Consider the following 115,912-nt stretch of genomic DNA (forward strand, 5'->3'; position numbering starts at 1 on the left):
GGTGACAAATAAAAGACTGAGATCCATCGTGACCACATCCAAACTCAGTGGACACAAGCTCACGATAGAGACGGGCAGACACAGAAAAACATGCATGCCATAAGAGAGAGGGAGAGGTTGTGTCCGCACTGTGACCAAAACCAAATCCAGACAGAGCTGCAATTTCCAAACAATCAAACAATGAGTAAAGGATCTTTCTGTTAGGAGAACACAAGGACTGCTGTGTATTAGCAGCACAAATGTGCTTTTCACACACCCAAAGCGCTACAACAGCATAGTAAATACAATAAGGTTTAAACAACTACAAAATCAAAAATAAATAACAAATAATTTCTCCATTATATGAAGATACTTCATGTATTAATGCTTTATTCTATTATTTTACTTTGTCTTTAGCTTTTTGTAACTACTCTTAATTTTATTTCTATAACTATTTTACTTTTAATTTTGCACTACTTTTATTTGCATTTTTCTAAGCGGCCCAGAGAATTTATTCATAATGGAGATCAGATAAGTGCGTGAAAAGGAAAGTGTGTGCTTAAATAATGCTCTTGATAAGGTGAGATGATTGGAGGCAGGTCTGTAAGAGTAATTTTCGGGATATTGACTGTGCTGAGTGGTGACTGTGAGAACCATTCACTTCCAATGAAGAAAGAAAAAAATAGTCAATGGTGACCTATTTAATTTCTTTGTGAACTATCCCTTTAAAGCTATAATTAAAAAAAACACTGACAAACTGTCAGTCATTTTGGGTATTTGTTGTTTACTTTAAAACCACAGAATGTTCAGCATTTCTTAAACACGATGACGTCACTGAAAACCTGAACAGTCACAGTAATTAAATTAATAAAGTGTGAACAAAAATTTCTCAACAAAGTTACACTAACTTAAAATAAAGAATAAGTCACAGGAATTAAAAATCTTTAAGTTAATTCAACTTTTTGATTATCCTCAACTATTTATAGATTAAGTAATAGTTTTTACTGTACTTTAAGTGGTAAGCATTCAGCAAAGATATGTTAGTGCGGTCATATATATTACAGCTTTTATAAATGTGTAGATTAAGTATATTTGACTAATTGTACAAGTGGATGTTAGTAATGATAACTCATTATAAGTAATACAAGTCTAATGATATAAGTTTGTGAACTCGGATGAACGAAGGCAATTGGTTTCCTCAATCAAACTGACTAAATGGAGTCAATATATCAAAGAGAGGCGATGTGAGCAATGTAGCGGTGTAACGTATGAGGAAACCAGCGTTTACTGTGACCACAATAACAGGTGACAGTCATAAGACTGAAAACGAAGAATGTCAGTAACGCTTACAGACTACTTATAAATGACACATAGAAAAACAAATAAAGCATCTGAGATTAAAGTCCTTTATGCAAATATCATCAGTGCTAATAGACACTTGTGTGGCACGCAGAGCCCTGTTCAGTTCATCTCAATGGGTGTGTTAATCATTTTGTTGAGTTACTGATGCTCATTTTTTAGCTTTAAACATTAGCAGGATGTTGGGCTTAAATGTTTTTGTTTATTGGTAAACGTGGCTAAACAAAGTTCAGTATTTCAGTATTGATATACCTATCAATCATTTCCCTCAAACATCTGTAGAAAACATTATTTTGAGGTTTTTAGGGTTTGGTTAAAGAAGTTACTTTACCTGAATATGAATGCTTTCAAACAATAACCATTTTACATACTTAGATGTATACGCACAATTGAATCTACCCACATTTGATGTTTCAAGGTAATTAGGATGCATTAAGGAGGTGGAGCATAGAAACCACAGGCTCCAAAAGGTTTGATTTATTTATAAGTCGTGACACCTGAAATGTAACAGGTATTTATTGGCTAACTGACCAAACCAGATTTTTCCTTTTTCACATTCAATGAGTCAATCACACTGCGGCTGTGAGATTCCCATCTGTCAGAAGACCCCACCCTCTTAATCATCACCATATATCTGCACACTTACAGGCCGTTGTTTCAGTCGCCTGCTGTCTTACGGTCCATCAAGAGCTTTGGTTTGCTTTGGGTTTTTCACATCGGCAACATGATGAACAGGGTTGTGATCGGACTCTTTGCTGTGCTCGGATTCTTCGCTTTATGTAAGTCTACTACATTTGAATAGATTTTATAAAAGCTCATGGGGTCAATCATCTGACTAATATTTATATTTTGATTATTGAATTAATCAAAAACTAATTGTAAATATGTTTAAATGTGTAAAGGCAGCTAGCAGGTGTTCAGCCCATATTGAAACTCTATCAATAATCCCAATCATTTACTAAACAAATAATAATACATTTCATAGTCATAAAAGCACTTATAATTTACTTTAGTAGCGTATGTGCCGTGTCTCATAAGGATATTTTTTACAGCTGAAGTGTAATGTGAACTTTAGTGAAGGAAAAGATTTGTGTATCAAAGATTTCTCCATCAGTCTCTGATTAATTGTGTTTATATTAACACAATGGGCTTTGGGTGAAGACGGCTGCTGTTTTTATATTTTGTAGATTAACACAATATAGTGTGTTTTTTCTTTTGCTGTCGAGAAAAGATCAAGTTTGGGAACACCCCTCATAACGGAACGTATATCATTATATATGGATTTTGGTCATATTGCTTTTATTACAATGATTCCACTTTTGTATTTAATTAATGCCAATAAAATTGTTCAGGTTAGTTCACTGGGTATTAACTAATGTTAACACATGCCTTAATAAATTCTGAAATGAATATAAACTTAGAAGAATAAAAGCTGTAGGAGCATCGTTCATTGTAAGTTCATGTTAGATAATGCATTAACTAATGTAAACAAATACAAAGGTAGAAAATTGCTTCAGTTTTCAATTGATTTTTTTCTGGTTGGTCTATCATTAGTTTTCAGGTTTAACAAGTAAATAAAAGTGATCAATTGTAAAATAACTGCATAGTCTTTACTCTGTAAGTCAAATTTCCTATCAAAGTTACAGAAATCATTCATCAATCATTCAATTACATTTGCGTTTTATTTCTCAACTGTTCACATTCACTTAAGACGTATATAAGACACTTATACCCTTCAGTGCAAGCATTATTTTGATAAATTATTGTATGAATTTGTCTGCTTAAAAAAAACATACTGTCTGAGATGCGTCTTTCTGGGCGCACACTTTGGATGTGCATGGACACAAAACTTCTCACACAATGCATGCGTTCTCCTTCACATTAAATTGACTTGAATGAACAGTTCTGCAATCTGTCCCTGGAGTCGCTCACGTTGTCCACAGACAGTTCTGACAGTTTCTGAAATTTGTTAAATAATGAGGAATGTTGTGTTGGCCCCATCACCGGTATCGCTGGTTGGATGGGCCGGCCCTGTTGTTAACACATCAAGAGTAGATGACTTTGTTCTACATTTAAATACAAATAATCAAGTGTTTGTTAGATATATTAGTTGTTTATTTTTTATAATGTAAAACAGTTTACTATAGCTGAGGATGTTTGCGTAACATTGTACACATCTCAATGTTTAAATGTCTTAAAGTTTCATGTTCTCTCTTTGTTTCTTTCAGCTGAAGCCCTGAAATGTAATCAGTGTAAAGTTGGCGTTTTAGGCAAATGCTTGTTGGGCTCTGAATTGACATGTGCTTCCTCTAACAACAGCTGTTTCACAGGCAAAGCAGGTGAGGTGACCCAAACACAAAGTACTCCTGGAGACAGCATCACTTTTAAGATTTACATATAAATGCAAAATCTTTAATTTTATTTTGCACCAAACACTGCAGGTACAGCATGGCAAATATAAATGTAAATACAGAAATGCATTCCCATTTTACATATTGTATTTTTATATTGCATATAACATTCTAAATTAAAATTTGCTCCCTATATGCTTCCATAAAAATCTGACACAAACAAATGAATAAATATAAAGAAGAAAACATACTTTGTAAAGAAAACAAATTGCTGATGTTGAATTATATTTTGCAGAGTTTGACGTGACTGGATTTTTGAGCCTTTCCACGAGTGGATGCACTGATAATTGTAACACCACAAAGGGAAGCGTTCTGGGAGCGGGATACACCATCACTAAAACCTGCTGTACTGTCGATCTGTGCAATGGAGCAAGCAGCACACACATCTCTATGACCGCAGCTCTCAGCGCCGCCCTGCTGGCTGCAGTCTGGGGCAACTACATGTTATAAAACCAACGTATTCTGTCACGCTATATTCACATCAGTTTCATGAAGCAGAATTGATGTATGAAGATGAAATCTCTGCCGAGTGATATTCTGTAATTTTTGTTTTATTCTTTTTCTAGTCTTATTACAAAATGTTGTTTTATATATTGTTTCATATATAGATATATTAAATATATTTCTCTTTACTTCTAGTAATGTTTTTGCTCTCCTCAGAATTTGAAGGATAATAAATGTAAAAATCTGAAAACTGTGACAGTTTGATATGCTTTTAAAACATTGTGAAAATAAAGAGTGAAAAACTGCATGCAGCCTTGTCTTTGAGTAACACAGTCACTATGAATTCAAAGATAATGATGAATACAAATATACAGCATTAATACACAATAACAGTTCCTTTTCAGAGTTTACATTTATCAAAAACAAAGCTGTTTGAACTTATTATAGTATTATTAGTAATAGTATAGGTGTAATGTACAACCCTAATTTCAATTCACTTCTTAAACTGGTTATATAAATTTGTCTGTTGATTTAAGTTTACTTATTCAAATTTCTGAGTTGAACCCAAGAAAGCTACATACTGATCTTTTAGCAAACAACATTGAACATCTTTGCTTTCTTTTTAAAGGGGACAGAGAATGAAAAACCATTTTTACCTTGTCTTTGTTGAATAATGGTAGTCTACCCGCATTCACAAACATACAAAAAGTGCTAGACATGCTAAACATCTCAGTCTCATAGAAATTCCTCTTTTAGAAATGTCAGCCAGAAAACGTCCCAATCTGAAAAACTGATGCTTATGACATCACAGGCATCTAACTGCCCCTCCACTTTAAAATAATTGGCTACATTGTTTGAGTGGCAGCAAAGTCGGCCAATCAGTAATGAGATTGCAAGCTAAGCCAGTAGGTGGAGCCAAATAGGTGCAAAACCACTTGTTTAAAATCCCCCACCCTAATAGAGCTATCTGAGAGAGGTTTTTAGGAAGCTTCTAAGGCATTACAGAACCAAACAAAAAATCTTTACATGTCACATCACAGAACAAGGATAAATACCCTATTCAATCATTCTATGTCACCTTTAAACAATTTATTCAAGATGCATACATTTATTTTATTTTAGCTGCATTTGTCTTTGATGAAAGAATTTAAGGAGGCTTGGCAAAAATGACACACAACACATGTGCAAAGTTTATAAAGACAGACATAGCAGAACACAATCACTTCAAAATGTGAGGATCAACAAATATAATAAACAGATAAAATTGTAGCTTTATTACTTGTGAACGTTTTGTTTTGCATTTGTTTTTTGTATATTCAAATAAACCCATATTCCCTTTTCAATAAGGTTTGCCTTTAGGCCAAATAATTTTGTGCAATAAATACCTTAAAAGTTTATTATTTTGTCCATTTCACACCATTCATCTCATATTTTGATGGTTTAATTTAACCTGGGAGGGCATTAATAGCAAATACTGTACATATCTCCCCCAAGACATAATTTTTAGCCACTACTGTACATTATATATTGTATATGTACATGTGAGGTTCTGCTACTCACAGAGATAGAGATACAGATCTCAGATAATAGTTTATTAATCCCCAAATGGAGTAATCAGGATATTTGGATCTCTAACTCAAATAATCTATTCAACTTTATTTCCCCTTACAGAAAACTCACATTATTTTCATATGTGAAATGTGTGTTTTTGGAAATGTGTGACCATATGGGTTTCACATATCAAAACTATAGGTATAATAAAGCGATATTGCTCTTGTAGCTGTGTGATATGGCTCTATATCAGCATGGCTGTGAGGCAAGAGGCCGGAGGTTGAGTACAAACAGGGCCAGCGCTATCTATAGGCTTTTTTGCATCCTTTTCACACTTTAATGTTTCAGATTATTAAACAAATTAATATATTAATCAAAGGTAACACAAGTAAACACAACATGGAGTTTTTAAATGAAGGTTTTTATTATGAAGGGGAAAAAATCCAAACGCACATGGCCCTGTATAAAAAAGTGCTACACAAAATTTCCCCATAGAACGCAATGACGACTCATCCATGAGGTCACAGAAGACCCCACAACAACATCCAAAGAACTGCAGGCCTCACTTGCCTCAGTTAAGGTCAGTGTTCATGACTCCACCATAAGAAAGAAACTAACCCGCATGGCAGAGTACCAAATGATAACCACTGCATTTTGGGAAAATACTCTGTGTCAACTTTTCAACTTTTGGAATGTGTGTGCCCCATTATGCCTGGCGTAAAAGTAACACAGCAAAAAGAACATCATACCAACAGTAAAATACGGTGGTAGTGGTGTGTTTTGCTGCTTCAGGACCTGGAAGACTTGCTGTGATAAATGGAACCCTGAATTCTGCTGTCTACCAAAAAATCCTGAAGGACAGTGTCCAGCAGTCGCGGCTGGTCAATAGGGGGCGCCACCCCCTTAAAGTTAGCCAGAGAGCAAAGCTACTTTAACATGTTACCAAAAAGTTAAATATATAGTGCAAATGAATACAAAATGAAATTGTTTAGTTTTATTTTATTGTTAGTCATTTTATCGTTCATTTAAAAAAATAAAAAATAAAAACTGAGTTTGTTGTGTGTGTGTCATGTTTGTGGGTCTGTTCTTTTATTTCATATATTGTATGTTTATATATTTAAAAAGGAGCATTTTCTGAAAGGCATTCAACTTCTGGAACAATCCTTCCTAAAATGCATTAAACTTTCGTTTACAAAGACGTGAAACTCACCGAGTGGTCAGGGGTGTTCACTGGTATGCTCACACAAAAATCGCTGCAAAAGATGCTTTCCATCAGGTTTTATCGTAGTTTTTGTCCAACTCCATTGACTTGTATTAGATGTGCTGTGAGGTACTGTATTACTCTGCGCCGGGAACGTTGTTTGTATTCCTGCAATTGGCAAAGGCGGATTATTGACACCAACTGGGCTGGAGTGTCTATTATTCAAGCTCTCAACCGAAGAATTTACGGGTGTGAGGCGTTTGGAAAAATAGGTCCACAAGTTTACAACGAATGGTAAAACAGCTGATGGAAAGCATCTTCTTTGTGTGAGCATATCAGTGAACACCCCTGACCACTCGGTGAGTTTCACGTCTTTGTAAACGAAAGTTTAATGTATTTTAGGAAGGATTGTTCCAGTGCACCTATGCAGCTATGGTAGAGGTGGGGGGTGATACAACAGAAACCGACAATTCTCGGGCCAGCATCATATGTCCAAATTTCAGTCAAAACCGTTCTATTTCATCATAAACAATCTGAAAACAGGGCTTTAAGTGTAAAATACCGAACTTGTCCTTTAACAGTTACACAAAATACAGGCAAATGTTAATAACTTGCAATGCAATTGCTATAAGCTGAAAAACTCCAACATGTTTTGCAATGATCCATGCCTTTAGTGGCATTTTGGTGGACCTTTAAGAGTGGTTAACTTAAAATGAAGAACATAACAGTAACATCAAGAGGCATAGTCCTATTAAATGTTTGTTGCTAGATAAATCCACAGGACAGAAAAAGAATGCCATTGGCCCGGGCCAAAACCACACAATAATCATTGTGGTAACAAGGTTGTTGACCCAACAAAAGTTGTATGCCTCAATTGATTTTATTTGTTTTCTAGAGTAGAAGGAAATATTGAAGGTTGCTTGTACAGAATTTACCACATCAATGGCAGACACCTATTTCAAATCAGTAATCATGTCCAACAGTGATTTCAGTTTATAGCTTTCTGTAAAAGTGTCTAATCCAGTACAATATGAACTTTCCTCCCTTTCATCCATTCTGCTTTTCACTTCGTGCTCTCCATCTGATTTTTGCACTGTAAACAAGCTTTAAGGCCAATTCACACTGATCCAACTCAAACCAACTCCAACAAACCCCAACATTCTTAAGTCTCATTTATTTTGATCCAACAACTGCCAACAGGGGTTTCATACTAACCCAACAGAATCCAACAAATGCGTTTGTTGGATCAGTGTGAATTGGCCCAGAGAGCCACAGGGATGACATATGTGTTGGCCAACCTGGAAGTTAGCGGGACACTGGGTTCTCTCGCAAAAAAGCCCATTAATGTTTCCCATAAACTTTTAAAAAATGACTCTTACACGTTTTGTCCAGCAAGGTAATCTGCTCAGATGAACACAAATTGTATACACTTTAAGTGTAAGAGACGAATTTTGACTCAAAAGAACATTATGCCTGAAATGAGACATATAAATACATTTACTAGTTCTTATGTGGGAAATGGCATATTGTGCACTGTGTAGGGATAATAAATAATTTATACTGTATATGCTTTCTATTGGGGTGAAGTCTGATATCCCGTCAATGTCATGCAAGCTGCAACAATGCACACACAGGGGGCTCCGGACCAGCACTGTTACTGTACGAACACATGTTTTAAACACATGATCATAAGTTTTTGCTATGCCTAAATAACCTGCCATACCAGCAAGTGCTACCCTCAAAATCATGTCTCAAAACATGGCAGGAACACATCAGTCACATGTGACAAAACTTAACATCAAAAACATTAATTTTATTGTGATCCAGTTAGCAATAGATACAACTGCTCAAAATGATAAGTTACGTATCATTAAGGGCGATTTATATGTGACATAATGAAGTACGAGCAGTGATCTACAAATTTTGAAATACTAATGTCCCGACTACGCCACCCGGGAAATCTTGATTAAGACACACAGGTACGATGGTCAGGATGGGGTGAGAAAGACAAACAATAATTTACCAAAAATATAATTTCTTTATTTTCATAGGCAACAGGTAGAAATATATTTTGGATTGTTGAAATTTACACAAAAAGCAAAGTCACATCTACAAGGGGAGATCGCCTGCAGGGGTCAGAGAGTCACCACACACTTAAGAATACACTTGTGAAAACACCACAAAATTTCCACACAGCAAATTGTGTACACAAACTCAGGCAATCCCCACTTTGTAGATGTGAACAACTTCAATACACAAGTAAACAACATACAATCACATAAACAAATTAAGAAAAGAAAATAACATTGGTGATACATCATACAGGCGCCCACAATTCCTGCATTTGCGTATACATTACAGGCAGGGCTGAACTCAGATGACAATGTAATTGCAGGTAGACTTCTCACCTCAAACCACCAAATGAATGCAGTCCGACAGAGTCAGTACTGTTGCCACTTTAGGGACACAAACACACACAAATGAAATAAAACAAACTCAGGCAAAGCAGCAATGTAGTCACATCCAAATAGGTTTACATTCCACGTAACATGGGATTACCAAGACCCTTAGACATGTCCATGTTTGGATATCTGCCAACAAGACATAATTTAGTACAAATAATTATACATTTAACAAGTAAAAACCATACATACCAAGAGAGATAACGAAGTCTTCACGCCGTATCACTCATCCAAAAATGGTTACAAACACACAACACTAAACGTATACAAACAATCAGTTTCTTGTAAAATCGAAGGTTTCAGACATCACAGTAAAAAAAATGCACCGACGTCAAAGAGCCATCAGGTAAGCCGCTCATTTGAAAAGAGCGCTTCATGGAGAGGGTGAGAAATGAATGATGCTTCCCAAGCCCTACACCACTAGGCCTTTTATGCCTTGTAAAACAGGTTCTGATTGGTTCACAGATTTACATGAAACCAACCAATGAGTAACCACTAACTCCTACACCTTGGGAAACATGCTCTGATTGGTTCACACATTTAAATGAAACAACCAATGAGCACTTGGGCTTAACGCCACTTCACTACATATAGTCGTGGGTAGGTTCTACGCCGTGACTATCCGTAGCCTGTGCGTAGCTCTGCATAGCCTGACGCGCACCTCGCAAAAATTTTAACAGCGTGTCAGATCTACGCTGACCGCAAGCGCTGTGATTGGTCCACCAGAACCCCTCCTGTCAGGTAAAAAATACTGCGTCATAGGTATTTCCGTTTGTGACGGTGAAAACAAAGAAGAGCCAAGTTGAGGAGTGATTGAACTCAAACTGCATCAAAAGTCGCTGTTTATTTACTTCCATCATTGCTGGTCTTCTCAAATTATACACAACAAGTTGCTGTTTTTTCTTCGTTTGTGGGTTAACTTGCTAAGCTTCTTCTTCTCTGACGATCGCGCTGCTACTGTGGTTACACGTGTGGATACTGCCTACCAGCGGTTTGCGGGTGTGTTTGCACGTCGACGCTGAGGACGACGCAAAAGTATAAATGAAAACCGACACGGAACCTACGCCGTCGCGGCTACGCCATAGGACCTACGCACGACTATAACGAGCCCTTAACGCGTACCGTTACGGTAGGGCTGGCCCAGGTATCGGTAGGCGCCAGCAGTAGCTCACCTGAGAAAAGTTTTGTAAAAGACTATGGACCGAACCAACTCTATGGGAGGGGAGGGCAGAACTCCCTCACATGGTACAACCCATGCAGATGTTGCGTGCTGCGGTGTCAGAATACGGAACTTGTGTAGTGTTATTTATGAGAAGATAGACTCACTAACGTGATAAATGTTTAAAAAAATACGACCGGCCACAAAGTTAAGCGGCCCACCGGGAATTCTCCAGATTACCCACCCCGGGCCTGGTGTCAGGCCTGGATTCACCATGCCAGAAGATTCTTTCCAAGATTACACGAGATTACAGGTGGATGGCACGAGATGAATTGCTTCCACATGAAAAGAGTTTTTGAAAAAAGGTTGTAAATGATTCTAAATTACTCAATCTATGTTTATCCATTAAAGTTGTATCACAATATTTACAAGAATGAAAGTTATTCCATGCAATCAAGCATTAGTAATAAAGCACTGAGCTTCACTAAAAAGTACCCAACCCAAAAGAAAACAAATCCAGTGATGTTTATTTAAACTTTCTGCCTTGCAACTGGGGTCCATTGGTCATATGACAAATCTGAGATGATCAAATCTAGCTTATGATCTTCTTTAAACACTCCTGCTCTTGATGATTAGTATGACATCATTGCGCATTCGTGCACCGCATGCCATTTAGTGCAGAGATCAACTAATTTGCATTTTAATGGACACACACCAAAACGGCACATTTCTGTTTACACCTACAAAGTGTCAATTTTAACATGTTATAATTAATTATCTATATGGTATTTTGAGCTAGTACTTCACATATGTACTCTGGGGACACCAAAGATTTATTTGACATCTTAAAAAAGTCTTGTGAATGTCCCCTTTAAACGGTTTCACACTGAGTAATAATAACCTTTAATGTACATAGATGACTGCTGTCTTTTATACAGGAAAATTAAAATACGCTTAAAATGAATGTGGTCATAAACATGTTTGTCTTGTCATTAAGTTAAGAATAATAGTCAAAACACCTGTTCACCAAAAACAAGTTGCACAAGCACATCACTAATGGATTCAGTCTATCCTTTTATATTACGTGTTGAATTTGAAAAGCTCTTCATATTTATCATGCATCTTCAGCAGATTGCGCTCGTAGAAATGAAGAAGATGTGACCGCGTCAGACTTTCCTTATCACCTCTGCTTCGAGCAGTGCGATCTAATCTTGTTTACATTAAATAAGCCTGCTCCCAAGCAGGTTTAACCTTATGGACCTGTTGGTATGACACCAACTCCTGGAAGAGCTTCATAGAACCAAATAATCCAAGTGTCAGTGTGTCACAGCTCGTGTGATATTTGTGCAAAAATTATTTATAAAATGTAAAGACTAGTGTGCAGTTTACTGAAATAAAAAGCAGCTTTTGTAAGTGTTAAGTATTTAAAGACGTCCCTTCTTACATTTGATTAATAGCAGGAACCTGCAGGATCTATCAAACTTAAATAAAATGAATCTCTAATTTCTAATTATAATTGAATGATTGAATAATCAAATCTTTAAAAGAGTTCAATATGAGTTTAGTGCCAAAAGACCTCAAACTATACTGACTTTTACACGAAGAAGCCATTTTGTTGTGAAAATTGATTTTCTTTATGTGTACATATAAGGGTAATAACCCATCTTTAGTTTTTTCAGGTGTAATTATTGACATTCTCTTATCTTCCTCAAATCACACTGTAGCTAGATACAAGCTGATACTTAGACAGGAGTGCCATTTGCAGCTTTATTGACATTCCAGAGCCGAGATACAGCCCTTCCTCGCACAATGTTTTCCATTGGATTTTTGTGAGATCATGTTGAAAATTGTACGTGTTCGTGGACAGTTTAATTCCTTTACAGTAGAGGGTGCAGCCTCTAGTGGAAAACAGTAGTATTAAATCTGTCATTTAAATTTATATTTTATGGCTGATCATTTAGAAGTATATGTTAGCAATGAAATTCATCTTCATGTTTTCCTCTGAATGTCCCATTGTCTGTGTGCAAAAGATTGTGAAGTTTGGAAACTGCACGCACATCTACAAAAATACATCAGCCCATATCTGCTAAACAATGAAATGAATAATCCCATGAGCAAGGATCATTTATTTGAAAAAAAAAAAGTCAGCAGCTGAACATTTTGAATGGATGTGGTGTTTAAATTTTGTGTTTTTTTAAGTTAAGCATTATTTAAGTGGACAGATATAAACTCCTATTTGCTATATCTGTCAACTGAAATAATTTACAGATCTGTAAGTGTTTACAGATGTTTCAAGCAATGTTTTGGTAGCAAGGACAATATTTATCAATTATGCTAATTCTTTATGTTAAAATAATGAAAATACTGTATAAAACAATTTAAATCAAACAGAAGTGAAACAACAACATTCAAATCCACATGGCACTTCATGACTTGGTGCCATCTGGTGGAATAAAAAAGTCATAAACCCTTTTGTCTTTTCAAATCTCCAAATCACTTAGAAAACATTTTATTTGTTCATTGGACGGTATGAGTGCAATGACGCTGTAAATGTTATGGTATTTCAACATACTTCCTGCTGCCTTTTTCACCAATATCGTCCACGACATGTTTATTTCTACATTAAAAAAATGACTTTCTTAGCTACTATTTTTCCCTGGCATATTTTCAGTACAAATATAAAAATTCTAAAATCAAGATGTATTTTCTTGATGAGCAAAATTACCTAAGAAAATAAATCTAGTTTTAAGACAAAAAAAATCACATTTAAGTAAGTCACTAAACGAAATGAGTTTAACTTGTTTAAAACATTTTTTTTTATTAATTTCACTTAATAAAAACTGTGATGTGAACTCAGAAACTACAAATGATTAACCATAACTTAAACGAATAAGTACAACATTAAAAATGAACTAAAACTGAGTAAGAACCGAAGTTCCGTTGTTTGTCGTGACCCTTCATTTTAATACTGTCGGTTAAGAACATTTGCGTAATGTTACCACGAGAGAATCCGAAAGTGACACAGCAAAATTGCTTCAGACTCCTCCATCCTCTTTAAAGCATCTTTAAACTTTAAAAATATGCATTAATGTGCAATTAATGTGCAACGAGTACACCACAGTCCTTTAAAACCTCTTCAATCCTGAGGACCCTGTCCCGGGTCCAAAATTTCGTATTTTGACTTAATATAAAAGATTATTTTAATCTTTTAATCTGTCATGGACCCCAGTAACACATATGAGATACTGTTTGAAAGCTTAGAGTCTCTACTTTCTGCAGATATGCATCACTTTGACATATCTTTTACTGTAAGAAAGTTATTTACACTTAATTTACACTATCACCCCCCCCCCAATATTTTTTGATATCATATAATATTCACATATTTCATATTTTTCAAAAATGACAAACATGGGCCAGTCTTATATCAAATGAAAGCTCTCACTCTCAGGAATAAGGCTACAGAATTATTTTTGTTCTAATATCAACACATATCCAACAATCATCGAATGAATAATAAGGTAAAAAATGGTCTTTTGTAAACATATGTGAAACTTGAGTGTGAACTGCCTCAGATAGCACAGATAGCCACAAATGATACATCATCTTTTATTTTAGGTCCTACTCTAAACAATGAGTCCATTCACAGCATTTTTTTTGGTTGTGTGCATAATTAATCCCTTGCTATTTATTATATGTGTAAAACAAAAAATTAATATTTTTATGAAAAATATATTTCCGCACCCTTCAGTAAAATAAGAATATCTTTTGAATGCGACATGATAAAGAGTTCATTCTTTTTTTGGGTGTTTACTGTCTGCTGCTGCTAACAACCAGAACTGTCTGCAGTCTGCTAGAGCATCCAGAACCAGAGTTATACACTATCAAAGACAGTGTTTACAACATAAAAAATAAAATTTGGTGTTTCATCATATGAAAAACAACATAAATAACAATATTTGTCACAAACAGCAGCTTTTTATGTAACTTCAAAGGGTTTTCTGCAAAATGATATAAAGATATTGCATTTATTCCACTGTATGTGGTTCTGGGAGCACTTCAAATGTTTTTAGGCAGAAATTGTATACAAAAAGCGTATTATTCCTTCCATCAGTTGGAGTAAAATAACTTTTGCATAGATTATGATAGAGAAAAAATTCCTTTTTCCTCTGTAAGCTGACAATTGCTGGAATCAAACAAAACTGTCTGCAGGGACCTGAGATACCCAGGACCAGAGTTATATACTTTCAAATAAAAACTTTAGAAAAAAACATCAAAAAGCGCCTATTTATTTTTGTGTTTATTAGAGGCCTGACATCACATACAACCATGTTTAGCACTTTCAACAGTGTTTTATGTAATTTCAAAGGGCTTCCTGTAAAATGATACCAAACTTTTGTATGTAAACCTCTGCATGTGGGTATGGGAAGCTTTTGAAATTGGGTAGGCCAAATCCAGGCGAAAATCCCCAAAATAGCTTCAGGGTGGAAGAAGTTAAGTGTAAAATTAATTCATATTTATGTGTTTTCTTTCTCAGTAAGAACTAACTTTAACTGTCTGTCTGTTTGTAAGTGTAAAATGTATTCATATTTGTGTGTTTTCTCACAGTTTAGCACAAAAGTTTAGGACGGCCCTTCACTCATAAAACCTTTTAAAGGTAACGTTTCCACATTTATTTATTATGTTGTGAGTACACCACAGTTTTCTTCAATGGAAAATTCATTCATATTTGTATGCTTTCTCCCAGGTTAGCACAAATGTGTCCAGCATAATTTTGGATCTTTACCATTGAGGAGACTGTCTGACTGCTCTCGACCAACCATCATTCACGCAAAAACTTTACCACATTTGTTTATATTGTTAGTATACCACAGTTCTGTTAGTGGAACATTTATTCATGTTTTTGTGTTTTCTCACAGGTAAGTACAAACGTGTCTTTACCATTAAGGAGGCTGACTGACTATCATCTACCAACCGCCTTTAACACAACAAAAACTAAAGAAACGTTACTACAAGTGGACCTATTTTTTTACTCATTATGCTGTGAGTACACCACAGTTTTGTCAGTGAAACAATAATTTGTGTTTTCTTACTGTTTGGCGTAGACAAATATGACCCTGTGTTATTTGGAAATTTCATGGGAAAAGTGTATGTCAAGGATTTAGAACACTCAAGACACGAACCCAAATGCAGACGTTAACGACAAAGGAATTTATTAAACAACGAGGAAAAACAGGAAAAACAAAACCCACGAGGGGGCAAAACAAGACAAGGGAAAACACGACGCAAACTAACACTAAACTTAACAAATCAAACATTAAACTTTTCAAAACATTAAACAGGCAATGACTAAGACTACACTCTATACTTACAGCAAACCAACAGGAAATGTGACAAGACGAACGTGCACAGAACAGCAAACACAAGGACAATAAATAGGGACAAAGTAAATTACATACACCTGGAAAATAATCACAAGTAAGGGATTGGGGAAAAAGTGACGAGACCCGGGAAATGCGTGGTCAGAATAAACCAATACTAAACCACGCATCTCCCACATAGAACATATGTACTGTCAGAACCCTGCCATGCTAAACTAGATCTAAATACAAACAAGGATCTGGCAGGATTCTGACAGTACGCCCCCCTCAAAAGGCGGCTACTAGACGCCCTCAAGGGGGAACACTAAACATGGTACATAACAGATTGACAAACCGACAAGACCCAAGAAAACACTACAATTAACAACAAAAGGTAGACAAGCAATAATAACAAATGGGATGGGATAATAAAAATAACAAACAAGGGAGGGGGGGTGGGGGAACACAAAAGTTCACAGGGGGTGGTCCAGGGTGGGAGTCTGGGGAAGGAGTCTGGGTGAACTTCGGGTGAGTCCTGGGAAAGGCATGGCAGGACGATGCAAACTCAGACTGGGGTTGCGCTGTGTGCGCACACGGCTCTGGACGCGCTGGCGGCTGCGTCGGCGGCTCTGGACGCGCTGGCGGCTGCGTCGGCGGCTCTGGACGCGCTGGCCGCGGCTGCGTCGGCGGCTCTGGACGCGCTGGCCGCGGCTGCGTCGGCGGCTCTGGACGCGCTGGCCGCGGCTGCGTCGGCGGCTCTGGACGCGCTGGCCGCGGCTGCGTCGGCGGCTCTGGACGCGCTGGCCGCGGCTGCGTCGGCGGCTCTGGACGCGCTGGCCGCGGCTGCGTCGGCGGCTCTGGACGCGCTGGCCGCGGCTGCGTCGGCGGCTCTGGACGCGGCTGCGTCGGCGGCTCTGGACGCGGCTGCGTCGGCGGCTCTGGACGCGGCTGCGTCGGCGGCTCTGGACGCGGCTGCGTCGGCGGCTCTGGACGCGGCTGCGTCGGCGGCTCTGGACGCGGCTGCGTCGGCGGCTCTGGACGCGGCTGCGTCGGCGGCTCTGGACGCGGCTGCGTCGGCGGCTCTGGACGCGGCTGCGTCGGCGGCTCTGGACGCGGCTGCGTCGGCGGCTCTGGACGCGGCTGCGTCGGCGGCTCTGGACGCGGCTGCGTCGGCGGCTCTGGACGCGGCTGCGTCGGCGGCTCTGGACGCGCTGGCGGCTGCGTCGGCTGCGGTCGTGCTGGCTGTGGCTGGACGAATGAAGAATGTGGTGGAGACCCCACCACTTCTTTCCTCCTCTTCTTCTTTCTGCTTCGGGTGCGGAAGGTGCAGATGAGTTAACAGGAGTAGGCGTGGGTGAGGTAGATGTGGGAGAGGCCCCCGGGGTCGAAGGGTCGGAAACCGAACTCACCAGCCTTACTGACCCCATGATGAAACCCCTAGGGACCGATAGCTGCGGACCGACTGCCGAATCATCATCCTGGGGTTGTTGCTGTGAATCAAGACGGTCCACCATCTCCCAAAACGGCAGAGAGATGAGAGCTGCTGGTTCGGAGATGGGAGGAGGATTATCGAGACCAGCCAGGAGGTATCGGTTAACCATCCGATCCGAGAAGCATGCCCTTCTGTCCAGGACCTTCCGGGCATAGATCCGCAGATCAAGTCCCTTTTGCGGTGGAAAGAACCCTAATCCGGAACGTGACTCGGCGGTTAGGGCATTCCACCAAATATGATCCTCGGCCATAGTCTGCTGGGTTCTGTTCTGGCACGTTCGTTCTGTCAAGGATTTAGAACACTCAAGACACGAACCCAAATGCAGACATTAACGACAAAGGAATTTATTAAACAACGAGGAAAAACAGGAAAAACAAAACCCACGAGGGGGCAAAACAAGACAAGGGGAAAACACAACGCAAACTAACACTAAACTTAACAAATCAAACATTAAACTTTTCAAAACATTAAACAGGCAATGACTAAGACTACACTCTATACTTACAGCAAACCAACAGGAAATGTGACAAGACGAACGTGCACAGCAAACACAAGGACAATAAATAGGGACAAAGTAAATTACATACACCTGGAAAATAATCACAAGTAAGGGATCGGGGAAAAAGTGACGAGACCCGGGAAATGCGTGGTCAGAATAAACCAATACTAAACCACGCATCTCCCACATAGAACATATGTACTGTCAGAACCCTGCCATGCTAAACTAGATCTAAATACAAACAAGGATCTGGCAGGATTCTGACAGTGTATGTCTAAAAATTTTTAAATGACGTTTGAATTAAGGAAAAGTAAACTGATTTTGTTTGAAAATATTCCTGTTTGGACAGTCTATTAAAGTCATAAAGGAATACTTTATATATTTCATAAGGAATGTGTAAATCTAATATTAGTTTTGATGTGAATTTGGACTGAACAGCACACTTTTTTTATGTCTAAAACAATGTTTGTAAAATAAATGATTGTTTAATAAACTGTAATAATTTTACCCTTTTCTGTCAGTATTTTTTATACTAATGTTTTCTGATCTCATGTAACTTATTCATTTGAGTTAAATCAACTTAAACCATTTAAGGCAATTGGTTTCCTCAAACCATTTGATTAGCTATATAGTTGTTTGAACTAAATAAATTTTATTAATTGAACCATTTTAGTGGTATGAATTAAGCAAACTTAATATATTTCAGTAAAGGTAACTCAAACATTTTAGTCATATGCACTTATAATTTACAGTTTACAGTATGTACAGTATGAGTTTTAAAACTTAAATGGTTTAAGGGAATTGGTTTCCTCAAATGGTTTAAGTTGAGTTAAATTATTGGGTTTTACTGTGTAGGAACCTTAGGTATATAACCCAGTCTTGGGTATAAAATGGCTTTAATTCTGCCTGGAGTGAACTCCAGACATGAAAGAGAAGCAGATAATACTTAAAAGTCACCTACCCTCCTCAGAGAGGTGATGGCCAAAATAAATGATACATGAACGAAAGAGGTTTGACTGTACAAAACTCAATAAATTCAAAGGGTGCCATTGCTTCTAAAAATACAGTAAAGTCCCATATCAGAACTCTAACTGAGAAGGAGGCCTCATGTACCACTCAGGAATCTAAAGACCTTAATTTTTACTTAATTCTTGAAGTATTACGATTTCTTTCTCATAATTGTATTTAGATGAACTTTCTCTTGAAAAACTGTGACTAAAATCTCACATGACATGACTTTAAGATGTTTTTTTTCTCATGCTTGACACAGTGTAAAAAAAGCCTGAGCAGTGTTGCCAACTTGGTAACTTTGTCGCTAGATTAAGCAACTTTTTAGACCCCTTTAGCGACTTTATTAAAAAAAGCAACTAGGGAAAATCAAGCAACCTTTTCTGGCTTGGTTCGAATATGACATGAAATCATGCATCGCCCCATCCAAGGCACTCACAGACAGCCCGGTTTTTGTGCTGCAGTCCATCCAAGTCACACAAACCCACAACGACAGAGCAATGGAAAGTACAATGAGCTCAAAGGTAGCAGTCGCAAACACAAAGTATAAAAAGCACTACTTTTCCATTGTTGAGGTGAAGCCCGTCATGTCTTGTTAGCTAGTGCAGCAATCAAAATATTCCATACGTGCATATGAAATCGCTCGTTATGATATTGCCTTATGTTTTTATTTGCCTTCATTAAGAGACAAAACTTTTCAGTGCAGTCGTGTAAGTTTTGAAAGTTTGAAAGACAAACTTCATAGCCTGGCTCCGCCCTCCTACGTGCCTCCACTTAATTTTCATTTCGCTTTAGTACTACGTCTGGGACTGCTCTGTAGAGTTTCGTTTTCTCCTGCAAAAATCTGCAGGACCAATCAGCGAACAGATGGGGGTGGCTAAGAACGATGACGTTGAGGTCGTGCGTCAGTTTGAGTTGTAGTTCAGTAATGGCAGCGGAGAAAGACATGAGGACAGCTATTCGATCCGTTGTTGCAAAACTGCCGAATATACAGAAGTTAAAGCTGGAGCAAGAACCAGGTTTGCTAAGTTTTGTTTGTCTGATTATTCTGACTTGTTGTTTCCGGCCGCTTTTGGCGCATGATATACGTCACGACCACACGTTAGCGATTGGCTTTGGCAGATCCTGAGTGACTCTGGGCAGATCCAATAGTTTTAAACTTCAACAGAGGACCCTCCTTAATGGAAGTAATGCTTTGCAATGGACCGTGGCCAGACTCTCTGTAGTCTGTACAAATGAAATTAATGTACGAGAGTCTGGTTGGACCAGGCTACAAACTTCATGCTTTTTGCATGAATGATAATATGAAAAGAAAGGCTGATATCCATTTTTTAAACCAAAAAGAAAAGAAAAATCAAATAGTATGGGAGTGTAAGGTACAAATAAAACAAAAAAAATATGTTGAGGAAGGCAGAGGAGTAGATGGAGTCATGAAAGAAAGAAACAGAAATGGAGGGCGAAATCCAACATGAAGTGAGAAGAGGGTTAGGAGAGAAAAAGATGCCTTTCAAATATATTTTACATCAATATAAAATAGGCAAACCTATTTTATTTATATAACCTATTGTCACGGATTTACCAGGTCCTTCCACGCACACCCCTCAGTTCCACCGATCACAATCACCTGAATTCTGATTTGCTGCACCTGTCACCCCTCATCAAGACACCACTACTTATACCAGCCACAAACACACAGACACTGTCCGGTTTCGTCAAATGCTAACAATCTGTTACATTCCTGATATATACCTGACTCCCAAAACTTTCTGTATCTTTCAGAGATCCCTGGTCTTCATCATCATTTGGATTAATCCCCCTTATTGTGTCTGTGGCTCACCCCTGGATTCCATCACCATTTACCATTCATAACTTTTGTCAATAAACTCTGATCAGTTTTATTTACATCTGTCTCCGTTGTCTTGTGTCCACTGACACCTATTCTTTAAAGTATCATGGTTTTAGTCAGTGTTTTTTTAAGATCTATGTTTATTTACTTAGTATTAAGAAAAATGTGCTACAGTAGAGATGCTAAGGTAGATGCTTAGGTACTTATAGAAACGTTTGTTGTTGTTTTTTTATGTTATGTTTTATGTTGAGGTCCAGTGTACACCGAATATAGTATATACAGTCAATCACTTCTTAAATATACGACAGCCATGCAAGAATGCTTACTTCAGTGTTGCCACCCCTCCTAGTTCTCATGCCACCCCCTTGCCACACCATAAATAATCTTTCTATAAATCAAAGCAGTGCAACTAAAGGCTAAGGCCATCACAATTCGAAGGATGCTTAACATGAAGCCTAAAAATATGTCCTTATTTCTCTGCGTTGTTAAGGAAAGAACAAATGGATCCTTCACAGTCCCAGATCCATTGCGCACCTGTAACGGCTGGATATTTTAATCTACATCAATGTGTCATATTTTCTCAAATAATTATTTTTCTGGTTCCATATATATTTTAATAAGTCAGAAACGTCTCTGCTGTGTTCTGCTGACAGTCACAACTTTGTTTTCAGCATTGTAACAACAATGTTATTAATTTAATGTGTGATTTAATGTTGGTTGTACATCTTGACTGTACATCACAGTTGATGTTATGTTGAGAGTGTTCCAGCGGTCTTTTGCATGCACAAGGTTTACATACAGTAAGAGTAAGACGTGGGAACAATAGTGTTTGAGCCATTTCCATGTACATAACTTATTATTCATCTATGCCTATACAGTTAACATTCTACAGCACCTTTAAGTCTATAGGATTTTCGGGTGATGTTTCGCCCACTATGCACACGATTCCTCAAAAAAAAAAAAAAAAAAAAAAACGGTCGTTTTGAGCCCTCATTCATGGGCCTCTGACAAACAAGTTGAAAATAGTTCAAAATGTGCTCGCCAATGTGTTTCAGATGTAAAAAGAAGGAGAAAAAAGAACATCTCTGAGGAATAAAAATAGTGATGCTATAAATGCAAGCACCCCTAAATATGTCAGCATGCAAATTGTCTTCCGCATTACCTCCATTATTACAAGAGAGGAAGCGCAGGGTTCATGCTTGTAACCAGGAAACGAGAGAGAGAGAGAGAGCGAGCGAGCGAGCGAGCGAGAGAGAGATAGATAGAGAGAGAGAGAGAGAGAGAGAGAGAGAGAGAGAGAGAGAGAGAGAGAGAGAGAGAGAGAGAGAGGAGGAAGTAAGTAAGTAAGGTTGACCTGACTGTTGGTTTACGGCACGCGAACAGTAGCGTTTATTATAAGTCATACGATAACTCTTTGCTTTGGACTGAACTGCGTATATTTCCAGTGATTACACACATTGATATCTGAAGTTGTGCATCAGACTGATCTGAGCTCGCAGTAAATGTGTGGATGCTTTTAAGTTGTTTGCTTGTGTTGTGAATAAAGCAGAATGAGTGAAGAGAAACTTGAGGTCGAGCTCTTTGTTAAGGTGAGTTTCATCCACAAACATTCATCCCCACTTGCGTGATTTTACTTCAACGTCACTCTAAGTAGCCTACATAGCGTCATCTTTAAAATAGGAAATCGAGAATTAAAACATGCTAATGTGAAAGGAATATTGTAAATAAGTGTAAAAAGTTCATCTAACTATGTAGTTTAATATTTTCTTTAGTGATAAACAGATTATTTATGAATTTAGTTATTTGGTTATGTATTTGATGTAGTTTATTGTGAGGGGCGTTGTCCCTTCAACCGCCCGCTTCTCTTACTAACGGTAACATTATGTGATGTGATGGGACATGGATGTGACTGAATTATGTCAATAGCAAATTATGTTTCAGCAAATTATGTATATGTGTTTTGATGAATTTAGTTTTATAAAATCTGTTTAATGTATTTAATTTACAAATGTTGGTATTGTTTGCTGGTTTACTTCCGTAAAAGCGCTTTCAGGTAACGTTAACATGCTTCCGCGCGCTTTATGACGGGTGTACACACATATTGAATAAATAAATAAATAAATCAGCAGACCAATAACTTTGTTACAGTGAACACATGAAGCTCTGCAGTTGTGTGTGTGCGTGCGTGCGTGCGTGTGTTTACAGTATTCTGCATAGGAAAATCTAAGTCATGTTTTATGATGCTAACCAGTCAAACCTGTATTCATTGTGTGTGTGCGCATGTGTTGGTTGTAGGCAGGAAGTGATGGTCAGAGCATTGGGAACTGTCCGTTCTCTCAGCGCCTCTTCATGGTCCTGTGGCTTAAAGGAGTCACGTTTAATGTCACCACCGTTGATATGAAGAGGTTTGTGTTTCTGTGCAGCACATGCAGTTATGTGTCATCCGTTTTGAACCATCTTTTCATTATAAAGACTGCTGTTCATAGCCCTTTGTTTTGCATGTAGGAAGCCAGATATTCTGAAAGATTTGGCTCCAGGCGCCCAGCCTCCGTTCCTGCTGTACGGCACTGAGGTGAAGACAGACACCAACAAGATCGAAGAGTTCCTGGAGGAAACCCTCAGCCCTCCAAAGTATTTCATCATCCCATCGCTGTACTGCATACTGTAGTAGTCATCTTATCTTCATACATTTGTTAAGTTTAACTCATTCTATTTATTTAACTCAGATATCCACGGCTGGCAGCACGTAACCCTGAATCAAACACTGCAGGTCTGGATGTCTTCTCAAAGTTCTCAGCCTACATCAAGAACTCCAACCCTCAAATGAATGACAGTAAGTATTGAGACCTTCATGGCTGACAGTAGTTTTAAACAGACAGTGTCTTGTTATTATGGGTGACCTCCATGAAAATAACATCTAAGGTCACATTTGACCTTCAAACAAGAACATATAGGGGCAGTTTCACGGACAGGGATTACCTTTAAACAGGACTAGGCCTTAGTTTAATTAGGAAAAATGTTTTAATAAACATGCCTTACTAAAAACATTACTTGGGTGCATTTTGAGGCAAAACAAAGGCTACTGATGTATTTTAAGATTTGTCAGTGCAAGTTGTTTTCAATTTGGACAGCTTATAAAAATGTTTTAGTCTAGGACTAGCCTAACCCCTGTCCGGGAAACCCGCCCTTAGTGTCTAAAGGTATGTGTACATCATAGCAGTAGTACACAACTTATTACCTTCAAGTTACTGTATGCTAAAAATCATGCCAAAATATATTTACTGCTGTACAAACTGTTTTCGTGATGACACAAATTATTTGAACCAAATTATCCTTTAGTCTTCCTAGATTAAATTTCATCCAAATGCAGTGTTTGTGGATTACAGATTTAGGGTGGGTTGACACAAGGATGAGGGTTAAATCTGGTTTAAATCAAGTAGGGTTGCCACCCGTGACCGTCCCAATTTTACCAGGATTGTCCTTCTTTTTAATTACCTGTCCCGGGAAATGTATCAAATCTCAGTGTCCCGGTTTTCGAAAAGTTATGTGAATATGTAATTTAGCGCACGCACGGCAGAGAGGGAGACCTTACGTCTGTGTGTGTGTGCCTCATTAAGCGTATGTAAGACAAAGAGCATCCTGATTGGCCTGTTTCGGTAAATCAACTAATAAATTGTCAGTGTAGGCGGGCTTTTATCTCTTCTCCCGAACCGAATTATCTGGAAACAGGAGTGCCCCAAAAACGAAAATATAAGACACATTTTACCCCAGACTACACGAAAGTGTACCCCTGTCTTTTAAGAGTTAATAAGGTTTATTAGTTAACATTAGTTTACTACATTAGTTAACATGAACTAATAATAAACTGCACTTATTAAGCATTATTTAAATCTTGTTAACATTCGTTAATGCACTGTGAATTAACCATGAATAGCTGTATTTTTATTAAGTAATGTTAACAAAGATTAATAAATACAGGAACAAATGTACTGCTTACAGTTAGTTCATGTTAGTTAATAATATGATGCGAGTTATCGTCTCCAACATAAATCTCTTTACTTGGACTACAACAAACGCACAGATTGTAGGCAACAGTTTACTTTCTGGGATTGGTGATGTAGACAAGACCGACATTATCATAATTCATCCCGATTCAGACTCACAGCCTGTATGTTAACTCCTGTCAGCAACCGAATCTTTCAAACATGGTAAGGAGCGCCACATTTCCGGCTGACGTCAGAGGTATTCAGGCCAATCACAATGAACATATTAGCTGGCCAATCAGAGACACAGAGCTTTTCAAACACGTGCGTTTCAGGAAGAGAGTGCAATCTGGAGGTACAAAAATTTACAGTATGTGGAAAATAATGTGTTTTTTAACCATAAACCACGCAAAAACACATTGTATTATACCAAATACACAAAATAACAATGAAATAGGTGCTCTTTAATACAGGTTAAAGTTTTAATCTAAGATTTGTTAATGTGTGTTTAAATTCAGGTGGTGCAACACAACTCGAATTAAAATTAAACTAAAATTAATCAACACACCCTAGATCTGAGATCTGAACTCTACTTACCGTAATTTAATCTTCGTTGGTGCAACACCATAGATAGACTAACAACCTTAACGAGTTGCTTTCTTTAACAACACATTACAATTACTTGACATTGTTATGTTTAGAGGAATAAAAAGATGAAAATACATCATCAGTAAAGCATATGGGCTGTTCTGCATGCAGATTTGGAGAAGGGTTTGCTGAAGGCCCTGAAGAAGCTGGATGATTACCTGAGCTCTCCTCTCCCGGATGAGATTGACGAGAACAGCGCTGATGATGTCACTTCCTCCACTCGCCCCTTCCTGGACGGTCAGGAGCTCACGCTGGCCGACTGCAACCTGCTGCCCAAACTACACATCGTCAAAGTACGTCAGACACGCGCTTAATCTGCTGACCGCTCAGGAGAAGAATATTTATAATAAAGGCTTAATCTTGACCCTGTATCTCTTACAGGTGGTGTGTCAGAAGTTCAGGGCTTTCTCCATCCCTCGCTCTTTGACGGCTCTGTGGCGATATCTGGATGCAGCGTATGCACGAGAAGAGTTCTCCTCCACCTGCCCCACTGATGAGGAGATACACATAGCTTACTCATCTGTTGTGAAGGCTCTTAAGTAGAAGAACACACACACACACACACACACACACACACACACACATACATACACACTATCTCTCCTCATTGTCCCCTGTTTGTTTCAAGCACTTGCTTTTATTTCTCCAGCACATGAGCGAGGGTCATGACTGACGTCTTTATAGACTTAGAGAAAATATGGACTTTTATAGTTTTTATAAACGATTCTTAAACAGTTGTTTTAAAGGAAAAAACAAATAAACACACACAGCTGTCCACGTCAATCAAAACAAACAGCCATCATTTAAAGTAGTTTTAAGATTTTATTCATTATAAACCCGTGGAATGATCAGTTTAGTTCACCCACACTGCTCAGACGTGTGCTGTCATATCTGTCGTGGGAGAAATGAACCAGGGCAACATTACCACTGAAACTAAGAAATGCCCCAGATTTGAATGATAACAAAATGGCCTTGCGTTTGTATACAATATGTAATATTTATCAAACCCTCTTCTACGCCAAAATTATTCAGTCTATTTTAATGAGGAAAGGTATTTGACAATGGCAGGCTGTTTTTATTTTTTATTTTATAAAGTATTGCCCGTTATTATAGTAAATATTTAAGCTGGTTATCAATTACAGTTAACAGCACATAACTCTTTTATTCCCCTCTTTATTCTTGATTCTGTAACATTTAGGGCTGGTTTTATGGACAGGGCTTATCCTAGTCCCAAACTAAAATGCTTGCTTGTGCTGCCTTCATTTAAAGCCATGTACGGTTTGTTTGTAAGAACGACTTAAAAGTCCTAATATAACTAAGGCCTAGACCTGAATTAAACATTTATTGACACACCTGCACATGAATGACAGCTCTTAACTCAATATTAGTGTTATTTCATAGACTGTTGCTTAAGCTGCTCTTTTTCATACAACAAACAGCATAGAAGTAGTTGATATATTTTCTATATTTAAAGTCTTAAGTCACATGAAGCCTTGTATGAGGAACAGAACCAAGTTATGCACTGAAAATCATTTGAATCGTGTATCCAGACATCCAGTGTTATAGCTGTATTATTATTTGTGTGAGAAGATAATATATTGTGTTCACATGAGAATGTCAGTAGTAGAAAACTCTTGTGCACAAATGGGTTTGTGAATTATTATTTATACCTTTAACACAAGACAATCAAGAAGAAATCATTCCAGAGTGACTTAAAGGAAAATTTAAAGATCAGTCATGATTTTACCTACTGTTTAAACAGTCTTATAAGAAATAAGGGACCGTAACAAAGATAAAGACTGTATTATGTTAGTCTTGGTGTTTGGTTATGTCTGTTTCCAAGATGAAGAAATTTCTAAATGTTTCTGAATGATATTTATCATTTGACATTGTGTATTTTGCATTTCTGTGGTTTAAAGCATTTCTTAACATCTCTTCTACTAATCCAAGTGTTTTAAAATTGCTATATGAAATAAAATATAAGGCTATATAATGAGACAGGACAAAATGGGTGATTCACACAGAGTAATAATGTGGTTTACATGCGTGATTCTGGTTACGATGTGGCTTTTATCCCCACCCGTCATTCATTTCTGCTTAAAGGGGCCATGTCACAGGACTTTTTTAAGATGTCAAATAAATCTTTGGTGTCCCCAGAGCACACATGTGAAGTTTTAGCTCAAAATACCATATAAATAATTTATTATAGCATGTTAAAATTGCCACTTTGTAGGTGTGTGCAAAAATGTGCCGTTTTGGGTGTGTCCTTTAAAATGCACATGAGCGGATGAAATTCAAACACTGATCACAATGATGTTGGTTTGTTGAAATTGAAACTCAATTGTTCTGTGAATTATTTTCTCTCTGCACTAAATGGCAGTGCTGTGGTTGGATTAAGGGGTGGTTTTATTATAATAAGAGCTCCTTATGACATCATAAGGAGAGCCAAATTTCAACGACCTATTTTTTCATGTGCTTGTAGAGAATGGTTTACCAAAACTAAGTTACTGGGTTGATCTTTTTCATATTTTCTAGGTTGATAGCAGCACTAGGGACCCAATAATAGCACTTAAACATGGAAAAAGTCAGATTTTCATGCCATGGCCCCTTTAAATAATTAAATGTATTAATCTGAACTAACAGTAAATAGAAGCCCAACATATCAGTGCAAATAATTTGTAGGATTTTTATTATGTAGATGAATGTTTGTCAATCAAATGTACATGATCTTTTTATCTTTTGAATTTCATAAATGTGTTACCTGGCAATAAATGAACCGTAATAAAGAATGAAGGAAAAAGATTGAGTAAATGCTGAGTATATAGATTTATTCTGTACTCTTGTAGATATTTCTGGTTTCAAAGCAATGTAATTAAAAGACTTATAAAATGGGGGGGGGGGTGCACTGCTAAAGAATATGTAAGAAAACAGCAGCTATATCTGGAGCAGTAGGGTCACAGCACAGATGTTCAGTACAGCTCCAGGCCAGCGGGGGGAGCTGTAGGTCACAGCAGCAGTGTTACACAGATCTGTGTCACAGCACTCATTGGTGTAATTAAAGTCGAGTCCTGCCGCGTGTTTTTCACCTCTCAGGTCACACAATAAGGGCTGAGCACAGCTCCTCTCATGCAGAACAATCTGCACTGATCCTGTAAAAGTATACAAACACAAATATAGCAAGCTTTTAATAATGCACATGAGGGTCAGCCTTGTAACCCGAGACTAGCAAATACATCACTTTCACCTTCAATCATTTTCACTTTCATATTGCTATATTGTTAAATATGATCTATTGTGCTAACTAAAGTTGAGAAACAGTAATTGCATATGCCACACACATAACATAAATAACTAGTAGTTTCAGATAATTTCAGTAGTCACCTTTAGAACCAGAGACTAACTTGTTTAGCTCACATCTACACTTAATTCGACTTGTAGGTTGATTACTGTAGGCATGAAATTCTGTGTTTTATATAAAAGGTCCATCTATTAAATACAGACTGAAGCTCTCCACAGATTTTACATTCCCAAGCTGTTTTTTATTTTACATTATAAAAATAATCTATTATACAATTAACTGTTTTTAATAATCGACGAGATAAACTAAAGATTTTTTTTGATGTAATATATGACCTGATTATTTTGGTTTTTAACAAACTTTGTAATAAATAATGTTTTAATAAACACTGTTAGAAAGACAACAAACTGAAATAAAAAGTCATGCAAAACTGCATTTAGCATTTAAACCTCTCAAAAAAAGACAAATGACAAAAATAAATCAGTTTGGTTTGTAATAAGAGACTTTAATGTCTTTTCAGTTTACATTTACATTTAGGCATTTAGCAGATGCTTTTATCCAAAGCGACCTTACAAAGATAAGGAAACAATCAAGTGATTTGTTAAAGGGAGGCAATAATACAAGAAGTGCTTTTTGCAGTGTAATCAGTGAAGGACAGTTGGTCGTCAAAGATTACACCATGGTTTCTGGCAGTTTTGGAAGAAGTAATGTGTTTTGTTGCCCAGTTAGGGCATGCTTTATCTAGGGTTGTGCCGGAAATACAAGCAGCTGGAGATGATGTTTCTTCATCCAAGCCGAGATGTCGGCTAAGCAGGCTGTAATGTGTCCTGCTATGGTGGTATCGTCTGGGAGAAATGAGAGGAAGATCTGGGTGTCATCAGCATAGCAGTGGTAGGAGAAGCCATGTGCCTGTATGATAGGTCATAAGGATTATTGTGTAGTTGGAGAAAAGGAGTGGACCAAGCACTGATCCCTGAGGGACCCCAGTGATCATCTGGTGGGCTGTGGACAACGTGCCCCTCCATGACACCCTGAAGGATTTACAGAAGAGATAAGATCTAAACCATTGAAGACGAGTACATGTGATCCCTAGCAATGATAGGGTGGCTAGTAGGATCTGATGAATGACTGTGTCAAAGGCTGCTGAAAGGTCTACCAGAATCAAAACCGAGGATTTGAATTCGGCCTTCGCTAGCCGTAATGCATCTGTGAGTGCCAGAAGTGCTGTTCCGGTAGAGTGGTTGCATTTAAAGTCTGACTGCTTGTCATCAAGTAGGTTGTTCAATGATAGAAAGAAAGATTCCTGCATAAAAACTGATCTTTCAAGTGTTTTTTCAATGAATGTAAGGAATGGGACAGGTCTATAGTTGTTTGTGAGAGGGGTTGAGTATGGCTTTGATTTCATTTAAGGCAGTGGCTGGAAGTCAGTTGTGGTTCTTTTGTTTCTCTTCAGTGATCACTCAATTACACCACGGGGGCTGTTAAATAATAATAAATAATAATAATATTTTATTTAAAGGCACCTTTCAAAACACTCAAGGACACCATAAAGTAAAAATGAAGGTCATAAAACAAATCAAGACAATACAACAAAGCAACAGCTATATAACATACAATATTTAAAACTGATCAGATAAGACTAATTTAAATAGGAAAATTTGATGATTAAAAAGTAACCAGACAATCACTTTCTTGTTTCTTTTAAAGTGAGAAGCAGAATCTTGTAGTCTACTCGATATTTAACAGGAAGCCAATGTAAATGATAGAGAACAGGAGAGATATGTTCAATGGAAGAGGTTCTAGTAATTATACGGGCAGCTGAGTTCTGGACCAATTGAAGTTTATGAAGGAGTTTATGAGGTAACACCAAATAAAAGAGAATTACAGTAGTCGATGTGTGAAGTCACTAAAGCATGTACAAGAATGGATGTGGAATTGGGGTTGAGAAATGGACGGAGATGGCTGAAGTGAAAGTGTGCAGACTGACTAATATAGTTTACATGTGTTTCAAAAGACAAAGTACTATCGAGCAGAACACCCAGAGTCTTAACCTGAGAGGATGGAGAAATTGTGGAATTAACAATGGAAATTGAAAAGCTATTGGATTTTGACAAATTGGATTTAATGCAGACAAGAAGAATTTCTGTTTTATCAGTATTTAATTTGAGAAAATTGAAAACCAGGATTTAATCTCTTTTTAACAATCTGAGAGAAAGGTAGATAGAAGACTAGAATTTGGCTTGGATGATAAGTAGAGCTGGGTGTTGTTGGCATAGCAATGAAAACTAATCCCATATTTCCTGATGATGTGACCAAGGGGTAGTAGGTAGATGATAAATAAAAAAGGGCCCAGAACAGAGCCTTGAGGGACACCAGTGGTTACAGATGAGGAGTAAAATTTGAAATTTTTGATATATATATATATAAAGCACATGGGACCCAGGGTCCAATTAGTGGCGTTTATTTCCCTGTTTTCATCTGTGGGAATTTTTTATTTCTCATAAGTGAGATTTTTGAGACCGTAATCTGCACTTTTCTCGGCTCTTCTCAACAATACATCAATGATGTCAATATGTCTTAATATAACCAAATTAATCAGGTGCCAATGTTTAAATTGTTGGTGTAACCAGGATGTTCTGTATTAAGATTTCTACACAGCAAATTTAGCAGAGTTAAAACTATGGTGTAAATGGAAATAAAAAGAGTTCAGAGTTAATTTAACACAGTATTGAGTTGAATCAATTATGGAAGAACGAAAAAGTTGGTGTCAAAACATAGTGTTCCCACTTTTAAAAAATCAACTACTACATTGTTTGTGGTGTTTGTTAACTTCTAGGGTGTTAATAGAGAAGCCCTCCCCATCTATACAGCACATACTGAACCGTGTTTTTGGTTGATAAACTTCAAGCAGAAGATCATCTTTTTCCTGTATATAAGTATATGTTGAATAATACAATTTTAATCAATAACTAGGGATGTATCGATTCAACCGTGTGTCCCATTAAGAATGCCTGTCTGAAATCGATTCTGAATCGCAAGGCTGCGATTCTTTGTTTCATGCACAGCTTGTGCGTGTACTACGGCATATGGTCAGTAGGAAGTCCTTATCAATCTAAAATCATAACGAGTCGGAGTCGTTTAAAACATGCATTTAAAAAAGCAACACTCATTAAACAAAATCATTTAAAATATTCTTTATTATCATGAAAATACCTGAAACAATTTGAAGAACAGTGATATAAATATTCTTGTAGACATTTCCTGGAATAGCATTCGTAATGCTACTTCTTCTGTGGCACAAAGGGAGTATCTGCATGGGAGTGCCCCCTGGCGTTCGGATGTGCCTGGATTTCACCGTAATTCATTCAAATTCATTCATTGAGAAAATGCGCATTTGCACGGTTAATCATTACACCCCTATCAATAACATTTGAGAGTTGTGATGTGTTATGTTGTATATTGCTTTTAGTATTGAGTTTAAAATTAAGAGTCATGTGTTATAATCAGCACGGCAGCTGAGTTTCGGCCTGGGCCTCAGATGGAGCAATTCATTGTTTGAAATAAAAGTTTTTGTCCCAAAACTACTGTAATATGTTTTTGTCTTTATATTTACCATGATAACACCCTATAAATAACACTACATTGGAGTTAACAAATTACACTGAGGGAGTTTTTTAACAAATGTTTTAAACTGTTTAGTGTAAAGTTATAGTTATTTTTGTTCAACTCTGCATAGTGTCAATGCTAACACTAATAAAAAAGTTAATGTGCCAATATTTTTAAAGAGTTGAAATGAACTCTTATGGTTATTCTCAGGTTCCATTTTGCTGTGTTTGTAATAGCTGTTCGTGATCTCCACAAAGACTTACAGACTGTTGTTTATCTCCACCCTAGCATAGCACTGAAATCATCCAGAATGAAAATCATAACTCTCCTGGGGATACGGTGAAGTGTGTTATGTAATATCCGTTCTTTACATTGTTGTCTGATGACAGTGTGCTGCACATATACTGTGACAGGTTGTTAAAGGATTACTCCACTTTCTTAAAAAAAATCTAAATAATTTACTCGCCCCCATGTCTTCTAAAATGTTGATGTCTTTTTTTGTTCAGTTGAGAAGAAATTAAGTTTTTAAAGAAAATCATTTTCTCAATTTAATAGACTTTGGCTGTGTTTACACTTGGCATTAACATGCGACCTTTATCCGGATGTTGTCCACATACACATTGAAAAGACAAGTATAAATGCGTTTTTGGTTGGAATGTTATCCGATCTGTGTTTCCTGATGCAGAGGTAGTTGAGGACGCTTTGTGATCGGATCTCAGTGTAAAGTTAACGCAATCCAGCCATCGTATCTGCATTTACAGGTCAACGTCACACAAAACCCCGCCCACTATCATCTCCTCTCACTAACAGCTGTCAAAAATTAAGGTCGTTAGGTCATGGAGCGCAGGTGAGAGACGCACAAAGTCATATTTGTGGGACTAAGCTTAAAGTATTTTGAATATTTGTTTTTATCTCATTTAACACATTTTAAGTTACTTAAAAAAAAACATGTACATTTTGCTTTTGATGAAAAGCATGCGGGTGAAAGTCAAGTTCAGGTAAAGTTACACCGGCTGAAACGTTCATTGGCGGTGCGGACGCTGCAGATAAACAAAGATAAAGTCTTTAAAGCTAAAATATAAAGCTTAAAATGTGAACATCACGGTTATTGAGGTTGTTAGTTATTATCTGCTGTTGGCTTTGCGGTAGCACTGTACAATACGAGATTGCGATTACCGCGACAAACCCTAAATCATGTGGCTAAAGACAGCTGTAGCCATTTTGATTGACAGCTATTCATCCAGTGCGTCTCTCCGCACGGGATCCGATCACACATCCAGTTACAGAAGCCACTTTGATGTTGACAAATGTAATTGTACCGTGTCCTGATATACTGATGATTTATGTTAATGCAAAGTGTAAACCCAGCCTTTATTGGACCCCAACACGTTACAGTTCAAATGCTGTTTAAAGTTTTAAATTGCCATTCAAAGCAATTTCAATGGGTTTTAAACGATCCCAAATGTGGCATAACCATTATCTAGCAAAGCGATTGACATTTTTTGGAAAGAAAAATACTAAATATGTACAGTACTGTGCAAAAGTCTTAGGCCACCAGCACCAGACTTGGTGTTTTAGCTCCAACCATATTTTTTCACTCTTTTTATTAATATACAAACAGAAAATACAGGAAATATGTACAAAAAAAAAAAAAATTTTCAAAACTAAATGTCCTCTTCAGGCATCAGTCAGTATTTAGTGTGACTTCTCTTGGCACAAAACACATCTTGAGCTTTTTTTAAGGAGGCTTAAGTCCTGAAGTCATTCGATTAGAATGAGAAATTAGGATTTAATTTAATTTAGGTTTAAGAGATCTTGCAGCTGCCTGCTATTGCTCAAATGGAAGGGGAGTTTACCCTAAATACTTGACACTTTCGCTTATACTTTTATACTGTTTTTAATACTACATACAAGTTATATTTTCTAGTTGTAATACATTAAAGAACCTGAGAAATAATTATATATGATCACTATAACGCTGCACAAACAACAAATCTAATTATGGCATGGTGGCCTGACTTTTGCACAGTACTGTACTTTTAAACCACAATCCTCATCTTGCACTATCTGTGTGATGTGCTGTGTGAGTTAAAAAAAATAAAATAAGAAAGTGGAATAATCCTTTAAGTGTTGGCATGATTTATTTAACTGGACAGTTCTTTGGTGGAAAAGGTGACAAAAAGCACTAGATTGTATGTAAACAACGTTTGTTACAAATATATTTTTGATTAAAGAGGACACGAGTGTTAGCTTTAGCCACGTGATGTCAAAGCTGCACGAAATCTGTTGCTTATACAGAACTTTCAAAGGTTTTCTGATGTTTACTAAAAAACTTCCACAGACATCAGTTTGGCAAATTTTACCAATCAAGCAAACACATTTGTCTGACTCATTGTTGTGATGTCTCCTAATTGTACATTGGATTTTAAAGAATGATTGTTTAATTTCTTACCTTTGACTCCCACAGCGGTGCTGGCGAGGCATCGCTGGCCTTCAGTACATTCCTGATGAAACTTGAGACAGTCCAGTGGAGAAATTGCCGGAAACATACATGTGTAACATGTCAAGGACACTAAGAGAAAGGAAAGTTTGTGGCTCAATTGAATTACAATCTTTTAAAGGACTATGAAAATCTGACTAGAGTACTGGGTCCTCAGTGTCTCTATCACTGCAGAAAATGTGAAAATGATCAACCCAGTAACTTAATTTTGGTAATCCATTTTCTGCAAGCATGTGAAATAGGTCATTGAAATGTGACTGGTCAGGTGATAGGGATCGAGTGTTAAATTTGATGCATCAATTCTGAAATGAAATAATCAATTCACAAGTTCAGACCAAGATGTAATCAGATATGATAATGAATTTACATATTGATGTAGGGGGGAGCTACAAGCGCAAGAGAGTACCCCCCTTAACTGGGATAAATACCAGCCGAGAGTAAGGCCATGGATCCTGCAAAACTGACACGGGACAGATGACATCAGGAAAGCTTTTACATTGGGTTGGCGTCAAAAACCAAAGTTGTCCTGAATTCAATCTCTAACTCTAACATAAGTCTTATTTATTTATCAAAATAACTGCTTAAATATCAAAGACAACTGAAAAGACTGCAATAAGCTCAAAAATACCCTTTTAGACATGAACTCTACACATATATATTAAGTCTTTTGTCTTATGATAGTGCAGACTGAATCATTTATTAATGACTTTGTTTGTACACTGCACATTGAAAGCTCCTTGTTTCAACACAGTTAAAAATAGTTACTGCCTTTCTTTAAGATTAATTACTTTTGTTGTTTTATCATTTGTAAATCTGGGTTGCTATAAAAAGGTGTCTGCTATTTCAAACTGGGTAAACTTTGGATGTTTTACTCTTCAGCCATCCAAAACCCAGCAGATATCAGGCAAATATTTTCTTTTCTGGTGGACCAAACTCAAGCCAGGACCTTTCACTCAATAGTTGAGTCTGAGTCTGTACAACAGCCAACATTGTGGTTTCAAAAGCTGCATTGACGATAAACTAAACTGACGCTATTTAATCGAGTAAGGATTGAATATCTAACTTACCTGCTAAAGGCAGACAGCAGAGGAAGATGAGGACGAACTTCATCATGGTGCAGCTTCTCAGACTCGATCACTTGTCTTCAGCAAGTCAGTGGTCAGATTTGTCCTGTTTTTTACCACAGCAGTTCGTTGTTCCTAATTCCTGGCATTGAATATTTTATAATAGGAGTCACAAAGTATCTAACCGAGTTTTGCCTTAAGCTTTTGGTTAACTGTTGCCCAGAGCTGACAACACAATGGGACTGGGAGTGTATTTATTACACAGTTTGATTTGATTTAGTGGTGAGCACTTTAGGACTGAACAAGAGTCAGTGGGAATTTTTATCGATCTTGTGAAGAAACATCATTAAATTTAAAATCAAAATAATTTATTTCTTAATAAATTATTATTATTATTATTATTTGGATAGTCCCTATAACACAATGTGTGTGTGTGTGTGTGTGTGTGTGTGTGTGTGTGTGTGTGTGTGTGTGTGTGTGTGTGTGTGTGTGTGTGTGTGTGTGTGTGTGTGTGTGTGTGTGTGTGTGTGTGTGTGTGTGTGTGTCTGTCCTGTTTGCTCCTTAATGACAGGCATGCAGTGTTGCAGGGAAATCCAATGACAGAAATCTTGTGACAAAACTGTGACACGATGAAGAAAAATAATTTTCCAGTGATGATTATGTTACACACACACATGTACACACACGCACTGACAGACACACACACATAGACACACAATCATTGACCTACTGTCCACCTACTAATAACAGGCAGAGTACTACATAATGTGTCTTTGTTTATTTAATTATTAAGAAAAGACGAATGAACAGATGGTCTCTTCTGTAATCCTGTCTGGATCCCCCCCCTCTCTCTCTCTCTTTCTGTGTAAATCTCACCTCCCATCCTCTTCTTGTTCTGATATTGTCGTGTATTGTTTCTAATGATCTGGGACAGTATGATGTTGAACAGAGGTCGCTGACTGTATGTGAAGTCTTGTTTGAAAATGTCATCTTTGTTAAGTCTATGTGTGTAAAAATGTTATATAGGACACTGTACAGGACAAACTATAATCCACATTTTAAAGGAGTGGATTAGTGAACAGCTGCAGGACTGTGCCAGAGTTTAGTGCAGATAAAACAATCTGGCATGGGAGGAAATATTAATACCCTAATGATACACTCAGAGTCGTTTTCCCGGACAGGGTTTAGATTAAGCCAGGACTATAGCCCTTAGTTATATATGGATATTTAAGTAGTTTTTAATAACATAACCTTCATAAAACATTACTGGTGTGCATCTTGAGACAAAACAGTGGCACTGAAATATATTAAGTTATGCCATGGCAAGATGTTTTTAAATTATGGCAGCTCAAACATGCATTTTAGTCTGGGACTGGGATAAACCCTGTCTGGGAAACCAAACCACCCTTTAAATTCTGTTTCCCTAACACACTTCAGTATGAAGCCCTAAAATCAGTCCCATCATCTGTGTTCATTGTGACAGAGACACACTTTCTCCTTTACTGTGGTAAATATAAAGAGAGCTTAGAGAAAAATCTCATAGCAGTTTCACATCTCAGATTCAGATCAAATGAAGATGTTGCTGGAGGAAGACAGAGACCCATCAGCTGCTGCTAAATTAATTTATAAGGTACACACCCTTAGAAATAATCTACAGCCCTGATCTTGTACAGTACTTTTATTTTACCTCTCATGTGCCTGTGTAAGAATTTAGATTGATCCTGACCAAAAGGTCAGCCCTTCATGGGAACACAGCATGGATGCCCGAGAGTGCAGTGTGTGTGCCCTGTAGGTGCCCGAGGCAGCAAGGACATCAAAGAGAACTTTTTTGCAACACAACAAGTTTTCCTCCAGGACTCACGGCAGGGGACCAAGACCCCCAAAACACCCCTCTCGGGAACCAGAACTTTATCTCGAATACAGGAGACTCCCTGGAGAGTTACACTTGATTTTCAAACACCACATCTCCATACAACAACAGGATTCAATGTTAATCTGTGACAATAAATAAGTAAACTTTACCTAATGTTGGGAGACAACTCCTACCTTAGAGATGTTGACCAATCACCCACTGAATGTATATTAGGCACCACCCCTGAATTTTACAACAACCAATCAGTAGCAAACTCCTATATGCTTTGTCTCTCTGGATATTTAAGGGAATGATGTAAAATGGTTCGGTGGGTCTTTCTGTTCATGGAAATTCACCCCCATGATGCTGTATCTTTGATACAGCATCATGTATTTTATTTTACTTTGAGAAATCTGTAACCAGATATTCATCACTTGCCAGGTATGCATTATTCTCATTTGATTATATTTGTTTTCTCGTATTTGAATTGGAATGTGAATTGGCTTTTGAATTATGTTTTACCTACCTGGTTAATAAATTGTTATATTTGATTTTATTCTGTGTTGCTCGGTAAATGTTGACACTACAAGTAATATCGTTGTATCCGTAGTTACCGTAAGGACTGAAATCAGGCTAGGATCGGCCCAAACCCAGTTAGATAGTGAATAATACATCAGCTGAGGATTTGTGAGATACGAATAGCAATTGGCGTTAGTTTAAGTGTACTTAGAAGCGTGGAGGCTGTGTTTCCGTTTAGAGTAACATTTCTGATTACTCTAAATAGGGTCAGCCTCAACCTCTGTTTATTTCAATGTTATTCTATTCATTAATCTTGATTAGAAATAATAATTGTAATAATTAAGTGTCACCTCTAAGGGGACTAAATAAAGTATGTTTAAAGTTGAGCACGCAGAAAGCGGCCGCTTAAGCGTATAGTCCAACCTCTGGCAGCGACCAACACTGATTCGCTTACGACCGTTGACCAGTATATTAATTATGAGGCCCGTACTAGGATCATGTGCGACTGTGAGAACCGAATGAACGAGTGTAATACCAGAGCTTTATCAGAATAAACAAACAAACATCCATCTAAATTCTGTAAGTTTTAAAAGTAATAATCCGATTTGTAATATAATATAAACTAAATCTTTGTCTTTGGAGTCAGATTAGAGATAAATATACCTAAATTGCGTAACGCCAAAACGTCATCTGCAAAGCTCCGGAAAAGACCGAACGCGCTATCAATCCTTCCCATGCGGTTTGGACTTCGCCATTGGGCCAAACGGATGGATGGGGGATAACAATTTTCATCCCCTTACACCTGCGTAAATGTACATTTGTATACTTCAAATGTGTAGATGTCAAAGTCTATTTTATATTGTAAATGTCCTTTGATTCTATTTTATTTGACTTTATTTGCAGTAAGCCTAGTACTCCTCATCACCCAGCATCTTAGCTTCATTTCCACCTTAATGTTTGTGTTATTTTATGTTTAATGTATAATGCTTTGGCAATATTGTAAGTGTCACAATCATGCCAATAAAGTTCCTTTAAATTTAAAATGAGAGCGAGAGAGACTGGAGGTGTGGCAGTGAGAGCAAGAGGAGCGAGTAAAAAACAAACAGCCTGAAAAAGATTCAGATGTGGATGAGAGTCGATGCTTCAACTCTCTTCATTAGACTCACAGTGGACGTGTGTGCGTGTTTTCATCAGGACTGTAGGGACACAGACAGATTTAATAGTCCGGAATAACGGTGAAGTGATTTTTTATGGACAATAAGAGAAGAAAACAGCCGAATGAAGAGCTGAAAGTAAAGTAAAAGTCATTGAACACGAATGGTGAGGTAGGGCGTTTATATTTGCTTCTTTATTTCAACAGGGCGTGAACATCAGCTCGTGCTGTATGATTTAATAACACTTTTTTACACAGAACAATCGATATAACTTCGTCAATTCATCAGTCATTTACTCATCTGGTTTTTATTTAATCGATATTGCACAGTAACATCGTGTACATAGATTAGTTGGATAACTGTTTAACGTTAGAGGTTTGTTTTTGAGAAATATGCGCTTAAAAGTACACAAACTATAATTCACAGAACTCTCTAGATGATATTTGTATCGTTACTAGTCGCTTACTTGCTAGTTTAATATATTGAAAGTATTTAAACCGTTTACTGTGGTAAATCAGACGCGTTGATGTTAGGCTGAATCAATCGTCACATGTTTTCATGAATGTTTCATGTGTGAAGTTTGGTAAACTTGTAAAAGCTAAAGGTCTTTATCAGTCGAGAGTTTTTATTGATGTTTTGTTTGGAGTTGTTCTTTGTTTGGAGAGGAAAAATTATCCCAAAGTAAATAAATGTCGACTCGAGTATGGCCGCGTGTCCCACCCTTGGAAACCTTATTAGCACAGTTTCATTGTTAAAGGTGTCGGCACGTTTTAGAGGAAAATGTCATTTGCATTTTTATATAATATAAAAAACATTTCATATCTGTCGTTTGCCCTAACGAAAATTAACCATGAATTTACTGCAATTAAAACCAAAAGAACATGGTTACTGTAGTATAACCAAAGTAACCACAAAATAACCAGGGTTTTGACAAGCATGGTTTTCAAAAACCATAGTAAAACCATGGTTAGTGTAGTTAAACCATGGTTTTGGTAATGATGTGATAGTGATGTGTCCAAGATCTCCTTACTTGTATCGCTAAACTGCATGTTTGTTTTAGAGGAACTCATTTTGCTATGTTACCTACAGCCTTCACTTCAAGACCAGAGACCTTTAAATCAACAGTGTGTGAAACCATTGTGTTGTGAGGATTTGTGTCGCACTGGAGATGAGTTGTGTGATGAAGGGAGGGAGGGAGGGAGGAGTCTGAACAACAGGATTATGACGATTAAATCAAAATGTTGTAGTGTCTGTAAGAGTTTAAGACTGATTTAGAGATCTTGATTGAAGCAGATCAGATTTAAACACAACATCGTCATCAGTAAAAATGTGCCTTTGGTTTACATTTGTGTTGCAGATCTCAACCGTACATGCTGTACCTTTTTCATTTTAATTTTATTTATATAACGCTTTTCACAATTATTCATCCAGCTGCACATGAAATAAAAAAGAAAAGCAAAGAACAACAAAGCATGGCAGTGATATAGTTTAGGATGAAGTTACATGGAGTTATACCGTGGGTCTGTTGAATGCTTTATTCTGATTGGTAGGCCTGGGGCGGTAACCGGATTACCGCCATACCGCGGTCACGTGACCCATGCGGCGGGTCTGAGCTCCTCACCGTCATAACCGCAAAAAAAAAATCACTTGAAACATTGGTCTGCACTTGTGTGTATATGTGGGGATGTTCTACAAGCAGCTTGTTAACAACCGCAACTTGTTAACTGAAAATTAACTGATATGATTTTAATATTAAATTGTCATTGAGTAGAAATCCAGGTGACGTTGTCTGTCACTCGTTAAAAGTAATACAAACATTTTATCTAATTTGAACGTGCAAACAACCGCAACAGATCAACAACAGAATCAGGTTTCATACATTATCAAATTTTCACGCAACATAAAGAGCACTCGATCAGTCCGAGGATTAATATCCAAAGTAGGAATGCTAAACAATTAATCGCGATTAATTGTTAGCAGAATAAAAGTTTTTGTTTACATCACATATGTGTGTAAACTGTGTATAATAAATATGTATATATATAAATATGAACACATTCATGTATAATTTTAAGAAAAAAAAATGTATATATTAAGTATTTATATTTAAATATAATATAAATTATACATAAATATACAAATGTATATACACATGTAAACATTTCTAAAACATATACATGCATGTGTGTACATTTATTTATACAAATTTATTATACACAGTTCACACACATGTATGATGTAAACAAAAACTTTTATTCTGCTAACGATTAATCGCGATTAATTGTTTAGCATCCCTAATCCAAAGAAGTTAGATTGTCTCTTTTTTCATCTAGCCTACAACAGTGGCCATTTCTAAAGCAGGACACATTTCAAAAAGTTTTGCTTTTGCGTCTTTCTCTGTTTGTGGAAAAAGACCGATGTTTAGGTAAGGGTCGAGGACAGAAGCGTTCTGTCCGAGCACGCGCAACAGACGCGGACTGCCCGGTGCGCGCGAAACAGATGGACCGCGTCATCTTGCGCACACACACGCGTCTCAGTGCAGCTTCCCAGCTATACTCAAGCACGGACACACATGCAGTACAAGTGATTTCTCATTCAAATGGTTATTTTACCAGACCATCAGGGCAGCAATAATTCGCGTCATTTACAGGCTATTCACAAATTAAGGATAGAAAAGTGGCGAATTGTCTGTAGGACGTGTGGACACGCACAATGCGTTAACATTTTTTTTTTAACTGATAATATTAATTGTTCAAGTTGTTGAATGTTGAAATTGAAGAAATGTGGAAGGAAATAATATTTACTTTACATGTTCCTTAAGTAATTTGCACGTGTTTTGTATTGAAGATAAATAAATCATGTTATTTAACTCGTTGTCTTGCCAATAAACCGCACAACTGCCGGAATTTGTTGATTACCGACCGCGGTAAAAAAAACTACAAACCGGCCCACCCCTACTGATTGGTAAAAAAAATTTCAGTGGGTGTTGATTCTCTGTATAATCTGTAATAATAATCTGTACACCTAACCTGTCAAATGTCTTAAAATAACCAACAGAGCAATGTCTGTGGTAAATGTGGTTTGAGAGGATTAATTGACTCCTTAATTAGTTTTAAATAATTCAATGGCCCGTTGTCAATTATTCCTTACTTATTTCTTATTTAAATAATATAATAAAGTAATACTCCATTCTAAGCTATATTATGAACATAGTCTAGGACAGTGTTCTTCAACCCCGGTCCTCGAGGACCCCCTTCCAGAAAGTTTTAGATGTCTCCTTAATCAAAACACCTGAACTAACTCATCAGCCTCCTTCCAGAATGTCTCCCTAACAAGCGAATTAGTTAAATTAGGTGTGTCAATTAAGTAGACATCTAAAACATTCTGGAAAGGGGTCCTTGAGGACCGGGGTTGAATAACACTAGTTTAGCATAGAGTACATTGAGGTGTCCATGCGTGTAACCCACAGTAGCAGTGCAACAGCTCTTCCGCTGAAAAAGCAGCTTAGCCATTAAACCCCACAAAAAAAGAAGCAGCTGCTTATTGTGAATGTTATTTGAGAAGACCAGCTGTGATCAGGCAGGGCTCGCATGTATGCCGAATATTAATCCACTTGAAAATATACAACCCTACATAAAGTTTATCAAATCTACATTTTTAACTCATAAATGTGTATAATATTTTCTAGATTATTGTAAATCATGAAGTGAGATTAATATGTTTGAAAATTGAGCGCAGGTCTCGGTTGGTCTGTTGGACTGTATCTATAACGATCAAGCTCCACAGCGCCCCAAATTTTTTACATGTAAATTTGTTGTGAAAATGCAGCAAGCCCTAACTGAGAGCCATATAGGCAGATTTGAATCTGCCCCTCTAGCTTTTACATTACCTGAACATAGTTCTGGACAATGCTATGCCGCATAAGCAAAGTGCATATCAGTCTGCGTAAAATAATTACTATGTGAGCATCGCGAGAGGTACAAATCAACCTGCAGAGTTTTTTTCCATACATGTTTTATTCGTGGCAGCCCGCCACAGAATCAACAACAATGACCGCCAGTGTTTTTTCATGATTCCCATTTACATTTTTATTTTGCTATTTGAAACGGCTTATGCGGCTTTCACATAGGAAGCGGTGCGCGCTGCGCTATGAAACCCATTCATTTCAATGGCTTGCGCTGCGCGAGGGCGGTTTGTTGTTGCGTCGAGCAAAGCTGACCAGCAGAGCACAAGCGGCGAGCACAGCGCACACCGCTTCCTATGTGAAAGCCGCTTTAATTTATTGTTGTAAGTGCTAAGCCCGCCTCCATTTTAGCAGCAGTTAAAGGAACAGCTGGTTGGATTAAACACTAGGGGCAGTTTCCCAGACAGGGATTAGTTTAAACCAGGACTAGGCCTTAGTTTAATTAGGAAATATAACTAGTTTTAACAAAAATGCCTTCCTTAAAACATTACTTGTGTGTATTTAGAGGCAAAACAAAGGGCACAGATGTATTTTAAGATATTAAGGGCTCGTTATGGTTCTGCTTCGGTTTTCATTTTGCGTTGTCGTCTGCGTCGACGTGCAAACACACATGCAAACCACTGGTAGGCAGTATCCATGCGTGTAACCACAGTAGCAGCGCGACCGTCAAAGAAGAAAACTAGTGCCGAGTATTAATTACAGAATTCAGTTGAAAGATTAGTTAAAGGGTCATGAAACCCTGCTGTTTCAGCTCCAGTCTACCTCACTATCATTTTGAAAAATGCAACTTAAATGGGCGTGGACGCTGTGAGAAGAATGGCGAGGAGTGGGCTGGGCACATGATATAGTGTAACCAATATTGAGATTTCCATAGAATAGCAGTATTATAGAAATTATTCAACTGAATATAATATTTGATTTAAACAAAGGTCAAGTAAAACTATTATAGTTGAAATAATAGCGTGTTTAAGACAATGAAAAGTTCTTAGGACATGGTACCGCATGCTTGCCTAACGTTAAGCCCTTTTCACACAGATATGCCGTAAGATACACGGGTAAGGCATCCTGGAATTTTCTGAGACAGTTTGATATTTTATTCATTCACACTGATTACCCGGTCCCGGAAAGACATGTGACCTGTTGAAAGTCCCCCCCTCTCTTCTACGCAGCGTCTGAAGTTTGCATATTTTTTATTATTTCTCTCTCTAGAAACAACTCGCGTGCATTTTTGTTTATGATAAGACTACAAAGGAGCGCGTGAACGCACAGTTCTATTCTGGTGAATGATCTCAGCTTCAGAGTGGATATTTGACGAGCGCCCTGATTTCTGCTTTGATACAGTTTTCAGACATTTCTCATCGTGATTTTTTTATAAGCCTTTAAAACCGGCATTTTGAGGAGCTGAACGATATATCTTGTTAGGATGACGCGCGGGTATTTTCCTTTATTATAGCTCAAATGAGCACATGACGCAATATTCTTTTATGCTGCTGAATGATCTCCGTTTCAACGCAGTAAGTAACGAGCTAACTTACCTGATATCTGCTTCAGTCCAGTTTGCTGACATTTCTCATAGTGAATGTTGTAAATCCCTCATTTTAAAGAGTTGAACCAACTTCATGTTGCCATGACACGCGCGTCCTCACTACGGCACGTGCGTTATTGTTTATGCGTCTCATTTATCATTTCCCGACAACTGCTTCAATCTAGTTTGCACCATTTCTCGTGGTGAATGTTTATATGCATGTTATCTCTCGTTGTAAGGAGCTGAACCATAACTTGTGTTGTGATGATGACGCGTGCGTCCTCACTTCGACATGCCCTTTAGGGCATTCTTGCGGCTTCTTGTTCACACAGAGGGTTACCCGCGTATCTTACTAGGTCCTCTTTTCGGCAACGATCCCAGAAGATTAACGGAACAAGTTTTTGTTCACACAGACGCTTGTCTGGCAATTTTATGGGTATTTTCTGGGACCAGAGGTCTGTGTGAATGGGGTTTTAGATTCAGTCTGCCTTCATGACTCACGAGCAAGGTCAAAGTACACCTGCGTCTCGTAGCTTTACCAAGCAAATTTGTAGTTGATGGCAAACCAGATGCCTTCAGACAAGCCGAGCCTGCATCCCAATTTACCTTCTTACACCATGCCTTAAAATAATTACAGTTTTTGTTGTACTTATTACTGGTAGGGCGAGTCAAGCCCGGACAGAATCACAGAGAAAGTCATCCAACGTATTTACAGTTTCACCACAGAAACACCTGTGACTCATGACCGCCTCTCTCAATTACTATATGTTCTTACAGTGTAGTGTCAGGAAGCACTCACATTTTACTTTACTATACAAAATGTATCCAAGTGTGATTGCTCCCATGGTTCACACTAGGGATGGTGTTCTTGGGATGGTACTCATCATTCTTCTTCCTCCAAACACGTTTAGTGGAATTATGACCAAAAAGTTATATTTTGGTCTCATCTGACCACATGACTTTTTCCCATGACTCCCCTGGATTATCCAAATGGTCATTGGCAAACTTAAGACGGGCCTGGACATGTGCTGGTTTAAGCAGGGGAACCTTCCGTGCCATGCATGATTTCAAACCATGATGTCTTAGTGTATTACCAACAGTAACCTTGGAAACGGTGGTCCCAGCTCTTTTTAGGTCATTGACCAGCTCCTTACGTGTAGTTCTGGGCTGATTTCTCACCTTTCTTAGGATCATTGAGACCCCACGAGGTGAGATCTTGCATGGAGCCCCATTCCGGGGGAGATTGACAGTCATGTTTAGCTTCCATTTTCTAATGACAGGGTTCCCGCGGGGTCTTAAAAATTCTAAAATTCAGAAAAGTAAATTTAAGACAATAAAAAGTCTTAAAAACGGCCAGATTTTCATCCTAGGTCTTAAATTTAATTAACCCAAGTCTTAAATTTCTTACCTCCGTTTATTCCCGAAAAGCGTTGTCCGCAAAAAAAAATAGTAATTTAAAATGCTGTAGAACTAATCAGTGACGGAGGAAGAAAGTGTTTGATGGGCGGGCCTCTAAAAAGAAAAGTTTTGCACTTTGCGTGTCACTGAATTGCACTTCAACCCAGTTTTTAATCATCATTTTTTAAAGAGGATACAAATGTAGGCTAATATAATCCACGCAATTCATACTAAGCTATATTTCAGGTGTTGTGATCTGACTGTATTACTGTAGGTTTGGCGAGAAACAAACCTTAAATGCAGTTTTGTATAAGCAAAAATATTTTCTGTGTTAATTTAACCAACTAGGCCGTGGCTTACCTGAGCATTTGCCAGGTTATGAAACAGAGGACTCAAAAGCGAAAAAATCAACACTGCTTTATTGAAAATCAACTGAAACAGTCAGGCCGTCGAGTCCCGAGCCACCAACAACGAGTCAACTTTAGTGTTACACAGTTTTCACTTAGGAAGCTTTTGTTTACCTCACTGCTTCATGCGCGTTTATACTCCCTTGACTTTAATCTGCTAATCTTGATGACATATGCAGCCTACAAATGCGACCACTAGAGGCTACAGCCTTAGGATTTAGAAACGGCCTTGTTAGCAACACACAACAAACCCCAAACAGCCTTTTAATGGTAAATTTAATTTTCATTTAATTATTGTGTAATTAGAGAGGTGAATAAATACAATGGCGTATAGTGCATATTATCGTATGGTTGGAGAAAGTGTAAAACATGTTAACAAGGCACAGCAGCTGACCATACTGATCTTCCCATATTAGTGGATTTTATTTGTAAAAAAAGATATAATAAAAATAAAAAATATGTTTTGAGAATTTCTGAGATTATTGTGTCGCGTTGGTCTTAATTTTCACTCATAATGGTCTTAAAAAGTCTTACATTTGACTTGGTGAAACCTGCAGCAACCCTGAATGATTGCTCATTTTTTCACCAAGCTGCTTGGCAATTTCCCCGTAGCCCTTTCCAGCCTTGTGGAGGTGTACAATTTTGTCTCTAGTGTCTCTGGACAGCTCTTTGGTCTTGGCCATGTTAGTAGTTGGATTCTTACTGATTGTATTGGGTTGACAGGTGTCTTTATGCAGCTAACAACCTCAAACAGGATTCATCTAATTTAGGATAATAAATGGAGTGAAGGTGGACATTTTAAAGGCAGACTAACAGGTCTTTGAAGGTCAGAATTCTAGCTAAAAGACAGGTGTTCAAATACTTATTTGCAGCTGTACAAATAAATGGTTATAAAATCTTACACGTGTGATTTCTGGATTTTTTTTATTATGTCTCTCTCAGTGGACATGCACATACGATGACAATTTCAGACCCCTCCGTAATTTTTAAGTGGGAGAACTTGCAAAATAGCAGGGTGTTCAAATGCTTATTTTCCTCACTGTATATCTGATGGTGCTGAACTCTAGTTTGTGTTCTATTAGCCCACCAAAATCCTTACCCAAAATAGCAAACGTTACACTACTGTAGAACAGTCAGCTGTGATGTCGCATTGCGTCAGCTTACGAAAAAAGGGTGAATTAAAGAGAGGTCCTGCCATAAACCTAAAGTTCAGGAATGCCTTTATGTTTGCTGTTCCCTACAAAAATGGAAACATCTGAAAAAACTGTTAAATGGATTGGCTGATACATGAGCGTATTACTATTCACAAAATGTATGGCTCTGTATTGTACACTTATTTTCTCTCTCTCTCTCTCTCTCTCTCTCTCTCTCTCTCTCTCTCTCTCTCTCTCTCTCTTTCTCTCTAAGGCCTTATTAAAGGAAAGATGTTGTAGGGGACTTTGGAAGGGGAAAAGTGGTTGGCTGAATCAACAGTTGCTGTTAACAACTTTCTTGCACAGACCTAAACTCTCATCTTTTGCTGGTCTATGATTGGCTGCCTCGTGTGAACGCACACCTACATACAATCACATCATATATAAAAACAGAATCCAATACGCCGTCATGGCCAATATTCATCCGTACGGATGCTTTACCCATGCCATTGTTAGGGGTATCCCAGAATCCTTTGGGAAGTTGGCGGAGGGTGGAGAAGGTGCTCAGGCGGATCTTGCCAAGGCCCAGCGTCAGATGGGTGTGCTGACAGGCACGCTGAGGCAAAAGGTAGGACTCCAGCTGATCGAAATACCTGCCGATGCACAGCTGCCGGAGAGTTGGAGGATTGAAGACGTCGCAGTGATCCAGGGTGACACGGCTCTTATCACTCGGCCTTTCAAACAGCAGAGACGCAGTGAGGTGAGGCGAGGTACACTTCACATCATGCAGGAGATATTGGGTTTATTTCAGCTTGTCTGTGTGTTTTCAGGCGGAGGCCGTACGACGGGTCATGAGCGAGCTGAATCTGACAGTGGTGGAGATGGGCGATGAGGAGGGAGGATCCGCTGGGGCCACTCTTGAAGGAAGTGATGTGCTCTTCACAGGAAAAGAGTTCTTCGTAGGCATTTCTAAACATACTAATCATCGTGGAGCAGAAGTTCTGGCCGATACCTTCAAGGTGAGACATCAAATACACAGCCGGACAGAAGAAAAACAACCAATGGTAACATAACCTATAGGAGAATTATTAAGGAAGACACATTTTTATATAAGCTGGTTTATTGAATTGTTCCTGTTTTAAAATATTGATTTCCCAAAATATATTTAGTTAGATGAACATAAGGTAAGACACTTGACTATTACACGAATGCCATTGAAAATTAATGACTTCGGCCACTTACACGCTCTCGCCGGTGGAGGTGTGAACGCACACTTAGTCCCATTATTATATTTGTATTATATATGTTCTGCACGGCAGTTGCACACTGACACCGCTTAAAAGTAACATCTGGGGTCCGTTTTTCGTACGTAAGTTAAGCACAATGTCATGCATGAAAGATGAAAGGTTTGCTTAGTAATTTGTATTTTTTCTGTTTTTAAAACACTGACTACAAAGATGTTACTCAGTCCCTTTTCTGTGACAAAATAATGCCAATAACCAAAAAGGTTTTTTGTACACATCTTCTTTTCTACACTTTTCTGTGCGGACTCCACAGATGCAGGACTTTGAGTTAATGTGGTCTCCTCCTAGGCCTTATATTGCTGCAGTCAGAAATCAGTTATATAACAATAATTCAATTGAAGTAATCTTATTTAGGTACTTGCATGTAGTTTCTCTGAAGGACTGTCATCTAAGAGGATTTCTTTACTGTCCTGTGCATTGCTATCAGAAACGGTTGCACCTTATAATCTTTTGATATAGAATAACATTTACATTCACTTACTGCACATCATACTTCATTTATTCTTGAGAACTGCACACAAGATTGGGTAATACCATCTAATAATAAACTACAAACAAAAAAAGAGAAGTAATTTAATTTTGAGTTTATTTATCAGCAATGACAGTGTTGCATTGGCTGTGGGTTTAAGAGAGAGCAACTGTCTCCAGAGATGATCTGCACAATCAGTCAGTTTACAGACAACTTTTCTGTCAGGACATCACATGAAGATGCAGACTGTTTTTATTCTGCTTTTAGGATGCTGTTATAAACAGACAATTTTTAATAATCGTACAAATGATGAAGCAAAAAATGAGTGGTATGGATGGCTGTTAGGTTTCAATGCCATTATTTTTATGTTGTTGTTTTGTTCAGGACTTTGCGGTGTCCACCGTGCCTGTGTGTGGAGGTTCTCGACTGAAGAACATCTGCTCTATGGGCGGCCCTGACACCATCATCATCAGCCAAAGTGATGGAGCCAAAAAAACCCTCAGAGTGAGCATTAACATGAACAAGATCTGCCTTCATTTTTCTTCATGGTGGTCATCATCGTCACATGATCGTGTCTGTGTTTGTGTGGTAACAGATGATGGAACAGCTCACCGATCATCACTATGACATCTTGTCAGTAGCCGAGGATGTGGCCGCTAACTGTGTGTACGTCAGAAGTCCAGCTAAAGTGGATTTCCTCCTGCATCCCACAGCAGAGGAGTGTCCCGACAGCATTCCCGTGAGTAAACGCTGCACACTGCAGTCCTGAGATGGTATCTTTTTGTTTGCAACCAAATGATTAAACATTATTAAACTCACACTGGGGCCTCATTTATAAAATACATTTGATCTTACGATCATTTATCAAAAATGCGTATGTGTAATTCATAAACCGAATGTACATCCTGACGTGGCGCTAAGCACTTTTCCACGTCAAAGACAGTTTTTATAAATATGGACTTTGCAGTGGATTTTTGCATACCCACGCTTTATAAATGAGGCCCCATGTCTTATGATGTTTTTGAACTCTAGGTCTTCCAGCGGTTAACAGACTACACTCTACTGCCCACAGCCTGCAGTGAAGCCTTTAAACAAGGGGGGGCGCTGTCCTCTCTCTGCCTCCTCATCAACAAGAAACTTGGTTATTAAATCCAGAAGTCCAGCATAATAACTTTCTCATTTATCTTGTTTACAGATGACACATTTACCTACAGATGACACATTTACCTTACAGTACAAAGGAGTCAATATGAGACCATAGGGTCGGCAATGTGTGTTGTTATATATGACTAACACCTAATAAAATGACAAATTATGATAATACATAACAATATATTTCCAAATATGTAATGTGCGGAGATTTCATTTCTTGTTTCTAGTTTACAGCTGGTCAGCATAAACCACAAATAAAGTTTGTATGTGGATCCCCTTCTTGTAATGTAAAGTCAGCTATATTTGTTCATGTATAAAGAGTTGCTAAACTACTAACCATTCTTAAAAGTATTTTGCAGAAAACATAAATATGAACATAATAAAATTTAAACAAAACTTTTGACATTTTTGCTGCCATTGTTTTCGCTTGGTTTTTTGTTGCTGTGAGAGCCCAGTTAAAAAATATAACCGCTTGCTTTTACATTATTCTGTTTATTACACAGCTACTTGTCATGCACGTTAATGTATCTGTGCCCCTGTATAACTCAGTAGTAGAGCATGGGTTTAAACCCAGGGAACATATATATACACGTTTGATAAAATGTATACCTTGTAATGCACTGCATGTTGTTTTGAATTAATGCCGAATGCGTAGGAAATATTTTTCATAGTTCATTTGAAACAAATCCCAATGCTTTTTCTTTCCTCTGAATCTTCAGCTCATGAGATGCCATTTTCTGTGATAAAACCTTCCACCATTTTGAATTTCCTGAACTTTTAAAGCATTGTTCAGATTTACATGAAAGTTCATAATAGCATATACACTCGTGTAAGATGTTTTTCAAGCACTCGTCTACAAGCATAACGGCTCGCAGTGTTTTAGCAGATAATTGTTGTAATTGTTGAAACAGGTTTATATAAAACAACTTTAAGCTTACTACTACTACACTTAATAGGCAGTTAATAAGATTGAAATTAAGTAACAAGCAATAAAACAGACTTCACAACAATAACATTTAGGATTGTAGCAGTTTTGCAATGCATCACAGTGATAACAATAAACAATGGGGAAAGATTCAGAATTTATTGTGATATAAAAATCTAACACTTTACAGTAAGGTGATGTGACTTAACATTTAACAGAAACTAACATTACCCAATACAAAACTCCCAACAGTAATGTTCACTCATCACTTATTAAGTATAAAGGGACAAAGACATCTTTTGTTTCATGTTGTCAGTCCATCACTGATCTCTCCAGCTGCTCTTCCTGATGAAGTTTAATGAACACCTAAAAACAACACAAAACAGTGGTCACATGATCTGACAATCATTACAAATCATAAGTCTAATCAGTAGTCTTCTTGATATCATTCCAGCATCTGTGCTAGATTCACAACAATCAATTAATCTATTCACAAATGAACAGTGGCGGCTGGTCACTAGGGGGCGCTGGGGCGCCGCCCTCTTAAAGCTGGCCAGAGAGGAAAGCTACTTTAACATGTTACCAAAAAGTTAAATATATAGTGCAAATTAATACAAAATAAATTCATTTAGTTGTACTATTTCACTGTTAGTCATGTTATAATTTATTTAAAACAATAAAAAATCAAAACTGAGTTCGTTGTGTGTGTGTCATGTTTGTGTGTCTGGGGCGCACCCCTAATGAGTGTCTATGTAGGTCAGGAAAAAGGGTAAAAACATGTGACCTGAGGCTGAGCTCTAAGTGGCTGGTTTCGGATCCGCCCTGGGGCGCAGGACTGTGCGTCCCAAACACTCCCACTTATGTTGAAAGCGAATCAATATTGCTTTTAATGTTTTTTACCTCCTGTGATTGGATGGTTTGAAGAGTCTCATAACCGTGTTGGAGTTGCTGTGTTAACTGATAGCTACAGTACAGATCAGTGAAAGCAAGTGAAATATCTTGAGATGAAGGAAAATATGATTTTATCCTTACAAAATCACCCTGTATTTAATTGATGAATAAATAAAGGATTAAGAAGCTTGGATTAGATCGACCAACGGAGTCAAATGATGGCAGTCTGTGTTCTCCACCACTTCTCATGGCAAACGGAGTTGGCTAGCTGGATATTATGTAAGTCTTCTTGAGTTTTATTTTTTCCCTGTTTGCTGTTTTAAAGTCTGAATGCGTGATAGACGTCCACGTCACGACATGAACTTTTGTGGCGCGTTTGAGCTTGTGTTGGGTGGACATATGAGAGCGAGTGCTGCTCATATAATCCGGTATATTTCGTGGCTTGGTCAACTTTGTTGTTAGTTTTGTTGTTGTACAGTGTTGTAGAGTTTAAAAAGCACCCACGAGAAAACCACTGTTTTTAAGGAAACTTCACGAACCGTGCATAGAGCTGATGGACTGTATGTACTCCCTGTTGTGAGGGAAAAATGTGCTTGTGCTATGGCTATAAAAGCAAAAAGAAACATACGAGCCTGTGATTAGGCAACTTTAGTGTCTCTTTTTGTGTGTATTCGGTCGCGTTAAACGAAAAGTCTTTGACGGAGAAAATTTAAGCAGGATAAAGAAAATATGAGCGCCATTTTGGCAGATGCCCATACAACTCAACTTGAGAATGTAATTCCTATGTATGTCCAGTTGGTGGCAGTGTGTTGCTCAAATGACGCCCTGGTTTCTAGATATTCTCGCGATATTTTGATGTCATACACTGATTGGTCTGCGCATGGCTGCTGAAGTTAAACACTACAGGTCAGGAGCGCTGCAACAAGACGCCTGTCTAAGGTAAAGATACAAAATCTAATGACAAGAGTCTGCATTAATCTGCCTTCATGCGTTTATTACATAAGATGGTTTCAGATGAGTTTAGTTTAAATAAGATTTTTACATGTTTATTGATATTATAATCGCAGTAGTATTTTGTTATTTGATTTGTTCATATTTGCCTGTTCAGCATAAAGCTCCGTGTTTTATTGCCTCCGCTGTCACTGTGAGAAAAAAAACATTAATTCATCTGCTTCGTGTGATGGTAAAGTGATGCACGGTCTCCGTTTATCTGTTCTCTAAACAAATGAATAAACACATTTGACTTGTATGCTCGTCTTGTAAGTTTATGATTAGAAATGGACATGTGAACGAAAATGAAAATAATTAAAACATGAAATGACGGATAATAAATGACTGCGAAGGACTCTTTACAACGCTGTTTTTCCAAAAAAAAAATGACGGAGATTGAAAATGTCTATCGCAACCTCCCCCCCCCCCCCTCTCTCTCTCTCTCTCTCTCTCTCTCTCTCTCTCGTTGCTCTGTGTGTGTGTGTGTGTGTGTGTGTGTGTGTGTGTGTGTGTGTGTGTGTGTGTGTGTGTGTGTGTGTGTGTGTGTGTGTGCGTGTGTGTGCGTGCGTGCGTGTGAATGATTACCTTGATATTAGTTAATTACAGATTCATAGTACATTTATTTTGTACGTTTGATTTCAACTGTAACATTTTCAGCATTAAATGCTAATGATACTCATCACCTGATAAATGGCTATTAAGAGTACTGCATTACTACAGTAAAAGTTTGATTTTTAGTGTGTTTGCGCCCCCCCAAATTTTTTTAGCACCAGCCGCCACTGCAAATGAATATACACAAGTTATAACTACAGACAAGACATCTTGACCCAGCTGAAGCTTAAGCTGAAGTCCTTCACATACAGAGATGCTTACTTCTACACAAACAGACTTTTAACCATTAAACAGCCGTGTAAGATTGTTTCAGAGCTGGTGATTGGCTGGGCAATAAGAGGCAGCAGCCAATGAATAAGCAGAGAAGTTTTAATCTGCGAGCACTCTAGCACACCAAGACAATGAGAACATCAGGATGTGACTCTAGCCTCGCTCTTCACACAGTACCAAGATATTACTTTTTATATAAACAATACATTCACATTTATGTCAGAATTGATACCTTCAGCATGAAGACCTCCAATGCTCCAGTTTCTCATTACTTCAGTTCATATGAAGCACAATGGGGAATTACAGACCATCATTCTCCTTTATGTCCTCCAAATCCTGAAAGGAAGTTAAAACCTCAGTTTAATACAAGAGAATAAAGAGAACGTCACAGCACGGGAAATAAAGATGGCATTCATCACAATATGAATGAAACGTGCATGACCAGTGTGTGTGAATGATCGTGTTTTATGTGTTTACAATTGTGTAAAATGCATCCAGGAGATGTGCACTTATGTTAGGGCTGGGCCGGTTTGGATTTGTTTTTACCGCGGTCGGTAATCAACAAATTCCCGCGGTTTTGCGGTTTATTGGCAAGACAATGAGTTACATAACATGCATGATTTATTTATCTTTAATACAAAACACGTGCAAATTACTTAAGGAATATGTAAAGTGAATATTATTTCCTTCCACATTTCTTCAATTTCAACATTCAACAACTTGAACAATTATTATTATCAGTAAAAAAAAAAATGTAAACGCATTGTACGTGTCCACACGTGCCTACAGACATTTCGCCACTTTTCTATCCTTAATTTGTGAATAGCCTGTAAATGACGCAAATTATTGCTGCCCTGATGGTCTGGTAAAATAAACATTTGTATGAGAAATCACTTGTACTGCATATGTGTCCGTGCTTGAGTATAGCCGGGAAGCTGCACGGAGACGCGTGTGTGTGTGTGTGTGTGTGTGTGTGTGTGTGTGTGCGCGCAAGATGACGCGGTCTGTCTATCTCGCGCGCGCCTGGCTGGGCAGTCCGCCTCTGTTGCGCGTGCTCGGACAGACCGCTTCTCCTCGACCCTTACCATAAACATCTGTCTTTTTCCACAAACAGAGAAAGAAGACGCAAAAGCAAAACTTTTTGAAATGTGTCCTGCTTTAGAAATGGCCACTGTTGTAGGCTAGATGAAAAAAGAGAAATAACTGGATATTAATCCTCGGACTGATCGCGTGCTCTTTATGTTGCGTGAAAATTTGATAATGTATGAAACCTGATTCTGTTGTTGATCTGTTGCGGTTGTTTGCACGTTCAAATTAGATAAAATGTTTGTATTACTTTAAACGAGTGACAGACAACGTCACCTGTATTTCTACTCAATGACAATTTAATATTAAAATCATATCAGTTAATGTTCAGTTAACAAGTTGCGGTTGTTAACAAGCTGCGTGTATAACATCCGCACATATACACACAAGTGCAGGCAAATGTTTCAAGTTTTTTTTTTTTGCGGTTATGACGGTGAGGAGCTCAGACCCGCGGCATGGGTCACGTGACCGCGGTATGACGGTAATACGGTTACCGCCCCAGGCCTAACTTATGTTATATGTTAAGAGTCCGCTGCTTGTGTTAGTATAGTACATGTATATGTAAGAGCTTTCTCTGATATTTCAGAAAATTAAACGAAGGAGCCGGAGAGCAGCCACTTGAGTTTTATCGATGAAAGCCTAAAGGCCAACCCTAGAAGTCAGGACCGATGTAACAACATCTCAGTACATCACGCATTAGATCCATAGGAAGAGAGCAGGCAGTGTTTTGTTATTCAAACATTTGTTTCAGTGCTGGTGATTGGCTGGGCAATAAGCAGCAGCAGCCAATGAATAAGCAGAGAAGTTTTAATCTGCGAGCACTCTAGCACACCAAGATAATGAGAACATCAGGATGTGACTCTAGCCTCGCTCTTCACACAGTACCAAGATATTACTTTTTATATAAACAATACATTCACATTTATGTCAGAATTGATACCTTCAGCATGAAGACCTCCACTGCTCCAGTTTCTCATTACTTCAGTTCATATGAAGCACAATGGGGAATTACAGACCATCATTCTCCTTTACGTCCTCCAAATCCTGAAAGGAAGTTAAAACCTCAGTTTAATACAAGAGAATAAAGAGAACGTCACACCACGGGAAATAAAGATGGCATTCATCACAATATGAATGAAACACGCATGACCAGTGTGTGTGAATGACCGTGTTTTATGCGTTCACGATTGTGTAAAATGCATGCGAGAGATGCACACTTATATTATGTTAAGAGTCCGCTGCTTGTGTTAGTATAGTACATGTATATGTAAGAGCTTTCTCTGATATTTCACAAAATTAAACGAAGGAGCCGGAGAGCGGCCACTTGAGTTTTATCAATGAAAGCCTAAAGGCCACGCTAGAAGTCAGGACCGATATAACAACATCTCAGTACATCACGCATTAGATCCATAGGAAGAGAGCAGGCAGTGTTTTGTTATTCAAACATTTGTTTCAGAGCTGGTGATTGGCTGGGCAATAAGAAGCAGCAGCCAATGAATATGCAGAGAAGTTTTAATCTGCGAGCACTCTAGCACACCAAGACAATGAGAACATCAGGATGTGACTCTAGCCTCGCTCTTCAAACAAAGATTGTGTTTATATATAAAGTAACTTCACATTTATGTCAGAATTGATACCTTTAGCATGGTGAAGACCTCCAATGCTCCAGTTTCTCATTACTTCAGTTTATATGAAGCACAATGGGGAATTACAAACCATCATTCCCTTTAATCGCCTCCAAATCCTGAAAGGAAGTTAAAACGTCAGTTTAATACAAGAGAATAAAGACAACGTCACAGCACGGGAAATAAAGATGGCATTCATCACAATATGAATGAAACACTTGTGATGACTTCATTACACTGTAAGAAAAGCTTGAGGATCCAACAACATCTCAGTACATCACGCATTAGATCCATAGGAAGAGAGCAGGCAGTGTTTTGTTATTCAAACATTTGTTTCAGTGCTGGTGATTGGCTGGGCAGTAAGAAGCAGCAGCCAAATAATGGGCATTGAGTTTTTAATCTGCGAGCACTCTAGCACACCAAGACAATGAGAACATCAGGATGTGACTCTAGCCTCGCTTTATATAAGACTGAGACAAACAAACAACTCCACACCAAATATATTTAACACACTGTAAACAACAGAAACACAAACTATAGACATACTGAAATCACTTACCTTGCTTTTCAAAATGTGATTTTAGTAAGAATTTTACGTGATTTCATCTCTGTCGTCTTTATATGACCACACGGTCATCTTCAGAAGAGAAACCAAACCCTTCATAACATAGATCTGAAAAAAATCCACATCATCTGTTTAAATGATTTGAATGAATGAATGTGAAATATATAAAAGAACTCAAACACAATTTCTGAATGGCCTGAGGTCTGGATTAGTCGGCGTTGACGCTTAAGTATCGAAAAGCACGTGTCAATCTAGAATTCGCGGCTAATTTTTGCATTTTAACTCATCTTATACCATGGTCTGTTTAAATACTTGATTCTGATTGGCTGGAAGGTGTGCATTAAAACTGTTTAATGCACAGGTAGTTCCAGTCAGTTTAATTACAGTTAGAAATAATCTGCTACTATAAACATTGGTAACCATAGTAACACAGTTACACTTGCAGAGAGAGCGAGCAAGCGAGACATAAGTGCATCTCTCTTTAAAGTGCGCAGGTTTTATTTCAGCACTACTTTATTTAAAGCGGATGGAGTGTGAGCCTTAACTTAAAAATGACTGTCATTTTTACCCATCTGTTAAAAAAATTACACTGTAAACATTAATTACAGCTTTAAATTGGCAAATAACCAAGGTATAAGCGGGATAATCCACGGCTAGCCATGCATTAAAGGGTTTTAATGCACTTCGCAGAGACAACCACCCTCCGCTACGCGTCGGGTGGTTCTTCGCCTCTACGTCGTGCATTAAAACCCTTTAATGCATGGCTAGCCGTGGATTATCCCTTACATATATTTGCACGCGCATCTTTTTAGTGTGCAGACGTTTTAATACAAAAAATACAATGTTTGTGTTTAGTGCGTGGTTACGTTAAGTCCTGCTGTAGGTCATTTATCACCTATAACATCAGAGTAAATACGTGATTAAATTACACGTGAAGGCCGTGTGAGAGTGTACAAAACCCTCAAGCTGTAGTGTAGTGAACACCGATACACCTAAAATAACGAATTAAACGTTTATTAAATCTCACTATAAAAAGCATTAATCAAAACACAATCATCAGAGAAGTGTATTGAGTGTTTAGACAATAATTTTAAGTACAAATTTAAGCGTTATAACTCACCTACTTCTGTCTGCTGCCGCGCGACAAACGACCACGAGTCGAAAAGAGCGTGCACGCGGCGCGGCGCCGTGACCTTATTACCCGCCTCTTCTTCTTGTTGAACGAAAATTCACTCGATAGCAGCATTAGCGCCGCCTGCTGTACATCACAAATCAACTACAAAACTATATTAGAAACGTGAAATATATAATAACTTTTATATTATCAAACGATAAAACATTAAAAATAAGATAAGATTATATTGCAAACGATGCTATAAAAATGATGGTTTATCAGTGCTGTCTAAAATGTATGCTACGATATAAACTCTGTAAATTATATACTACATTTTATTTTACAAACATTGTAAACATTGTTATTTTACAAGATCTTTCCACATTCCAATAAGTCAGCAGAGGGCTGACGCACGTAATGTTTATGATGTCCACAGACATACTGATGCAAATCTTTATAATTTAAATAAAATTGCTCAACATTGAGTAACATATGAAAATAAAAGACACAAGTACTGCAGTACTTTATCTGTCAAAATAAATCCGCAGAAAATAATGATAGTAAAAACAACACATCTTCTGAAATCTTCTAAAATGTTTAATGAGACAAAAGACAGCATAAATCACATTCAAAAAGAGACATTTTGTGCTGTTAGAAACACAAGCAAGCATCTAAATTTACTAACACTAACATTATGTAAAAACAGTACAGCACATTGGTAGACAGCTCAATATCTGAAGAGGATTCGTAGTGCATTAAAATAGATCCACAGTAAACTTTTTCCATGTAAAATTGTCCATTTAACATCCAATAGTAAACCTTTATTTAAAACATATTAAAATTACATAACACTGCTGTGATATTAATAAATACAACGAAATGTTTTGTACAATACTTTCTTAATAACTCACATGAGTGATGAATTATAGTTTCACGTATAAACACATCATCACATTGTGCTTAAAAATCTCAAATCTCTCATGTAAAGCCCACAGGTTTCTATGAGTACAAAACATCTGTAAAAATAACAACCAAACCGATCGATTCCCTTTATGATTTTATCAACTATGTTGTATGGAAACATTACACAGAGTGAACGCTAATATAGCACTTCCATGAATTTAATTCCCTTTCCATCTTTCCCTCTTTTACGATCCCTTTAAAAGCCTCATCAATCTATCTCATATCAGTATGTCATCCATCACAAGCGTCTACTGATTCAAATGTAAGGCGTGAATGTTACTGTAGCTGTGCCGTTCACATAACTACAAGCAAAAATAAAAACAGACATTAAAAAATAAATAAAATCATGGTTAAGAAAGAAACTCTTATATGAAGATGAATGATTTTTCAGGCACTGATGGTTAGATCTCTCTCTCTATAGTGTACTGTATGTAACATCATGCCATCATGTTTCAGAAGAGGTAGAGGTATTAACTGATACTGTGATGTGAACGGTTGTTTATGTCAGCCACTTCTCAATGCAGGTTTTGTATACGGTCTCATTGGAGTGCCAGTAGACATGAGCGACACCGGGAACTGAACACAGAGCCAGATCTCCTCGAGCGTACAGCGTCTTTAATCCAAATGTGTCCATCAGAAACACCTGAAGAAATAAAAACATCCACTTACAGTTTATTACTCACTTTACACAAACAAACAAACTGTTTCTGAAATGTTATCTCATCTGAAGGTGTGTTTAAATCTTTGAAATAAGTTTCATAGGAGACAAATTTAGTAGTGCTAAACTTGTGCAGTAATGTTTAAAACTAAATCTCAGACTGAGACCTCAAGAAACTTTCTGATAAAATGACAAGAGAAGCTTTCTGCAAATTCTACACATATGTAAAAAAAGTAGATATAATAATAATATAAAGATTTTAGATGCTTTTTGACACAGTTTCATTTGTTGAGCTAGAATTTCAGTTTCAATTTCAACTTAAATTCTACTTACTTTCTGGTTTTTCATCTCAACTACCGTTTCATTCTCATCATAGAAGCCAAACTGACTAAAAAGAAAAAGAAGAAAAAGAGACACTGTTAAAATAAAAAGTGACCATCACATGTTTGATTACACTATATATAATGAAAACAATATCACTGGAGTAGTCGTGTATGATACGACTCTATATATCAGTTTTATTCAAAACATAGCAAACCTGCCTATACAAAATAGTTAAATACTACGTATGTCCTATGTAGCTCTGCCTGTTGATGTCACAGGTTATCTGGTTCAGGACCAGCAAGAGTTTAGGGCTGATTCTAAACAAGGATCAAAGCTTCAAGACTGAGATTCAGCCCCGTTGGAAAAGGGTTACCAGATCTTGATAAAAATAAAAAACAGCAAACAAGAATAAAAATACAAATTCAAGTTGAAAAGACCGAAATACGATAAGAGTGACAGGAGATCAAAGCTTGTTGTATGTAAAGTTTTTCTTAACATCGCCTGACACGATGGGTCTTTGGACAAAACATAGCAGATACCAAATTAATGTTTCATGTTCACAGCTGTGAGACCATAGATATGTATATAAAGGCTAGATGGCTCAAGGCGGAGTCAGCTGTGTCGTCACTTGGCGGCCATCTTAGGTCAGTGCTGCCATAGTGCTTCTCCCTGCTGCTGTGGACGGAAGGTGAGTGACATACGCCAACTAAAATGCTCGTAACTTGCTGAATTCTTGACGGATTTACAAACGGTTTGGTTTTTTACAAACGTTATTAACGTGGCTATAATCCTGGATGCTTTAACATGTTTCATGAATTTTTTATTTATTTTTAGTATACGTATTCAGTGTCATAGGTACATCTTTGACGTTTATAACAAACCAATCCGTTTGAAAATCGGTAAAAAATTAAGCAAGTTATGGTCATTTAAAAGTACCTGCATCATTAAAACTCAATGCTACGAGTGAGCGAGCGCCCTGTCCTAAGATGGCCGCCAAAATGCGGACGTTCCACTCAATTTGCCATCAGCGCAGACGAGCCATCTAGCCTTTATATACATATCTATGTGTGAGACTCCAAATTGGTTGCTATGGTTACCACTCCGTCAATCATCAGAACTGTGGGTTTGACTCCTGAAACACTTGCAGTGTGTGTATGTGGCTCAAAAAAGCTCGGTTATAAAAATAATAATAATATCAGCCATTACAGACAATCACATTTAAAGAAAAATAGATCGGCTGTATCAGACATCCATTCACTTGTTATTCAAAAACCTAAAGTTATTCATGACAAATCTATTAAGAGAAAGATTTTATGAACCTTGACTGCCATGGTGTAATGACTCCATCATCTGGTCCTCCGATCAAGATCAACTTCTTCATTCGCAGGAAGTTTTGTTTCCAGGCTGATTGAAGAAGACATTACATCATAAACCAGTATTACACACAGCTAAACCATCATAACAGCATAAAACCCAGGGAACAAACACAGCAATAGAAATATTTTTGCATTTAATGCACTGCAAATAGTTTTGGATTAAAAATTAAACTTTAACATATGACTAAATGTCACCTTACCGGTTGAGTTAGGGTTTAATCTCTCACTGTTCAGTACAGCCAGATAGTCACTGCTGTTAATGTACAAATCCCTGTGATGAGGGTCTAAACACACAATTCATTTATTAATAACAGAAATACTTTACATTTGTTGATGAATGAGTGAGAGTTGAGCAGCTGAGGAGTGTCGAGAGTCACGTAAGAGACAGGAGTCAAATAAATATCAGATCAATCCTTTATATTGCAGATGTGCTGCCTGCCGTGGGTCAAATTAAATCTCTTTGTGATGCACACTCCACTGATCTGGGGCCTGAGCCTAGGATCTGTCCAGATTATGGCCCTACTTTTGAAATGTGTGGATTAGGGAATTGGGTAATATGTTGCATTTGTAAGAATTGAGATATACATTGTAAAAATAAACTAACCACCTTCAAGAAGATTTGGAAACCAATAAGACTTCTTACAAGTTTAAATGATTGGATGTTTCTGCCGCTCATGTACATCATGCTTTGATTTGTAGGAGATCTAAAGCAAATCTTCTATATGGGGGAAATCAAAATGTATTTATTACTAGCATGTCTCTAAAAGAGAAACAAACACACTGACATATCTCGCACATTTCCATGGATGCTCTGGGTCTCCGCTCTCGGTGTCTTGTGCACTAAAAGTTCTTGTCAATGACATCACAAGATGGATCAGTTTTAGTTATCAGAGCAATTTAAAGAGGCTCACAAGAGCTCAGTGTATCAGGCCTGATACTGATTCAGTTTGACATTTTCAAGACATTTATATAGTCTGAAGACAATGCTATACGGTTGGCTAAAATAACTATTATTATAAACCTCCAACGCTTTGTTTATGGTGCGCCACATGTCGAATGCACTGGATTTTCTAAGCATAATCAACCGTCTGTGGTGTTACAGGCAGCAGCTACTTACTTCGAACAAATACACACGTACAGAAAATATCCACGTACGAAAAAAATCATCTGTGCAAACACACAAAAATCCATCCCTTAATCAGAACAACTCACCATTCCAGTAGTTACAGATAGATATTTTCTGACCCACCGAAGTGTAGCAGAAGTGATACAGATTGGATTTGACAAACTGTGGGAAGAGGTACTTCAGATAGTCTGTGTCTATAACAAAGAAGAAAATGTCAAAGCTTTTTAATTCAACATTTAACTGCAAAATGCATCATAACGATTAATTGTGACAGAATTAAAGTTTTTGTTTACAGCATATATGTGTGTACTGTGTATAATAATTATGTACATATCAATACTCACACACACATGCATGCATGCATGCAGTAAAGAAATATTTACATCTGTATATACATTTTATATTTATATGTAATTTATAAATATATATTTTTCTTAAAATTATTCACGTATATGTGTGTTTTTATACATGCATAACTATAATACACAATACACACACATATATATGACATAAACAAAAACGTTTATTCATGCAAACGACTAGTCGCGATTAATCATTATGCAGCATTATGTTTACATGCTCCCTATCAGATTATATACCTCCATACTGGCCTGCCTGAGGTGAAGAAAGTGATATGAAAGAGTGCACATTATGATCCGGAAGTATGGACAGAATCCCTCGACAGACCAGACCACCTGCAGCACAGATCGAGATCATACAATAAAATAACTCAACACGCATGACCTAAAGCCAACACAATCTTATCAAAGATAAACGACATCAGTACAACACATGGTGAACAAACACAGAAATGTAGCAGATGGCCCACATAAAAGACAAACACGGACACAAAACATTGCACTTACATTAGACAGCTTGTGTGCATCAGGGATGAAACTTAGATTTTATGAGAATCACCAGAATAAACATAAGTTGTATTATTATAGTATTATGATGATCTACTGTACCTTGTGAGTAGCAGATGAGGTGGACACCATCGGCAGAGTTTTGCATGATGGGATATATAGCCTCAGTAAAACCCTGCACCTGTTTCCAGAGCGGCTCCAGGCTGGCACTGCCATCAAACAGATCTATGACGGTCACGTTAGTACCTGGATGAGACTATCAAAACAACACAAATCCATTGCAGATGCATGTTTCTCTTATATTTCACATAAAGCTGATTTAAAAAAAAATGCTGTAAAAAATGTATATATATATAAATAAATGTGGCTAGACTGTTTTTGTAATGAACTAAATCAGACATAATATAATATAGATCAAATGACATCAGACCTGTACCAGTGTAATGAATCACAGCAGTTATCTAAATCAGATATATAGTTCAAATGAGAAGAGATGAATGTTTTACCAGATTAATAAATTTCAGCAAGTTGTTAAAATCAGACGAGCTGTCGAAGAGCCCGTGAACGATGATCACAGGTTTATACGCCAGACACAAACACAACACACACAGCGCGAACAACGAATACACACAAACACCTCTCATCATAACAATAAAATCTAAAGATTAAAATAATAAAACACAACAGCAGCTCGGGTGTTACTCTACACGCTGTTGATCCGCGCGCTCTCTTGATCTCAATGAATCGGGTTCTTTCGCTTGCATGTAATGCATCAAACACCAACAATAACAAAAGCGATATGAAACGTCACATCCGGCTGCTGCAGCAGTGCTGCCGTGCCCGCCAATCATTTCAGCAGCCCTATGTCGCCGCCATTTTGGGGTGAAAGTTAAAAATATATATATATATATATTTACTAAACAAATACAAACAAAACAGGTACAATACAAAATCTTGTTACAAATCTAACATGTATATCGTAGAAAATACATATATAAAGAGATTTTGGGGTGAAAGTCCTGTAGACTATGCCGTCGCTATATTATCATCATGCAAAAGCTGAAATCCAACCTAAATGTTGACATTGGCGACGCAGAATAGGGTACAATCACTGAATTTGGGTTAACGCGTTAATTTTAACAGCCCTAAAATTAATACAAAAATAAATTGTTGCATAAAATCGAAATGCTCAAATAAAGTGGAGGCAGGAAGAACGAGAAAAGGACGCAGACGATGTTGTGGTATGGCTAGGCACGAGGAGGGGATGAGGGCTGTGACCCCTGTGCCAGTTCTATTGGGCAAGGTGTTGGCAAAATATTGTGCTCTATGTCTACTACTATGAAACAACCAATGCTACCCCATGCCCTGCTACAACAGTACCCTGCTGAAAAAACAGCATATGTGGTGGTTTTGCTAGTGAACACCAGCTAAACCAGCATTAGCACCAGCTAAACTAGCATTCGCACAAACTAAACCAGCATTAGCACCAGCAACCCATGCTGGTCATACCAGCATATGCTGTGTTTTGGTGCTGGTATGCTGGTGACCACCAGCTAAACCAGCATAATTGGAACACCCATTGAATGCGTGGGGGTTGACATTGTAGGGCTTATCCTGATCTCACAGGCTGGGATCTGGTATATCCCAACTGCCATTGACTTCTTTACTATTCCCCGGTTTCATCGACAAGGCTTTTTTAAGGCTAGTCCTAGCCTAAAACACATGTTTGAGCGGTCTCAACTGAAAATAACTTAAAATTACAGATCTTAAAATATGACACTGCCATTGATTTGTCTTAAGATACACACCACTGACACCAGTAATGTGTTTTTCTAAGGAATGTTTATAAAAGATACTTAACAACAGAGGCCTAGTCCTGGCTTTAGCTAAGCCTTGTCTGTGGAACCAGGTCAGTTTGTCCAGTACGCCATACCCGAGCAAAGTGCAGTCACCACAGCAGAGAGTCTGGTCGAGCAAATGTGTGTGTTGGTAAGCGGCGTGTACTACGGTTTGCTTTGCCGATTGCAAAATATGATGGGGTAACAGTTTGCTAGAATATACACCCTGATCCTGTTGAAAAAGACTAATACTGTACTAACCTGCCACAGATGAGATCTGCCAGTTCGGGCAGAAGAGAAGAAAAGACACGGCTGTCAAATCGGACACTTGCTGCTTGCCGTTGGGAAGCACTGTTTTTGGGTTTTTAAGCAGATGAAGTGGAATAGATGTAATATTTGTAAGATGCAAATGTTTTAGCAACCAGAAACACTTTGTGCTGACATGTTGTGTGCTGGTATATATGGTTTGAAATCAAATAAACACAAAAATAAAGTTACAGATAAGCATCTACTATTAAATACCAATAAACTGAGGCCTATATTCTTCTCACTTTTATTTTATTAAATGACACTGTATAACATATTATGATTATATAAACAGTTTTACTCTTATAAAAACATGAATTTATGAGCACTAGTGGTACTAGAGGTGTCAGGATAAACCTGAAACACACATGATTGTCATTGTCATAGAGTGTCTGCCAATAAGAATAAAGTGTGTCATCAACAAGGCTTTCGAAGCCAGTTTGTGGGCAACTGCAGTGCCTAACCTAGGCCGCTGGTCTCGTCATGGTTTCGCGGTGCATTGATGGCACAAACCGGCTGCGAAAGTCTTGATGACAGCAAACATTTAATTTTTATTTAGAAAGTAAGAAGAAAAAGCTGTAGGAGTGATACAACATTGCACCCTTAGTAACACAGTCTGCAAAAACTGAAATATCTGCTCTATAAAAACCTTTGTCATCTGTTTGAAGAACACACATTTAAATTTGTAATGCTTGTATGAAATAATATACCACACAAATTTTGACCTATTTTCAAATGCCATTGTTTTAATCAAAACTGTGATTATGTAAGATTTTAAATTTGTTCTGAACAAGCTTGACCTGATGAACATTTCCAGCAACCTATCAGGAGCTTCTGAGATCCAAGACAAATCCAATCAGATATAAAAGTTCTTCATCACACATAAAAGAAAGGCTTCTTGGAGTCGCCGGTATTGTTGTGTTAGGAGTGCCTCTATACAGAAGACTGAAATAATGCCTGAAGATCACAAAGTGATCGCTGCAGCATTAAAGCCAGTTTCTCAGCGTTTGTTTCCTCACAGCAGTTGAAGGCAGTGATGGAGAAGTGCACATGATCTTGCTGTGGATTGTAGCACACTGCGTATCCATCTGGAACCAGCGGTCCAAAACACATCACACTGTCTGTGTTGGTGGGCACCTGTGAGAGAGATATGAACAAAAATCAAAGTAACTAAACTTATACGACATGTGGATTTTCTTGCTATTTAGGTCACTAGTTTAACCACAAGGAATAAATTTCTACCTATGAACCACAACTCAAAGTTTACATGATCGAACACACCTTATCAAGTAATCTTTAGTTATTTTGCCTTCAAAATAAAGTACAAGACCGCTTTTGCAGCAATGTTTTATTTTGAGATGAATTGAGAGCTTTTAATTTGAGAAGTTCTAAAAAGACATTCAAAAGAGTTTGTGGATCACCAGACAGACCTCCAAAATAGGCGTCATGAAATGTGAAGTAGAAGATTGGGAAAAAAATGAATACCGGAAGAATTGCAGCTGTGCCTCTTATATGCTTTTAAAGGTGAGACAGAATGATTGAACGGGGTATTTATCCTTGTTCTGTGATGTGACATGTAGACAAAAATGTTTTTGTTTGGGTCTGTAATGCCTTAGAAACTTCCTAAAAACCTCTCTCAGATAGCTCTATTAGGGGGGGGGGGATTTTAAACAAGTGGTTTTGCACCTATTTGGCTCCCCCTACTGGCTTAACTTGCAATCTCATTACTGATTGGCTGACTTTGCTGCCTCTCAAAAAATTTAGTCAATTATTTTAAAGTGGAGGGGCAGTGAGATACCTGTGATGTCATAAGCATCAGTTTTTCAGATTGGGCAGATTGGGTTTTCAGGCTGACATTTCTAAAAGAGGAATTTCTATGAGACTGAGATGTTTAGCATGTCTAGCACTTTTTGTATGTTTGTGAATGTGGGTAGACTACCATTATTCAACAAAGACAAGGTAAAAATGGTTTTTCATTCTCTGTCCCCTTTAATATAGCATATATTTAATAATATAATTATTAGATAATAATGTATTTGCTTTCCTGAACCCAGCGGCTTCAGGTGACACTTTTTAGTCATGTTGAACGTCTTCACGTAGTGACATTTGCGGGGTACATTTGCCAATCAATTACGAAGCCATACCGCTGCAAATCTTTGATCAATTGTGTTTTAGAAGTATGCTGAAACTATAATGACAGCAATCCTATGTGATCGCAGATGCATTGGTAAAGAAATAGAGAAAAAGAGAGAGAAGCACTGTACAAAAGTGGAAACGATCAAGGTTATATGAAGTTAGCTATGATAGCAACACTGCAGTTTTTCAGCCTTAAAATAATGGGTCTCATTCACTAATAATTGCGTACGTTTTTCGTACTTCTTTCTGAAGCGCAGCGCTTGTCCACAGAATATTTTAGAGGAGTTTGTCATCAAAGCAGAACAGCTTGGAAAGAAATCCATGATCATATTTATTACCAATATTGTTTTGTTTTGCATTTTCGATTTGGAAGGTTTTGATGTCGGTGGAGGAAGCCAGATTTGCTGTGTGTCCATCTGAGCAACAGCTGTTGGTAAAAATAATTATATAAAATACGATAACAAAGACTAAAAGGTGCCAAAGAATGCACTGAAATATTCTGTTAAATTGTGATTTGATATGAATTGATGGAATAGTATCGCGCAACTTTCACACGCTTTCAAAACGAAACTACGGAGATTAGACACTTTAGTTTTATCAATGAAAGGCTTAAAATAGCGCTGTTCACCGTATGTTCACGCCAGAAGTAAAAAAAAGACATAAAACGTGTGTTTAATACCTCAGATTAGATAAATGGGCGGAGAGAAGGCGGTCGCGTGTTGCTGTTCGAACACATTCAACCACATATGTGACCCGTCACGGAAACCCGGGACACAAGTCGGCAGCACAAGTTTCGAGAAAATGAGAAACAAAGTTTTTTTTTCAAAATGTGTGATTTTCGTTTTATTGCAGAATCTGTTAGTTGAGATCACGAAGAAGCCTCTCCATGTTTGAGATAGCAGTTTTTGTATATTTAAAAGCGTACATTTTGCGGTTAAAATAGGCTTGTTTTTCCGGAGATTCTAGCGTGCAGTGGGGGGCGTCATTGTCTGTATGTATATTTACATACTGTATAAGCTTTTGTTTTTGCCTCCGCCCCCACAGGGAACAGCGTGACTACTAAATAAGGATAGTTCGCCCAAAACTGAAAATAATGTAATTAATGACTCACCCTTATGTCGTTCTAAACTCGGAAGACCTCCGTTCATCTTCGGAACACAGTTTAAGATGTTTTATCGTTAGATTTAGTCCGAGAGCTTTCTATCCCCTTCATTGAAAATCTATGTATGGTTTCCATGTCCAGAAAGGTAATAAAACATCATCAAAGTAGTCCATGTGACATCAGTGGGTCAGTAAGATTGTGTTGATGCATCGAAACAGTTTGGTCCAAAAATAGCAGAATTACGACTTTATTCAGCATTGTCTTCTCTTCCGGCTCGAGCGTGAAGTCACGTGACTGTAGTGACGCGCTGCCCTGTTCCTCAGACATGTTTGCTAAGTTTTTTTTTTTCAAACTTATAGCGTGCGTCTCCCCAGACTGTAAAGCTCGGGCGCACAAAACAAAAGAAAAATACAAGAAGCTGGGGCGGAACAAATAACAGTCAGCCGCATCGTACGTCAGCCGCGTCACTGACTTTATGCGGCGCCGCACTCGGATGACGTCAAAGTACCGCGAGAGCTCTTCAAGAAATCTTACAGAGTAGTTTAATTTCGACTCGCTCTCGCGGTACTTTGACGTCATCTCCATGTCAGTTCTTGCAGCGCAGCATGAGTCCAAACACACAGAAGTTACACAGATATCGTTGTATTCTTTATATAATTGGCTACATGTTTTGTCTATCAATATTATCCATGAAGTCATTGGCTGATGGAGGAACGAGCGAGCGATTGGTAACATCTCTAAAGGATGTCACGTTTTCAACGGCGCTGTTTGGATGATCTATTATACTACTTCCCTATTTTAAATACAAACTTTGAAGGCGGGTTCATGTGTTTAGCGGAGTGTAAGCTCATATACCCTTACATGTTGCGATTTAAATAGTCTTCAGATTGTATATTATATTGTATTACCAGACATTCATGCGAAATCTGATGTAAACAATCTATATTTCACGGATTATACGCATTTGTGGACAAAAATGGTCATTGGATAATCTGAAACAGACTGGATTCGACTTGTGATCCCCACAAAGGTAAAAAGAGTCATGTTTATTTTTGCGTGTTGTCATTTGGTCATAAAATCCTACATTTGATGCTTGAACATCTCAAAAAGGGTTTTACAGGGGGTATGGCTTAGCTAAATGAGATGTAAATGAGCCCTATTGTCTCCCCCAGCTGAAAAGAAGAGTCCCTTTCGTCTCGATTTTCTCGGTTTGAGTATTTCTGAGTTCCTATATTCAAATGGCCACAACTTCTCCAAATCTTATCAGATTTCCATGTGTTACACATCGTTGGAAAGCTTAGAAACTGCACTTTCAGAATCTGTGAATAACTCAAAATGCCCAGATCCGACTTGTGTCCCTACTTTCCGTGACTGGTCACATATGCGTTCCGCAACTCCAAAGCGATCCGATCGAAAGTGGTTTCGACTACCTCTGGATGTGGTTGAAAGTGGTCGAAAGTGGACGAGCTCAAAACGTTTTGAACACAGTTTACACCTGGCATTAACTTCGTCCACTTGTGATCCGATCGACGAAAACGCATGTTAATGCCAAGTGTAAACAGCCTCTAAGATCATACTGCCCACCGTTACAACTCAACATTTGCATTTGAAGTGGATCAAACCTTTTCAATACCTGTTTTTGTCTAAGGACAAATTTCATCATCTTTTTTTATCCACTTCAAATGTTAGTGTAGATGGTATGCCCATCTGTATATATTTGCTGCGTTCATTTGTACTCACCCATATTCTGTACATATCTGTTTATATTTGCACTTGTCTGTACTTGGTACATATTGGTTTATAGCTGCACTCATTCATACTCTCTACACTCCTGCTTACATTTGTTTATACTTTTGGATTTATATGTGTGTTCTGTTGTACAGGCGTACAATGACAATAAAAGGCATCTTCTCCACTTCTCATCTCCTCCCCACTCCTCTCTACTCCTCCTCTCCACTCCTTGCCTCTACTATTTATCCTTTAGCTGAGGACCTTTTACTGGAATCTTTAAGTGCCAAACTTTAACTTGACTTGGTCATGACAATGAAGATACAACTTTTATAGAGACAAAAGTTAATTAGTGAATCTGTGCGAGGTCTGTTTGTGTTACAGTACCTGTCCTGTTCTGAGCTTCCAGTGAGTGGCCAGTCCGTACGCCGTGTCCATGAAAAGTCTCGGCACACTTAGACCCTCCTCAATGGCTTGCAGTTTAAGACCCAACAGATGGCGATCAATACCCTCTCCCATCAAAGCCTTATTAAAAATAAATTATAGCGTGACCACATGAGAGGACTCTGGTTGGATTTATAAATATTAACTTGGTCTTTGGAGTCTCATGACTAGTTTTCATCATGTTGCGTTGGTCAGCAAGATGTTTGTACAGTTTTTTTTTATTTTTTTTTATATAGGGCACATTCACCTGTTCAGTGAGGATGCTGTAAGCATCAACAGCTTCTCTCAAGAGCTCCACTTTGGTTTCTCTCTGAAACACACACACACATCAGTGTTCTTCATAAATATCAATTAAAATGTCCTTTTTGTCTCAATCATGTTTATTACTCACAGAAACAGTGTCATCATCAAAGGCCTGTATGAAAGTCAGCATCTGATTGGTTGGAGAGCGGATGTAATCTGTGCGTCCTCCTCTGAACATCCTCAGAGAGGCGATGTCACACGCTGCACAAACTTCACTGTGAACTCTAACAAAACAAAAACACACACACCGTTTTCATGTTAAGGTGGCCGTACACGTTGTGTTTTTTGTTGTTGTACGAGCTCGCATGAAATTTTTTTCTCTTGTGAGTGACAGCATCTGAATTATTTTCACATAAACTCACTTTTGACATTTGCGAGAGCTCACGACATTCCGACCGTCAGAATTCGCACCGTGTAGCACAGGATTTTAACTAAATTGTCTAAGGCTGATGTGAGAACAGTGTGTGTATAAAGTCTCACCTGTAGTAAGCCAGCTGTATCGCCACCTGGATGAACGAGTTTGGACTTAGTTTGAGCTGTTTGGAAAAATCTTTTCCAAAACGCTGGAAGTTAAAACATTTGATGTCCAGATCATTGATGAGACTAAGGGAAGAAATGATAAGTTACTGATACTATTATTGAGACGAGTACACATTCAAAGGTAAAGCCACAGGACAAACTATTTTGGAAGGCAAAATCATCATTTTGTGTTGTTCACATTAAGGCATTTAGGAGATAAGAATTAAAAACAAAATAACAAGCTACAGCTGGACTCACATATCCAGGCTTTGTTTTGCCATCTCAATATCCCATTTGATCTCAGGGTTGATGTAGAAGTAGAGTTTTTTTGGCATTGGCAGAGGAACTAAAGGTGCCCGTACCCCATCCGGTTTCTGACTGAAAGAACGATCAGTGACAAACACATGGTGTGACCTGGACAGCCAGTAACGACAGAGATTAAAACTGAATTGTGATCTGTTTGTTTTTGAATACCAGTAGTGAAGAACATGATCCAGCAGTGTGGATATGGGCGGACCCTCGGCTGTCGCATGCTCATAGAGTAGACCCCAAGAGCCGTCTTCACCGATGACAAACTGAGAAAGAGAAAAATGAACAGCGACTCGTGTCAGATTATCAAACAACACACAGCCAGTATGATCATATTTACATACAGTATATCTTACATACATTATCATTGAGAAACTCAACTTAAAAAAAAACAGATGTTATATTAAATCTATTGTGTGCTGCTGTCTTTTATATCAGGCATCCAAAACTTTATTGCCCATTATATTCTGCTTCATTGATTGCATCATACTTACACATTTATTACATTGAGACCTGTTACATTGGCTCTGTACTTGTTCTCTATATACGATAATAAAGTTGATGTATCATTCATCAGAAGCTCTCGTATCAATACCCCATCATCACTTCACATACATCACCTGTAGTGTCTTGTCAAACCAGCGGTTTCCACTGTTGGAATAAGTCCCACCCCCATGTAAGATCTGTGCCGCCATTCGACTAGAATACCTGTCAATCATTCATCATGTGCAAAAACACCATCAATAAAAAAAATCTTCAAAATAAGACAGACAGAAATGTAGACAATTTAAGGTCTTTCCCCACTGCCAGCAATGCTGAAAAGCAGAACGAATAGCTGAAAACGGTTCCTTTATACCAAAGATTAAACGATTGTTCGCCTTTAGCCGTTTCAATTCACACCTGTATGATAGGTGGCGCTATGGACAATGAGCTTCATGTGTGCACAGTGAAGCAGGGGTTGACCCTCAGAGCTTCAGCATAGAGTGCTAAACAAAACTTGCATAGATCCACGGGCGGAAAACTGATCAAACAATGAGAGACATAAAATGTATTTCACTGCTAGCGGTATGAGCAGTAAAGATGAGTTTGTTATCATTTTGGTAAAAGGGGACTGTGATATTGAATTGGATTTACACAACTAATAAAAACAATTATAAACCATTAATATGTCCAAATGTTTTCATATATGTATCATATTTTATCCATACCGTGTCTCAATTCGTTCACTCCTGAGGTCGTGAACCAGTATATCGTATATGTGGGTTTGGGCACTGATAAGGACTCTAGCTCACTTGACATTGGGACACTGTTCAATTAAATATCCTGTGACAGCTGTTACTTATCAACAACCGGCAAAACCAACATCTCTCTAACTTAATTTTTAAACATACATTGTGAAAAACATTGTCATTTTTCTCTTACATATCTGTGCACAAAATTTGAGGAAAATTTTATTTTCTGTATAACAGCAGCAGCTCCGGGAACATGACAGAGTGCTGCAATCTCATTGGTCGACCTGTTTATTCGTAGAGCGAAAAATAATTCAAGACAGTGGACGTGAAAAAACTTCTTATTGTGCTAACTGTGTACAATGTGAAGTCATTCATAGAAATCAATAGTTTTTAGTTCTATCGAGTTATCGCTACAAATATACACGATCAGTGGGGAAAGGACTTTACAGCCAAAGAGCAAACAGATTTTCTTACTTCTCATCAGAAATCCTCATGACCGGTGAGTCCAGACACAATGTGAAGAGAGATTTCTCGATCAGCCTTACAGATTCTTTATTGATTTTATCTGATCAGGACAAAAACACACATAATATGATACTGTATATCACATTAATCGAAAGGTTATTAGTCAGTCGCTGAAATGACTTTTTATTGGTATTAAACACATTTGGGGGGAGGGGGGATGCATGTGGCTGCCACATTAGGTTGTATTCAGGTCAAAGTACTCACAAGGGACAAAAGTTAGTACCATAGACTGTAAAAAACATGGACGTAGCATCCGTGACGTCACCCATAGGTTTGTGAAGAGCTTTTTTAAAGCCAATAGTAGGCAGAGCTTGCTGTCACCATCTTGGCATTGCGTTACCACGGATAACTGAAAATGATTAAAGAAGTGGGACGTGGGTGAAGCTGAGGTGGCTGGTTGCTGAAACCACCTAGCTTGAGGGTAGTGACAGCAGTGGCAGTTCACCCGTCACTCAAGTGGCCACGCCCTTAATTATGCAGAACTTTAAGGCTTACTATAATTTAATCAAATCAGTCGATGCTACATGCCTCTAAATAAATATATAACTAAGGCTGTGCATTTGTTGTGTTTTGTATAATTTGTTACAAAGACAAAACAGAAAAACAGACACAAATCTTTTTTGGTCTAATAATATATTTTTAACTTATAAGAATTAGTCTATTTTCTTAAAAAAAAATCCAGATAATTTACTCACCACCATGTCATCCAAAATGTTGATGACTTTCTTTGTTCAGTCGAGAAGAAATTATGTTTTTTGAGAAAAACATACCAGGATTTTTCTCATTTTAATGGACCCCAACACATAAGAGTTTTAATGCAGTTTAAAATTGCAGTTTCAAAGGACTCTAAATGATCCCAAATGAGGCATAAGGGTCTTATCTAGCGAAACTATTGTCATTTTTGACAAGAAAAATAAAACATATGCACTTTTAAACTACAACTTCTGAAAAAACTGTTAAGTGTTGAGTTAAGTGTTAAGTGTTGAGGTCCATTAAAGTCCATTAAAATGAGAAAATCATGGAATGTTTTCCTCAAAAAACATAATTTTTTCTCGACTGAACAAAGAAAGACATCAACATTTTGGATGACACGGTGGTGGGTAAATTATCTGGATTGTTTTTAAGAAAATGGACTAATCCTTTAAGAAAGTGAAACGACCTCTTACTGAGCATTCTGTTTTTGTCTGTTTTTGTAGTAAAAGTTAAATGTGCATGTCACCTTTGAGCAGACGAGTGTAGGCCTGACCCCAGGTGTGCCGATGCTCGCTGGTCAGAATTCCAATCGGCTCTTTATCCGTTTTCCATGACTGAGAGCGAATCCGCAGTAGTTGCGAGTGAATCTGACTCTCTGTCAATGGCGTACCATCACTGTTGTAGACATCCAGCTGGAAGAACTACACACATATACATATATACTCATTAATAACAGCATTTCTGTCTTTAGTTACTGAATAATTTTCTTCCTTAGCACAAACAAAGGTCTCGTTCCTTAATGTCCTTAAATAGGACTCAACATATTAATGCTTCCAACAGCACATTCATTCATCCATCCATCATAAAACCACTCCAATGAGTTCATAATGAAGGCTATTAAGATATTAAAATGATCATCACATCACAGTATGGCCAATTTCAAACCTTTGATATTTATTGACATTAGTCTGCCTTACCTGGTAGTTCCTAACCACTGTAATGTGAGTCGGGCCGCGACGTGGACGACCGTAATGAACCACATGATCATGTTTGGGTCCTGGAATTCGACAGGATGAGAAGAGCTGAGGATACAACTCCATACATAATGGCTGTCCGCGCATGTACTCCACTGCTAACTGACCACTGGACAACAGCACACAGAGAGATGAGATGTGAAGACAAAGCGAAGAGCAATCATATTGACTTACACACAGTAGCAGTGTGATATATTTAGAAATAACTGGACAATTTTAGGCTTCAGTGTCACTCACTGCTGGACAGAAAGATGAATTACAAATTCTATTTAAACAATAATCTGTGCATTAATGTAGGATACAGAAATAAAGTCATGAGACAAACCTGTCTGCCTTAGCTTTGAAGTCCAACAGTCCTGTTATGAGCTTTGAAGCAAATCTGCACAAAAACACCCATAAAAATTTAGATAAGCAGTTCAATAATCATCTTTTCTGAACCATAAATAATGACTCTATTAAAACTTTTAAAAAAAAACTTAATAATGAGTACTGATTGATGGATTTGAAACCACCAGAGCATATTAACTATAGCATGATAAAGGCTGAAGACATTCAGTTGTGTAATATATCTGTTATATAATCCACAGTGTTTTTCCACTTGTATAGCTTGGCCCAAAGTTATCATCGGGTCTGTTTTTGTTTCCTGGTCTGGTTTCATCAGACACACATGCGGTGACATGATTACACGTCTGAGTGGAACTTAACTTCCGTTCTCTGTTTGTTTGACTAGTTGCTAAACTGAACTCTGGAACAAATACCTCATGGAAAATAACAAATGTTTTGATTTCCTGAAGACGGCGATCATGGATTACCAATTTTTTACGGGAGGTTTGGCAGTCGATCTGTAGTTAACATTGTATACATTATATAGTACACATTTTACACAGTAACTTTAGGTCAGTGTAGTTTTTGATACGCTTTAGCTATGATTTGAACTTTGTTGTCATTGATTCTTTGCGGAGTTTACGGAAGTTACGTTTGTTCCATAAAAGCCGTTTGTTGATGTTGTTACTGCTGAGCACGTCTATAGTGGCTAAACTGACCTCTGGAAAATATTTCTTGTGGAAAAGAAAATTTTTTGGGTTTCTTAAAGACGAGGAGAGACGGTGAGCATTGATCACTGCAGTGTGAGCAGAAGTTTGGCAATCAGGCAACCTGACCTGATCTGTAGTTAATACATTTTACACTGTAACATTAACTCAGTGTAATGGTTGATATGCATTAGCTATAATTTAAACCAAGGGTCTCCATCCTTTTTGAGAGCAAGGGCTACCACAATGGATAAAACAATCTGGGCTGGGTTTCCCGATAACGACTAGACTTAGCACTTAAGAGTGCTTTCTATGAGCTACTTAACGAACATTGGTTGTTCATTTACGTGCGTTTCCCAAAGATGCACGTTAAACGATCGCTCGCAGCTGGGTTTTAAGTGCTACTAACGAGTCGCTATCTGTTTGTCAAGTGCTGAAATGTCATCTATAGAATGACTCGAATTTGTAGCAGAAGCTTGTTTAGGCTAATGATCTTCAGCCGATGTGCACTAATATTTTTATAATATTTTTCATTATTGTTCAATGACTTTTTAAATCTTTAAATAATTTATGCATAATGAAATATTCTTTTCCGTATTTAGTTAGGAGTCGTCCCACTGCAAAATGCCTTCTGCATTTTATATAGTTTAGATTATTATTATTATTATTTGTTTTGATTATCTATGTTTATGTAAATATTATTATGGATTATTGCACTGTACCGTAAATATTTATTTGACTTCTTTAATCAGATGCCATTTCCCATCAAATTTTTTTTACTGTATATGAATTATAGCAGCAACCATTTATCAATTTGCTAGTACCAACTTTTACCAAAATTGTACCAAATACGTTTTCCTTCTTTATTAATTTATGTTTAGTCATTTAAATTAGATTTCTCATTTGAATTTTAAATATATTATATTAAAGTAATTTAAACAAATAAACAAAGAAGAACCCAATAAATAAATAAACGTTTAAAACATTACATTATCGTCATTGCAGGAGTGGAATTTGCTGGTTGTCCTGCAGGTGACCTTGTAACACTGTTGTGTTACGATGCACTTATGAATTAACAATTACTCCAGAGCACTCGTAGATCTACGATGATTTTCAAGTGCTACTTAAGTTACGAAGCTTTTGGGAAACGGCCCGCAATAGGCTTTATGCCCAGCTGCACTACTTCCTGAACTTCAGCCAGCTCCTTGTTTCCTGTCTGCCATTATTGGACAAACTGATTAATCCAGGTGTGCCTGATTAATGTTGTTTTGACTACTGAGGTCAGCCACACCTGGATTAATCAGTTTGTTCAATAATGGCAGACAGTAAACAAGGAGCTTACTGAAGTTCAGGAAGGAGTGCAGCTGGGCATAAAGCCTATTCTAAGATGTTTCGTACGATCGTTTTTACGATCTCCTTAGCCTTACGATGCATTTGGGAAACCCGGCCCTGGAGGGTAAATAAATCCAGTACACGTTCAATGTAAATAAACTTGCTAATATATCCTAATGCATGTGTTTTTGAACTTTGTAAATTTAATACATGGTCAAAGGGCAATCTATTTTAATGAAAAATGTTGAACTAATTGAGCAAGTGAAAAAAAACTGATGAGCAATTTATAGGAGCAACTACCAATAGGAGTGAAGTCGGTGTCACCCATCTTTATTCATCTACTGCAGTTGACATTAATCTTTTGTTGTGAGTTATGTCCCCATTTTATACGTTAAGTCAACAATCTCGTACAGAGATAATACTGAAAAAATAATGCATGGAAAAACGACAGACCTTAGTATACCCTCCTGAGATATATGACCACAAAGAGTTGATTCTTGTGTAATATACCTCATTCTGTGCTAGTGTAATTAAACATTTTAAGTGATATTAAAGTGATTTAAAGTTAACACGAACTGACATTAAACAACATCCAACAGCAGTGACCATAACCAAAACAAGAAACATCACCTAACAACCACATAGAAAGAGACTGATGATCTAAACAAGACTTGGGAGTTCATTACACGCCACATTTATATCATTAACTCTGTCTGTGTTTGTGTGTATTTGAGCTGTCACATACACTAGTTGACCTCTCCAGTCTGTAAAATCTCGTTTTGGCAGTGAGATGGCTGGGTTTGAGTGCACTGCTAAGGGCTGCCTGCACTCCAGATATGCCCACTGCACCCACCAGTCTGAAATCTAAAAAAAACACACAGTATACAACACACACGCACTTAGGTAAAATATGGTAAGTCAGTGTAAATCATGTGTAACAATTAAGTTGTTGAGACTCTCACCCAGTTGTGTGAGTGTTTAGCTCGTTTGATCAGCTCTTTCTGCAGTTTTTCACCTAGACCTCCGGGACGGCCGAACTTTTGTACGATCCCGCGGGTGTGTTCGAGCTCATCGGGCGGTAAAAGCGGCTCCAGAGCCCGCAGGTAACGCTTCAACGTCCGCTCGAGAGGAGGAACCGGCTGAGGCGGAACCGAGTGGGCCCGTCTGATCCCGACCTGACGAACAGCGCACGACACTTCAAACTTTCACTCAAAACTTACAGCTTGTGAAAGATACGACTGAGTTCAAATTAAATATAAGTTAGACAGAGATGTAACGTTATGTTATAATTAATCAAAGCTTTTCATTTGATCAACATTACTAATTACGCCTTTAATATGGGCAGAGTGTGTTTATAAAAACACTGTACTCACCCGTAGTGTAAATACTGAATAGCTGACAGGAAGTTTCTTTAAAATCATCACTGTGTGTTTGAAGCTCACACTGAAGCTGTAAAGTTGTGCAAGTGTGCACTTTACTAACACTCTGAGTCTTCATCAATCTCACACAAATCAAATACTGACTTTACTGCTGCACAAGCACGAGCTGGTTCCGTTGTTAGAATCGTCAAAATTCGGATGAAGTTCGTGAGCTGCAGCACGCAGATCGCGGGTGTGGACACTAGACACGTGCGCACTGTTTAGTGTTCATCATGTACGGCCGTATTCTCTAGTGTATGTGCGCACGATTTAGTGTTTACCATATAAGACCGTATTCTCTAGTGTATGTGGGCACTATTTACTGTTGTTTATCATAAGACCTTTTTCTCCAGTTTATGTGTGCACTATTTAGTGTTTATCATATAAGACCGTATTTCCTAGTGTATGTGCGAATTATATTACAGTTTTAAACCACAATTATAATAATAACAATAATAATAGTAATCTTTGTCAGTGCTAGGTAAGCTTGAGATACAATTCCTTATGACAATGAATAATTTTCCAGGTCGAAATAACAATTAATGGAGACGAAACGTTTCTGTAAAATGCATCATCTGCGTTCACATGTACTTTTGTGGTCGTGCCGCGCCATTTGTGGTTAGAAGGAATACAGCTACGGCCAAAATATTTTCCATTTTAACCCTACCCCCAAATGCCCAAACCGGGCCAAACCTAACCCTAATCTCGCGAGATTTGTCCCTAGCTGTATCCAATCTAGCATCTGCCTTTCGGCGCCGCGCGGCTCCTGAACAGCAAGTGGCGCTGTGTCGCGCTGCATCAGCGGAAAACGGCGAATGGAGGGAAATTTCATTGTTGTTGACAGCCGCTGTTCGCGTTTCTTATGGGGCTTTTAACAGTTTAAGTGATCAACCTGACAGTAGATTTAAATCTCAGAGAGATGAGTGATAAAAACTCGTAATCTCCAGGACAGCACAGAGAGATGAGTGTCCATTCCAGCAGAAATCAGATAGAGACATTACTAATCGAAGCCGTCAATCAAACCGATGCACGGTAAGATAAGAATGTAATGTATGTATTGTACTGTACTGTACTTAGCTATACTTTACCGTACTGTACAGTACAGTACTCTATATTTAAACAATGCAAAACTTTTTTGATTTTAAACTAGGAATTTTAAACTAATGCGCGTGTGCCCTGTGTTGTTGTAATGGTATAATAAATTCAGATTTAAACTGGTCTCTGCTTTTGGGGAAAATAGCATGCAGGTCAGGACGAGGCAGGTCTAAGGTTTGATTGGCAGTTAAACATTGTTTATATTTATTTGAGTGAGTTTTTTGCATGAATTATAGTTATAATTATTAGTATAGGATCATCACGGTACATTGTTGTGTTTCACTGCAGAAAAAATATATAAATATAATCCATTATTAAATGAGAGTGAGTCTACTCTAAACAGTTGAAGTTCACACAGACTGACTTCATCTAGTGCAGGGGTCTCCAACCTTTTTGTGAGCAAGGGCTATCACAATGACAATGGATAAAACAATCTGGAGGGCTACTTTTTATATAGTCTTACTCAACACTTTTTGTTTTACTTGTTGATTTTATTTTATTTTACTTGTTAATAATTTCTTGATTTACTTGATAAATATTTATCATTGTTTAAAATGTTATCATACATAAAAGAAGCCAAGCTAATATAAAAAATATGTTATAAATAACTATATCAATTGACATTAGAAAATATATTATTAATAGAATATGCTTTGGCGAGACCTGAGACCAAAGATCTTGTGTGTGGTTGGGGTTGCAAAGCGCCGGAAAGTTTCTGGTAAATTTCCTCAAACTTGCCATGGAAAATTAATCTGGGGAATTTATGAGAATTTACCGGAATTTATGGGAATTATTTGGAAATGTATATAAACTATTTCATATGCAAAAAAATAAACATTTATTTGGTCATAAGCAGACATGCATGCAAGGTAATATAAATTTTGTAGAATCCTGATACTTACACTCATCAAGCCTGGATTTATTCGGTCAAAAATCCTTTAGAAATCATTCTAATATTAATAAATTCTGAAGGATTTTTGATCAAATAAATGCAGGCTTGATGAAAATAATAACAGCTTTCTTTTAAAAAATTATATTAATACTAATTTTTATAATAGTGGTTTTGGGGTACTTTTTAAAATTATTTCCCCTAAATGTTTTCTCAGTCAGTGTATTTGTCTTTACAATGGCATAATGTTGTTGCACACTAACTTACACACAGCACAATGAATTCATGCAAAGATGGACATTTTTGCATGGATATCCCAAGATTTTGACATTATTTTGTGTGCAAGACTAAGAAATGATCTGTGCATGTTATGGAAGAATGCAAGTAGATGCAGGGGGTGTGGCCTCAATGGCTCTTCAGTAAGCAATGTGCTGTGTGCATATGATAGGGTAGAAATTCAACTGAAATTACATTAAATCTTATTGTTTTAAACACAATTTTGCAGCAAGATTTTTTTAACTACATTTAAGTTCTCTGTTGTAGGCAACCAGTTCATTCCTGTTAAAATTACCAGAATTTTGCAGCTCTAAGTGTAGTATATATAGATGTACTGTATGAATGTGTATGTATATGATATGAATGTAATCATGTTGACTTGTTTACAGATGTGTGGAGAATCTACTGTGTCAGGGTGCAAACCCCAATGCTATTATTCAGGAAGGTGTAGCAGCGGTTCATTTAGCTGCAGGTAAAGAGTCTGAGAGAGGACTGCGATGCCTCAGACTCATTCTGCAACACGGTGCTGATCCCAACCTCAGGTAACTTATAGCATGACATTGTATCCATATCAGTGATGCACGGGTCAATGTCAACCCGACCGACATTTTCAACGAACATGACCACAACATTTTTTTTCCTTGACCCGCTTCCTGGCCCGCATTTTTTTTAAAGTAGTACATGCTTATCGTAGCGTCTTTGGGCTATAAACATAGGAACTATAGTGTGTTCTTTATATTATTGTAAACTATATAAATTACAAAAGGTTTAATTGGCATCTTTATTTCAAATGACTTGACCGTCTGCGACCTGAATATGATTAAAAATATTTTTGGATGACTCATAACCGCGAGTGACCACCACAGGCACCTGTTTATTTTGGATAAACCTGCGCATCACTGATCCACTTTTACTCACCTTTTATACGCTGAATTATCTTATCTAATGTAACACCATTAAACTTCTTCACTTTGTTCTGCTAGCATTGGAACATTATGGTGGTGGTTGGCCTTACAGTCGTATGCAAAAGTTTAGTAACCCCTGACAATATCCATGATTTTCATTTATTCAAATGAAATATTTAAGTGTTTGGATCAGCAATTTCGTTTTGATCTATTAAATAACTGAAGGACAGTGTTTCCCATACGTTGATTTATTCGTGGCGCACCGCCACAGAATCAGCGCCGGCCGCCACAAATAGATTTTTCATGATCCCCATTTACATTTATATTTTACTGTTTAAAAACGTCTTAATTCATTGTTGCAAGCACCCAGCGCGCCCTCCCTTTCTATGTTGCATGCAGCGCGCGCCTCTCTCTCTCTCTCTCTCTCTCTCTCCCTCTCTCTCTCACGAGCGTGAAAAGGTGGCGGTGTTTCAATGTCCGTTCCTCTTCCTCCGTATACTTTCTTTTTCGCGTAAACGTCAACAGTCACAGATTTTACTGACAGAGAAGACGGCGATGACTTGACGAAAGGTTGGCATTAGTGTTTCCCACACACGTTCTCTCCCTCTCTATAATGCGATATGCCTGCGCATGTGTTTTGTAGTAACTTTGTGTAACAGTTACTGTGTATTCTCTCATATTTCTGAATTTGCACCCAATTGTCTGCGCTATACGCGACAAAACTCGCATTTAAATAAAAAGGGGCTCATAACAAGACATTGATGAGAAGAGCAACAGCAGTAAGCAGAGGCGCGGGAAGATATTTTCGGTAGGGGGTGCTGGGGTGCGGATGCAGCCGGGGGGGGGGGGGGGTATGGAGTTATAAGTTATAATCATTAGTTATAAGTTGTTCACAAGCTTTTCATTCTGCAGACCACTCTACCTATAAATGTCTTCTTTTAAAAACTCACTCGCACCTCCCATCCATAAAGTAAAGATGAGCTGACGGCGCATACAAACTACATAGCCTATTGCAACATAGTAGAGTTTAAATTCTCTGCCAGGGTCGTTATTTTCTGCTACTATCCTCTAGCCGGGCCATTGATTAAGCATATTTTTCATTATTACTTTATTAGCCTCATTGGGTGGGGAGAAAGCTATGCCATATAATCAGAAATATTATATATAGACTAGGCCAAGTAAAAAAGGTGTCCGAAAAGTTACACAAATTACAAAATGCTTTGTAAAAGTTAATAAATGCAACGCGAGTCATGTGCGGAGTCTCCTCTGGCACGCATCACGCACCGGGTCTGCTGTTGCAGCGTAGCTTAAGTGCAACATGGAGTTTAAAGATGTAAAGAAAAAAAGAAAAACAGGAGAATTCACTTTGAGCAAGTTTGCAGGAAAGTCGAAGGCATGGAAACAGTTTATGTATATATTCTCACTCGTGCCAGTAGCCTTTTTTGTTTTCCTTTGCTTAAGTTTTTACTATTTCTAAATTCTAACATGGAAACTTTATTGACATCACTCGAGTTAAGGCGATTAGTGGACCTTTTAATTCACGGGTTTCATATAATTATATTTTTACACGTAAGTGTAATATTTGTGTGTTAAGTTTTAGTTTCAGTTTGCCATGCCTCCTTTACGGCGGTGTAAAAATAAGATATTTTTCGACTTTAAAATTCGAACATCATATCCTAAATTGTCGGAATATATTCCATATAGATTCATTTGAATTTATAGATGTTTAACATTAAAATCGATGCATGGGAATAATTTATATAAATATTTGAAATGCCCACCACTCTTAAATGCGCATGTTCCTTGTTGTACATAGAGGCTTTACACTTTAGTTCCTTTCATGTCGTTTTAATCATTTAATTCAATCTTTTTTACTTTAAATGTTACTTTTAATTTTCTGTAACATTTACATGTGCGTTAAACACCGCGAAACAATTTGGCTATATTTTTAAATAGTTTTTGAAGAGATGACCTTTCTCTGATATGCAGGATGAGTCAGTTGGAGAAATAACGCTAGTCCTCGGGACTTTTAGGCTGTGTGATTGAAAAAATCCAAAATTCTCTTCTGAGACATTGCGAAGCTGATAGATACAGATAGCCTAAATGCATTCTTCATTGTGGCTGTGAGTGTGCATGCTTGTCTGTTATGCTTATACGTATAGACGGGTTGCAGGTTTACTACAGGGTTCACAGCGCGCATCCAGGAGGCAGAAAGCCCGCTTGGTGAGCTGATCCGCTACTGCAACAACCTTAATTATTGAAGCGTTCTTTATTGTATGTATATAAATAAAACTTGATTTTAGTTGGATCTGTTTTTCTGTCTTTATTTTTGCAGTGTTACTGTGATACATGTATGAATTATAATGTTAGACTAGTAACGTAATAGTCACATCTATATGTTAACATCAGGCACCCAGCACTGACTTGTTGGTACTATTTTCCTTGGCATTTTGACTTACAGACACAGCTACTAGCCTACAACACAATGGACATCTCTTCTTTCTGCCTCTCGGTTGCGCGCAACCAGTTATGTTGCCTTGCAACCCGTCTCTTCGCAGGGCTGAATCGCAATCACGTCGTTAAAACAAATCTGATTGGCTAATAAACACTGAATTAAATTAAATAATTTTAAAATTACTAAAACTATCCCTCTCTTCATCACACACCCCAAGCATGACATACAAAATGTTTTGGAACAGAAACAAACAATCAGATATATTTATAAGCCATTATTTTATTGTCATCGCAGTTTTAAATCTTTGCCACCAGGGGGTGCTGCAGCCCCCCCACTTCCCGCGCCCATGGCAGTAAGACTTCAATGTAAATGTATGGTGATTTATATACCAGCTGTAAACATACACGTACGTTTCGTAATTTCCTGTTATTTTGCGGGTTTCTTTCAAATATAAAAGCGCTTAAGCATTTACTTGTATTCTAGGCGAAAAAACAAGTCAGTGGCAAGTCAGTTCCTGAATAACACGACACAAACTTTAAAAAGTCAAATTCACTTCTCAGAGGCACAGAACTGTTCCTGAAACTGACGTTCTCCCCAAACTGAAATTAAACACAGTGTTTCGAGTTTTTCTCGTCTGTGTCATGTTGATATCAAGAACGTGCACATGACGACGAGAGAGGTGACCTGCTGCGCAATCGAGTTACCCCTCCCACTTCTGAATGTTTAACTGAGATTTCTAATCCCGTCCGAATTGACCATCAATATTACAGACGTCCTGTGGTAAAATTACATTACGCCATCTACAACCGTAAAACTAATCCCATCCGAATAGGGCTATAGTCTGCTCATTTAATGTCTGACAACAGAACTGATAATATGTAAATAATAGCAATCAGTTGTGTTAAAATGCAATATAACGTGACAGATCAAAGAGTAGAAGTGAAACATATTTCAGGTGCCAACACTCGATCAAACCGGATCAAACGCAAACACGTGATGACGTCACATATATGCTAATTAGAATGTGACGTCATCACCGCCACAAGTCTCAAAATCCTGTGGGAAACACTGCACAGTAATATTTCAGTAGTAAACTTTATTGGATGAACAGAAAATGTGCAATATGCATTAAAATAAAATTAGACAGGTGCATAATTTGGACAACCAAACAGAAAAATCATATGAATATGTAGTAGAGCCTCCTTTTGCAGAAATAACAGCCTCTAGATCAGGGGTTCTCAAAGTCCGGACTCCGGTCCGGATCCGGACCCGACGGGAACTTGATCCGGACCCGCGTCCACTTCATAGTACAAGTGCATTAATTTCTATGTGATTGATTAAATGTGTGCATTTGCTACTTTACAAATGCATATTAAACTTGTAAACCATTCGTTTAGTTTTCTTTTCTTTTTAGATTTAAGAGTATTCCTGGGCCGAAAATAAAACGAGTTATTAAAAAATTTCCTGTGTCACGCTGTAGCCATCACACCCAGATATTATGCACAGCTACTTCATGTACTACGGCTTTTGATCATTAAGTCCTTATCAATCTGAAATCACTGTTGGTTTGAGTCGTTTAAAACATGCATTTGAAAAATCAACACTCGTCAAACATAATCTTTATACATATTCTTTATTATCATGAAAATACCTGAAAAGGTTTGAAGAACAGCAATATAAATATATCCTTAAGACATTTCCTTGAGCTGCGTAGGTCTAGTTCTTCGTCTGCAGCGCATATTAAGTTTCTGCCCGAGAGCGCCCCCTGGCTTTTGGATGTAGCGGTATTTCACTTTAATTCATTGAGAAGCATAGGAAGCATCATCAGCCAATTTATAGGTGCACCCCTTATTTTGGTCAGTGTCTCTGCCTACCAACCACACTTTTTTGCCATGGTTTATGCATCTGATGGAAAACAAACACTGCCATTTCTCTCATTAGGTTGCTCTGTATCTTGCACCTGGTTACTTTTGGCATATTTCTTGTGTTTATGTTTAAAAAATGTTTTTACTTTAAATGCAAAATACACTTGTTATTTTTTCCCAAACCATTTGTGTTGATTTGTTATATAAACAAATGATTTACATAAAGTTATTACTATGCTTGACAATTTTTGTAATAACCATTTTTTCCGGACCTATGAAAATGATGAGAGTTCAGATTTGGACCTTTGAATGTAAACTTTGAGAACCCCTGCTCTAGATGCTTCCTATAGCCTGTAATGAGATTCTGGATGAATATATTTTGCACCATTCCTCCTTACAAAACATCTTCAGTTCAGTTAGGTTTAATGGTTGCTTCAAATCACCCAATAGATGTTCAATGATATTTAAGTCTGGGGACTGGGATGGCCATTCCAGAACATATCAGAATGCCTGAGTATGTTATGACCAAATAACTCAATCTTTGTTTCATCAGTCCACAACACCTTATTGCAAAATGAAGCTGGCTTGTCCAAATGTGCGTTTGCATATCTCAAGCATTTGTGGCATGTGTGCAGAAAAGACTTCTATAGAATCAAAGTGAAAGTGCGCTGTATTAACCCATGTATTTCTTGATGAGCAAAATGACCTAAGAAAATAAGTCAAAGACAAAACATCAATTTTAAAGGAGCATTTCACCAGTAGAAACATTAATCTTTATTGAAAGTGGGTCATATTTGTAGTCGAAATGTAACATAAATTTAGAATTTTGTGGCTATTTGACCGAGAAAAGACAGAACGTGACTTTAGAGCACATTTGGATGAAAAACTACAACTCCCACTATGCACCACAATGCACAGCTCTGCAAGCCACTCCCATTAATCGGAACACGGCTCAGATATGCTATTGTGTACATAAATGCCACGTTAGTAAAACAACGAAAATAGCCACCTGACAGACACCAATCATGACTTACTTTTAAACGTGATGTTACATTGTGTTACACACAATAACACTCTGGCCTGGTGTGTAGCAAAGTCTTATTCAAACAGTAACTTGCGGTTTCAGATCCGCAGTACAAATGTCTTTCCAAGTACGTAAAAAAGGGTATGCATATTAAATGTTTATTTAGTTTTACCAATTTTCTTTTTGTCTCTTGTTTACTGTAATTACATATGTGTAATATCAGCATCATTGCTTTCATATAGACATATAAAACACCGCTCAGATAGGCTATTGTGTACATAAATGCCACCTTAGTATAACAAAGAAAATAGAAACACTCACTTTACAGTCAGACGTCAGTTTATCCCTGCATCCTGCACACAAACGCGTCCCCTGCACAATATCTCCACAGACGCACTACCTCAGCTCTGTGCTCGTAAGCCAAAGCACGTCTTTGAAATAAACATGTCCAAATCGAGGGGCAACCTTCCGATCGCTCTAATGAAGCCAATACGGAAGTGGCTTAAACTGCAATTCATCGACTGGCCACTTGAGGCTGGTCAATTCCCATAGACTCCCATGTTAAAAATACCTAACTTTACAGTAGAAAATAATATGTTTATAGCCTGGTACAAAAAGTGCTTTTGGTCTATATAGCTAATTTTGCCCTTCATGACAACTGTGAGTGGGGTGAATTTTTTTGTATCTTATCCGTTTAAATTATATTAAGCCTTAAACTTCTGCATAATTAAGGGTGTGGCTGCTTGAGTGACGGTTTAACAGCCACTGCTGTCACTAGACTTGCGCTAGGCGGGCGTGGTTTCACCTTAGCTTCACGCATGTCCCGCCTCTTTACCCATTTTCGGTTTTCCGCGAGTGATTCGCGGTGACGCGCGGCCAAGATGGCGACGACAGGCAACACCTACTTTAAGCTTCAAAAATGATCTTCACAAGCCAATGGGGGATGTCACGGACACTACGTCCATATTTTTTTACGATCTATGCTCCAAATACGCAAAGTTGCTCTCTTGCCTGGAAACATTCACCAAACAAATGTTCATATCCTTATCTGATGCAGAAATGTTATAAAGAAGGCACACAGCGAGAGTAGAGGCATTATCAGTCCGGGCTTCTCTACTAAGCCGAAGCCCAGGCTCCGGCCTACTCCCCGGGCTCCTATTCCTCCATCTGCCTGAGCTCTTTGCTGTATTGTGGCTCATAAAGGTGCAATGAACAGCGGATTAGAGCATCACGCTTGTGAAATCACCCTCTTCTATATCATATTGATTAACTTCCGCTGTTATTGTAACACGAAGTCTGGCTCGCTCCACAACGTCTGTTAGCTTAGCTTAGCATAAAGATGGCGGCTGATCGTTTTTTCGTCTGTGTTTGTATATTTTCGTAAGTCCCACCCACTGATCTGTAATAGGTCTTTAGCGTGAGTGGGTCCCACCCATAGCCCCCACTTTGGAAAAATGAGGAGTGAGTGTCTGTAGTCTTTCACACTCAACAGAGATACAGGATTTCCTTCTTTCAATGACGCAAAATGACGATTTTTACATCATTGAAAGAAGGAAGTGCTAGCCTGGTTAGCCAGACCTACATCAAGATGTAAGGTCTGGCAACTCTTCACACAAACGGCTCAATGCAAGGGGCGGGATATAAGGTTGTCCCTCAAAATGCCTCTGCACGCAATAGGATAGCGCTATGACCAATCAGAGCAACGAAGAAGGTGACGTAGTTACCGTAACCAGTCGGCAAAACTCCAAACAGATCTTTCTTGCTTAAAAAGGACTTCAGTAGGGTTATTTGCTCTTCTCTCAAAGAAAAACATAAGTCTAAGTCCTCCAGAGTCGCGGCCAAAGCCGCTTCAAAAGAAAGCTGTTCGCCAGCAGCAGCAGCCATTCTTTGTTTTCAAGTAGGAACCGTTGCAGCTCTGTCGTCATCATGTTAAGCCCGCCCCACAGACGCTACACACGATGTGATTGGCCTGACCAAATTTTGGTTTTTGGAGCTGTTAAGTGTATTGTGAGTGCCTAGACTAAACCCTGGCAGCAAATATATTTTGCGGCCGCTAGGGTGCGTCTAGATTTCTAGGCTAAGGAAGTGCCTCACTGAATGAGTATTTCTCCCCTCTCAGGGGAAACTGAGGGAAGGATGCACGACCATTCAAAAACATGACTGGGGTTCTAACGATACAAAGCTTAATGCAAATGGGTGAAGTTTCCCTTTAAGCAAATTTGTGCTTAAAACAAGCAAATTGTAAATTCAAGAAAAAATGTCTTATTCCATTGGCAGATTGTTTTTGCTTGTTTTATGCACAAATTTACTTAAATTTTATATGTTTGTCTATAAACTAGACTTATTTTCTTAGGTCATTTGCTCATCAAGAAAATACATCTTGATTTAAGAATTTTTAGATATTTCTACTGAAAACAAGACAAAAATATTAAGTAAGAAAGTCATTTTTTGCAGTGTAACCCGAGAGTTGTTGGTTCCAGTCTGACCAGAATGCCAAACTGGCCGGAAGTCGTTAATTTTCAATGTGAGCCGGCAGCGAGCAGCGTCGTGTCTTGGACGGTGTGAGCATTGAAAAGAATTGAAATCAGCTCAACTCTATGGTAATGAGTTATGATGTGGTTTGACGGCAACCAATCGGAACGCAGAAACTAATAGAAGTCCTCCGCTTGAGAGGATTCCAGAGAATGTATTTGAGCATCATTTTTTTTTTTTATAGCGCCGTTGGCAGGGCAGCCAGAGCGTTTTTGGCAATGGTCTCGTCAGCGGCAGTGTGAGCGTACAGTTACGACCGGCAGGTTATGACTGAGGTTATGACCTTGAGCATGGCAACGTTTCTGTCAACATTGCCTGACGAAGGTTTCTGACCGAAACGTTGCTGTTTTAAACTTTTTTGAAATAAAGGGACTTTAACAGTGTGCTTTTTCTGTTTTTTTGACACTTGACAAGCTCTTGTCACACTTTCATGTTTTGTATACACATACTGCATGTTTGAATATTCTAGAAAGAATTTATCTTATTGTTCATATCTTAATGTATTGCAGTTGTTTTTTCTAATAAAGTTGTAGTCACTATAAACATGCTTTGTCTTTCAGGACTAGTGAGGATCTGACACCGTTACACATCGCTGCATCTTGGGGTTGTTATCAGAATCTGCGATTATTGCTAAGAAACGGTGGAGACCCCAATCTCAAAGATCAGGTCAGATATATTCAGAGAGCTGGTGGTTAAGTCTTGATATTTGTTTTAGGGGTGTACTAAAATAGGTTTCATACATTTGTTTTTGAGATGGCCAGGAGGTGGACAAGGATAATTTAGGGGTTCATATAGTCTATGAAAGAACACAATGTTTAATTTTAAATAAATAAATAAATCCCATGGTTTTTGATGACTTTACATGACCCTACTATGTATTATTATACTACAACACAGATTAGAGATGAACTTTATTAACTGATTAACACAACAGTGTTTATAACATAAGTGAGTTTAGCAAGTATAAGTCTCATAGTGATATATATACAGAAGGTTTAGACCCTAAAAGAACATTGCATAGTCTTGACTGTACTGTACAAATAAAATTTTGATGATTTTCTCTTTTCTTCTTTGATTAACTTTAATAACACAAACTGCTTTCACACATACAGTCTTTACTGGTTCATTGCAGGTAAAAGATCATGTGTGAAAAGGACTGTTTTTAGTCCTGCCAGCAGTTTACCAGTTAGAGAAGTACGATTACCAGTAATTTGCTGGTGTGATGCTATGTGAAGAGAGAATAAGATTACGGTGTAAGCACGGTTGATGACATCAAATGCTGGCTTCAGGTCTGTCACAACATTTTGACACAGATGATGCGCTTACTGCCTGCGGCTTGAAGTCAACCACACATGCTAGGTGCTAAATCAGCCATCCTATTTGGTTTATGTTTAGATCCTGTGTAATGTTTTAGATGCGGGTTAGCGACTCTTTTCTCTACAGTTCACTTTGAAGTCATCATAAAGTAATACAGCATTGTTTGATCAAAAGAGCCAGAGTTTTATGAAGAAAAAGAAATATATATATATATAGATATCTTACTTTGATGGGTGTGTATACAGCACTTTTTTGTAGTTACTGGTAAAGTTATTCTGGTAAATGTATGTTTATTTACCAAACTTACTGTGTGAATGAGGCTACAGACAACAACAGGTGCTTCTTATTGGTCTGCTGTTACTTGAAGACTGAATACATTGATATAATATACTGATGCTTAACTGTTTACATTCGATTAAGACATAACCAATTGTTTAATACGGAGAAAATAATGTTGGCATAATTTGATGTGTATTTGTTCGCTCTTCTTACCATGACTTTTTCAAGTGTAAACATTGAATAAAGTTCACAGTGTAAAAAGCATGTAGCCCCAAACATACTTTCTTTGTGTTTTGTTGTGTATTGTTGTGTAAAGGCTGGTTTGGGAATGATTTGTTTTTGGTCACTGATAAACAGGATGGCAACAAACCGTCAGATCTGGCAGAACAGGAGGAGAACAGTAAATGTGCCAGTCTGCTTCAAGAGTATGAAGCCCACACATCACTGGAGGAGCATGATGCACCCAAATTTCAATACTGTAAGATTTTCTATGACTAGAATTAAAATTGAAAGCCAACTAAAGACCTGATAGAAGGTTAAGAGAAGAAATTTATGTCATTTCCTCATCTTGTGTTTGCAGCGATTCTGTCTGGTCCATCTATGAGCGACAGCACATTCAGTCTAGAAGCTTCCAGCTCTTGTTCAGAGAGCATCTCGGTCCTGGATCATCCTGGAGTTGAACCATTGAGTAGCACACGTCTGTCCAATAGATTGAGCGAAAGACCTTTGAACAGAGAGACTCAGGCTTTCTGGCTCTCAGAAACATCCGATCTCGAGTCGCGTGACTCTCACGGTTGGAATAAGGTCTTGCCCATACTGTCCAGTACCTCTCTTTCTGTTTTAGATAGTAAGAGCAGTGCAGGAGCGTTGACAGCTGTAAATTGTGACAGTAATGAATCTCAGAGCAGCGTAAAGCACCCTGTTCAGCGTGAAGAGAGAAAGAGCGTCAGCTTCAGAGGATGTGATGATTATTTCCCAGTCTCAAGCCCAGATCATCATCTGCATTATCTCTCTCTTGATCAGTCCAGTGATCTTTCAGAATACTCGGGTTTCCTCGGATCAGAGTGCATGGCTACCATCTGCCAAAATCAAGGAATAGATGTCACGTATCCTGATGACGTGTTCGTTTTTTCCAAAGTAGCCAATACGGTGGAGGATGAGTTTGAAAAGACTGTTGTGGGGCCAGGTCTTCTTGATAAGACCCATGATGATGATGATGATGATGATGAAGAGTTTAAGAGTACCATTCAACCACCTGTCAGTAGTGGATCTAGTGAGTACAACAGCTGTGATAGCAACCCCTACAGGAGTCCAACTAAGAATTCAGTAAGAAGTGACGTGTTGTCAAGTACTGAAAGCAATGGACATCCACCTTCGAGTGAAGTCTGTAGCCATAAATCAGATTTGCCGCAAGGACTTTGCGCTAGAGATGAAAGCCAAAACTGTGGCCGAGTGATGTCAGAATCAGACAGGTGTCATAGTGAAGAATCGCATTCATCTACAGCAGACAGAGATGCTTGTAGAGCTGGGGTTACGAGTGCTGAAACTGACTTCATTGCAAGTCCGTTTGTCACAGGGAGGACGCGTTCAAGACAGAGTCGATGTTCAGAGAGAATGAGCATGAATTCAGCTTCCTTTCAGTCCAACTGTTCTATTTTCGAGCAGACGCTCCCTACCCCCACTCGCTCACAACGCAGCACCGCTAAATCACCATACACTCCATACAAGTGTAGTATCGATGAAGAATACGACCAGGTAGATGACGTTGACTCACGGATGAGCTCAATGAGTTTGTCATCGAGCTTCGATAGTCAAGCGGATACACGGCTGTTATCTGACAGTATGGCTGACACCGTCTTAATTCCTAGAAGTGATGCTGATGGCCACGTGGAGAAACATGAAACTTTTCAGACTGTTTGTCCTGAAGAAACAACTGATGATCAAGCGAAACTTATGACTTCAAAAGAAGCGGAAGAAACCAGAAGAATGGTCCAGATGAACTCTACTGCTTTAGGAGGTACAAAGTCTGGGGCTAAAAGTGGCTCACTTCAGGAAAGTCCAGAGTACACATCAAGAAGTAGCTGTGAATCACCCGAATCACAGAAGAACGTGACCAGGAATCCAGGACAGGCATCCGGATGCACACCTAGATACAGCCTGAGTCGACTGTCAGGACACACGAGACGGCGGACCCTCGCAGACCTTTCTATAATCCCTGGACAACTGTCATATACGGATGTAAGCATCGAGCCTGTGGAATATCTCTATACTGACACTGAAGACGGCCATGAACTCATCGAGACTCATGTTCCTGTGACGGCCAACACTTCCCTCTGCTCCAGCAGCACCACTAACTCTGATGAGACGCTTCTTTACGACTGGAGATCTCTTAAGCTTACGAGTCCAGACCGTACCAAAAAACGCCACGGAGCCAAACAGCAGGATGATGTTGAAATGAGCGGATTAACTGATAAGGATCTCAGAAACAAACTGATTGAACTGGGAGAAGATCCAGGACCCATAAATAGTCAAACCCGCCCATTATATGTCCAGAAACTCAAGAGATCCCTTCAGAAATCCTTCAGAGAAGTCCTTCAGAGTCCAGCAACGCATTCCATTGGTGTGTATTACTATTTAAAAATTTTTTTAAAGATAGTCATAAAGCTTAAAGAGAGCCAACACTGCTGTACAACTACACAGTTAAATCCAAAAACAAACTGTGTGTGGAAGCATCCACTAGCACATATTGTGCACTTATAAATGATGCGATGCTTTGATTTGCTGATGTGAAGCGGTGATGTGTTGTGATGCTGTGATGTGGTGGTGTGATTCTGTGATATGGTGTTGTGATTCTGTGATATGGTGTTGTGATTGTGTTGTGGTGATATGGTATGGTGTTGGGATGCAATGATGTGGTGTTGTAATTCAGTGTAGTGTTATTCTGTGATGTGGTGATATGATATGGTGTTGTGAGTGATGCAGTGATGTGGTGTTGTAATTCAGTGTAGTGTTATTCTGGGATGTGGTGATATGATATGGTGTTGTGATGCAGTGATGTGGTGGTGTGATGCAGTGATGTGGTGTTGTAATTTAGTGATGTGGTGTTGTAATTTAGTGTAGTGTTATTCTGTGATGTGGTGATATGATATTGTGTTGTGATGCAGTGATGTGGTGTTATGTTGCAGTGATGTGGTGTTGTGATGCAGTGATGTGGTGGTGTGGTGTTGTGATGCAGTGATGTGGTGGTGTGGTGTTGTAATTTAGTGATGTGGTGTTGTAATTCAGTGTAGTGTTATTCTGTGATGTGGTGATATGATATTATGTTGTGATGCAGTGATGTGGTGTTGTAATTCAGTGTAGTGTAATTCTGTGATGTGGTGATATGATATGGTGTTGTGATGCAGTGATGTGGTGATATGATGTGGTGGTGTGATGCAGTGATGTGGTGTTGTAATTCAGTGTAGTGTTATTCTGTGATGTGGTGATATGATATTATGTTGTGATGCAGTGATGTGGTGTTGTAATTCAGTGTAGTGTAATTCTGTGATGTGGTGATATGATATGGTGTTGTGATGCAGTGATGTGGTGATATGATGTGGTGGTGTGATGCAGTGATGTGGTGTTGTAATTCTGTGATGTGGTGATATGATATGGTGTTGTGATGCAGTGATGTGATGATGTTGTGTGGTGATGTGGTGCCGTGGTGTGGTTTAGTGATGCAGTGATGTGATATGATGCCATGGTGTGATAATGTTATGTGATGTGATGCAGTGATGTAATGCTGTTGTGTGGTGATGCTATATGATGCCATGATGTGGTAATGTTATGTGATGCCATGGTGTGATAAAGTTATGTGATGCTGTTGTGTGGTGATGTGATATGATGTAATGCCATGGTGTGATACTGTTATGTGATGCTTTTTTGTGGTGATGTGATGATATGATGTGATGCAGTTATGTGATGCCATGGTGTGATGATGTTATGCGATGCTGTTGTGTGGTGATGTGTTGATATGATGTGATGCAGTGATGTGATGCCATGGTGTGATGATATTTATGTGATGCAGGGATGTGATGCTGTTGTGTGGTGATGTGATATGATGTAATGCCATGGTGTGATAATGTTATGTGATGCTGTTGTGTGGTGATGTGATGATATGATGTGATGCAGTTATGTGATGCCATGGTGTGATAATGTTATGCGATGCTGTTGTGTGGTGATGTGATGATATGATGTGATGCAGTTATGTGATGCCATGGTGTGATAATGTTTATGTGATGCAGGGATGTGATGCTTTTGTGTGGTGATGTGATGATATGATGTGATGCAGTGATGTGATGCTTTTGTGTGGTGATGTGATGATATGATGTGATGCCATGGTGTGATAATGTTATGTGATGCAGTGATGTGATGCTTTTGTGTGGTGATGTGTTGATATGATGTTATGCAGTGATGTGATGCCATGGTGTGATAATGTTTATGTGATGCAGGGATGTGATGCTGTTGTGTGATGATGTGGTGATGCGATGTGATGCCATGGTGTGATAATGTTATGTGATGCAGTGATGTGATGCTTTTGTGTGGTGATGTGATGATATGATGTGATGCCATGGTGTGATAATGTTTATGTGATGCAGGGATGTGATGCTTTTGTGTGGTGATGTGATGATATGATGTGATGCAGTGATGTGATGCTTTTGTGTGGTGATGTGATGATATGATTAGGGCTGAAACGATTCATCGAGTTACTCGATTTACTCGATTCAAAAAATTCCTCCAGGCAAAAATTCTGCCTCGAAGCCTCGTTAAATTCCTATGACGCGCACTACACGCGCCGAGATCTGATTCACACGGACCGTTGTTCAATGTTCAGGAAGCACATCATAGCGCGTGGTACATTTTGAATTTAGTTGGCGCGATGGCGGAGCGAATATGTCCATAAACGGCAGAGAGAGACTGTCTAAAGTTTGGGATCATTACATTATCATTACATTCAGCATCTGAACCGAAAACATCCACTGCTGTTTCACCAAGCGTCGATGAAACAAGGTAACGTAGCTTCCGTTGATTTTAATCCCATACTGTATTTGTAGCGATGTCGTTATGCGGTTTGACTAGATATGATGTTTAGCTTTGATGTTTTTAAGTAGTAAACGTATTCACGTTCAATTGCAGGACAGTATAGATTAAAAAAGAACCCCTTCACACACACACACACACGCATGCACTACAGGTGTGTGTACCAAAAAACGGCACCACAGTGCAATCATATATGGGCAACTTGTAATCTGACATATTCTGTTCAATAATAATAATCTCTGTCTTATTGGAGTTTAGCATAAGGAAGTTATTCTCTCTCACGCGAGTCAGACCGATCGCGCAATGCATCACATATGCTTAAACTTTTATGTAGCCACGCAACAATAATTTCAGCATGCATTCACTGTATACAGCGGGACGTGATGTTGTGATTTTTCGAACGGATTCTTAACCTAAAATGCGCCGCAATGCAAGTGATGCAAACCAAATGCAGCGTTCTATTGAAAAGTAATGTATGTATTTCTGCAGTACCAAAATGCAATGAAGCAACTGAACGTCTGACTGGGGTGTCACTCTTCCTCACGCACAGAACGCGTGCACACACACAAACACAAGTGCACGTGCGCGCTAGGGGTGGCACGGTCCATGAAAAAAATCCGAACCGTTCGGTTCGCTTGTCTCGGTTCGGAGCGCGTGTGTACCGCACGGTTCAACGGTTCATGGCATGCGCAATGTAGTCTCATGCCCTGTATGTGACCTCAGATAGCGTGTTTCCCTTTCGCGCGAAAGAAGAGGTGACTGGTTTGGAGTATAAGTACTGCGGGTTATGTTACGTGTAGAAATGGCAAGTGGGAGAGAAATGGAAGTCTGCCCGCAGTTGGAGGATGCGCCAGCGTCGTATAAGTTTGGTGTGTGGAAACATATTTTTATTTCATGTTACCTATGATGACAGCGGAAATAAAACAATAGATTGAACTGCAGTCTATGGGTTGAATATGCTCCAACAGCCACAGGAGATCGCCTTCTCTCCGACCATTTATCTAATCTGAGGTACTGACAACAATGTTTTACGTCTTTTCATATTCAGCGCTATTTTTAGCCTTTCATTGATAAAATTAAAGCGGCTGATTTCCGCGTAGTTTCATTTTGCTAGCGTGTGAAAGTTGCGCGATCTTATTTCAGAAATTGCCCCTCAAAGTAATCAGAAGTGGTCAAAAGTGGACAAAAGAGACTTAAAGAGATTTTAATATTACAGGTGCAAAGGTTATGTTTCTCTCTCGTCCACATAAACTCTCAGTATTAAAGCAGCCTCTCAGTGATAAATCTGAGCTACACTGAAGTTGGCATTTTAATAAATGCAAGTTATCTTTGTGTGCTAAAAATGCACATAAAGTTTATGTAGATGGCAATACACATTCTCTTTTTTGCCAATTAAATGAAAAGCATGTTGAAATCATTAATGTCTTCCCTCTTGCTCTATCAAAATCTCATCTGGCTTTCCTCAGAGATGGTCCAATGTGCTTAAAGTCAAATTCAGTTTGTGCATGATTACATGATATAACTTTTTTTAATACTGTATCCTAAATTATGGATAATTAATACATTAATAAGATAATACATTTCTGGAGTGTTAAAAATTTAAAGAAAAAATAACAACAAGAACCGTACTGAACCGTGAACCGTGACAATAGAACCGTGATACGAACCGAACCGAGGGTTTTGTGAACCGTGCCACCCCTAGTGCGCGCATACACACAGGTTGTTACCATAGCAAATAGGCTCATCCCAGAAATGATATATTATATGTTAAAAGCCTAATGGTAAATGCTGCAGGTGTAGAAATGTACATAAACCAGATATTTACTTTGATGTCAGGGCTAGATTACAGCATGAAACCAGTTGTGCATATTAATAAATTAAAGTGTTTAATTGTTGGCACTGGCACTTATAAACACTAAATGGGTAAAAAATTGAAATAAATAGGCTTATTTCTTGGAGCCAAATACCTCTGTTTTTTTAGAAATAAAAGCCAAATGCTTGAACATTTTACAGCCAAGTCATTTTCGTTATGCATTATTTGTTTTGGTTGTTTAAAAACACACAAAAAAATTATCCGATTACTCGATTAATCGATCGATTCAGTGCTAGATTAATCGATTACAAAAAGAATCGATAGCTGCAGCCCTAGATATGATGTGATGCCATGGTGTGATAATGTTATGTGATGCAGTGATGTGATGCTTTTGTGTGGTGATGTGTTGATATGATGTTATGCAGTGATGTGATGCCATGGTGTGATAATGTTTATGTGATGCAGGGATGTGATGCTGTTGTGTGATGATGTGGTGATGCGATGTGATGCCATGGTGTGATAATGTTATGTGATGCAGTGATGTGATGCTTTTGTGTGGTGATGTGATGCTTTTGTGTGGTGATGTGATGATATGATGTGATGCCATGGTGTGATAATGTTATGTGATGCAGTGATGTGATGCTTTTGTGTGGTGATGTGATGATATGATGTGATGCCATGGTGTGATAATGTTATGTGATGCAGTGATGTGATGCTTTTGTGTGGTGATGTGTTTTGATCTCGTGGTGTGATGATGTTGTGTGGTGATGCGATGTGATGCTGTGTTGTGATAATGTTATGTTATGTGGTGATGTTATTATGTGATGTGATGCAATGATGCAAAGGGGGTGTTTGTATGATGTGGTGATGTGATGATAATGTGACGTGGGATGCGATGATGTGCTGATTAGTGCTGTGTTCAGAATATCGATACGACGATACATCGTCATGGACGCCTGACGATGCGCGCATCGATACAGCACCTTCCGTATCGATTTGGATGTACTTTTGAAAGTAACATGATGAATTGCTGTTGATCCGTGATCCATATGGAAAGGACGCATGTGTCCCACGGAGGGGTGGGGTATACTTTCACTTTGCGTGTCTGTTTCGCTGTCTGCATAGTGAGCCGCGTACTCGCGCGCTCTCTCTCTCTCCCGCACGCATTAAAGTCAATGAGTTCAGTATGAAAGCGCAGATATCTTAGCCTATACTACTGCAAAGGGCTTTATTAGCCATGCTCTTATAAAACAGTACCAACGCATTTGAGAAGAAACACGACAAAGATTTGCATGTGAAAAGTGTATGTCTAGAGAAGAGATACAGAGCTACTTCAAACTATAACTGTCACATTAATAATCTGATTTCTATTAAATAGTATTAAGTCTGACTGCATGTTTATAGATATATTCATAGATGTAGAATAATGAGAGACAAGAGTAAGGCAACATCTTTGTAAAACTGCTTTAAAAAAAACATAAGTTAAGTACTAACTCAAAGATTTTAAATATTTCTAATAGCTAATAAATAAATGGCAAAAACACAACTGTTACAACACTGCTTATTCAATGTACAATAAACAAATAATAATAATAATGTTACCAAATTCTGAACAAAAATGTAATTCAAAATAGTCTTGTATCGTGATGCGCATCGTATCGGGACCCTTGTATCGGGATACGTATCGTATCGGGGAATTGTTGGCGATACACAGCCCTAGTGCTGATGCAGATGCAGTGATGTGATAATGTTATAATGATGTGATGCGATGCGATGTGTTTGTCAGCTACAGGTTACGGGCCAGAACTGGAAAAGGCTCTTGTCAGGTTTATTCTTCCTGACTGTCAGGCGGATGAGCTGGCGCTGTGTCAGCAGTTTGATCAACCCGATCAGAACAAGAGATGGCGTGAGGGTTTAATTAAATCCAGTTTTAACTACCTGCTTCTTGACCCACGGTATGTATTTTTCACATTCTGCTGCATTTCATTTACATTTCATGACAAATTAAAGGAAAATTATTTTCTCACTCTTTTTTTTATAGAGTAACTATGAATCTACCTTATCGAAGTCGGTCCATGAGCCCTAAAGAGTGTTTCCAGACATTCATCAGTGCTGTTTTTTATATTGGAAAGGGCAAACGCTCAAGACCTTACAGTCACCTCTATGAAGCTCTGGAGTATTTCAAAGGAGATAAGACATCTAAGGTAACATTGCCTACATTACAGTTTTAACAAAGACCTGTGGAAATGTGTTTTGTAGCTGGTTTGTCTTCCTGTAGACTGATGATGCACACACAAATCCAGAGAAAAGCTTTTGTGATTTTTATGGATTTTAATGATGCCTTTCACAATGTTTACTGTTCAAAGCAGCTTCACAAACATTTTTAAGTTGTACATGTCAAACCCGACCAATGTTGAAATAAAGTCATGTGCAGAATCACACCAACACATCAACTGCACCAAAGAAACCTCATCTTAAATCAGATTTTCATAAGGTGTAAATTAGTCATACTACCAGTAAAAAGAACGGTCTGTAGGATTGTAGAGGGTCGTTATATTAGTGGTGCTAATGAGAAAATATGGATATCAAAAATGCATGCAGAAATTATAAGAAGATGGCCTGCTATCATGTACTGCTATTCTGCTGTAGCGGGTTATCAGACTATAATAACTAAACTCATTGATGTATCGGCAAATGAGAATGAAGTGTTCAGCAGTATGAATGTTGATGTATGGTGTATGTGTTTTGTTTGACAGAAACTTTGTTCAAAAGTACAGCACATCTTACAGATCTGGAACAGTGGACACGGTGTCATCTCTCTGCATTGTTTCCAGAACGTCATCGCTGTTGAAGCTTACACACGAGAGGCCTGTATGGTGGATGCTATCGGTGAGAAGACGCTTGATGTTTATTGCTTGAAGATTACAAATACATACATTCCCATCTCAGTTCAGATTTATTACTATAGTTCTTAACAGTAAATGTGTTAGATTGTGGATAAAGAAAATAGGAGGATTATGAAACATAGAGAATGCATGGCATTATCCTAACTGTAAGAATAATTGAAAAATTCAGATGCAAAACCCCCGAAGTGCGTCTGACATGTTTTCTTGTAAATGAGCTTCTTATGTTAAGTAATTTTCTAATTTCACTTTAATGACAATGACTAAAATGCCTTATTTTCACTTTACAGTCATTTCATGTCTTTCACAACAAAACCCTCTAAATGCATGCAAACGTTTTTGGTAAAAAACCTCCACTTCTAAAATAAATCCACAAGACATTGTAAACAGTTGCAGAATCAATAAAGATGTGACTAGAAACATTACAAATGGTGAACTTTAGAATGTAAAAAAACACACATTAGGGGGTGCTGTGATCCATGTCACTGCCACATTTGGATTGTATTCAGGTCCAAGTTCTCACAAGGGACGCAAGTTTGAATGTAATCCATGGTCGTTTTGCATGTCGTCGTTCATCAAACAATCGTCTGTACACTTAGAGGACTTTGCTGAAAAAATATTCTGCCAACAAAGGGGTATTTTTCAATAGTATGAGGCCGGGATAAAGCGGATTTGATGTATAATATGTGCCGAGAGCATTCGGTCAGTATCATTATCTAATTTTTGATGGAGATATACTTCTTAATATATGATGATAAACGATTATACCCATCTATGATTAGTAGATGAGGCAAGATATTCTCCCTTGGTCACTCAAGCATTATAACCCCAATAAGGTTCTTCACTTGAACCTTGTTATTTTCGGCTCAAGCACCCTCAGAAGTGGCCAAGCACAAATTACTTAATTGATTCACATTTCACGTCTAAAACCATGTGGGGAAACGTGACCATGCCATATTCAAGCAGGCTCGGGTGACTCCATTGCTTAAAAAAAGCCATGCTGAACCCCTCTCTTACTGAACGTTACAGACCTGTCTCGCTTCTTCCGTTCATTGCGAAAGAACACTTGAGAGAGCTGTTTTTAATCAGGTATCCTCCTTTCTATCTCAGAACGACCTACTCGATGACAAGCAGTCAGGCTTCAAATGCAACCACTCCACCTAAACAGCAATGTAAGGGGTCACAGAAGCATTATGGCTAGCTAAAGCAGAATCCAAATCCTTGGTTCTGATTTTACTAGACCTATCTGCAGCCTTTGACACAGTCAATCATGAGATCCTACTTGCCATCCTATCATTGCTAGGGATCACAGGTACTCCTCTCCAATCTTATTTCCCCGAGAGATCCTTCAGGGTGTCTTGTAAGGGTGTGCGGTCCACTGCTCACCAGATGGTCACTGGGGTCCCTCAGGGATCACTGCTTGGTCCACTTCCTTTCTCCATCTACACAATATATTTAGGACCTATCATATAGGCACATGGATTCTCCTGCTATGCTGATGACACCCAGATCTTCTTCTCATTTCACCCAGACAATCCCACCATAGCAGCTCACATTACAGCCTGCTTAGAAAAATATCCCGGATTGGATAAAGAAACACCACCTCCAGCTGAACCATTCAACTTGGCAACACAACCATTCTTTTGCGATGTCTTCCAAAACTGCAAGAAACCCCGGTGTAGTCCTTGATGACTAATTGTCCTTCTCTTAAAACATTGCAAAGACAGCGAGATCATGATGTTTTGCATTATACAATATCAGGAAGAGCATGCATATATCTCACAGAGCATGCTGCACAACTTCTGATTCATTCAACTTCTAAACAATTTTCGTGGATTCAGACGGCAATAAAATCCCTTGAACTACTACCCCCTGTAAATGATGAAAATATCTTGCTTCCCCATTAGAAACAATTACTGGCTAAATAGGGCTTTTTGGCTTATTATTCTCATTTCTGCTTTTTAGTTTGTATCAAGGACTTGTCTGTTTCGAGTTTTATTAATATTCATGTTTTATTTTTAATAGGGCTGAAGATGCTGACAAACCAGAAGCGTGGAGATTACTATGGTGTGGTGTCAACCTGGCCTGTCCGGAAGAAACGAGAGTTAGGAGTTCATCTGCTTTACCGCGCAATGCAAATCTTCTTAGCTGAAGGAGAACGACAGCTCAGACCGGCTGACATCAGATGAATCCTTCAGCACCTGGACTCAAACACATAAAACTGCTCTTATCACTATTCAAATCAACATATGACCATTTGTGTTTATATGAAGCTACACACATCCTTCAATCATGTTATAAGTTTATTATCTGACATCCTCTTTGGGCAACTGTGGAAATGAAATTGAATCTGTAATGCAAAAATATGAAAGAAGATAATGTATTTGTATTAGTACCAGCAGTATGATTTATAAATAGTTAGAAATCCTGTAAATAGTTTTTCATTTTATTAAATGACTTCTTAAAATGTGGATTTTGGTCATTTGTGTGTGAAAGAACAGAAGCGAGTGATGATGAGCTCAAAAGAGAAAATCATTAACTTTAAATAAATATTTACCTCAAAATAATTTTTATTCTCTGAAAGCCTTTTATGAAGTTCTCTACTTGTTTTGGTCACAGTTTTTACTTAGCACAATAATTATAATAATAACAACAGTAAGGCATTTTAGACTGTAGTTGGAAATAAAATACTCAATTCAATTCAACGCTGATAGTGTGACCCTGTGAAAGTAAACACATCTGAAGGCAGAAGAGTAAATGCATTATGACTGTCGAAACGTTTGCACTCAGTCATCTGCTGTGTCCTGTTAATATTAACTCAGCAGATGCTTTTATCTAAATCCTCTTACACATGAAGACACATCCTACTCTGAGATTGTTTTTTGTATCTGTCTATGTGTAAGTTATACTAAATGCGGTAGATGAGAGGGTTTTTCATCCTGGGTGAAAACAACAGGAACCAATTTCAGATTTTATATATTGATGTGCCATTTTGCAGACTTTCAAAAATACTTTCTGTAAATCGTATTTACAGTTAAGTTTTATTTCTATGCATTTGTATTCTAAAATATGTACTGTAAAGCACACAAAATCTCCAACTTGCTGCTAAGTTTGTTTTTGAGTTTAATGCACGTATGTTGTCTGTACTTAAGCAGTCGTGACTAAACGTTACTTACAATTTATCCTTTTGGACCTATCAATCAAAAGTCTTAGTTCATGTAACTTTTTGACTTAAAATTCATACACATGCTTTCAAGTTCAAAAAGCTGAATGTTTTGAGTAAAGCCCATAATCTCTTGCGTCTCAATATTTTTTGCTTTGGTAAATATGGACCCTTTCAAACACATTGTGTATTATTTTTCACAATAATGAAGATGAATGTCAAGAGAAGTTTTATTTATATTTCTGTAGGGAACCGAGTTTATTGAATTTTTTTCATTCTCTGAGGCCTAGTCAACACGGACACGGGTATTTTTATGACTGGAGTTTATCCTAAAAAAGTTCCCTCCACGCATGCTCGGTTTAAACGAAATCTCCGTCCTCATGAAAAACAAAAACAGGCTTTCAAGAGCATGCCACACCAGCAGGTGGCGATATAACCCAAATCGTAAAGCCACCTTGGCCAATCAGAAGCCTAACAAAAGTGACGTTGCAAGGCAAAAACCCTGGTTTTACAGTCTACATGACAACACTGCAACCGGCATTTCTTAAAATCCTCATCCTGGCAGGGGTTTTCCAAAATGTTTGGTTTCAGCGCCCTGATACTGCGTTTTTGTGTGGACGAAAAAGTCACGGTTATAAAAGGCCCCGTGTCCGTGTGGACTAGGCCTGATTTAAAACTTTACCTTTTATTTATAAAGTGCTAAGTTTATTTGTTCCAAAGCAGCTTTAGATTATTAAAAACAGAAAAATCTGATAAAAAAAATATATTAAATACTTTAATATAAAATACTTTACTATAAAATAAAATATAATAAAGGAAAGCACTTGTTTGTTGCTGGTCAACCATCGGCTGGGCATCTAATGGGAGGCCAGTAGATCAGTGGTTTAAAGAACTTCAAGGCAGCAGGAACTGGGTCTGTTTTAGTCTCAGTGTCCTCTGGTTCAAGGATGAGACCGGGAGTGAGAAACAAAATCCTATTAGCATAGGGGCTGTAATGCAAGTGTCGTACAGTATAATGAATGTCTGCTTGGTTCTGGACAAGCTAACTATTGCGGCATAAGTATATTTACTTGACGAATTATGTGAATGCTTTGTTTTTTTTTAATTTAGACTAAAAAAAAGTTTTTAATTGATCGTCTGTGTCTGATTCTCACACTGTAGAAATTGTGAGTAAAAAAGGAATGGAATAATTTACTAATTTCATAAACGTGTATTTTATTTACAATAGAATATAAATAACATATCAAATGTTGAAAGTGAGACATTTTGAAATGTCATGCCAAATATTGGCTTATTTTGGATTTCATGATAGCTACACATTCCAATAAAAGTTGGGACGGGTAGCAATAAGAGGCCACATTTTCTGCAGTGTCCCAACTTTTTCTGATTTGGGGTTGTATTTAATACAGTCAGTGAGAAAAACTGCTAGGTTTCGGTAAGGGAAACTGAGATCATACAGTGTGACATGGACTTAACTACGATCTTGTTCGCACAGAGTGGTAAACAACAATCCTAAAGGACTATTTAAAATCAAACAGTGTATACCAGGCTTTAGATTCTGTGATCTATTGTGTCAAAGGCTGCACTAAGGTCTAGTAATATAAGAATTGAGATTTCACCACGATCGGATGTTAAAAGGAGGTCATTTGTAACTCTAAGCAGCGCTGTCTCTGTGCTATGGTGGGGCCTGAATCCTGATTGCAACTTGGTCTAAAATTATTAAGCTCTCACTGGTCGAGGTGCGGCTTTTTTATTTTTTATAGTCAAGTGTTCCGTGTACTATTGGATAAAATGGTGGGTGCTTGCATAGCTTCAGTATTTTCCCTAATAACCAACAATTTTTTTAGTGAAGAAGTCTTTCGTTCTGTGTTAGAGTTTCATATCTGTTTCTGTTTCTTTCTAGTCAGTTTTGCAAAATGTTTGCAATTGTTAATATCTACAGGGGTTGAACAATGAAACTGAAACACCTAAGACCACATTAATTTCTTAATATGGTGCCCTCTTTTGCAGCCAATACAACATCAGTTTGTCTTGGGAATGAATGACAGATACTGCAGAAGTCCTGCACAGTGACAAGTGATTTTGAGTGAGTACTCGGGTCACTACGTGAAGCTGGTGGATGAAAACATTTACCATCTCACTTCTTTGAAACGCCTCAAGATGGCTCATTAATATTCAGATCTGGTGAATGTTTAGGCCATGGGAGATGTTAAACTTCAGTCTGTGTTTTGGTACTTTTTCATTCTGATTCAAGTCCCCTACATTCAGGATACTATTGTTTTTACCATTGGGTGCACACGGTCCTCCATAATGGTTCGGTAGTGCTTGCAGTGATGTGCCAATCTAGCACAAAGTAATGGGCAACAATACTGCCTAGAGTTCCTCAGCTGGACCCTGGGGCCTTCATTTATGAAACGTGCGTACACACAGATTTAATCGTAGAGTGTGTGTACGCAAATATCCACAGCAACGTTCACATTTATAAAAAAAAATTTTTTTGTGGAAAAGAGCTTAGGGTCATCTCATGGTCTGAGCAGACAAACGCACTTTTGCTTATCTGATTTCTGCAGGTTTTTGGAAATACAAGCTATTCTTGCTGCTAAAAAAGGATCTGAACATTGACAGGCGCTTTTTTTATATGTCAATGAAATTAATTGGATATCTGAAACTGCTCAGCTGCGCACAAGTTCAAGATCATTTGCCATTAATAGATTTCACATCTGAAAGAAAGATGTACGTACAACTTCTTTGCGCATGTTCATTCTATGAATCACACGTACAAATTTTTGAGAAATGATCTTGAGATCAAATTTAGGATGGTCTCTACGAAGCATTTCATAAATGAGGCCTGAGAACTTTAGCTATGGCACGCTAATGAAAAGTTTGACCATAGTAGCCCGACCTTTAAGATTTCCCTGTGGAGCACCTGATATGAAGAGTTTTGGTAAAACTTGGAAAAGGTGCACAATTAAATTCTGCAGTTATGTGGGCAGCTTTTTTTATACAATTTGGGTAAATACCCGACATTACTTTCGGTCAGCTTCCTCTTGCACCAACAGTTCCTCTTAAATGGGTAATTGTGCTTTGTGCAGGTATGCCAACATTAGCCTATAGATACTGTGACTCTCAACACAACAAAGACTTACTTGATCTTAACAGATAAGTAAGACTCACAAAAACGTATGTGACATGTTTGTCAAGTATGGAACACGTACTCAAAATGTGACCTCTGCATTTAAACCATCCCAGTGAGTAGCGCTAGAAACACACATATGCCAACCATATCTCCCATTATGCACACAGATATAAAATAGCCAGATTAAATAAATAACCAGAAGGAGATAAGTAACAGACTTTAATTAAAAAATAACACAATAATATGAGTAATGCACAAATAAATTAGAGTGTTCAGTAAAAACGTGCCTATGTAGATGCCAGAGCGTGGAATCAAATGGTATAACTCCCAGCCAGAGGACATATAAGGCATTTCAAACATCTCATCAGTAAGCTCTTGTACAAAAACACTGTAACCATTTCATTAAGAGGGCTGTACATCAAACTCAGATTTACAGACATTATCAGAAAGTCAGGGCAGGAACATCGTCATTGAGTATTTCAAACCATTTATTCTTCTTGTGAAAAGGCCATTCACATAACAGGTATTTCTGTGTGCTTGTGTTATTGCTTTTTGTACGTATAGATGAAACGGTACCAACCGTACCATTACCATAATGAGGACTATTGGACACTGCTGAAATAACAATCTTGGAAGAAGAAGAAGAGAGAGTTTATAGTGAAGCAACCCCTGAGATAATGAGCTTTTAAGAGGGGCACATGATAAGACATTCGCACTTACTCACAAAAATATCTGCCACCTTAAAGAGGACCACAGTGGCGGTGATGGGAACATAGAGAATCAAAAGGGGAAAAAATATCAAGCAAAAATTGTAACATTCAGCATGAATAGGCCTTTTGCACAACGCTATGGACAGATGTTATTTTAAGATTAATAAAAATATTGAGTGGAATGTAAAGCATAGGTGCATTAATGGTCTGTAGATAACAGTATAATCTCTACTGTTAGTGGTCCCAAAAGAACAGAATCATTAACTAAAGTTTGGTGACTTTAAAAAGAGGCCTAACATGTTTTCTAAGGCATTCTGCACAATATGATTGTCTTTGGTTTAGTAATCTATTCACACCTAAAAATGACCATCCAGCAGCTTTTCTGCATTGTGCCAAATAAACTTTACACGTTCACAGTTATTTTCAGCATTGTTTCATATACTGTATGAAGAAACAATTTACCACAGATGTAGAGATGGCCGAATTAGTTTATGGAAGTAGAACAAAAGAAAAAACATTGTTGTTTTGTTTAGCAGGAACTTCTATTGTTTCAGTATCATCACACTTTCCCTCACTGGGAACTTCTCTGAACGTACAAACATCAGGAGTGCAGAATAATATGCATCTATACAAAGAGCGAAAATACAGGGCGAGACTTAAGATCTGGCCAGCCAGCTTCAAAGCATCATCCGTCAATCAATTAGAAATTCTGCTGTCGGCGTTTTTTTGCATCCATGGCATCGAGAATGGGTTGCCTCTTAGCGGTGTAGCGCTGTCTCAATTCTTCGATTTCACGCTCCATCATGGGGTCCAGGGCACTGAGACGCATCTGCAGCTCTTCAAAATCCAGGTTTTTCAGCTAAGCAAACAAAGCAACCACAGAGAGAGAGAGAGTGATTCACCTCATCAAAGCTTCATTAAATCATACGAGACCAATCAAAATATCCATGCACTTACAAAATCAAAGTCTCCATCTTGCGGCACTTTCCAGTTGTCAGGGAAAGCGGTTTTTATTACGTAAGGATCTTGCTGGTTGTGATTGTAACTCTCTTGTGCTTTGTTCGAATCCTGCTTGTCAAAGTAGTCCATGAAAGACGGACGAGGAGCTTGCAGAGCTGTAGGATTTCCTAAACGAGGAGAAAACATCCAATATAAGCAAGCGATAAATTGCAGATCTCAGAACCGGAAGTGCACATTAAATAGCGCAAGCTAAGTCAGATAGCGTCTACAGCCAATGTTAATCATTAATGATTTGGGACAAATATGATGTTATTTAATGTTAAACTATGTAAGTGGTGGTCTATGGCATGACAGGGATTTGAGCAACTTCCTGATTCAAAGCTAGGCGCCGCAGATAGGCGCCGGTGTGCGTACACTCATAGAAAACAATGTGTTCAATTTTTTTGAAAATGATGAGTGCTGGTGCTGAGCTGCGTGTTCAGTGTGAGACCCCCTTAAGGGTCCAAAGCCAGTGACTTACACTTTGTACGTAAACCCTGAGATGTGACCACAAGAAGAAAAGCCATTACTCACTTCTCATCGACCCGACATCTACCTCCTCTTCTTCATCATCGCTGTTGATGACCATGGTGCCCAGATCCGACTCTAGCATTGTGCTGCCATGCTCGATCATTGTCTGAGCACCATCGCTCATAGTGCCTGTGGCTCGCATGGTGCCGGCGCTCTCAGAGCCAGACTTTACCATGGTATGGGAATCCACTTCCACTTCCTCATCCTGTACAAGGCAGACAAAGTCAGCTAAAATTTGTTGGAAAAACAGTCAAACAGACCCATAGTAGAGCACGATTTCCTACCGAGTTCTCCTCATCCTCTTCGAGCTCTCTCTGCATCTCCTGTTGTCTCTTCACCTTCATCTCCATAGCTTCTGTGATCAGGTCTCGTAGAATGGTTACTGGTTTGGCATTAGTTATAAATGGATGCTGCAAAAAATATATAATATTCATAATCATGTTTACTAAACTCTGAACAAAAGTGGTTAGCGATGCATTGCCCTACCGGAGACAAAAATTTAAAATTGGGCATAATGTGTCCCTTTAAATATTTATCAGAATGAATGCTTCATTTAATTTTTCTATGCACTGACATATTTCTTTAAAATGATGTACATCTTTAGATAAACGTCTTAAAAATAATTATTATGCACATTGTGTTTTTCAGATCAAAATAAGTCATTTTGATTCTTTGATATAAAGGCACGTTTCATTGGCTATTTGCTTTTTCACATCGCGGTCAATGTAAAACGACCTTTAGCCTGGATTTCACAGGCAGGTTCATATTTATGGTTGATGTAGTTTAACTAAACTAGCTTCAGATTGAAGTGTTTGCAAAAATAAGGAAGTGGTTTTCCAAGTGAACACCCAAAGTATGATAAATCTGCATAGTCATCTATTCAAATGAATAAGAACCTTACCCATTCATCCCACATAATAATTACATGACAGAACTGATTTTTAGATGTAATGTCCAAACCTGCAGTAGTTGAGTTGCTGTTGCTCTCTGCTCTGGGTTCTTCACCAGACATTTCTTCACAAAATCTGTGAATTCATCAGTCCACAGCTCCGGTTTCCGGAAAGTGGGAGGAGGATTTGTTGGGATCATAAAAATAGCCTGATGCAAATATAAAAAAGGGTAACCGTAACATTTCACATTAAGATAGATACTGTGGTAAATACAGTATTATTGTGCGTTTTTCTAACCCTCATCGGATGAATGTCTGCATAAGGAGGCTTTCCTTCAGCCATTTCTATAGACGTGATGCCAAGAGACCAGATATCTGCCACACAGTTATACCCGATCTCCTGAATAACCTCAGGCGCCATCCAAAACGGTGTTCCAATTACAGTGTTTCTCTTGGCCATTGTGTCCTATTGTGGTCATTGAAAAAAAAACATTGGATAACAATGAATTTATAACAGTATATATGCATTAACAACGAATACTATAATAGATGATTATGAATAACTTACCGTGAGTTGTCCAGCCACTCCAAAATCAGCCAGTTTAGCATGACCCTCTGTATTGAGTAGAATATTCCCAGCTTTAATGTCCCTGTGGATTTTCCTCATGAAATGGAGATACTCCAGACCTTTCAATGTGGATTTAAGAACTGTAGCGATCTCATCTTCAGTAAGCTGAGCAAGAAAAAATATGCTTTTAAACATGTGCTAAAAACACTTGCTTTAAACCTTTGTAAACACGTATAATTTTATGGAAAAAAAGTGTATGAGAATAAAATGTCAAAGCAATAAAACAGACAATTAATCGCAATAATTGTCACAATTTATTAGACGATTAACCTTCAGCCAAATTTCACACTCATGACTGCCCTTGCTTCATCAACCAGATGTATTTACACTTGTCCAGTTTTGTCCGAATAGCTGTCTGATCAGAGAACACGCATGAAGTAACCATGTGTAAAACGGCTCTTAAAAGCAGATCAACATTCACGACGGGAAATGTCTGCAAACTGGAATAAATCAGAGATCTGGGAGCTCCCCACTATCAGCTATGAAACTGAGATCATTCACCCTCATAACTGAACAACACTTCATGCGCTATAGTTCATGATCAAATCAGAAAATAAATGCATGTACGTGTTTTTTTCAAGAGAAATTGCAGATAAAAAGTAAACTGAAGACAGCGTGGATAAAATCAACCAAATACACAATTATAAAAACAATACATTTCACGTGTCTTTATGGGAAGTCTGGAAAATCATCTGCAGTGTGAATGAACCTCTTTTCACATAATAAAACGTCATTATAAAGTCTCTTTTTTTATCAATCACTTACAGTTTTATTTCGAAGTCGGATGATATCAGAGACTGATCCAGCTCCACAGTATTCCATCACAATCCACAGATCTGTGTTCTTAAAATAACTGCCATAGTACTTCACCACGTACGGACTGACAACACAAGATAGACACGATCATCACAATGTTGGACATTTTCAGTATTTCATGATAAGTATGTGTGTCCCATTGGATCAAATCACTGATCTATATAAATGACTGGATTGCGCATAGAACGCTCAACGTAATGGCGTAAGGTGAAGCCAGCACAGAGTTCGAGCGGCCATCTTGGTATACCCAACCGGCAGAGGGCATCATTGACTTCCATTCAAAATCATGATCTAAGTTCACCTGCTTTACAGCGTATCAGTCACACAAGGTTAATTTTTAGGATGGGTGTACGTAAATTCATTGTTTATTCTGGTGTTATTTGTAATGTTTATGTTTTCAATCAGGTAGGATAATGGATTTATAATAACTGATTAAAAAGCAAAATGTACAACTTTCAGTAAATAACTATGTACTTAGGACATTTGCGTTGTAATAATGTACAGGGAGACTTCAGATATAAAAACAAAGAAATGTAAAGTGATGTTTTATCATTAAAATCTGATAACGTCCATTGATTTAATAGAATGTTTGGGTATACCAACATGGCGGCGCGGTGGCTTCACAATTGTGACGTCATGCGCAATCCAGTCCTCCAGGAACACTGAAGTTTATGGGCTTTAACGTTACCTGTCACACTGCTGCATTATGGAGATCTCCTTGATGATCTCCTGCAGGTCTGATTCCACAGGAACCTGTTTGATGGCCACCACCTGGCCTGATTCCTTGTGAATGGCTTTAAACACACTGCCATATGATCTAAACACAAATATGAGTTTAATACACAAATCAAATCACGTGTATTCTGTGAGGTGTTTTATACATTGTGAGTATTAACGTACCCTTCTCCAAGCTTTTCAAGAACGTCAAATACTTCCTCTGGCTGCTTGGTTAGACTGTCTTCACTGAGTTTCTTCAGTTTACTATCGAAAAAAAAAGGCATTTTATTGCATAAAATGTTAGGACTCGGACACGAACACTGTCCCTAACTAACAAACTCCCTTACATATATACATCAACGTCAGATTGCCTTAATTCATCTAACAGCGACATGAGCCGTGTATAAAAACAACCAACACCCTCATATATGTATTCATATATTCCATATAGGTTAAGCAACTGTTTGGTACACATCTCAACACCAAAAGCGGCACAATTGATCTGTGTTTTCGCTGTGTAAATGTCGTTTACTGTTCTTTACTGTTTTTGTTTGGTTGTTGAGACGAGGCCTGTAAATATTAGCCAAGATGATAACTGGTTAGCCAGGCTGGCTGTTTCACTTACTTTTTGGGCATCGGCTGATCCATTCTTCTTGTTTAAATGTATTACTAGTTTCTGATTAATATCAAACACTTTGCTGTCTCAAAACTTAAATAAAACAGCAATAACGCATGTTTTGTTTGGACTTTCAGGAAGCAACGCTATCCGCTTTTCCGTGCCGCTACTAAAGCGATGTGAAGCCAGATGACGTGTGAATTTTTCCATGCTAAATTTCATTTCAAAATAAAAGTCTCACTGCATCGTTTTACTTTTAGGAATTTAAATAATATTATTTAAAATCTATTAGAATCTGTTCTTTAAAATTAACTCCATTAATGTACTTTTAAATTAACATGTTTTATCAGAATACTGGTATGTATAGTTCTGGTTCAGTATTGTTGCTGATATTAGAGCACATTAAATATTGCTATATATTTTTATGTTCATTACACAGACGCTTTTATCCAAAGCGACCACAGTGCAAAAAATGAATGTCTTACTTAGTATTTTTGTCTTGTTTTTCAATATAAATATCTAAGAATTCTTACTTTGAGATACTTGATAAGCAAAGTGTCTCAAGATACTAAGTCTTGTTTACTGAAATAAATTATGAAATTCAAAAAGTTTATGCTTACAAAAAAATATCTGCCAATGGGGTAAGTACAAATTTACTTAAAAGGAGTTTATCGAAGTAATTTAAAACTTGAATTAAGTACAATTTTCACATTGTCAGAGTCTTCCCATATGGCAATAATAGTTTTCAAATATAATTTTAAATATATTTTAAAATATACAAAAAATGGTCAAAAAAATATATGTCCTGAAATATATTTTTAATTATGTTTACAAAAATGTGTTTTTCACCAATATATTTTTGGCCATTTTTATATTTTGAAATATATTTTAAAATACACATATTTTAAAGCATTTATATTCACAAAAAATTTTGTTACAAACCTGTAAACATAACAGGTTTAAAAATATTCAAATTAAATATATTTTTAACTGCAAAAATATACGTATAATTTTATATTTTATAGATAATTAAACATTGTATACTTATACTTTATACATTTTATAAAAAAAACTTTCATATTTTGACCAGGAAAATATATTTCTGCTTCATGGGTTGTAAAATTATGTGTTGTTTGCTCCTGAAATACATTTTGAAATTTATGTCAATATATGAAGGTTAAAATAAA

At 38.0% G+C, this 115,912-nt stretch overlaps 6 protein-coding genes, 1 long non-coding RNA gene and 4 other non-coding genes across 16 annotated transcripts; 3 read left to right on the forward strand and 8 right to left on the reverse strand.

Moving 5' to 3' along the window:
- Window positions 1-22,105: 22,105 nt before the first annotated feature.
- Window positions 22,106-26,760, forward strand: clic1 (chloride intracellular channel 1). 2 transcript variants are annotated; one of them, XM_073812758.1, is made up of 7 exons: window positions 22,106-22,360; window positions 23,067-23,176; window positions 23,277-23,402; window positions 23,498-23,604; window positions 25,514-25,695; window positions 25,784-25,957; window positions 25,988-26,760. In XM_073812758.1, the coding sequence occupies exons 1-6, from the start codon at window positions 22,322-22,324 to the stop codon at window positions 25,943-25,945; spliced, it is 726 nt and encodes a 241-aa protein (XP_073668859.1). In that variant the 5' UTR covers window positions 22,106-22,321; the 3' UTR covers window positions 25,946-25,957; window positions 25,988-26,760. The 2 variants fall into 2 exon arrangements, with proteins under 2 accessions (XP_073668859.1, XP_065146957.1); XM_065290885.1 differs by having other exon boundaries at window positions 25,784-26,760.
- A 12,585-nt stretch (window positions 26,761-39,345) lies between these two features.
- Window positions 39,346-51,143, forward strand: ddah2 (DDAH family member 2, ADMA-independent). 2 transcript variants are annotated; one of them, XM_065253749.2, is made up of 6 exons: window positions 39,346-39,566; window positions 48,097-48,582; window positions 48,653-48,841; window positions 49,980-50,099; window positions 50,191-50,334; window positions 50,628-51,143. In XM_065253749.2, the coding sequence occupies exons 2-6, from the start codon at window positions 48,292-48,294 to the stop codon at window positions 50,742-50,744; spliced, it is 861 nt and encodes a 286-aa protein (XP_065109821.2). In that variant the 5' UTR covers window positions 39,346-39,566; window positions 48,097-48,291; the 3' UTR covers window positions 50,745-51,143. The 2 variants fall into 2 exon arrangements, with proteins under 2 accessions (XP_065109821.2, XP_065109822.2); XM_065253750.2 differs by having other exon boundaries at window positions 39,346-39,561.
- A 673-nt stretch (window positions 51,144-51,816) lies between these two features.
- LOC135779950 (uncharacterized) lies at window positions 51,817-58,907 on the reverse strand. Of its 3 annotated transcripts, XR_010544912.2 has the most exons (6): window positions 58,832-58,907; window positions 57,706-57,819; window positions 57,159-57,265; window positions 56,462-56,565; window positions 54,668-54,771; window positions 51,817-52,038 (listed from the first exon to the last, which is right to left on the reverse strand). It is a non-coding gene; the product is annotated as an uncharacterized lncRNA (long non-coding RNA). The 3 variants fall into 3 exon arrangements; XR_012335444.1 differs by lacking the exon at window positions 54,668-54,771 and having other exon boundaries at window positions 51,817-52,017; XR_010544913.2 differs by lacking the exon at window positions 54,668-54,771.
- LOC135780101 (small nucleolar RNA SNORA3/SNORA45 family) lies at window positions 54,468-54,599 on the reverse strand. Its single transcript, XR_010544976.1, has one exon. It is a non-coding gene; the product is annotated as a small nucleolar RNA SNORA3/SNORA45 family (small nucleolar RNA).
- Window positions 56,262-56,393, reverse strand: LOC135735115 (small nucleolar RNA SNORA3/SNORA45 family). The gene has a single exon (XR_010527474.2). It is a non-coding gene; the product is annotated as a small nucleolar RNA SNORA3/SNORA45 family (small nucleolar RNA).
- LOC135735112 (small nucleolar RNA SNORA3/SNORA45 family) lies at window positions 56,967-57,098 on the reverse strand. Its single transcript, XR_010527472.2, has one exon. It is a non-coding gene; the product is annotated as a small nucleolar RNA SNORA3/SNORA45 family (small nucleolar RNA).
- Window positions 57,475-57,606, reverse strand: LOC135735113 (small nucleolar RNA SNORA3/SNORA45 family). Its single transcript, XR_010527473.1, has one exon. It is a non-coding gene; the product is annotated as a small nucleolar RNA SNORA3/SNORA45 family (small nucleolar RNA).
- Window positions 58,908-59,409: 502 nt separating the features above from the next.
- On the reverse strand, window positions 59,410-64,954 carry ppt2b (palmitoyl-protein thioesterase 2b). The gene is made up of 8 exons (XM_065290882.2): window positions 64,645-64,954; window positions 64,241-64,394; window positions 63,872-63,967; window positions 63,359-63,466; window positions 62,347-62,430; window positions 62,090-62,174; window positions 60,780-60,834; window positions 59,410-60,431 (listed from the first exon to the last, which is right to left on the reverse strand). Exons 1-8 carry the CDS (start codon window positions 64,783-64,785, stop codon window positions 60,288-60,290), a joined length of 867 nt encoding a protein of 288 aa, XP_065146954.1. The 5' UTR covers window positions 64,786-64,954; the 3' UTR covers window positions 59,410-60,287.
- A 2,054-nt stretch (window positions 64,955-67,008) lies between these two features.
- On the reverse strand, window positions 67,009-80,336 carry cratb (carnitine O-acetyltransferase b). The gene is made up of 15 exons (XM_065253758.2): window positions 80,044-80,336; window positions 79,633-79,845; window positions 79,416-79,534; window positions 76,633-76,686; window positions 76,251-76,416; window positions 75,800-75,974; window positions 74,530-74,620; window positions 73,444-73,531; window positions 72,989-73,089; window positions 72,773-72,892; window positions 72,476-72,598; window positions 72,084-72,219; window positions 71,940-72,002; window positions 71,636-71,773; window positions 67,009-67,419 (listed from the first exon to the last, which is right to left on the reverse strand). Exons 1-15 carry the CDS (start codon window positions 80,089-80,091, stop codon window positions 67,216-67,218), a joined length of 1,839 nt encoding a protein of 612 aa, XP_065109830.2. The 5' UTR covers window positions 80,092-80,336; the 3' UTR covers window positions 67,009-67,215.
- Window positions 80,337-80,782: 446 nt separating this feature from the next.
- On the forward strand, window positions 80,783-104,985 carry LOC135779945 (uncharacterized). Of its 2 annotated transcripts, none has more exons than XM_065290879.2 (9): window positions 80,783-81,120; window positions 82,738-82,890; window positions 91,690-91,795; window positions 93,083-93,203; window positions 93,306-95,345; window positions 101,404-101,572; window positions 101,659-101,821; window positions 102,374-102,506; window positions 104,546-104,985. In XM_065290879.2, the coding sequence occupies exons 1-9, from the start codon at window positions 81,050-81,052 to the stop codon at window positions 104,707-104,709; spliced, it is 3,120 nt and encodes a 1,039-aa protein (XP_065146951.1). In that variant the 5' UTR covers window positions 80,783-81,049; the 3' UTR covers window positions 104,710-104,985. The 2 variants fall into 2 exon arrangements, with proteins under 2 accessions (XP_065146951.1, XP_065146952.1); XM_065290880.2 differs by having other exon boundaries at window positions 101,410-101,572.
- Window positions 104,986-109,021: 4,036 nt separating this feature from the next.
- On the reverse strand, window positions 109,022-114,914 carry stk3 (serine/threonine kinase 3 (STE20 homolog, yeast)). The gene is made up of 11 exons (XM_065253747.2): window positions 114,735-114,914; window positions 114,293-114,373; window positions 114,081-114,209; window positions 113,342-113,456; window positions 112,517-112,681; window positions 112,247-112,414; window positions 112,020-112,157; window positions 111,344-111,469; window positions 111,063-111,264; window positions 110,487-110,656; window positions 109,022-110,388 (listed from the first exon to the last, which is right to left on the reverse strand). Exons 1-11 carry the CDS (start codon window positions 114,755-114,757, stop codon window positions 110,230-110,232), a joined length of 1,476 nt encoding a protein of 491 aa, XP_065109819.1. The 5' UTR covers window positions 114,758-114,914; the 3' UTR covers window positions 109,022-110,229.
- Between the last annotated feature and the right edge of the window lie 998 nt (window positions 114,915-115,912).

The sequence above is a fragment of the Paramisgurnus dabryanus genome, chromosome 19 (assembly GCF_030506205.2).
Source record: "Paramisgurnus dabryanus chromosome 19, PD_genome_1.1, whole genome shotgun sequence".
NCBI classification, from domain to species: domain Eukaryota; kingdom Metazoa; phylum Chordata; class Actinopteri; order Cypriniformes; family Cobitidae; genus Paramisgurnus; species Paramisgurnus dabryanus.

What these genes read in the sequence shown, in the direction of transcription:
- ddah2 (XM_065253749.2), top strand. Translation starts at nt 48,292, where the DNA reads ATGGCCAATATTCATCCGTACGGATGCTTTACCCATGCCATTGTTAGG. An exon ending in GAGCCAAAAAAACCCTCAGA is followed by an intron (nt 50,100 to 50,190) that starts GTGAGCATTAAC and finishes GTGTGGTAACAG; the next exon opens with ATGATGGAACAGCTCACCGA. An exon ending in AGTGTCCCGACAGCATTCCC is followed by an intron (nt 50,335 to 50,627) that starts GTGAGTAAACGC and finishes TTTGAACTCTAG; the next exon opens with GTCTTCCAGCGGTTAACAGA.
- clic1 (XM_065290885.1), top strand. Translation starts at nt 22,322, where the DNA reads ATGAGTGAAGAGAAACTTGAGGTCGAGCTCTTTGTTAAG. An exon ending in GAAACCCTCAGCCCTCCAAA is followed by an intron (nt 23,403 to 23,497) that starts GTATTTCATCAT and finishes TATTTAACTCAG; the next exon opens with ATATCCACGGCTGGCAGCAC. An exon ending in CAACCCTCAAATGAATGACA is followed by an intron (nt 23,605 to 25,513) that starts GTAAGTATTGAG and finishes TTCTGCATGCAG; the next exon opens with ATTTGGAGAAGGGTTTGCTG.
- cratb (XM_065253758.2), bottom strand. Translation starts at nt 80,091, where the DNA reads ATGATTTTAAAGAAACTTCCTGTCAGCTATTCAGTATTTACACTACGG. An exon ending in ATACAGCTGGCTTACTACAG is followed by an intron (nt 72,220 to 72,475) that starts GTGAGACTTTAT and finishes TTGTTTTGTTAG; the next exon opens with AGTTCACAGTGAAGTTTGTG. An exon ending in ACAGCATCCTCACTGAACAG is followed by an intron (nt 71,774 to 71,939) that starts GTGAATGTGCCC and finishes ATTTTTAATAAG; the next exon opens with GCTTTGATGGGAGAGGGTAT.
- stk3 (XM_065253747.2), bottom strand. Translation starts at nt 114,757, where the DNA reads ATGGATCAGCCGATGCCCAAAAA. An exon ending in CAGACATTCATCCGATGAGG is followed by an intron (nt 112,158 to 112,246) that starts GTTAGAAAAACG and finishes TATTTGCATCAG; the next exon opens with GCTATTTTTATGATCCCAAC. An exon ending in CAGCAACTCAACTACTGCAG is followed by an intron (nt 111,470 to 112,019) that starts GTTTGGACATTA and finishes TATTTTTTGCAG; the next exon opens with CATCCATTTATAACTAATGC.
- ppt2b (XM_065290882.2), bottom strand. Translation starts at nt 64,785, where the DNA reads ATGATGAGAGGTGTTTGTGTGTATTCGTTGTTCGCGCTGTGTGTGTTG. An exon ending in CCTCATCTGCTACTCACAAG is followed by an intron (nt 63,968 to 64,240) that starts GTACAGTAGATC and finishes TCTGTGCTGCAG; the next exon opens with GTGGTCTGGTCTGTCGAGGG. An exon ending in ATTAAACCCTAACTCAACCG is followed by an intron (nt 62,175 to 62,346) that starts GTAAGGTGACAT and finishes TTCTTCAATCAG; the next exon opens with CCTGGAAACAAAACTTCCTG.
- LOC135779945 (XM_065290879.2), top strand. Translation starts at nt 81,050, where the DNA reads ATGAGTGTCCATTCCAGCAGAAATCAGATAGAGACATTACTAATCGAA. An exon ending in TGCACCCAAATTTCAATACT is followed by an intron (nt 93,204 to 93,305) that starts GTAAGATTTTCT and finishes TTGTGTTTGCAG; the next exon opens with CGATTCTGTCTGGTCCATCT. An exon ending in TACCTGCTTCTTGACCCACG is followed by an intron (nt 101,573 to 101,658) that starts GTATGTATTTTT and finishes TTTTTTTTATAG; the next exon opens with AGTAACTATGAATCTACCTT.